Source organism: Haliotis asinina, chromosome 8 (genome assembly GCF_037392515.1).
Source record: "Haliotis asinina isolate JCU_RB_2024 chromosome 8, JCU_Hal_asi_v2, whole genome shotgun sequence".
NCBI classification, from domain to species: domain Eukaryota; kingdom Metazoa; phylum Mollusca; class Gastropoda; order Lepetellida; family Haliotidae; genus Haliotis; species Haliotis asinina.
The window spans coordinates 4,804,148-4,948,326 of NC_090287.1; the positions used below are offsets into that span (position 1 = coordinate 4,804,148).

The 144,179-nt window shown below is 40.2% G+C and overlaps 4 protein-coding genes across 4 annotated transcripts; all 4 read left to right on the plus strand.

Annotated features, from left to right (window-relative positions):
- The first annotated feature begins 426 nt into the window (after positions 1–426).
- Positions 427–1,215, plus strand: LOC137294341 (uncharacterized). Its single transcript, XM_067825343.1, has one exon. It carries the CDS (start codon positions 427–429, stop codon positions 1,213–1,215), a length of 789 nt encoding a protein of 262 aa, XP_067681444.1.
- A 6,427-nt stretch (positions 1,216–7,642) lies between these two features.
- LOC137294266 (inversin-B-like) lies at positions 7,643–58,492 on the plus strand. Its single transcript, XM_067825273.1, has 16 exons — positions 7,643–8,074; positions 22,897–23,087; positions 25,432–25,651; positions 29,394–29,649; positions 32,841–33,062; positions 34,699–34,773; positions 37,881–38,079; positions 40,475–40,608; positions 47,301–47,467; positions 51,109–52,081; positions 53,107–53,165; positions 53,433–53,525; positions 54,020–54,204; positions 54,551–54,678; positions 55,831–56,040; positions 56,527–58,492. Exons 1-16 carry the CDS (start codon positions 7,643–7,645, stop codon positions 56,604–56,606), a joined length of 3,624 nt encoding a protein of 1,207 aa, XP_067681374.1. The 3' UTR covers positions 56,607–58,492.
- A 13,478-nt stretch (positions 58,493–71,970) lies between these two features.
- On the plus strand, positions 71,971–82,769 carry LOC137295027 (visual system homeobox 2-like). Its single transcript, XM_067826285.1, has 5 exons — positions 71,971–72,304; positions 74,082–74,172; positions 75,237–75,360; positions 81,858–82,038; positions 82,430–82,769. Exons 1-5 carry the CDS (start codon positions 71,971–71,973, stop codon positions 82,678–82,680), a joined length of 981 nt encoding a protein of 326 aa, XP_067682386.1. The 3' UTR covers positions 82,681–82,769.
- A 17,332-nt stretch (positions 82,770–100,101) lies between these two features.
- On the plus strand, positions 100,102–121,608 carry LOC137294668 (visual system homeobox 2-like). Its single transcript, XM_067825736.1, has 5 exons — positions 100,102–100,531; positions 109,642–109,726; positions 112,903–113,026; positions 120,424–120,604; positions 121,206–121,608. Exons 1-5 carry the CDS (start codon positions 100,102–100,104, stop codon positions 121,487–121,489), a joined length of 1,104 nt encoding a protein of 367 aa, XP_067681837.1. The 3' UTR covers positions 121,490–121,608.
- Positions 121,609–144,179: the final 22,571 nt, after the last annotated feature.

The window sequence follows — 144,179 nt, forward strand, 5'->3', positions numbered from 1 at the left end:
TTGTGTTTGTCTATGCTGAAAGAGATTTCCAGAGGTTTCTTTGACAACCTATTGGGTATTGAGATTCAAGGGATTGTGAGCGTGGTTATTGGTTCTGTGTACAGGCGTCAGGTTAATATCCCAAGGGCCAAGTTTATAGCCTGTTCGCTGAAGATACGGACAACATGCATAGACAATACCCATACTACCCAGTGTCGTGAAGAGTTCCAATATGACCGTCTTGCTACGTAGTGGTTCCGTCACTTGGCGTGCTGTAGTCGAATCAGGAATACTAAAACGTCGTGAGGGCATTTCACCAGCAATATACCGGTTACGTCATGTCGGCCTGTAGCCAGTAATATTTCCAGCAATGTTATGCGGGCTAGTACTCAGTAATATCACAGCTATGTCGTGTCAGTCTGTAGTCATCAATATCACAGCTACGTCATGCAGGCCTGTAGCTGGCAATATTGCAGCTCGTCATGTCGACCTGCAGCCAGTAATATCACAGCTACCTCATGTCGACCTGCAGCCAGTAATATCACAGCTACCTCATGTCGACCTGCAGCCAGCAATAGCACAGCTACCTCATGTCGACCTGCAGCCAGCAATATCACAGCTACCTCGTGTCGACCTGCAGCCAGCAATAGCACAGCTACCTCATGTCGACCTGCAGCCAGTAATATCACAGCTACCTCATGTCGACCTTCAGCCAGCAGTATCACAGCTACCTCATGTCGGCCTGCAGCCAAGAATATCACAGCTACCTCATGTCGACCTGCAGCCAACAATATCACAGCTACCTCATGTCGACCTGCAGCCAGTAATATCACAGCTACCTCATGTCGACCTTCAGCCAGCAGTATCACAGCTACCTCATGTCGACCTGCAGCCAGCAATATCACAGCTACCTCATGTCGACCTGCAGCCAGTAATATCACAGCTACCTCATGTCGACCTGCAGCCAGCAATATCACAGCTACGTCATGTCGGCCTGCAGCCAAGAATAACACAGCTACCTCATGTAGACCTGCAGCCAACAATATCACAGCTACGTCATGTCGGCCTGCAGCCAAGAATATCACGGCTACCTCATGTCGTCCTGTAGCTACCAGTATTACAGCTTCGTCATGTCAGTCTGTAGTCAGGAATATGAAAGTTACGTCATGTCGGCCCGTAACCAAATATATCACAGCTTCGATCGTCATGTCGGCCTATAGTCATTTCGACCTGTAGCTAGCAATATTACAGGTATGTCATGTCAACCTGTAGCTCGCAATATTACAGTGCGTCATGTCGGCCTACAGCAGAACATCACAGCTACGTCATGTTGGCCTGCAGCCAGCAGTATAACAGCTACCTCATATGGCCTGTAGCTAGCAATATTACAGCTACGTCGTGTCGACCTGCAGCCAGCAATATCACAGCTACGTCATGTCGATCTGCACCCAGCAATATTACAAGGTCTACCTCTAAGGAAGTATGCTGTTCTAAAAGCATAGTATCATGTTCCTCAAAGCATAGCAACGCCTGGCAACGGATATGGACAGATGTTTCTTCAACAGGATGATGAAGTTGGATCGACCATGTTCCGGGTAGTATATTATCTCAACAACAGAACTAGATACCCGTCTTCTACAGATTCCCATGCTAAATAACTTACATCTCATGTCAATTGACAATCTCTTCATGGACCTTTAGAACAATTTAACAAGAGAATATACGTCAATATTTATGGATCGTAAATCCATTTGATTTTCCTTCTGATCTTGATCTGACTTAACATGGCATCTTGGTTCTATGTGCGTCTTAGTGAAAGGTGTGTTGGTCAATATATCCCATGCCGAACGTAACTTCGAAACGACGATAAATTGCTGGAATAATTACGTTTATCCATGACTCGGATCGAAACCCCGAGTTCACCGTGGGTGACACGGTACGAGGAGACATGTGCTTGGGGATCATGTGATCGAATCTTATTAATCACGTGACAAGGCAGATTCAAGGATGGTCGTCAAAATGATTAATGGGTGAAAAGATTGGAAAACGTGCCCAGTATTTAACAAATAGCCACTTCAGGATGTCAGTACACTGATTTTAAAATGTGTAAGATATAATAATCATTTCTGCAGTTGCAATCTAGGTGTTGTTCAGCTTTAGGAACTTTGCCATATATTATGGGTGAACGTTTTGATCATTTTCGTCCGATGGAGGTGATTTAATGAGAAAAATGGATTCCTGGACATGCGTGCGGCAGACGATCATTTCCTCTGTTTTTGCTTCATCAGGACGACACCTTAATCCGTTGTGTAAACGTGTCTTTAATGGATATTGACTTGTCGGGAGGTCCATGCACTAAGTGATCCTGTACGTGCATTTCGCGCGAATCGCTGACCTGTTCACATATTTCCTTTGTCTGTCTGTCTGTCTGTACAAGTCCACAGTTAAACAAGGATTCTCCACTCAGTCACTGTGTGCTGATTCCGAGTTGACTGTGTGCGTGCGTGCGTGCGTTGTGCCACGTATAGGCAACAGCAAGAACACCATCGTTGACGTGGTTTCGTTTCGACATAGCCGTGAAAAGAACCACGTACAGGTCCGAAGTTCCGCTGTTATTTTAATAACTTTCGACTTCAGTTAGCGAGACATTTGAATAAAACCATACGGACATATGCATATGGGGAAATCTCTTCAATAATTCATACGGACTTTGATTGTGAAAAAACTCCCGTTATTCGCTTTCATGATCTCCTCGCCATAAGACCCCAACTCCTTCCTGAGATATGTCACAGTTGTCACATCCATCTAAAGAAAGATGTTCCAATTTGTAAATTAATATTCATCTAAACAGCAGTCATTACTTCGAACAGTCGCCAGTGCTTTTGTGTAGGCAACCTCGAAAGACACTGGGAAAGTCAGGCATGTCGGCCATACTATTTGCGTATCAAGTTCATTCTTAACGTTAAAGCGGCATGCCATTACACATAACCAGAGGAATTTACCTGACAACGTTGCTGAAATCCTTTCAGGTTCAGATCTGATGTTATCAGGTCAAGAATATAAGAGAAGTTTCCTTACGGCCCGATTATCATCGCCTCGAGCGAACAACTGGCTCCTACTGTCAGGATGTTGTGAGAATTGCCCCAGTCACATCACGCTGGGGTGACTGTGAATAACATATTAGTAGAAAGATTCTCGTAATCACCCGCAAACAGGCCAGTAAACGAGCTCCACAACGAGAGTCGCCAAGTGATTACATCTCGGAGACTCACCGCCCGGCGACTGTTGGGAATATGCCAGAGAAAAAATAGACCCCATATTGGAACGACGTTGCTCCAAGAGAAATCGATAAATTGGGTTACATCGCACAATGACATTTTTTCGATTGCTCAGGTGAGAGATGACGACTTGACTCGTCCTCGTCCTTTCCTGTGATATCAACGTCGACGACGGCGAATGCCAACGGCAAAATCAGACCCGAGGAGTTGATAGCTCGGATGCAGACTGACCAAAGTGAGTTTATGGGGCATCCATCATGGCCCTTTACTGCAAGGGACTGTTGTCTACCGTGTTTACGTACAGTGGTGCTCAAACACATGCAGGCGTGAGTATGGTTGTTGAAATACTGGCACACATTTACACGTGTCATGGGGGCGGGAGTATCAAGTATTATGTTTGGAAGTTCTGAACATGTCTTGAAACGTGGTAACGGTTCTGACACAACTATGCGTTCGCGCAGTTGATTTGTTGCAGCATCCACTTTGGTGTTGTGTACAGTAAAGCGTGCAACTGTATTATGATTGGGTGTACAGTCATGCGTGCAGCTGTATAATGATTGCATGTGCAGTATTGCGTGCAGTTGTATTATGATTGAGTGTGCAGTATTGCGTGCACTTTTATAACGATTTCGGGTCGTTGTGCGTGTTGTCATGCAGCAGCGTATGCTTTGTTGTGTTCTGCGTGTGTTATGTACAGTAGCGTGTGTGGTTCTGTATATGTTTCAGAGTGTGTTGTACCTGTTGTGGTATACAATGTTTACAGTAGCGTGCACTATGCTCTATAATGTTGTATATGGTGTACTTGTTGTTTCATATTATGTTGTGCAGTAAGGTGTATTGAGTTCTATAATCTTGTACAGGGTATACGTGTTGTATTATACAGTGTTGTGCAGTAGCGTGTGTTCTGCTCTGCAGTGCTGAACAAGGTTACAATACGGTACAGTTTTGGAGTGTGTTGTACTTTGTTATACATGCAGTGTGGTGTGACGTGCATTTGTGGGATGTGTAATGTGTTTTTGTGACTGTGAAATTGTTTCTCTGCTGTGCTGTTGTACAGCTGAGACTATTAGACGTAGTAATCTATCAATAAAATGCACTACTTTATAGTGCGTTTGAGGGTCATGTGTTTGTTAGGAAATAACCAAGGACTCTTGTCTGCAAATCTTGCAGTTGTTACCCTATGTAACCTCCAAGGGGCAGGCGGGATATATTTACCCTAAACACATCATTAGCTAGTGTGACAGCTGTGTTGCTATAACCCTATTTGGGGAGTGAAACATTCTTCTTTATTCCACGTGTGTGTCATCATTTCTGACTTTCGCTGATCCATTATTTTCAACCGCTATTTGGCCTTTGCACTCCCAGACGAGTCTGATTCAACAGTTTATCGACACCTTGTATTTGTTGGACTTGGCGTTATCTATTTACGTTGTATATTTAAGGGTGCAAATGTATTCCCGCTATCAAACAACTTTTCCCCTAACCCTGACCACTTGCAGGTCCTACGAACCAAGAACCAGAAAAGGTTATCAGTCCTCATCAGAATGGTTAGGCCCTATAAATATATATTTAATGTACTTTAATAAAAAAAATAACAAAAGAAAATGTCGGCTTTAAGGGCCTGCAGAAAAGAAAAGCTGTGGATCCGAGTGATTTTCAGTCGGCTTCGGACCTAACGATCGACGGTAATTTCGAACGCTGGATTGAATCAAACTTACAGGAGACGCCAGCTAATGTCACATGTTACTTATGTAAATCAATACTCGAGTGAATTCCAGTACTATCACATGCCTTGTCATACGCCACATCTTCTAGGTCAGGGCCGTTTGCTCGAATACCCAGGTAGAAAGCCCCATTAGCTCACCCTACTAGTATATTCACATAATCTGCGAGTAACTTGTAAACCGTTATTTACCAATGGGGGAATGAAGGTATGGAATATAAGTGAGCCATTACCAGAATCAACTCCAAGCGTGTACCCACATACTGCCATTATTGATTCGCACCTTTCAGGCTCTTCCATCAAAGAACATAGTTTCAAGATCGCACTTACACATGTGAGTACAGCAACGACTGCTCATCAAACTGCTTCGACACCAGCTTTCCTAGTCTGCTTTGAAGGTCGACAGCAGTGCAGAAGGATGTTAGAGGTTGTCAATGTCATTGACAAGCCTCGTTCTAGAGACTGAGTGTCAATATTTTACGACCGATGCGAATGGCTTTGAACGTACGAGATCAGTATTACGCTACACATGGAATATTAAGCTGTCACTCTGGGCAACGGCGTCTCCATTGGGATATTGATTCCGTCAGTCAGTTTAAATGTTTTTACACCTCCCCCCAGTGGCATGTTCTTTGGCATTTTACTGAAATAATTGAACGTCTAAAGAACAGACAAACAGAAACAGCGAGGACCGTTGACAAATGAAACTACACAATGTTCTGGTTCTAACATTACCAAGTAACATTCCCTTTTTTGCACGAAATATACGTGACGAAAATAAAGTAGTGCTCATGAATTTTCGTGAATAAATTTACGAAACTGTGTGCTTAGTCGTTACTAAAGCGTAAGTGAGTTAGTGTGTGAATTTAGTTTTACGCCACGGTTAGCAATATTCCAGCAATATTACGGCATGGGACACCAGAAAATGGCTGCACACATTGTACGCATGTGGGGACGTTACTACAAAAACACATCACCTGTCATATTCATGATCAATACATCTTTTTGTTCTGTATATAGTTTACGGCTTTAGGGAATTAGAGTGTTTCTGACTCTATCCCGAGTGTGTGAAAAAGCTTTTAATACTTGGAACGTAATACATGTGTTAAACCACATGTACTGATAATCCCAATATTGAGTATCAAAATCTGTTATTCGGGGAGTGTATATCATTAAAACGTAACATAATAGGCATCATTGCGTCATAATCGCCTTAAACCTACCTTAAGAGTGTTAAGCGGGATTATCAACGTTGCACAGTTCAACCAACCAGTAACTCTCATTATATCTCACAAGCTGATAATTTCCTGTTTAGGTTCCCCTGAAACTTGAGACTGAGACTGAGTTTGGTACGGGGCTTTCCGACTGACTGAAGGACGAAAAGCCCCCAGCGTCGTGTAGGACACAGTGAGAGAGGACTTCTCAAAGGATGTTGCCTGTGCCTTCTGAAGTCTCTCGATAATGACAGCTTCCTTTATGAGGATATAAACCTCTGCTGGATTGGCAATAGGGGTACACAGACTGAAAGACATTGGATTAGTTATGCTGAACTGGTAGAAGGAAGACTTACAATACTGACTGATCTTCGTAAATAGTTACAGTGTTTGTACTTTTGGAATTGCGTGAGTATAAAAGCTGAATTAACGGAGGTCCCATTTCTGCATCTCACCATCACTTTTTAGATCCACCTAATGAATTATTTGAAGTGGATAACTGCTGATTGATTCCAGAGCGCTTGTACGGGCAGAGTTCTCCTGCAAGATTTGATTGATTTTTGGAACTTCTCAAGTGTACCCGCCTTGCCGGTTTAAGGTCGTTGCTGTCGTTGCTACGCACCTATCAACCGAGGGCCAACCATGTAGTTGTTGACGCCAGTGATACCTGCATTAATGAAGAGTGCGAACGGTCGTTGCGATGGACGTGCTAGGGATACAGTGATGGGACGTGTTGGCCACAGATGCTAGGAGATTCAGTTGATAGCATCTCGCGCTGTGACATACTGTTTCATATCATCACGACTAGAACCTCACTTACTGCTGATCCACACAGATATGTATATACAACTGCTGTCTGAAGATGTATGCTGAAACCATGTCTGTGAGCTGACATGTGGGGTTGTGAAATCTTTAGCAACGTGGACAGAGCAATGGGGAAAACATGTTCCAAGTCACATGGGACGCTGCCTAGCACAGGACTCAGCCAATCTGATACACGATTACTGCATCTCTGACACTATATTGGACATAGAAAGTATCGACTCCGATGCTCATCGCTAGTTCAGTTTACTGTTTGGAATTGTTCGGACGCGAGGACTGTTCAGGATAGTGGTCACTATGGTTAGAACTTCTGACACGGGAGGTAATCCTTCACAGATTCACAGACATTCACGCACATGAACAATCTTTGGATCACTCGCTCGTTGAAACCCTTGTTCTCGGATAGTCAGGCGGTAACAATTCATAGCGGCCGAGTGAATTCATTTGGTGACTGAATGGGACGAGAGAGATCCACTCGCACGTCTTAGTAACTCCTGACCTCGTCAATATTTACGTCCCGACCAGGGAAGGTGTGGTATGGTCACGGAGGGTTGGTCCCGTGTTCTGGGAGTGCTGGGCACGTGGGTGTGAGGGTAACAAACGTCTAGCACCCCGTTGACTCAGGCATGGAGGCCCGCAGTAAACTGCGGGAATATCTCACCAAGGGGAACGTGAAGCAGTTGAATAAGTTACTGACGGACTTCCCCCCACGTGCGGTCGCCCAGAGAGTCAACGAAGAGCTTGAACCGAATGGGACCACTCCTCTGATTTTGTGTGCCAAAGCGTTGAAGGAGAATGATGGGGATGACGACGAGGATTACGTAGAGTGCTGTTTGGTTCTCATTAAGAATGGTGCTAACGTTAGGGCTAAGACTACGGAAGGGCAAACAGCCCTCCACTGGGCAGCCGCCTGTAGTACATCTAACCTGGCAGCGATACTTCTCTCAGCTGGGGCAGACCCAAAACAAAAGGATCAAAACGGGATTAACCCCTTACAGGTGGCGATTAAGGAAGGTACCGCTGATAATGTGAAAGTGATTCTCGACAAGCGGCCTCAGGTATGTACACTCTTACATTTGGTACATTCATTGCACAAAGTAAACACTCCATGTAGATTGTCACGGTGCTTGCGTACATACTATGCTGTTATGGTATCGGTAAACACTATTTAAATCGTATTGTGAGTTATGAGGGAAATGGAGGCCTGGAATTGTTCTGTTAATAACCGACCTATTACCGCCGGCTCTGTTGTGCCCCGATCTCTTCCTTACCATTTAACCCAGCAGTCAGCGATACCCGCGTGTGATGGGAATCGATAACACGGAAATGGGGTGCTTTCTAATGGAAAGGTCTAGCTGATTCCTGGCAATTGGCAATATTTGCAATCTCCTGTTCCAATCCGATATCGTAAAAAGACAGAACTGAACCTAGCGACTGCATTGGTGCAGGTTTCGAGCTTTGACTGTGTCAGTGATGAGTTATTTCCACCGACTGTTCAATGTGCTTAACGGTCACTAGCATACGTAACAAATAGACAGCCTCCAGACAAGCTGTCGCGGGGGATTAAATGTTCAAACACTGACACGTACGTAGTCAAGGCCAGTTATATGAACACCTTGTGTGTTTAGGGTCAATAGGCAGATCAGCATGAAAACATGCTTGTCTACCTGTGTTGTATGTTTCACAGGTAAAAACACTGTAACCTGCTAAGCATTGGAATTAGTTCAATAAGGTTTAATTAGAACGTTATTCTCAAACTTTTCATTTCTAAAAACAATGCTTTTGAATAAACATTCAGTTAAAGCCGTGTTGAACATTCCATATGAGCTAAAGTTGAGTTAAATATAATTGTAGATCCATAATGGTGGCCGCGGTGGACAAACGGTTTTATCATAACTGCCTAAAGTTCTCAACTCTTCTCATTGATTTACCTACACAATGCTTGCTATACTTTGTTGTAAAGTTACCATTGCAGTGTTACCTACGTCTGTCCCTCAACGGTACAATACACAAGGACATTGTCCACTCAGTAACGCCCACTGTCGTGCATCAATCTAGAGAACGTAACTCGCATGAAACAAGCTACCAGAAATGTGTAATCAGCTTTCAACCTGGACGGTGTAATAAGTGGATTAAGCCAAATAACCTCGACCGACCGTGAATGTCTGTAGAAAAGTTGACTAAAAACAAGAGCTACGTATCGTAGACTACCCCGCTCTGCCTGGTTGGTTTTCCATTGGACACACCAAGAAACATGTAGCCCTTTAAGCTGGGGCTTACTGAGGACCGACGCGCTTGTTATGGATGTGTTGGGTTGCTTCATAATAGACGCATTGAATGCCTATTGTTAAGACTGTGAATACTGTGCTTCGCCAAAATACCCAGATTGATATCGAATGCACATAATGCCGTACCAAGTCTGCACTTGGTAACCCCTGAGGCGTTTGAGTTGATGAAAGGTGGAAGGTTTTGTAATGCTACATTCCATTATCAGTGAACACATACATCTTGTACATACTGTTGGAGTTGTTTAGATCGACTATTATGGGGGTTGAATTCGTGTTTCACGAACTTAGGTTACAACAGAGACAAGATATTTGGTTGTACTTAGCAATTTGCGTCAACCTAACCAACTATAAACAGTAAGGGACCTGTAATGGCGTCCCTACGATGGGACTAACAGCCGTCCACACAATCCACACTGTGTTCAATTTGTAAGTGTGTTATTGTCAATATGGCCTCAGTTTGTAAATGTGTGTCGTTTGCGTCAAATGATGTATTCTACCCTACATCTCCAATATGACTCAATGTACGGAATTGATAATACAGGCCAATATGTGACCACTACGTGAACTCGAAATACAATAAATTTGTACATACATGTATGAAAGAAACGTGAAACCCAGCAGTGTTAATAATTCTCTTGCAATATATATGGATGCAGGCTGGTCTACTGTGAGATATATCTATATCTTATCCAGCTGTCAAGGTTAAAGTGATGAAATCTCAGTTGACTATCTCTTTGACAGAGAAGAATTGGTCCTGCTTCCGCACGCACACAGACATTCAAGCAGATGCGCACGTACACGACAAACATACACAAGCAATGAAATCATAGTTTGCGTGACTTTAGAAGGCTCATTTCATCATTTCTCACATTGGTTGGAAACAAACGAATGCAACAAGTGACCAGTTTGTGTAAGTTTAGAGATAGTTGCTTCTCTGGAATATACGCCATGCATATAAAGACGTAAAAAGGTGTTCAACAATTGATTGCTATTATGATGTTTATATATAATTGTGAATTAATAATAAGGGTGTGATATGGGAATAAAGTGGGATCATATTTCGTCAAAACTGTAGCAGGTAACACAACACCAACAGGTAACAGCCAACACCCAATACTTGTCGTCTTGGCCCCAAGCCCCATCCCACTCAAAGAGACACAAGCACACAGGTAGTCTGTCACGCAGTTGCCGTGTACACTCCTGAACCTCACCTCGGAGACTCGATATATAAAACATACTGAACTAGTAGATATCTGATCATCGGTTTTAAGTTTCAGTCATAATGGAAAACAAAATGGTCCTGAATTATTAACATAAACATAATTTCCCTTAAGAACTGACTAAGAACACATTGTCCTTGAGAAAAACTTTGGTCTTCACGAGTGCTGTTTACCAATGTCAGGCCAGTATTTAAATGTGGCTGTAGGAGAACCTTTAGACATTGATGAAGTTTAATGCTGTTTAGGTGATCTGAGCATTTAGTTTCCTATACAAGACTTTGTCACTAATACAAACCCTTGCATGCATGTTTCATTCGTAAATCACATGGAACCTGAAATAATGTCAATTATGCCAATACATATTTTCATGAATATTTTCATTTTAGAATGAGTTTGGTTAAAGAAAAGCTTGAAACAGTATTTGAATATGTCACCTAAACATTGACTAGCAGGTCACAGTGATATGAGTCCTACACATGGAAGTGTTGAAATTTGTGGTTTGAATGCACCCCACCCTGGAGTGATTCCAGGTAAGAATAGTTCCCTAAACCAACAATCCACCCCACCCTGTTCCCAAAGATTGGCTTCCCCAGACACACAGCCTGTATTGTTACATACGTACATTGATAAAATACATGTAATATATAATACCTTTCATACATGTTTGCATGTACTCAGCTTTACACCTCCAGTTAATCCAATCATGTAGAATTACGATTCTTATGTTAACGCCAAGAGACTTTATAAATCACGGTGTTACGCACACCGGTTGTCATGTACCTACATTAAGGTATGTTCCTGTTTTCTTTCATGACTTGGTCAACATGCCCTTATAGTTAATTAGACGTTATCATAGTATAGTCTGTATTATATTTTTACATTGCTAAAATCAACTAATCACAATTTGTCATTTGAGGTATGGACAAATCGCCAAAGGCTTAAAAGGGTTTTTTGACAAATATACAGTCATGATGTTTTACTGTAACAACTGTCACACATGATTGTCCATAATTTTGTAGACTATCCTACCCTGACATTAACAGTAACTGATACTACTGGCATTCTTCATATTTTCCTGACTAAACCACCAGATGTTTATAGCGTTTTCTTCATTTCGTCTGATATACATTTCCCCAATCACTTTGCGATGCTGTCTGGGAGCATTCATTAATCATTTCAATCACTCCTCCAGCCAAATCTTAGGTTTTAATCAACATGGTTGTGATACATTAGAAATAACGGTGTAATGAAAGTATCACTGCTGCAGCATTAATTTCCAAGCCAAGCCAATTAGTCCGCATCAAAGGGGTTGAATAATTCACTGTGGTGATTAGCCGGTCCCAGTATCAAACTGAGCCAAAGGAGTCAGGCATTATGGGTTTGGTGTGTCTTTACGATATTAGCGCCTGTGATCTATCTTCTGAAGGAGTAGGTCTGTAACCGTTATAGAGAATCACCACTGATGCCAGCTGATTAAGGAAACATCGCTTGCCTACAATGGTCAGAATCATGTCAAAGACTCCGCTATTACTGCTTGACAAGTATTAGATGAGCCAGCGCAGTGAACACGTTTGTGACAAGCAGGCGGGGCAAGTAATATGGACGCATAAACTGAGTTCCTACAGGTAGATTGGTGATGGAGCATGTGACCGTGGCGTGAAACCAATACCGCAGCTGTTCAACACGTGTCTCGTAGAGTGATTTAGTTCAGCAAGACACCATCACAACACGATTCGCTCCAGGAAACTGAACGTTTCAATATTTAGACGACAACCTGTTTCCCTCTTGTTTCAAATGGAATGTTCAGGAGGGCGCTCCTATACATGCCAATTGGGGTCATTTGTCAGATCGTAGCTCATCTAATACTTAGCATTTTGCATGGCATTTCTTATAGCCACTTTGCTATTTAACACTGTCTTTAAACAGTATTCCTGTTGTATGTTAGAGGTGTGTAAATACTGTAGTTTGGACAAAACATTCCAGCGATTGGAAACGTGAGGATAGATAGATGCGACACGTCACACATGTCATATCCACATCCGCTTCTCCAACAGGTCTAACACGTAGTTGCCCCTCAAAACAATCGTGGGTTGGTGAAGGCCACCTATAAGTCGGATTTTCACTGGGGTTTATCATGACCTAAAGTTTTCTGTTAATGGAATGGTTTTGTCGTTTATGATGAAAGGGTTGGGTCAGTTCGATATATCCTGAAGCACCACATCCCTGATCTATCGACGTACATGAGAGCATGGTCTCATCTTCCCTACGTGTTCTAATCCCTCATTTTTCTTCCTGGTACCAGGGTGTAAAACTCTTAATTGTGCGTCAAGTAACAATTAAATCCGCATATCACTATATGTCTGAGCGAACCCTTTGTATTACACAGAGCCTAGTAATTTGCCGCCACGTGTGTTGACAGAAACCCGCACACACTGGGAACCCATATTCACATTGATCACGCCATTAAATGATTGATAGACCGCGTAGACATGGTATCAATGGATGTAGGTTAAGAAATGCACATGGCATTTAAATAATATGTATAATCAGCTAGGAAGATTCAGGCCACATTGTGGGGATGCAACAGCTTCAGACTGGAGATTGTCAGATAAATGATAATTATACATATTACTATATTCCGATGGAAGCAATCAAGTTTGATTATTCGGCGACAGAAATATTCTAACATAATCGGTAAAGGTCAACATTGAAAACGTTTACTTTGCACTTTTCATGTAGTTTGAACGAAAGAAGGATGAAACATGATAGTCATATGTCCTGTAGACGTAACGTATATCCAGGAGGCTGAGTTCCGCCCAGTAACTGTGGTAAGCACTGTTAGCTGCTGTCACTGCTCTACACATCATTGGTATAGACTGAGTACTTCAATAGAAATCTCCCTTGCTTCTGCGAGTGTATGTGCCGTATTTTGACGTCGATGTACACATCTTTCTGGGCTCATACATCTGAGATCCGGAAAACCATGACACTGACATTAGAATTATAAATACAGTGGAAAGCGTTGCCAGTTTGAAACGACTCCTTCCGTCAGTTGTTAACCAGAAGAAAGCGACATTGAAACAAATACCCGTGTTTCAATCTGCTGTTCACACATAGATACCTCTGAACTACATACAAGTCAGATCTCCGTCAGATTTCGCCACAGAATCTGTTCACCTGGGTGATGTTCGGTGGGGTTAGGTTATTTTGACGTTCGTCACTTCCAGAACCATCCTGGGTCTATTTGAGGCGAGTGTACCGGTCATAGTAACTAGGTACAGTGCTCTAGTGTGTGCTGCAATCACATGCAAATGGAGACCTGCACTCTGCAAAGTCAATATTCTCAGAATCTCCTATGCGTTTCCTTTTTGAAAACTATGTAAATCAAGGTCAAGAAAGAGAAATATACTTTTTGCCATTCAAACTCTACATCTGCTCCTTACCAGGAAGACTAGACAATGAATTAACTAAATGGGTTTCGTTTGAAAGCTTTTACTGGTGCCAAAGATTTACAACCTGTGCCAGGGCCCGCGATTATGAAATATGCATGCACATTGTGATACAGCTCTTGTGACTTACTGTTAGTTTCCCACACACAACAATATTGCTTCAGCTGGACATGTCCACGTCAGAATATGAGATTTCATTGAACGTGAAAATACAAAACAGAGATGCAGACAATGTGGGGGTATGACTGGAAGTCGTGTTCACGAGACAGATGTATGATACATTAATGAGTTCAGACAACTCACTCTGTGGCGGCCTATTGTGTACGGAATATTTGTGATTCTGCCGATCTCAGACGTGCACTAGTTTTGTGTGACGGACGATTACGGACATACAGTTTATGAAGAAGATTATAGTTAGCCGGCTTCAATTGGGGAATCAACACAAGGCCATAGGATCCCTTCCCCCAACGAGAGGCAGCTCTGCGCAGCGATTGTTTCCTCCTGGGTGATTGTTAATTATCCACGTAGGGTAAAAACCATGAAGAATTCAAGTTATGAAAAACAGGCATAAAACCTATTCGGTATGGTTTTATTTGCATAACACATTAAGATTCATAGTGTACAGACTATGAGCTCAGGCCGAAATCTGTCTGTTAATGATATTGATTAGGTACACATAATCATCATGAATATACCATCTCTATAAATGGTGAAAGATCCGTTTCCATAATGATCTAGGGGTCAATATACAATTACTGAAATATACTATCATTGATCTGCGGCACAGAGTAACCGGAGAATGAGAGGAATCAGTCAATGTGACGAGTAGGTCAGGATGATATTGATGATATAAGTGTCCCGACACCACTGGGGAATCGTTGTAGGTGACACTCTCATTCCAGAAGTCCCGGGTCTGCAATACATACTTTACAAATACATTACAGATCTCAATGAGATCCTGTGAACCGGAATGGTGCGAGGGACTGTGCCTTCAACAGACATTGGTTATGAATATGGAAAGATTTTTATCACTGGTTTGAACGCTCTTCGTCAGACTGCCAAACCTAGAAAACATTTTATGCACACGTGCCTTCAGCAAGTGACTGAATAAAAACACCTTAAGAATCGTGTATAAAGTGTATTTCAGAAGCCACGAGACATAAGCCAGATGTAAAGAGCCGTGTTTTGTTATTTCGTCGTATCGATCATGGTGGACTGGACTAACGTATAATGAATCTCGTTGCTGCATCTTGGCAACCGCGGAAAACACTGTTGTGTGAAAGACTTGTCATGGTGCCAGGTAAAATCCAGAATTGGAAATGTTAGTCAGCCAACGATTCGATAACGTTGCTGCAACAGTATCTATTGTCCGGCGTTGTGGACAACTGCAACGGCCACGCCTCGGTGTATTGTAACTGTTTGTAGAAACTCCAGTAATCTTGATGCGTATGTGACTGACTGCTGTTGTATTGAAAATAGGAACAAAGACACCCGTAATTGATGCATTAGAGCACTACTGCCGTAAACCGGTCACCGTTCGTACCAATAGTGTGTAACTGGTAAATCATTGTCCTCGCAGAGTCATGGATCCGATGCGATTTCTGATGCTCCGGTAGTTTAATCTGCAACAGCAATGATATAGACGCAATCGACTTGTGGCTAAATGCCATTTTAGGAGAGTAAGCTCACTGTGATAAAGTTTTGATAGATAGTCAACATACAGAATATAAGAGTATTTTTACTCCCTTCTCTTCTTCAGAGAAACGGACAAGTGGGGTTCTTTGTGCCTCCTAGTAATGGTAAGACCACTATTGGGCTCCATAAACCTTCTGATGAAACACAAAACACGATGTCTACACAGAAATGTACGCAGAATCTACTGGTCAGACAACATCAGTTCTTGAAATACGATATCTGAAGACCACGGTGTCTCATACACAGGTCTACACTACAGCGCACCTATCGATATCAGATGACCGCAGTTTGCCATATACAGGTCTACACTACAGCGCACCTATCGATATCAGATGACCATGGTGTGCCATATACAGGTCTACACTACAGCGCACCTATCGATATCAGATGACCGTAGTTTGCCAGTACAGGTCTACACTACAGCGCACCTATCGATATCAGATGACCACGGTATGCCATATACAGGTCTACACTACAGCGTACCCATCGATATCAGATGACCACGGTGTGTCATATACAGGTCTACACTACAGCGCACCTATCGATATCAGATGACCACGGTGTGTCATATACAGGTCTACACATACGGCGCACCTATCGATATCAGATGACCGTAGTTTGCCAGTAAAGGTCTACACTACAGCGTACCCATCGATATCAGATGACTACGGTATGCCATATACAGGTCTACATATGCAGCGCACCTATCGATATCAGATGACCACGGTGTGCCATATGCAGGTCTACACTACAGTGCGCCTATCGATATCAGATGACCACGGTATGCCATATACAGGTCTACACTACACCGCACCTATCGATATCAGATGACCACGGTGTGTCGTATACAGGTCTACACATACGGCGCACCTATCGATATCAGATGACCACGATGTGCCATATACAGGTCTACACTACAGCGCACCTATTGATATCAGATGACCACGGTGTGCCATATACAGGTCTACACTACAGCGCACCTATCGATATCAGATGACCACGGTGTGTCATATACAGGTCTACACATACGGCGCACCTATCGATATCAGATGACCACAGTGTGCCATATACAGGTCTACACTACACCGCACCTATCGATATCAGATGACCACGGTGTGTCGTATACAGGTCTACACATACGGCGCACCTATCGATATCAGATGACCACGGTGTGTCATATACAGGTCTACACTACAGCGTACCCATCGATATCAGATGACCACGGTATGCCATATACAGGTCTACACTACAGCGCACCTATCGATATCAGATGACCACGGTGTGTCATATACAGGTCTACACATACGGCGCACCTATCGATATCAGATGACCGTAGTTTGCCAGTAAAGGTCTACACTACAGCGTACCCATCGATATCAGATGACTACGGTATGCCATATACAGGTCTACATATGCAGCGCACCTATCGATATCAGATGACCACGGTGTGCCATATGCAGGTCTACACTACAGTGCGCCTATCGATATCAGATGACCACGGTATGCCATATACAGGTCTACACTACACCGCACCTATCGATATCAGATGACCACGGTGTGTCGTATACAGGTCTACACATACGGCGCACCTATCGATATCAGATGACCACGATGTGCCATATACAGGTCTACACTACAGCGCACCTATTGATATCAGATGACCACGGTGTGCCATATACAGGTCTACACTACAGCGCACCTATCGATATCAGATGACCACGGTGTGTCATATACAGGTCTACACATACGGCGCACCTATCGATATCAGATGACCACAGTGTGCCATATACAGGTCTACACTACACCGCACCTATCGATATCAGATGACCACGGTGTGTCGTATACAGGTCTACACATACGGCGCACCTCTCGATATCAGATGACCACGGTGTGTCATATACAGGTCTACACTACAGCGTACCCATCGATATCAGATCACCACGATATGCCATATACAGGTCTACACTACAGCGCACCTATCGATATCAGATGACCACGGTATGCCATATACAGGTCTACACTACAGCGCACCTATCGATATCAGATGACCACGGTGTGTCATATACAGGTCTACACTACACCGCACCTATCGATATCAGATGACCACGATGTGCCATATACAGGTCTACACTACAGTACACCTATCGATATCAGGTGACCACGATGTGCCATATACAGGTCTACACTACAGCGCACCTATCGATATCAGATGACCACGGTGTGTCATATACAGGTCTACACATACGGCGCACCTATCGATATCAGATGACCACGGTGTGTCATATACAGGTCTACACTACAGCACACCTATCGATATCAGGTGACCACGGTGTGTCATATACAGGTCTACACATACGGCGCACCTATCGATATCAGATGACCATGGTGTGCCATATACAGGTCTACACTACGGCGCGCCTATTGATATCAGATGACCACAATGTGCCATATACAGGTCTACACTACAGCGCACCTATCGATATCAGATGGCCACGGTATGCCATATACAGGTCTACACATACGGCGCACCTATTGATATCAGATGACCACAATGTGCCATATACAGGTCTACACTACAGCGCACCTATCGATATCAGATGGCCACGGTGTGCCATATACAGGTCTACACATACGGCGCACCTATCGATATCAGATGACCACGGTGTGCCATATACAGGTCTACACATACGGAGCACCTATCGATATCAGATGACCACGGTGTGCCATATACAGGTCTACACTTACGGCGCACCTATCGATATCAGATGACCACGGTGTGCCATATACAGGTCTACACTACAGCGCACCTATCGATATCAGATGACCACGGTGTGTCATATACAGGTCTACACTACAGCGCACCTCTCGATATCAGATGACCATGGTGTGCCATATACAGGTCTACACTACAGTACACCTATCGATATCAGATGACCACGGTGTTTCATATACAGGTCTACACTACAGCGCACCTATCGATGTCAGATGACCACGGTGTGTCATATACAGGTCTACACATACGGCGCACCTATCGATATCAGATGACCACGGTGTGCCATATACAGGTCTACACTACAGCGCGCCCATCGATATCAGATGACCACGGTGTGTCATATACAGGTCTACACTACAGCGCACCTATCGATGTCAGATGACCACGGTGTGCCATAGACAGGTCTACACATACGGCGCACCTATCGATATCAGATGACCACGGTGTGCCATATACAGGTCTACACTACACCGCACCTATCGATATCAGATGACCACGGTGTGCCATATACAGGTCTACACATACGGAGCACCTATCGATATCAGATGACCACGGTGTGTCATATACAGGTCTACACATACGGAGCACCTATCGATATCAGATGACCACGGTGTGCCATATACAGGTCTACACTACAGCGCACCTATCGATATCAGATGACCACGGTGTGTCATATACAGGTCTACACTACAGCGCACCTCTCGATATCAGATGACCACGGTGTGCCATATACAGGTCTACACTACAGCGCACCTATCGATATCAGATGACCACGGTGTGTCATATACAGGTCTACACATACGGCGCACCTATCGATATCAGATGACCACGGTGTGCCATATACAGGTCTACACTACAGCGCGCCCATCGATATCAGATGACCACGGTGTGTCATATACAGGTCTACACTACAGCGCACCTATCGATATCAGATGACCACGGTGTGTCATATACAGGTCTACACATACGGCGCACCTATCGATATCAGATGACCACGGTGTGCCATATACAGGTCTACACTACAGCGCACCTATCGATATCAGATGACCATGGTGTGCCATATACAGGTCTACACTACACCGCACCTATCGATATCAGATGACCGTAGTTTGCCAGTACAGGTCTACACTACAGCGTACCCATCGATATCAGGTGACCACGGTGTGCCATATACAGGTCTACACTACAGCGCACCTATCGATACGAGGGCTAGTCAAAATGTTGTAAGCCTACATACCTTCTAGGTGACACAACTAATAGTGTCTGTACGCTACGAATCTTTTGGTGACACCAGCTAATCTCAGGAGTGCTGTAGGGCACTGGTCTTCATCAGCATTTCCAGTTATCTTACTCACATAGATCAACTAGTTCGAAAGCACTGAGGTATACATACATCCCACTATATAAATTAGACATCAACGGCCCTCGCCAGTTTCGGTTTTAATTCCCGCCTATGTTGATACCCAGTAATTGTCACTGATTGGTGATACCCGGCCTCGTGAAGACTATGGCTTTGCACAGTTTTTCAATGTTAAGGTGGTTGATAGCTGTTTAATAGTCTGATTCATGACGGCGATGTGTAAGTACCTGAGTCTGGACCACACTTGCTGGTTGACGGCGTGGGTCACGGGTTAGTTTCTGCCCCTTGGCGCTTGGTGTGCAACTACCATGCATGGAGTTAAACTCGCAACCGACTAATGCCGAATGCTGTCATTTGATGTTTAGAAATATAAGTCGATTTCGTATTAACTGTAAACCTACTCGGTTCTCACCACCCAGTCTTGACCATGGGGTGCTGATCCCGGATCTATCTCGAATCTTCACGGGTCGTTGAATATTGGATGGAATTCTAGAAGGATTCTGTGAACTTCAGATCCATCGGGTTTAAATCTGAACATCACTGCCACGCCTCCGTACTACTACATTACTCTCGGGGGCTCGGTGGAATCAAATGATCTCAAATTATAATTTTCATTTTAATGGAATCATGCTTAATGCATTTCCCAGGGAGTGTTCAAAGGCTGGGGAGACCCTATATTGCTCGGTTAGGCTGGTCTGTTGGCGAGAATCGATTGTGTGAGGAATGCATTTGACAGAGGACCATAACAAACGACTCCTGGGGCTTCAAGATTTGAAAACGATGGAATATTATTTGATAAAACCCATCTTTTTCTTCTTCCGCGTAATCATAGGTCTTTTGATAATATTGATTCAGTTACCGGGAATGGCAGTCGTTAGCTGTTCGTTTTTCATTCTTTCTGATGCTATGGTGTAACAGTGATCTGATGAACTGTTGGGTGAAACTTGAGTCTGAATCAGCTGTGTGTTGATCGGATCAATAGATTCCATGCGTCATGGCCTGACACAACTAACTGCTATAGTTCTGTTTCGCCATCCATCCAATGCATTCAAATTAAGGGGAAGCACGATCAACAACTAGGGCATGGTTTCATGAGCGAGCGTATTCAACCGTAATATTGTGCATACAGCCTAGTGCCTTGACACCTTGTCCTTCAAGTATCGAACTTGAATCTTTACGCGTATCTGTGGTAACGCCATCGAGATCAGTCGTGGCCATCACGACGTACTCTTGGCCCAGAATAAAGTCAGTCTGGTAACTGAACATCTATAACACTGTGTTGAAGTATTTGTTTGCGTCATTCAGCAATATTCCAGCTTTATGAATGCTGTGTGTTACTGATCATGTCTTGACCAGATAATCCAACGATTGATGTCATGAACAAGGATCTGTGCAATTGGGATACGGTTAAATGCAGCCACCAACTCAGCGACTCTCTACCCGATTTGCATGGGTTGCAGACACCAATTCTGAGACTGATCTTCGCTTATCCTTACATTATCAGCTCACGAGTGATCTGAAAGTTAACGAGAAATGGACTTACATATTCCTAAACAAGAAAGGACAATATTCGCAGTTACAACAGTGTGTCAGCATTGTCCTTAGTCGGCTGTGGGTTCAACATTGAAAAGTTGTCCGCTTAGCACTGTGGGGATAAAACTAACCCAAGCCGTCCTGGTAGACCAATTAAATAATGCGGTTATTGCTGACTGTTGGTGAGGTCTTGTGGCCAAGCCTCTAAGATGTTTCCACAACGTACAGTTCACGTGATCTCCCAATGTGATTTCCGGAATTTAGCGTCAGTTTCAGAGGTTGATATGATCTTAACACCCACATGGGACACCTAAACGAAGGAAAAACGACACGGTTGTGTCTGCGAGGAAATGAGGGAACTGACAGGTTTTGACAAGTACAGATATGTTTGAATTACAAAATTCAGAAAGTTTTTTCACGTGTGCAACCTTTCAACAAACGTGGAATCACAATTCGCAACCTTCCATTCTATTCCCAAAGTGGAAAAATGGGAATATTGAATACAAGGTGAAGCAGTGATTATCTTCTCACTGGGCCCATTTGAACCATCATTGGAAATGTCCTTAGGGACAGTCTATAATCACCCTCCGCGGTAATGGACAAATATCCACAGAGGCACTTCCGGTTGGGGCAGGGGAAGCCTTCCACCATTTAATATTTCCGGGGGTGTGGGAAATCTATCTAACGATCCTCGAAAGACGTATACGACACTCCGCTTGAGTTGCGTCCCTTAGGCGTTAATGGGATCCTATGCATACTGAAACATAAGTCTCCTTAACCTATTCAGACAATGACCTATTTTTCAGACGATCCGAATTTTCTCTTGTGAAAGTGAAAATAGACACTGTCACCATAAACAACCTTGGTAACACTGAATTCCAATTCCTTGTTCCATAAGAAAATGGCACCGTGTTTCTATATTTTATGTCGAGGTGTAGGCAGCATACCTCAACTAAGAAACCACAGCCTGTCCCTGTTTGATGAGTTCGTAAATTGATTCACAATGCATCTGGCTCACTGGTTACACCTGTTATGAGCTTTTATAGCTTATTCAGTGTTGTTCAGTAACACACAATGAGATTTATGTAACATCAGTTCTGTACCAGACCGCCAAAGCTTTCTAGAGGCAGAGCCTCGTTTTGAGATTTCCACGATTTCCAGGTTTACCTTTGTCAGACCTCGCTGTACGACAGCACGCTGTACAATGTGTTTGCAAGTATTAGAAGTAGACGTACTGTTGCAAATTACAAGTGCAAATCATTTTGATTGATATATATGCACCCAGTTAAATGAATTAGTCTATAAATTCTGGACTGGTTATTGAACTACGTTGCACAACTTGACGAAATCCGGTAAACAGGAAACGAGACTGTTCTGTAATCAAAGTTTTGACTTGTCGAGGGGCTGAATCACCAGATTCACCAGCATCTGCTGTTTTGGGGGGTTTGTTTCACGTTTTGGGGAAACGTAATCACTTAGATGACGCATTCCCACACATCCGACTTTCACATCATCTGACTTTTCGTCACAGGTCATGACTCAACACTGTGTTCGTGTTTCAGCTGGCCGATGAGCGAGATGAGTTTGGTATGCCACCTGTCATCCTTGCTCTGCAACAGTATCAGGAGGACATAGTACGCCACCTGGTGGAGGCAGGAGCAGACGTCAACATTCAAGAAGCCCGAAATCTCAGAACACCTCTTCATTATGCATTGTACACTAAAAAGTTGAAGATACTGGAATTCCTATTGGGGTAGGTGTCCTACATCGCGACTGCTAGCTTGAAGTCCTATTGGGGTAGGTGTCCTACATCGCGACTGCTAGCTTGAAGTCCTATTGGGGTAGGTGTCCTATATCGCGACTACTAGCTTGAAGTCCTATTGGGGTAGGTGTCCTACATCGCGACTACTAGCTTGAAGTCCTATTTGGATAGAAGGCCCACGTTCCGACTGTTAACATGAATTCCTAGTGGGGTTAGTCTCATAGTTGCTACTCAGCTGATGACCTTAGTAGAATCGCACATTTGAAGTCGTCTTGGCTGTTTTTCCAATGTAGAATTGTTAACTTGAACCCCTCTTAATGTGTGGTGCACAATTGTTAGCTTATGGGAAAATGATATGAATAAATGACAATAGACATAAACTGTTTATTCAGTAGAGGCACCGAGAAATGACGTCATTTCTACTGAGGGCAGTAATGTGTTTAGGGAACCATTATCGTGACATTGTTGATGGTAGAGCTCGGCTTAAAATAGTCAGATAGCACAACCATAACAATTTATGTCAGTTTATATGGACATTAAAACAATATATTACAATACCCATTGTGTGCGCGACGTCGCTTGGTAATACTGACTGGATGCCTTAACGATTTTCCATGACGGTTGGTTTGGGAAACACTTGGAGAGACCGACAGAGGGCGTGTCACGGTGAGCCAGTCAAGCCATCACTGTCAAGTAAATGTTACAGTTTTAGCGTCCCTAATCACACTGGCTCACGGCCCTGCAACAAAGTCCGTTACCCCAGGATGCTGAACTGTACTTTTGAGGAGCTTTTTCAAAAGAAGAGGATTTCTAAATGGATACAGACAGTTATAATGGCACCGATGACACTGTTTCTTATGCTGCAGTGGATATATGTGGGTGCATCTACGTGTTACCGTCATGCATAATTATAGAGGACAACATGCAATCCAGATGCTACTCATATATACTATCTACCTTGTAACGAGCATGGTGTGTCTGTGTATAGTAGGAAAGGATTCACGTGTAGCACCACATTGAACAATTGTTCACCCACACCGGGACGTGTCAAGATGTAGTTCTAGAGGTATACCACTTTGTGACATCCACGAAAACTGACCTTGATCTGACTAATGAAGAATCAGAATGAGACCACACCTGGAATTCTGTAGGATTCTATGCGTAAGGGGCGTAACTGTTCACCAGCGACATGCTGCACTTTAGACGACTTTTGAACCTTTGCTGTGTGTTTGATCAAGTTTGTACTGACATTCATAGATGTTGAAACACCCTTAGTTGACCTTCATCTTGCACTGAGACGAAGAGAGATATCATCTCCTGGAATCTCTAAAAAAATCTCGTTAAAGTAGATGACTATTTGAGTCACAAGTCTTGGAAATTAAAATCAGCTTCCTATGTCGGAGTATTATCAATGTGATTCTTGTTATTCGTTGGATTCGTGTCCGTTATTCGTTGGATTCTTGTCCAAAGTCCCTCGTTCCCTGCGTCCCTGGATGAAGGCTCTGTTTAAATAGCTTGACATTTCTAGCAGTAAAGTCAAAGATTGATTTATAATTTCCGTTAACATTAAAGGCTTTCCGTTTCGAGACGAATGTGGGAAGTTGTTATGGCGACAAGGACGGTTGTGAGGCCAAGTCACTCAGATAGATACCCTATCACACATCACGTATACATTGGGGCATTAACTTCAATAACGCATTCAGCATCGTGATGACCGCGCACTTGCTGTTGGTAAAGTGATGGCGCGGTTACATTAGCACGAACCAGTCTAGCTGAGATTAGGAGAGGGTGTTCAGCAGGAGTTGAGACTGCATGATGCGTTTGTCTTATACCATACATCGATGCATTTGTCATCTCTAGTGTCTTTTTCTTGTCGAAATATTTTACGTAATATGTGTATTCTCTACAATGAATACACTGTGTGTAATACCAGAGTAACGGGTGAACTGAGTACCACGAACCTGAAAACGACTACAGAGATTGGAGCATTCGCCATCAACCCGGGGTTATTTATAAAACGAGTAAAATGTGGTCATGGCTGGTGAACTGACATTGTGCTTGCCATCCTATCATGAAGACCCGTTTGTCTGGTCTCGATTGTTTACAACCGTTCTTCAAATAACGAAGTTTGGCTAATTCGGTGTCCAAACGCACACAAGTACGGGAAGCTTATAATACTCGCAATCATGAACTGCACGTGTAACAATCAGATAAATATATTTTAAAAGTACACATACACTTATTAACAATTATACATTTACGAGGTATTGATGGCGATTTGCCACTACATGTATATGTTACACCAACTCAATTCTTGTTTTATTTCTTGTCCTAGTCACAATCCGGACCTAACGAAGACTGACCATCGGGGAACGACCATAGTCCACCGGTCCAGTGCAATACGAGACAAGCAGTACCTGGAGGCGGTGGTGAGACTGAGCAGGTCCCCGCCAGACAAGCTGTGGAGGATGGCAGATGAGGAGGGAAACACGGCCGTCATGCTGGCGTGTCAGAACGACAACTACGACCAGTTAGTCATCCTTCTCGAACAGGGGGTAGGTATTGATACGGAGGACGTGGATACACAGACTGTCTGGTTAAATCACAACTTGGCTGTCAAGTACAAATCTGTGGAGGTCATACAGGGAGGTCTCGATTTTGTGCTTTACAATGTTCAACCTAATTATACACTAGGTGCAAGTCATTTTTTCAGAAATGTATCAACCCCATAAATCTAACATTATACACATAAATATGTCAACACATATTTCTTATAAATTTTGAGTACCTTTGGCACCGAGACATCCGCTATGTCTCTGTGTTACTATGATTTCATGGGTACTACATCAGGGACATATGTTTATGTGCACCGAAACCTCTGACGTTTCAACAAACTACGTTACAACTGGAATTTGTCTGGTGCAACTAGGTCTTTATCACACGTTGCACCTGCTGCAGGCAGGCTAACATCTCTTAAGTCGAGCCCTGTTCAGTATTACTCTTTTCTTTTATTGGACGATTGAAACAATATTGTTAATACAGCAGGGGCGGGTCCAGAATATTGTAAAAGGGAGTGGTCTGCGGTATTGTGTGAGCGCATGCGCACGTATGTATGTGCATGCGGGCGTAATTATGAAGTGCAAAGTTTATATGGGAATGTTTCGGGGGAGATCACCTCCACAACCCCTCTGGGCCCGTCCCTCTACTGCAAAGGATTTGTATGAAAAGCCAAGTGTTTGGTATTTAAATGTAGGGACGGCTGCCTTTCATCCTTAAGAAGCTGCGTTCGTTATTCGTGGAGAAGTTGCGTTTGTTCTTTTGAAAAGCGGCGTACCAGCGTACGAATACATAGTGTCGTTTTGGAAGTGGTCAAATGTAACTCGTGTTATGTTTGTGTCTTAGTGAAGTTCAGATTCAAGTACTATTCATGGGTTAAATTCCTTCCGGGATTTGAACCCACACCTTCTGAGACAGGCAACTAATCGCCAGTTCACAGTACTCTTGTACGTATTGGTAAGATGGAGTTGAAGTGCACGGACAATGGAGATTGTCGGAAGGTAAGATAGTTATTGATACGCAAGATTGTTTTGGGTTGGATGGATAACTGCGCCGTTTATATAAAGAACGGTTCAGATGTGTGTAGACGATAGTATTTACCTGTAAGGAAGGTTTTGGAGAACCGCGTTTATCTGATGGCGATTTGATTGGGTTGAAAGATGGCTTTAAACGTAGGAATGGAAAAATGCTGAAAAATTCGCACTGAAATATTGTTGGATTAGTAGGTGGTAGGTGTTTAGATGTTCGAATATGGAATTGCCATCTGGTGCTCCAGAGCAAAGATGTTCGATCCTGAAGAAAGTTCAATAGCACGGTGTATATCCATATTCTGTTGTCGGTTCTATACTTGATATTGGTAAGGCTTAGTTGAGATCAATGTCCACAATAATAGCGTAACACACGAAAGGGCGACAACAACAGAGATCCTAAATTATATATAACCATAAAGAACAAAATATATTTGATATTAGTATTGAGTCTCGAGGTTCGTTAGAGTTCTGTAACGCCCTACCCTAGATCTGTCGATACTGGAGATCACGCAAGGAAATGTCATATACCCGACCCAGGTCGATCACACCATTGTAATCCGTATGTGGGGAAATAGTAGATTACTGATAACCAAATGCCTTGTATAATATCGATCTCTTTCATTGATGGAGCTTCATATTACATGTCAAGTGTAAAGTTGAGCGACACACCCTTTCCACATTACACATTAAGAGAGACTACTCATGAAGTAAAGGGTTTTTCTTACCTTGACTTCAGAATTAGAATGACAGAAATGTTGCAGTCCTTCCGAACACGTTATACTATGTCAGACATTGAGACAATACCTGCTCATTCAGTTTCCAGTATTGTGATAGTATGTGTAAATATAGCATATACATAACGCATCCCCCTTCAAGTCCGTTTCATATCCCATAAGTATATTTTTTACAAATAAGTAGAACAGAATAAGCTCCTAATGTTGAAACATCATCTCACTGATGCTGTTGTCTGTTTATTTTAATGCAAATACATAGTGTAAAACCACGAATGAGTGACTGACGAAGTAGGCAACATTACAGTGACGTCACCGTCACATTGGTGGAGTAATATCATTTACAACAGGATTCAAGCGGTGTTTCCATGTGGGGATTTGAACAAGGGTGTTCCGCGGGTTAACGTATGAACACTTTAATCACGATGCTACAACTTAGCCCTCAATAATGTGCATGTATTCTAAACTGGGAAATAGTGTAGCAACAGCTCCAGTCCAACACTTTCGCGTGCACCATCGTCTTATGTAGGATATGTGTGTATTCTCAACTATTTCCATGGAAGGTCATTCCAATTCCAAATATATGAATGGATTCTTTTGATAATAAACAAATGCTTACTTTTACGAAAATGTGCAAAACCTTCATGGTCGTATACAGCGAGACCCCATTTACGGGGAGCACATCAGTGCGGACACACCTCCTTCTGGACCACGTGTCTCAGAACTGCTGTAGATTTGAGCGTAGAACGTAGATTTGCGAAGCGCTCATGTCGCTAAGATAGTACGTCGTAAGTGCCATACATTTGCATTAACTTATCTTAGCGCTTTGAGAACTTCGAAAATATAGGTCCAGAACAAAGCCCCGATCCCACGATTCTTTAATCCGTAGCTTTGTTAACGGACCCGTCCTAATCGTTAATGTACCACTGTATACTGATGGTGATATCTATTCCTGTCTGGGAAACTGACAAGCAGTGACGTTACAAGACATGGAGCATACAATGGGCAGACCTTGAAAGACAGTGTGGCATGCGCTAGTATTGATCGCTACCATGTGTACCATGAACAACTATCATTGAAGTTGATAGAACCTACGTACAGATGTTGTTGCAAAATGTGAGTGGAAGATAACAACTTGACAGTATTGGATAGACGACACAGACATGAGCTTAATCATGTCAGGTAGAATGACTCAGATGAACTTTGATTTACTTCTGTGCAGAAACTATAAACTATGGCGAAGAATACAGCGTATCAAACCTTAAATTTTCGACACCTCAGCCACAAAACCTGTGGTTGTCTAATAGTCACAAATCCGATCTCATCTCTGGTGCATCGAAAAAACCTTTGGATAGAATCTGTTGTTACATATGGCTTTCATGACGCTTAGTACAAACGCCCTTCTGTCTATTATTGTCATCGTTTTTTTAAATTTGTGGTGCATGGAGTGACGCTCTGTTGAGACTTTTATTGGCGTTCAATGTGGAATAGCTGAGAACAGGTGATAACAGTCTTTCAATGAACTATTGCTATATTTTGGGCATATTTCTGTCCTCTAATGTTGGATCACCCTAATAACATGAACTGTTCCTCGAAGAAGTTTGATGAGCCTCACAGTCGTATCTATACCAACATTGTATTATCTGTTAATTAGACTCTATTAATCAAGCCTGCATTGGGTGCATGTTGTTTGAAAGGCTACGAATCTTTGCTATCAGCTTTATTTATTGTTGAGAGACCGACTGATGGCCAGTCGCCCATATAAATATTCGTAAAAATAGTCAACGGTTATACATTCAAGACTTTGTGGTGCATCGGATTTCATTTAGTTGCTTCATCTTTTAAGATTCACCATTGCAGACCTGCTTATGATACAACTATAAAATATGAGGCCCTTAGTTTAATCACACTGAGGCTAAAACAGTCGAATACAATGTCGTTTGCGTGTTTAATATTCACAAGCATTTACCTTGCTGCAGGCGACGGTATCCGACCATGACAAGTACGGACGAACAGCTTTACACCACTGCGTGGAGAATACGGAAACAGAGTGTGCAGAGCTCCTACTTAAAACGGACACCTCGTTATTAAACACGCCAGATAAGGAAGGTCTAACTCCTCTGCACATGGCCGCCATCACCGGAAATAGCAACCTTCTACGTCTGCTTCTGAAAAAAGGCGCGAATCTGACATGTCGTGATCAGGAAGGCCATACAGTGGTACACTGGGCTACAGGTGGGTATGATGATAATGGTGAGTAGATTAGACTCCTTAAACTAAACAGACGCTCTCCCACCTTGCATTGTGACGTTACGGCATGCTGCATGAGAATGTCCACATGGCACACATTCGGACCCGATCGGCATCAGTCGCTCCTTTGTTGGACACCTTGCATTGTGACGTCACCGCATGCTGCATGAGAATGTTCCACATGGCACACATTCGGACCCGATCGGCATCAGCCGCTCCTTTGTTGGACACCTTGTATTCTGACGTCACGGCAGATCGGTACGTTCCGCTCCACGGTCGTGCAGCACAGAGAAGCGGCATCATTGCAATCGCAAGGTTTCTGGGAAATTGAATTATACCATACGTCCATCCGTAGACGGGCTAGTGTAATGAAATCATGTTTGCATTTGATCTGGGAAGAAAGACAAGTTGAACGGAATAGGTTTCATGTAGGTGTCTGCAGCGAAGCTGTATCAAATGATAGTCGCGTGAACGCAACTAGTTCCCAAATGGATTCTTCTCAGTGACAGCCAAGGTCCCTCGAGATTGACACGTTCCGACTCAGTCGGTACAGTCTTTCTGAAAGCGGAGTGGAAAAGTTTCAGTTGCTGTAATTGTCTACAATTGTCTAAAGTAGTTTAGGGGAAGACATGCCATAGAAGACGGGTCTATTCACAGATGAATTATTAGATTATTGCGAGTTTTATTGTAAACTCGATAATACGATAACCTGTGCGACGACCGTTCCCTAGTGCCAAGAGTCCTCCATTCTTGTATAATCGTGACGAGCCACAGGGTATTGTGAAGTAGCCTCGACCAAACATTTTTGTTCACAGTTTCAATATGGACACAGACATTGTAGAGCATACGATGACGGATTGTCCCAGAATCATTTATTCCGCAGCGCTTTTGAAAATATCTTATACATATTTCAGCTGAATAAAATATCTTATACATATTTCAGCTGAATAAAATATTTTCCAAGACACAATAATGAATGATATTGCATTGATATTATTTTTATCAACGAACATTGTTACTGCAACTACAATTTGATGATTTGCATTATCTAATATCATCTTGATAATTGATCATAAACACAATGTCATGCTTTTAGCAGATTTCGTATGGCTGTGGAAAGAGCACTGTCTAATTTGTTTACACCGTTTAGAAAGATTTTTATAACCATTTGTCCATTTGGGGTTTTTTTTATTTTTGTTTGGTCATCAATTATGCATGTAAATCAGGAACTTTGAGGCTTTTGAACACGAATTCGGCAGAAATGTAATCCCACAATTGCTTGCTATCAGGAGCCAGTCCTTCAAACACTCAAACGTATACCTGGATTTTCTTTTATTTCTCGAGTAAGACATAGGAACGGACGTCCTGTGATATCAGGCTTTGTGTCTGAAGAAGTAACAAGACACGCATCAGCGTGGCTTAGGTGCAGGTGATAATACAGCTAGGTCTAGTCTTCATTCAAGGGTAACTTGATGGGATATGCTTGACTCAGAGCGAAACATTCGTAACCAAAATATTTATCTAGATAGAATTGGGCTATAACCCCCTAGCACACCGAAGATAGGTATTCTGCGTGTTTGATTGCTAACTAGTATGTCTTTCAACAGATAGGGGAACACTGTGCAGTGGTAGGAACGGTAAGAGCCTGAACCCCTGGTGAATAACACACAGTTACACTTGAACAGGCAGTATATATCGGAGTCTAACAGTATTGATGTGTATCACAGCTCAGTGACAGGGAGTGTACACGGTCTTTACTCACCGAGCACATTGCATGAAGTGTCAGCTGCCGTTACTCTTTCCCCTCATCCGTTCTTCATGTCTCTACAGGAAGCTACTGACAATACGTTTCTTAAGATTTACTACGCACTTGCACATCTCTTAGTGGCTTTTAAATCATAAAATGTTTATAAATCCACGTACCAATATGTTCTATGTAAATACGTTTATTTCCAAAATAAGAATTAGGACCCACACTACGGGATTTGAAAAAAAGGGCCCACGGAAACAGGTAGTTTCTGATTCCGATATGGTATCCTTATTCAATATTTATTTTCTATGATGATATCACAATGGGTATCCACGAGTTGTGACATACAGAAGATGATAAACGGTTGCAGGATGCGGGGATATGTAATGGCAGCTACCGATTGTCCGCACATCGACAGATGCACCCTTGTTGAAATGGCAGAGGGGAAACATGATACCATCCAGTCATCATTAACTGTTTTATGTCGGTTCGAACCCCAAATGTGAAGTCGTAGGTTGTCACATATTGTATAGACTCTTAAAACCTAATTCACTTCTGATGTCCCTTCCACATGCGACTTTAAACAATATTCACTCACTCATCCTCCGTGAAGATGACATAACACGGTCAATGTAACGTGTAAGTGGCGTTAAATACAAATTACGTACTTGTACACAAGAAAGTATTCCCTTGACGAAAATTACACTTCGAGGTGTACGTGTAAAAACATGGACCGTTGGGTAAAGAAATGTCATTTAGGCTTGGAAACAGCACTCAAGAGACGTACTGTGAGTTTGCAATTTTTGAGAAGCATGAATTAGCTTGGTGTTTTAGCAACAAGACATTGTGAGAGTGTCACCTCCCCAAGCTGTATACTTACCGGATATTGCACATTTCCCCCCTGAAACTAAGTAAGACATACACTTCCCTCCGCTGATGTAAAATGTCATTGATAATGAGTCGCCGTGCATTGTCGTCATTCATATGGTGTATATATATCGTGCATGTTCATGTAAGTCGTCAGGCGTAGTCAGAACTCGAATATATCATTCAACTCAGTCCGGTCTTTGAAAGTAAGAAACAGTGTTGTCACCTGAAAATATTACTGAACGTCTAACATGTGACCTTGATAGTGTTATACTGACACGAATTGAGTATTAAATCTAGGTCTAGTCATATTCTATATGCCTACCACCAAGTCTCGAATATATTCCCTTCAGTAATTTACTTTAGGAAGTTGTATTTTCAGTCTCGACAAAAAGCTATAACTTTGACTTGCATGTTGTAAAACAAAGGCATTTTATGTTATGATTCATAACGTATAATAATTATAATCATGGTATGATTGTGTATGATTGAGTAGTAACTGATCTACATATTGACCATATATGTGACAGGTAGTTATATGTCTTGTGTTACTCTTCAGTAACGGGTCATACCGAGTGTCTGGAGATCCTGACAGAACACGACGCTGATCTCTCCACTCCCGACAAGCACAAAGCGTGTCCCATCCATTATGCCGCTCAGATAGCTAGAGACGGCAGGGAGGACAGTACCCAGGTCCTCAGACTGCTACTTCAACACCAGGTGCCATACGACGTCACCGACAAAGATGGTCGCCAGCCTTTATTATGGGCAGCTAGTGCAGGTACAGAATAATTGATGTGTTCAATGTGTTAATGACTGATATGAACACAGTTCCAGCGGCGTGCTCTTTTCTAAGTGAAACGTAACCTTGGTAAAGTTAGCCTAACTTATGCATGCAGTTAAAACAAACTGCCTTTATTTACGCTGCTTAGAACCTTCCGACTAAAATATTTATCTTGAAAATTCCAGCTGAATAAAAACAAAACGGTTAGAGTGCTCATCGTTTAAATACTTAACAGACCCGTGAAGATGCGGGAGATAATTGTCTTCAGTAACCTATGCTTGCCGTAAGAGCCAAGTAACGGGATTGGCTGACCAGGCCAGCCGACTTAGTTGACACGTGTCATCGTATCCCAGTTGCGTTTATCGATGATCATGATGTTGATCACCGGATTATCTGGACAAGACTATTATTTGCTTACCGCCGCCATATAGCTGGAATATTGCTGAGTGCGGCCAACAACCAACTAAAGATTTAATAAATAGCAGCCCACGGCTACCGCAGACATTGGCAAAGTGATTTCTTTCGCCGTCGGCGAAGTGTTGGAGAGATGTATCGGTTGATGCAACTGCTGGATCGTTCTGCAATTGTTGTAGCCTGATGTTAAAGCGTTCACTCGTAACGCTGAAGATCCAGGGGTATAATTTCCAACATGTCTACAATGTGTGAAACCCATCTCTGGTGTTGGAATAATGCAAACAGCGGCGTAATACCATACTGAGTCTTCCGTCTGGCAACTATATGTAAATGCTTACAAGCCGCTCCGTGTAATGAAAGTCGCAGGACTAATGGCGGCCCGGGAGAGCAATACGTCAGTTTACAAAATGACCTGCCTGCGCAATGGACCTACCGTCAGTTACAGTGTGCGGAGTCCGCGGGCGTGGGCAAATCTGATACTGGAAGACTGACGTCTAATTAAAACTACCAATACCACTGGGTATTTGTGTCTTCCCTGAACACTGGGACAAGCATCCGACCGTGAGTTGCCTTCATCAGGCTGTATCTGGTCCAGGGAACAAGGCTGTTGGTTTGTCTACTGCGTCGTGCACTTGGTACTTGATATATCTTTCACAACGGACGCCAGTCATCCATACAATCAACGCCATGTTACTACTCTGTTACTGCCATGTTACAATTTGCTTTGGAATACACTAAAATCCCGTTATTTCAAACGGCACCGTTAATACTGGAGTCGTCAGGTTCAACACATTATTTATTTATCATTTAACCTTGCCCTCGGTAATATGTCAATTATTATTCCGTTGTCTGCACATAATCATGTCTGGACCAGGCAATCCAGTGATATACAGCATCACCATCAATCTCAAAACCATTTGTTTGCTAAGACGAAGTGTACCTCAGATCTTATCCACAGTCAGGTCCTAAAGAGGCATTGTCCCTTCAGCCAACTGACCAACAGTAATGACGCGGAACGCGATGTGACCTTACGAACGAGTTTCTCTGTAATCAAACAATAGACATTCCCAGCCGCGACTAATATTTGATTTATTGTTCGTGAAATGATCCTGCCAATGATTCTGGCCTCTGGGCTGTCCAAACCAACAATGTGTCACTGTACAAATACGTAGCAACCCTGTTAGTGTCTGTATAGTGATGTGTGTCTCATCTGTTACAGGTAACCCCCCTGCGTGTCAGATTCTAGTCGAGGCTGGTGCCGACCCAAATGTCATAGACAACGATGGACTGACAGGTAAGATCGTGACATCCTCGACAAAAGTGTTTCCTGACTTGTTTGAGAATAAGGTGGTCACAATGACTGCATGGGTAAAACTGATCACCTGATGAAAAATCAGCAAAGATTGATATAGTTACTCATGACGTGATGTTACATTAGACCATGGCACATATTGGAAAATTAGGTTTATCTGCCAACAGGCAGTGAAATAGTCAGGAAAGTGGAGTAAAACCAAACCCACTCATGCACTCTATGTTAGTCCAGGGCAAACCATCTCTATATATCTGGTTTAAGGAAGGCCTTATCGCATTTAAGGAGGTCAGTGAGGGCAACCCCAATCATCTAATAGGCACACGGTCGATCACCGATATTGGAGCAAACTATATGCCATGATCGAGAAGAAAGTTGTTCACCGGAAGACATGGAGGCAGTTTCAGGGTTAATCCATGCAACAGCCCCACGGAGATGTCGCCCCACGAAGATGTTGCCAGTGATTGATCGGTGATGGCGCTCGTCACACAGGCACGCCACGAACATCAATTATGTACGTTTGATTACAGCAATAATTAGAGATGAAGACATGGTGTATTAAGACTTCAGAAGCCGTCTTCACAGGGCGGCAGCGGGAATGACGTCGTGTTGTTTTCCTAGCGTTATGACTTGACTTTATTCATGTTTATAACAATAATGGACCGCGTGACGTCTTCAGGTCTTGCTTGATCAGCTCCGTCTTTCCTTGAAAGACTTTCCATGTACGTTTAGACGATATGTCACAAAGATCTTAGTAAGCATCACGGAACGTTTGTACAAGGTGCCATGTACATCGTTCTTAAGATTCACTCAGGTGAGTGAGGGAGTGCTGCTTCACGCTACGTTAGTGCACTACTGCAGTTATTCGTGGCTTTATGTTGGTTGACGTTATTTAAACCGAGCTCGCCAGGGTCAGAAAATGCACACCTATATCACACTCGCCCCTGTCTGCATAAGACATCGAGGTTACGTCGTACTCTAGAAGTGAGTGAGAAAGGTGTTCGCCTTTTGTCAGTAATACTCCAGCAATATGACGGCTGGGTGTATATCACAGTCCCTGAAACCGCACCATAAAAAGGCTTCATATACTGCAACTATGTCGGGCATCGAACCCGGATGTCCACGAGCAAACGCTTTAACCACTACATTACCACGCCGCGCCTACACTAGGAATGTGATAAGACACACACTAGGCAGCTGGTTCTATATCACGCACTGTGACCTATTCACGGGAATACCAGAATCAAGGATATCGCCTTTTTCGTACCACGAGAAGACGAGGATGGGAGGCTTTGACTTATTCGTTCCATTGAAGACAAGCATGGAGCACTTTGACCTATTCTTCCCACATAAAGACGAATATGAACCACTTTCACCTATTCGTCCCACAGATAGACGAACATGAACCACTTTCACCTATTCGTCCCACAGATAGACGAATATGAACCACTTTCACCTATTCGTCCCACAGATAGACGAACATGAACCACTTTCACCTATTCGTCTCAAGTGAAGACGAACATAATGAGAGACTTTGCCTGTTTGGCATGTGGAGAGTACGTCAAAAGGAGTCAGTTGTAAAGCCTCAGTAGAATACCTTCATGTACTAGTTCAGGTATAGCGCCTTGTATTGACCTCGTGTCGTGTTAGAGGTTACATTAAACAGACATATTCTATAAATCTTCTTAGTGTGCTTAATGTAAATCGATGACTTTTATGAGCAAATGGCACAAAAGAAATTTATCGAGTAGCATTCCTGGATTGTTTGAATGTTAATCTTAAAACTTACGGCCTAAAAAGACAGAATATGACATTTGGATAATGAACGAGAAAAATGCACATATTCATGTATTAATCGTGAGATTGAACTTGCCTGCAACCGTCTCAGACGTAGCCAGAGGTCAGTGTCTGTCGTGTAATCTCTGTCTAGCTGACACACGGCTGTGTCATTGTCGTGTTTTGTCAGTTGAACATAGCCGTCTTTCACAGCGTTTACGATATCGTTCATAAGTTACTTCGTTGCCGGCACTGTCTGAAAAGGCCTAAAATCTGAACTAGTCATAGGTAACTGTTGAATTGATAATCCCACTGCGTTCTCCAATCCCACCTTAATCCTGCACGTCTTAGTAGTCGGGTCAGCGAACTAGTCTGCATTTCAAACAAAACACGAAAAGGATACTTTGTAACCTTTCATTCAGTATCTAATCAACTGTGACTCAGTTTCCATGCAGGTCATGAAGATTCTAGCGGAATCATATTGCCGATATGGAGTTTAATACTAACTTGCCCAAAGCGAAATATTTGCTACACAGCCACTGAATAGTTAGGATATCTAATGCCATCAAGGGTGTAAGGAGAATCACTCGGACGTTATCAACCAGTTTGGTCGTGTGCCTGGTGTGTCTAGCAGTGTCTGAAAGCCATCACGTTCCCTTCCGCCAAGTCCTTTCTGCAGAGGCGTAGCTACCGTTAACGGAAAAGCCCGGGTTTACACGTGATTGTTGCTGAAATGGTTGGACAAGCCCTCGATACTGTCTAAATATAAAACTATCAGGGTTATACAAAGTATATAAATTGGCTTACTACACTGCCTTTCTGGAAAGCGACAGCCCTAAATGAAGCAAGCCTAGATTTCCTGCACGTTCCCATGGTCATCTGACTGGGACTCCTTTTCAGATGAAATGAAATTATCTGCACCTAGCAGTATATGTATTGCGAGACTGAGATACATTCACTATATCTCACTATATCACAATGTAATTTTCTCTATGCGTGTTACACACTCCCACTTTCCGAAGTTTTCAGAGATATGCCGGACTCCATGGAAGTAATGCGTTCCTCAACAAATGTGATTTAAAAACACATCCGTGTTTTTCCCTATTTGATTACTCAAACAATCGAACAGATAGCAGCTGGCTTTGATATATGAAATTCGTTTCTCTCTAAAGACCTGAGAAAAAATAAGGAAAGCTTGAGTGATGCAGTTCTTCAAATGAGGGGAAAAATAAATCTGTTCAGAATTAGAAAGCTATCAATCCAGATAATACAGAATGGGATTGCGTATTTAGGTTATTTCCTGTTATTCCCCACAGCTCTACACTGCGCAGCGAGTCGTGGACATACAGCATGTGTGGAGACGCTGCTGTCAAAGTGCAAAGCCAAAGTTGATCCCGAGGACAGAAACAACTGCACACCGCTGTTCTACGCCATCACCCTCGGCAACATCGACTGCATGAAGATGTTGGTGCAGCATCACGCCGACACTGCACACGTGGACAATAAAGGCAGATCGTAAGTGGCACGGTACGACCGTGCAGATCGGAAGTAGCATGTGCATACCGTGTTTACAATGCCCTTCGCTGGCACTCTGCCCGAGGCAAGTCTAAACTGTCTTATTTGGCTTTCTGCTTTTAAAGCGTGTTGAAATTGATTTTCCTGTTCTGTCGTTAAGCTAATTCAGTCTGACTGTTTTTATTTTAGGTGATGTTGTCAGTGTCTGATTTGAGAGAATGAACAGTGTTGATGGGATTTCAAATGCCGTTGTATAAAGTCACAACTCATTCAGCCCTGCTTTTGGAGGATCTAAAAAAGGGATTTATGGTTCTCTTAAGGCCTGTTGGATAAGATTCGAGATAGAAATTTCAGAATGGGTCAGCGTTTTTTTCCAATTGAATATTATGTTTAGTGTTAAAATTAGGATTTTAGGAGCGACTCTGTCACTTCTAATCTCGTGTTATTTGGATTCCAGTGACGTGCATTTGATCATATTTGGTTCTGATATGAACTATAGTTATGCCTGACATACCTGATGGTCACAGTTGTTGCTGATTTTGATTTTATATATGACTGACAAGACGGGTAGCCATTGGTGTTGCTCACGTGGATCATGACGGACACGACTGGTGGTCATTGGTGTTGCTCACGTGGATCATGACGGACAAGACGGGTGGTCATTGGTAGTGCTAATGTGAATGATGACAGACAAGACGGGTGGTCATAGGTGTTGCTAGCATGGATGATGGTCGGCCAGACGGGTGATCATTGGTGGTGCTAACGTGGATGATGGCGGGTAAGACGGGTGGTCATTGGTGATGCTAACGTGAATGATGACTACAAGACTGGTAATCACTGGCATTGCTAAGGCGGGTCATGACTGGCCAGACGGGTGGTCAATTTGTGTTGCTAACGTGGATGATGACTTCAAGACTGGTGATCACTGGTGTTGCTAACGTGGGTCACGGAAGACAAAACGAGTAGTGACTGTTGTTACTGATGAAAAATACTTTTAATACTGGCACGTTTTGTGGTCATAATTGATGCTAACTGGGACAAATGGTAATATTTATGACGGACACGACGGGTGGTCACTTATGTGTATAGTAGTTGCGATGGAACGCAACCTTCCCTAAACTTCAACTCAGGCCGAATTGAAGGACAGTGATGTGTCGTTCCGCGTCTTCCTTCTTTGACTTTTCTAATCTAGTATTGATATCCCCCGTAACGCGTTTTGTGGGGGGGTATTAAAATGCACCCCGTCCGTCCGTCCGTGCGTCCGTCCGTCCGTGCACATTCATCTTTTCCGGAGCAGAACTCTAAAACCGTTCAATATTTCGTCACATAACTTGACACATAGATTGGTGAAGTGGTGTACTGGTGCCTTTTGATAGTTTTGGAATACTGCATAAAATACTTTTGGTGTTTCCATGGCAACAAGTGTGACTTCGACTGAAATTGGAGGTAATGTGGGGGATATTGACTGTGTCTTCTTGTTAAATTTAGTTCAGATCATTTGACCGAAGTAAGTGGCTACATTTACATTAGCGACTCTAAACGTTTGATGAGTAGTATACATATTGAAAACAGTCCAATCAGATAACAGAATGCAAACGACCTCCCCTCTCGAATATCCATGTGTCAGTTCCTGCAGGTGTTTGTTAACGGAACTACTTCATGAAGTTGTATAGCTTACGAGTCCTGTTTGAATAACTTCAACTAAACACACAATGACAAACAGGCCGCTGGCGGTTACGACATGTCTAGTTTAAATACTATGCCACTCGACAATATAAAACCCACAAAAGAGAGTCCTGGTTATATTATGTAACGTGTCTGTTGAACGTCGCCACGTAACCCTGAGACTGTAGACTGCACACAGAGACAACCGTGTAGATCCAGCCTGTTTCTGTTTCCGCAATGGTCGTCATAGTGGCATTGAACGACGTGTATACCCACTGCGAGACGAAAAGACCCATTGAAACCCTTTGTCAGAAATCTCTGGGGTGACACCGTTCCGACCTTACAGCTTGTATCTCTTCAGGTTACCGTTATTTATTGCACAGAAACCAGGGTAGGATTTCATTGGAAACACTGCCGCAACGCGACCCCCTTTATTCGGCACTCGAGCACAATCGGAGCGATATTTATCACATTCTGAGGGCAGTTCTCACTCCCTCGACTCAGTGGACCCGATCAGCTAACCAGCTCGAGTCGTGTTACCCAGATATGGTGGACATGACGTCGTCTACACTCACACGCATATATACCGTGGTGGGGAGCGTTATCTGTTGGGCTGTCCTTATTCCTAAACAGAGCATGCACGCACTCTGACCAGTTTGCGGTGCAGTGGACATGTTAGACAATTAATGTGTAATATTTTGTGACTGACTCTGTGATTTCTTGATTCCAGTCCAGCTCATTGTGCCGCCCTTAAAGGGTCTCAAGAAGCTCTCTGGCTCCTTCAGAAGAATAAAGCAGATCTGTGGTCGCCAAGCCAACAAGGGAACTACCCCATACACGAGGCGACTCACGGGGGACATGCTGGTAGGTGTTTCTGGCCAGGCTGTCGCTTTAGTTTACTGATTGTCTAATCAATGTGTGTACCTTGTAGCGACTTCTCATACTGAACCGAACGGTGTAGATACGGGGCTACTTAAAGGATAATTGAAAATGGGCATTGTTCATCTACATGTACTTGGAAATGTAAGATCCAGAGGGAGAGTACGTAGGGTTTAGACGACTTTGAAGCCGAAGGAAAGAAAGTTTCAAAGCTTGACTGTATTGGTGACTGCCACGAACAGGAGCATAATTCTGATACAGCAGGAAATATTAGCGGGCTAGTCTGGGGTTCGAACCCACTATCATAGTATCTAGGGCACCTAAGGGACACCACTCTGCTCAGTGAAGGAGCCTAAGAGCTGTTACTGAATGTATAAACATCCTGAAACAAAGACAACACACGTGCGTGCTAACGTCGACAACCATGTCATCTTGAGGCGTTGTAAGACGTGTGTTACTGTGTGGGTTGTGGAGTGCATGTGTGTTTGTGAGGGGGGTAGGGAGATGTAAGACTTGTAGGCCTTAGCGTTCGTGGTGAGTTGTAGACATGTGTTTTTGTTAGGGGGTGGGAAGGTGTGAGACATGTAGACAGGCGTGTATTTGAGGGGTGGGAAGTATGGGACGTGTAGGCATGTGTGTTTGTGAGGGGTGGGGAGGTATGGGACGTGTAGGCATGTGTGTTTGTGAGGGGTGGGGAGGTGTGAGACCTGTAGATAAGTGTGTATGTGAGGGAAGGGGAGGTATGAAACGTGTAACCATGTGTGTTTGTGGGGGATGGGGAGGTATGAGACGTGTAGACATGTCTGTGAGGGGTGGAGGTATGAGACATGTATGACACGTGTAGGCATGTGTGTTTGTGAGGGGTGGGGAGGTATGGGACGTGTAGGCATGTGTGTTTGTTGGGAGGAATGAGACGTGTGGGCATGTGTGTTTATGAGGGGTCGGGGGTATGAGACATGTAGGCATGTGTGTTTGTGAGGGGTGGGGGTATGACACGTGTGGGCATGTGTGTGAGGGGTGGGGAGGTATGAGACATGTGTTTGTGAGGGATGGGAGGTATGACACGTGTAGGCATGTGTGTTTGTGAGGGGTAGGGAGGTATGAGACGTGTAGGCATCCGTGTGTTTGTGAGGGAGGAGGGTATGAGACGTGTAGGCATCCGTGTGTGAGGGGTGGGGAGGTATGAGACGTGTAGGCATGTGTGTTTGTGAGGGGTCGGGGTTATGAGACGTGTAGGCATGTGTGTGTGAGGGGTGGGAGGTACGAGACGTGTAGGCATGTGTGTTTGTGGGGAGTTGTAAGATGTATAGACATGTGTGATTGTTAGGGAACGGGGAGGTGTGAGTCGTGTAGGCCTGAGTGTTTGTGGGGAGGTGTAAGACATGAAAACATGTGTGTTTGTTAGAGGTTGGGGATTTAGACCCACGCTGTAGAGGAACGAGGGATCTATGTTGGTGTTGTGATGGGATTCAATCTCGACCCTTAGATTAATATACTTCTATGACATGTTGATCCCTTGAGTAGTAACCACATTGTTGTTGTTCTATGACGTTGTTTCGTGACCCACTACACTGCGAGATACTGCGCTATTTCTGTGTCGAAAAGTGGTTAACATAATTGGTTGTGTACGTTTAAAGGGGAACAGCAGGCTGTGATCAAACACAACGAGAATCTATAATCCCATTTCAACCACCTGAATCGATAGCAGTGATCATATGTTAACAACAACAGGTGATTTAACTTTACGCTTTCAGTTTGTATCGTACATAAACTTTTCAAATATTACTGACCCTTTTTATGGGAAACCCTGACACCTTTTATGAGACACCTTTTCACCTTTTATGAAACACATACCTCTTCTGTTCCGCTGAATGCCCCTTCACTCCCATCTACTGGAGTCTCTCTTCCTATTCCATTTCTTTCGTTGCAATATACCCCCGATTTGTGCGCTGTATTATATTTGCCCATGGGTGGCCTTTGATACTGTATGTATATTCAAGAGCAGTAATACAAGAGTAAAGCCTGTCACTGAGAGGGAAGGGAGTGGTAGGGTATGTGTCGTCACAGGTGATTCCACAAACCCAGGCAACTCATCATTTCTGTAGTATCACAAGGAGATCTACGAGTACATGAAGCCCTCTCCGAGTGTTAAAGTTATATCACATACAATGTCGGACACGTGACGTGAACTATCTCATCATACGGTGTTTTGTTTTACATCGCACAACATGGTTGGCCTCTCAGAATACTCAACAAAGTGATTGTTAGCGTGGAAATCAATACTCGTGCACCACATTTACCATGTGTCGGTGGGTTATCATACAGCTAATCTTCAACTTCAGCTTGTCCTCTGAGAGTTTCTTCTTGTAAATGCAATTAACGAGTTAAGCGTTCACGTCACAAGTAGACAAATGGTGCTTAAATCAATATTGATATTGCCAATAGACTGTGCACATTCAGATGCTCGGAGACATGTAAACATGTATTGGTTGCACACGCGAGAAGCAAATATATCCAGGCAAGCCGAGAGAAGCAGGGAAAAAACCGAGGCGATCCATTTCAGCGATTCGTTTTAGCAGTTGTAACGAATGCATCCCACAGAAATACGACATTCAACTTGTTAACGATCTCACGGACCGATACGTCAATGTTTGGTCAGGAAAGTATTATTTAGATTTATTCAAAAGAGATCATTGTAAAGTCACTATGATTCGATGAAAGAAGTTGTTAGTGTCTTTGAGCAGCTGGTGTACAAATACCATTTCTCGAATGAGCAACTATGTGAGAAATACACCATTGATCAATTAACTTCGATTCTGTTCAAAGACACAAACTTTGGTCATTACTTAACATAAACGGACTTAGCCCCAAAATGAGTACTTTGCTAAGTGACATTTATGAAAATGTGAAAGCCTGTGTTAGAAATAACACCGAAGTGTCATTCGACGTTAACATTGGAGTTAGGCAAGGTTGCGTACTCTGTCCGTTTCTGTTCTCTTTTTTCATAAATGAGCTAGCCGCCCAGATTGAGAGAAATTGCTCATATGGGATCTAGTTGCATCCCGATATGTTCCACCGTTTTCTCGTATTATTTGCAGATGACATTGTACTCATGTCTAGCACTATAAATGGCCTACAAAAACAAATGAACGAATTAGAAACCTATTGCCAAAATTATTGTCTGACTGTAAATATGGATAAAACAAAAATAATTATTGCATTTAAAAAGGGAGGTAAACTATCAAAAAAGGAAATATGGTATTATAAGGGCAATGCCATAGAGACAACTACATCATACAAATACCTTGGAGTATATTTTACAAATATTCTTTCATGGTCGACTCATGCAAAATATGCATCTGTGCAAGCACGTAATGTTCTACTTGGCATATTAAGGAACCTCAAAGTACTAGGAGACATAAATCTAACATCATTTTATAGAATATTCGACACTAAAATTAGTCCGATTTTACTTTAAGGTGCCGAAATTAGGGACTTAAAATACTTTGAATGTATAGAAAAAGTTCATCTATTTGCCTGCAAAAAACTGCTCGGAGTAAAGATGAGCACACCAGACGTTATGGCATATGGAGAATGTGGCAGGTTCCCCCTCTACATATCCCAACAAATTAGTGTAATCGAATACTGGATAAAGTTAATAAACATGCCACCCCACCTTTTACCGAAACAATGTTATGATACGATGTTATTGAGCCACCAAAGTGGAAAACAGAACTGGGCATCGGATGTCAAAAACCTTCTTTTTTCAACTGGATTTAATAACATTTGGTACGACCAAAAGGTATTCTCGCCACCACTGTTTTTAAAAATATTCACATGAAGACTAAAAGATACCTATCAACAAAAGTGGTTGGGAACTATTTCGCTATCAGCAAAATGTAATTATTATTCAATGTTAAAAACCCACATTTACACCGAAGGTTATTTATCATGTGTAAATGTCAAGAAATTCAGAATATCATTGTCACGTTTCCGTTGCTCATCCCATGACCTAGTGATTGAAAAAGAGAGATTTATGAATATAAAAAGAGAAGACAGAGTATGTAAATATTGCACTAGCAATACTATAGAAGACGAATATCATTTCAACATATGTCATATTTGGGATTTCACTTCCTCCGTAAAGTACAAATTCTAGTACTTTTTTGGTTGAGTCCCATTTGGAATTCGAGCCCGCACCCTCAGAGTCAGGCACCTAATCGCCAGCACAGAAAGTCAGCCGCATAACCCGCTCAGCCACTGCGACTTCCAATGAAAGTCGGACAACTGGTAGTCTAGACTGCGTACTTTGCCTACTGAGGAAGTGAAATCCCAAATATGACATATGTTGCATTTGACCACTTCCTAAGAGGCATCGTGAATATCATTTCCTTCTTGTCTGTCCAGCATATGATACTCTCCGTAGAAAATACATGAAAGAATTCTATTTTGTGCACCCGTCGATTGATACATTCTCCTCGCTGTTGACTTGCTCAAATGAAAAGGTGATCCAAAATATTGCAACTTTTATTCACAAAGCTATGTTATCCAGAGAACTATTCCACAAATGAGATGTATAGGGAATATACACACATAAATATGATATTTTAGAGTGAGTAATTTGGCATGATACTATAGTATACTTAGTGTGATATATGTATATGATTGATATGCCATGACAAATGTTATAAGATTTGGTATTTAATATGTGATATGATATATTATATGACATGATATGAATGGTATAATGTACTATGATAGGTATAGTATGATACGATTTCACATGTTAAAATGTATAGATTATGATTATAATATGACATGATATGGTACCATTTGATATGATATAATCTAAAATGACGCGATATGGCATTACATGGTATGATATGAGATCAGGTTTTCATATGATTTTATATGATGTGTAATATGATATGTCTTTACACTATTGGCCTGTGGCCTTTCAGTATTGAAATAAACATAAAGTAATTAACTTGTGAAATAAACCCCTTCACCATCCCTACCTTTACAGAATAACAGTCGGACGTGTGTTATCTGTCAGTGTCCTTCTGTTTGAAGTCAAAGCAGAAATATTCTCTTTCTGCAAATATATATCACGCGCGCGCAGACACATACACACACTCATACATACACACACACACACACACACACACACACACACACACACACACACACACACACACACACACACACACACACACACACACGTTTATTTACTCAAAGGACGTCATCTGCTCCAGACGTTTTCTGTTAACTGCATATATTAACATACATAAGCAACACATTAAAGAGACAACATTCCTGTGACTGTAAAAATAGTCCACCCAACAGTGCCACTTCATGTATTATACCTCTAGTTGAACGTCCTCGTGGTATTTGAATTCAATGTCCCGTATCTCGATTAGTCTCCACCAAGATCACTGGCAATATAACAAATACAGACTACGGTGTTGAACACCTGGACACTAAACCACCCTAGACCTGTAGTGCCAGTGAGTAACTTGATAGATGTCACTGTCCCATGGGTGTAAACGATTTCCCATTTGATGTGTGACAATCTTCATGGCTTTGTTCCTTACTGTTGGCTGACGGTGTCCTGTGATATTGTATAGCGAGATAGACTAAAGTTCGCCATTTTTACTGGGTGAATACCAGTCGTCGACTGTCTCCGGTGAATTAGATATAGTCATCGAAGCATGAAGAAATAACGGTAAACGTGTGTGCTGTGTTTAGGGGATTTGAAAGTGACCTCTAGGCACCTGTATCGAATTGTATAGGTGGATCACGGATTAGTGTAGGGGTGGTGCAACGTAAATGACGGAAAAATTTCGGAAACAATAGCACGTTTCTCATTTGTGGGTTGGGCTGTGTAAAAGTATTTTAGCAATATCACCTCGTTGTACTCACATAATGGGATTCTCATATAGTGCCTTTGTGCCTTCACATACTATGCCTTTGTACTTTCACATATTGTGCCTGTGTCTCCATATTATGCCTTTGTCTTCACATAGTATGCCTTTGTGCCTTCACATATTGTACCAATGTCGGTTATCAAACCGGCTTATCCCGCGTGATGAGTGAACACCTTTACCACTAGTATATCTCTCTGCACTCTGTCGTACAAACCCTGAAGCAAACATACCCAAGAAAGCCCATGCAAGTCTAGAAAATGAGGCAAGTCTAGATTCCCTTAACTTCTGGAAATGAGAAAGTCTCAGGGCTCCCTTTCATTATATTTGTTGGGGTTTTTTTTGCTATGAACTTTTTTCAGTAAGATATGTTCATTTCAGAGACTAGTTATTAGTGTAATCGCTTTGATTTCCAGAGGAAATGCGTTGGGAGTGTAAATTGAGTATATATATGCAACAGCATTGCACTATCCATGTGTACGCCGTATATAAGTACATTCATTTCAGTTGAAATGCATTCTTGTAAATTTCGTATACACTTCTTGACTAGGTTCCACCAACATCTACAAACACAAGACGTATTTTCACACTTTAAAATACCCACCATTGGTTTGTTTAAAGCGCTACTCATTAAAAAAAATATTCTCTGTCACAAGATCCAAGATTTGGTTTAATATCCTACTCTGAGGTAACCAAAGAACGAATCTATCTATGTTCACGACTGCTATAACAATGAAGCGTGGTGTGTTACAGATATTGTGCGGTTCTTCCTGGCCCAACGTGAAGATGAGGATGTCGTAAACCTATCCAACGACGACGGTCGAACCTGTCTACATATAGCAGCGCTAACCAATAACCTTAATATCTGTAAATTACTCTTAGATGCTGAGGCCAACGTGAACTCCGTCATGATGAGCAAGGTACGTCATTGTAAACTACCTTGTAGACCCTTATCACATCATCGTAGTGATATCTGGAAAGAAAACGCTGTACACAATGTCAGCACCATGCTTTACTAGAGTTCGACTAAACCATTTCGATAAACTACTCAACTCAACTAAAATCTCGAAAGACTATATTTCAAATTCAAGAAATATTTTCATTTGTGAAATTTAGATCAACATTTTTTCAGAGCACAGGTCACAAGTCACATGTAATCAAGGTTGATAATTTCCTGCAATGACAATCACCATCAAGTACGGAAATAAGAACATGTATTACATGAATAAGCTAACAACAGAGTTACAGCCATGGACATACATGTATATTGATCTGCAATATTGAATATTGAACAGTATTCGTAGGACAAAACAGAAGGAAGTTTATATTAATTCAGGCAACACCTGGAATTGCTAGACATAGCAATATATATTTGAAATTTGCCTAAACCGACAGTTACCTACAATGTCATATTGCTCTTCCAAGATTACGAAATGTTAACGTTAAACACGACAGAGAAATGGTGTATTGGTTAACTCACCGCTGTTCTACATCGACATATACTCCATGCTACACTTGACATTTCTTTCTTTTATGTTTCGTTTTTTTTTAATCAATAGTCGATGATATCAGTTAAGCTCTCCTTCCTGGCGAGAAAGGCATTCACATGAACTTGTACCTCATGCTCGTGTCCAAATACCCCTGGCTCAAAGCGTATGAAGAGTGCTCATTGAAATATTTATGATTATTGCGGGGTAATAAATTCAAAACGTCAACAAAGAGCATAATCAGAGTCGTCTATAACTTTATCATAGTTGCCACGATCATCTGTCGAACATAGGCCGTAAAAGGCAAAATAGAGATATGTTTAATGTGAATGGCCGCAGTTTTTGTCCGACATCAACACGGTGATATGTCATGAGTTTTCATGCATGTACTACGAACCTTTCGTAACGTTTTTATCAAGACTAATTTTCCTTGACCAAACACACAGAATTCATCAATCTGTCAGTTCTTATCTTCGTCAGCCAAAGGCCAATCAATAATTCAAGGTATGATAGTAGACAATGGTTGTAAGAACAATAAGCCCGAACGAAGTGGGATTAATGGTAGGTCGATGTTGGGATACGGTTGTGATACAGCCAACAAGATAAGCTCAACACCCCACGACCAACCTCGGACGCACACTCGATGCCACAAGGCAGGGGGCAAACACGCCAGTGAAAGGAGGTTGACTGATTCGTTTAAGGTCATGCCTGGTCTATTTAAAACACCATACTTTGCTCCATTCATTTGCAGTTACCACGTGTAAGTACTTGTTACATTTTTGTCACGTTTATTTTAGTGGGATTATTTATTGTTCTGCGTCTGTGACTGGCGTTGACTTTCTGATAAACCTTAGTAATGAATATTGGATAATTGATATACGTACTTATCTGATTGGTTTTTGGAGTACAGTGTTATGGATTCGATGTTCTGTTTCTTTCGGGCGTTTATACTGGTTTTCTATGGGGTACTATCGACTCAGGTGGTCAGTTTCTGAAGAGCGCTTAGACATGACTCGTTGTCAACACTCAACTAATCACTTTCATCAACGTTATTTATAGGTGACTGTAGTTCTTTGTATGTTATTTGTTTCTGCATGTAATAGTTAAGCTCAACCTTGTCACCCAAGGCAATGTTCGATGACAGGAAGGGTACTGGACACAAGACAATGTTTTGGTGACAGGAAGGGTACTGGACACAAGACAGTGTTTCGGTGATAGGAAGGGTACTGGACACAAGACAGTGTTTCGGTGACAGGAAGGGTGCTGGACACAAGACAATGTTTCGGTGACAGGAAGGGTGCTGGACACAAGACAACGTTTCGGTGACAGGAAGGGTGCTGGACACAAGACAATGTTTTGGTGACAGGAAGGGTACTGGACACAAGACAGTGTTTCGGTGACAGGAAGGGTACTGGACACAAGACAGTGTTTCGGTGACAGGAAGGGTACTGGACACAAGACAGTGTTTCGGTGACAGGAAGGGTACTGGACACAAGACAATGTTTCGGTGACAGGAAGAGTACTGGACACAAGACAATGCTTCGGTGACAGGAAGGGTACTGGACACAACATAAACACCGAGGCTGCTAAGAACACAGTGAAGCATTGTCAGTTTGACAGTGCCAGATACAAAGCAACTCTTTAAACATCTTCTGAGAGCCTTTATTTTGAGCCTTTACTGTTGGTATTAAAGGACAGCAGTCACCATGTTCACAAAATATACATTCTAGTTTCATCATTAATGACCATTCAAACTCAAACAGACACATTTAACAATATGAAAACATGGTGATTGGAGCTTGTGTACTTACTTCGTATTACATCCCATTACATGTACACTATCTGTGTGTTCCATTGGGGCAGATTGACTTTTTTTTACAAAAATGTCAAACGCTTAAACTTATGTTCCTATGGCAACAACGACAAGGATCAAGTGGCGGTGTGGAACATACTGTTCCGGCAGGTGAAGTAGGTTTCCACATGTAAGCCACGTTGAGTTGTATTTAATCCATCCAGTATTCATCGATTTAGGTTCCTCGGTTTGATTTATGGAGTGTGTGTTAAGATTATACTTGTACCTCTTATTGAAAACAGTCTGATTGCGTGCTTTGTTATTTCAAGTTAAGCATGGGCCACATGTGATTACAAAGTACCCGCTGACAAGTATCGGCCAACGGAACTATTCGTCGAGTGAAGTGGGAGATTGTATCTATGTAGGTTACTCACGGCTTGGTGAGGGTTAGGTCATTTGTCAAGACATTCATTCCAACACAGGTAATGCTGAGAATAATGCTCCTGTATAATTAAATGGCTTCCTCACAATGACAGAATACATTTGTAATGCAGTAAAATGCAGTATTTCAGAAATCAATCAAATCAATCAAAAACGACTGGGCTTCTTACTGAATACATTCCAATTTCATTACTTTGACCCACAGTATTTATGTGCAAATGATGCCATATGGACATACCGTTATTGTTAAATCGGATGATGCATAAATTGTACTGGCAATAAAACCTTTACATTATTTAACGTATATTGAAATTTATAACATCCAAAGACGCGTTAAATGCCATGATGCAGTTACGTATTGTTGTCGAAAGAATCCATGCTAGTGTCAGTGTGAAAATGCATTGTATATTTCACCGCCGTTGGCAAAATATAGACTAATTGTATAAACTGATGTTGACTAAGACAGTGCAGTGACATAACTTGATTCAGACTAGCAATGAAATAAACATTATAAAAGTATGTTAGGACAATAGACTAGCTAATACGATTGGCTGGAGTTCGCTTCCCCGTACCATGTACAGCCTATGTATCATATGGCCGCATTGTACACCATTGTATTGAGTGTCGTAGCTTGTATTAATGCATGTCGTCGTCAGAGTCGGGTTCCAGTTGGATAATATCATGTTGCAGTGCAATAACCAGGATTCATTGTTTGTGGTAGAAATAACAAGGCAAGGAAATAACAGAACGGGGACGAATACACGACCTTGTCGACTCTTCTCTTCACCACGCAAGGCTTACATTGTAGGTTAGTATTCACATACCGTGTTGTCATTTCCAGGGGAAGTACTATACACCTACAGACGCTGCCCTTCTGAAGGGACATAGGGAGACGGGGGACTATCTCATCTCCAAAGGGGGTAAGAAAGGGAGCTTCATTACCAACGATGCTGCTATTATCATTCAGAGAAACCTTAAGCTCAAGAGCAGACTAAGGCCGACTTCTTCAAAAGGGAGAGTCAAGTCGCCAAAGAGAAGGGATTCGAACAGGTTAGAGGTGCTGTCACCAGAGAAGGTTGAGCCGCGAGAAGAGACAGAAGAGGTTCGTATTGAGAGTGAAAATGTGAAAGATGAGGATTCCAAGCCTGCCCCTGTTTCAGCAACTGTGAGTTTACAAGCTCAAAGGAAGCAAACACCTGAAACTAAGGATGTGAAGACAACGGACTCAAAGAAAACTGAGAATACATCTGCAGAGAAACAAAAAAGTCAAAATGGAACAGTTGATTCTGTGAATAATGACAATAAATCGTCTCCTCACAGGAAGGGGATTTTGAAACCAGCCAAGGGAAACGACAAAGAGAACGCAGAATCCATGGGGTCAAGCCCAACAAAACAGACAAAGAAAGACGTGAAAGATGTGAAAGGTGTTCCTCAAGTCACAACCACCAATGGTACAGCCGATACGCATTCTCACAACAGTGTGGATTCTGGAGAGTTTTACCGGGGCAGCTCACAAAGAGAGAGCCACTCGTCTGAACCACGGACTCGGTCCCGGATGTCCAAGAGCAGCCGAATACTGGCACAGGAGGTACAGGCGAGTGTGAGGCGGTATGAGGAGGAGAGGCGCGCGGTCAGGGAGTATCACCAGTTAAGGAGGGCGCAGATTTACACCGGCCCCCTGTACGACATCGCCCTCTTCAGCAGCAGCTTCCACCAGAACAACAGGGAAGAAGCTTTCGGTACTCATGACAATGACCGGCCTGCTAAGAGGCAAGCCTCCTACTCAATGTCACATTCCAGTGAACACGTCAACGGTAAGACCACGTATACGTAAGTTCTGTATGACATCATAGGGATTGAATGTGGTTGGATGGAGTCGATAAGGAGCCATTTGTAAGTGACAAGGACTGTTAGTTAATGACAGGGCATTGTTTCGGTCACTGCTTGAAAACATGCAATGGTATTTTCAGGAATAGATCTTGTTTTCTAAAACAAATCCAGGTGGGTTGTGAGACTGGATGGACCGCAGGAATAGTTCAGGAAATGTAGAACCCAACACCTTGCTTTACAAATCGATTATAAATTACCGCTAACCCCTCTTCCGGGCGAACCCAAAGATGGCGTTTGGGGTTTTGAGTTTAGTCAGTTGTCCAATAAGGACAGGTCAAATTGTAATGGCTGCAACACAGTCCCATCCAGACGAAACAGATGTCCAGGCTGACTGATCGACTGACCAGTGTGGCTGGGTGTAATATACAGATGAGAAACATGACCCGTCATTGCAAGATGATAGGGCACGATAGTTCCATAAAACACGCTGCCGTACTGATTGTTGGCACGGTTGATGGTAGGCTGTAATGTCGAGGGACGCAGGCGAGACAGAAGGTACTGTTTTTACCTCGTCGAGTAAAGAAATGTGTATCTGAAATAAAAGAGAAGGTTATTTCAAGGCAGTGGGAAGATTTCGCCCCGATTGTTAATTTGCACGGCATTCGTTCATTACTATAGAATACTGTAACGGATCTCGAGGGTTTTGCTTGGGTATCGCATTTTTTTCAGTAGTAGGTGGAGATTGCCAGACAATCACATTTCTTGCATCATTCGGTACATAAACGTTCTTACATGAGGAGGTTGTAATTGTATAAACCTCTCCCGAGGCCACAGCAGATGTCATGCTGTTTTCACATTCTGCGACAATAGTAAAGTCAATGCGTCACCATGTTTTGCAAACTCTCTTTTAAATTTGTAATTTTGACATTGGTATTCGCTATGCACTCTGTCACATTGGATTCTCAGTATGTAAGTTTGTTAATTCATGTTGTTACATATCACGTTGCAGGCGACATGGAGTTCTTGTCTCGGACTGACGATCACACACAGGCGAGAGCGTCTGGAAAGGTATTCACTGCGTTTCACTTTTTCGTGAACCCGAGAAGATCCTAGTCAGTGTGCAAAATAAGGAGTTCAGGTGGTCAGATTTGTATGATGCAGCCACACACCGTGCCTGTCTTGATACATACATGTAACCCCATTACTGTAGAGTATGACATGATGCTTGACTACCGCTATGTTCGGCTTGAAGGATACATGTAGTTAGGTTTCCTGATGTTCTCAAAGCTGAAATAAGTAGACCGGTATTGTATTGTGACAGTGTGCATGTTTCAGGCACAGAGAGCCAAAGTGAAGTCAGATTCAAACCTTGCAAGACAGCCATCATTAACGAGGAAACCAAAGAAAATGAACCAAAAATCCAACGAGGTCAGTCTTTTAAATGCATCTTCTATGGCACAGTCTCCGAACACCATGCTATTGCTTCTGGCGCTTAATCATAATCCTATTCTTATTACCACGGATAATCCAAGCTGCCTGTTAGGCGATAGGTTAGAGTCACGTGACTTTATCCAACCGGGTACCCAGTTCCTGCTGGGGTAATTTTGAACAAGCATGTTCTTTGTTGTGGGCCAGGACATGTACTCTAACGGTGTATGTACCCTATTGTTGTAACCTGGGACTGCATATGTTGTTCAATTCCGTCTACCCATTGTGGTAACCCAGGCCAGTATATATTGTTTTTATTACGTTTACCCTATTGTTGAAACACATGGGACGATAACGCATTATGTTACTGCGTCTCCGCTACTGTCGTAACATGGGGACATAACGCATTATGTTATTGCGTCTCCGCTACTGTTGTAACATAGGTACAGTATATATTGTGTTGCTACGTCTACTCTGCTGTTGTTACACCACAGGACAAACAGCATAAAGAAAAGGACGTTGAACACCTGGCCAATCAGACCGAAAAGATGTATACTGACCTCAACAACAAGGCCGCCGCCAGTGTCCAGTCTGCCAGACAGATGAACAATGAACTCAAGTCTTCCTTTGACCAGGACGCTAACAGATGCAAGAGGTCCACACCACAAAACGGGCATAGGTAGGTTAGGGACAAGAGCGCTACGCCACAAAACGGACATAGGTAGGTTAGGGGCTAGAGGACCACGACACAAAAACGGGCATAGTAGGCAAGGGCATTATGCAGAGGTTTTAACGAAAAGAAACAGCTTTATGCACACCAAGCCACCCAAAGTTTTGAAGACAACAACATATATTATTGGAGCAAGAGGGAATCTGCAAAAGTTAGCATACGATTTTACGAATGATTCTTTCAGTATTGACTCGCAAGCAATGTGATACTTGATGAAGCGCCGTAAAATGTCCATGTGTGAAGCTGCATTACCAATACCATAAAACTGAACGATAAAACACCCATTTATCTTCAGTACTGAGAACGAAACGAAGAAGAGTCGCAGGGAACGACAGAGAGATGAACAGAAGCGCAAGGAGGAGGAGTTCCATCGTCTCCTGGTCAAGGCCTACAGACCGGACACCAGCTTGTCGGACCAGAAAGGTAAATCCTAACTACGGCCACGACTTAAATCCTAATGATGGATCACATCAGTCCGCTGCTTTCTTTTCCCGCCCAAGTCTGCAACAGTCCTTTTAATTGACAAGTAGTCTTGTTTGGGCCAGAATATCAAGTGCCTGACATCATAAACCTGGCGTTGCTGAAGGCCAGCTCCAAATCGTATCTTAACCAATGGTACCAACTCGCATGATTCCGGGTCAGAACGGAAAGGTTTGAGCAGTGAGGAAGCTCCTGTTGGAATGTAACCTTGGACTCCTTCCACAAGACTATCTTAGCGTTAGGATGTAATTTCCATTCTTAACTGACATTCTTTGACAGTGTGTGTGGTTAGGATTGTGGTCACTGTTGTATGAACGACGATTTTGCTGCTTGGATTGACAAGACACCAGCGTGACTTTCAGATGTAGTATTTGGGAGGTAGAACATCGATCGTATAGGTGTGTCTTTGGTTCTATTCTCAAAGTGGTGACACGATCCTACTCTGTGTTACAAGTCAGACGTAGCAGTATTATTTCTACAAAGGGACGTCCTCACGAGCAGCCATAAATCGAACCATTTTTGTCAAGAGCAACCAACGAGATGAAGCTTTTTCTGTTTCTTATTAACGCGCTCGAAAACCAAATATTCTCTGAAATTTTTCTATGATGACAACTTAAGACATAATATGGTTTGTATATTTGATCAGCCAAGCGTCGCAGAATTGTGTTATCCCGATGAGGATACCGACATATACAATTTGACTTCTTCTTTCTTTTCTTGATGAATGTGACACGTGAAGGTCCCGGAGTAGAATAGGTCTTCAGCAACCCATGCTTGCCGTAAAAGGCTACTGTGCTTGTCGTAAGCGGCGACTAACGGGATCGGTCAGGCTAGTTGACTTGGTTGACACATGTAATCGGTTCCCAATTGCGCAGATCAATGTTCATGTTGTTGATCACTGGATTGTCTGGTCCAGACTCGATTATTTACAGACCACCGCCATATATAGCTGGAATATTGCTGTGTGCGGCGTAAAACTAAACTCACTCACTAACTCTTGATGAATGCACCACGGTAAGCTGCCAAACATTCTTAAACACAATTGAACACACTGCTTTTCTGAGTATATTACTGCTCACCTGTACTGTTCCTCAGGTAAAGATGGATCAGGAAGAGGTAGAAACTCAGCCATGGGCCTAACACGGTCTAAGACCATGGTGTCTATGCAGGGCACCCCATCACCCTCCAGACCCGTGTCCGTCTACTCCAAGCGTTCCACCGCCAGTCAGCCACGGGCCTCCAGACCTACAACCACCATCATGACCCCTTACGGCACACGCCGAGTCCCCACTGGGGAACAAACAGGTACGTCATGAAGGTCACGCCTTACTTTGACACGGAGCATTGGGTAGTCTAGTTACTTTAGTTTAAACACTATCTACGCTGCAGGTTCCTTCACGGAAACGTTTTGTGAGGCTCATTTCTGGTGCCTTAACTCTTCTTTTCCGAAATCTCTATGGACACTACTGAAGATGCGAATGATTACAAAGAATGCACGTGTGACGTGCCTTGATTGGTAAATGTGGTCTTCACAGTACATCGTGTTTAATCCAGAGTCCGTACATGGGAGTAATGTGTGTAGTAGGTATGGAGACAGTGTAGATACTAAGGGGAAACACAGCCGGTCTGACGGTCCCATATTGGTTTTTCTATTTGATACCTTCCAAATACCTCCAAGGTCCTGCATCGGGAAAGCCTTCGTGTTTATTATCTAACTGAAATACTGCTCAGAACCGTGAAAACTGATCTACCTTTTCCTAACACGTTCTTCCCACCCTCTTCACATTCCAGCCCTTCCTGTTATTGACACGAAACAAGACGAGAAGACGAAACAGAACGGAAAACATCCCCTAAAGGAGTCCGAGGTTTGACGGCACTTGGTTCTATCTTGAAGCCAGCTGGACTTCTGACTGTTTATTAAAGATCTCTGTGATAATACTTATGACTATTTGTGAGACGCCTAGGGCTGAAAGTGTGTGGAAGAAATCTTATGAACATTCGTGGATACAAGATGCATTTTCAAATCAGGTGTGTAGCTAGGTGTGTGATGCATAAATATAAACAACAGTTACAAAAGTTTTTTTTCTAAATATTTAAACTGATTGAAAGTAGTTCTACTATGTAGATACAATTCATTGTCTGGTGCTGACAAGTACGCACTGTTGTTTGTAGACAGTGGTGACACTTCTTCAAATGTACAGAATCACTTCACTGTAATTTTGAACAAATGTTTGCAGAAATTTCATTCAATTTCCCACATGCTGCAGATTAGTATTAAATCTTGAACTTTAGCCTTAGATATTGATTCTAATCTGATTCTGATAGCTTTAGATATTACTAGGCGGAATATTCTCAGAACGATGAGTCGACTGGCCAGTGGTACACATTGTCTCCTTACCAAGGTTTCGATTCAGACATAGTCCGATATGTTTCGCCCACTCGTCCTTTGAAAGCCACCTGACCTATAATTATAGAACAGGAACGACAAAGTGTGAAAGTTGTTCACTGAACCATTATTTGACATTGCCTTGCAAAACCGATGTACAGAGGACTGTTTCATTACCGACAACATAATGTTATGTTTCCACATAGTGTTTTCTATGGAGACGTCTAGCTAGTTTGCCAAAGATACGCCCTCAGCATCACTGGTGCCAAGCCCCTGTAGAAACAGCATTAATCAGGTTAGAACTTTGTATCATTTCAAAGCCATGGTAAGTTCTGGCTGCAGAACTGTTAGAGGTGGTACTTCATGCACGTGCAAAGTTTAGGTTAGATGTATTGATCTATTGTTTATTAAGACCCTCCACCTTTATTTTTACAATTGAATTAATGCATACAGAAAGAGAGTCCGGATGATCCTGGTTAAGCTCGGGTTATTGTGTTTCTGCCATGGCTAGAACGATGTTGGTCAGTCTCGTCAGAGTCATTACAAAAATCTACATTTTGCACTATTATGATTATTAACTAGTTTTTAAATGTCTTAAAATCCGATGATTTGCACATCGTCAGATTCACAATGGAGTGATCCGCACAGGTCGTAGCCAAAAAGGAGTCTTGTGTTACATAACCATCAAGTTTACTGCAGCAAATTGCTGACCTATTCTGAAAATATTTTTTATCTTTAATCATTCTAGAAACATGGCCTCTGCTATGCTGACTGACCCCGAAACTCATGCATTATTAGTATTCAGCGTCTGAAATGAACACCTATCAGCAACTTGAAACCACCTGATCTTATTGGCTCCACCGATCCAATCCGAACCTGAATGTTTTGCGTTTTCTATCACTTCACGGTTCGGAACTACTATTACATGTTCTACTGACCTTACTCTGAGCTGAGGAAGGACTGACTTTACATCATGACAAAGCAAGCATGTACAACGGTTGTACAATGTGTGCTAATTCAGCAACCGTCTCTACCAGTACACGTTCATTTGGTAGCTTCGCTGCAAATTGTTGCGTTGATGGTTGTTTTGCATTCAAATTAGTATACTGCTGAATCCAAAATAGCTATGCAAGTCTTTAGTTATGCCATCTTCTCCGACGTTCCTATATACCTACATGTATATGCATGCAACGTGTCAGCATTGACGTCTTTCGTTGTACACATCGGAATAGCCAAAGCATTGCCCATCGTGTGAAGTCGGGCTGGAACCACCAGTTCGTATACTGTCGATATTACTTGATTTGATCTATTCGGGTAATGTAACGAATATTTGTACATACTGTTAATTTATAATACAATATTTCCAATGAACTGGTTGTTGTTATTTCAAACACGCGTTAATGTATGTATTTTCCCATACCTCGGGGGTTTCCGGACAACGTGTCTGTAAGTGTCCACATGGCGATCTTATGTTACCAAGGCAACTTGGAATGTTGATGCATAATCAACATGACTGAGGGACCACTGGTGCCGACCTGCAACCAGTTGATACAATATTGCAGTTGTCCCTCTCGGCCTGTACGTACAATGGCTCACTAACAGCATTCACAGTCGTCATATACGTTCTAGAGCTTCACCGACATGGAGTAGCTATGGTAACGAGAAGGGTGACGGATAAAGGGGTGGGAGCATGGGTTCGTGTATTCTCGATATACATATACAAACATCGAGGGTACATACCTTAAAACAAAGGGTAACAAGGGTAACAGGAACAAACATCGAGGGTACATACCTTAAAACAAAGGGCAAGGGTAACAGAAACAAAAATCGAGGGCACATCAACCCATAGGCCCCACGGGACCAGATTACAACGTATTTATCTTACCGAACACCCCAGTGTTAATTTTAAATTGCTTGAACCACGGACACAGAACTCTTACTGTAGCCATCGCTACATTTGGCTGACAAGAAAAACAGATTTAGAGTTATCTCCCTTCCATCGATTTGCATTCGCAAAACAAACATAGTTGCCGTACATCATACGTGATTCAGTGTTATTCGAGATAAAGAATTACTACCACGAAGTCGCGGATGGGTTCAGCATTTCCAGCGTGGTACATAGAAAAGGTTACTTGCTTGTAAGCGGGGTACATAGAACATGTTACTTGCTTGTAAGCGGGGTACATAGAACATGTTACTTGCTTGTAGGCGTATTACATTGAAAATAATAGAAGAGCGTTCAGCCAATCAGAAAACATGTATGTGTGAGATGAGGTGAGGTAAAGGTTCATGCTATCAACCACTTGCTTCAATTATCACAGGCCTCTATGATAAAGTTAGAGTGTGTGTGGTTGCAGCTTTCAATGGGTTTAGTTCATCCCATACATTAAGAAGAAGCTTCGCTAAAACAGATACACAACATTCCTGTATGATTATGATTGCGGTGGGAGATGTGGATGCTGGACAGAGCTGTGTCCCTTTGGCACACCAGCTAGTATGATTATGGGCTCTTATCCTGCATTCCCCGTGAAAACGTTTCTTGGTGGGCCAGTACCAAGACTTGCCTTTTACGAGAGTGCTTCCCTTCAGGCGTCCCCTACCTGTGGCTGACTTTTCGTAATCTGTCCCAAGCGAGGTTCAATCTATTTCACTCACTCACCCGTTAATGGTCTCAAGCATAGAAATAGACATGTGTACTGTAGACATATATTTTAAAACATTGGACTTCACTTGAAATGGGGCTATGTCACCATAATTACTAGGCTGCATAATTAAAGGTCACATGCAACTAAAAAATCAAACATAATTAAAACACATTTATCACTTATTCATGACATATAATATACATTGCTGCTTTTAAAAAAACAAATAAACAAAATTATACGCGTACAATCGCGATTCAAAAGTGCAATATTTTGTACTTGGGCTTACTTCCCCCGAAACGAAGCCCTCGGGAGACCCAGTCATAGCGGGTGGATATGCACTCAAGTGTAACGACGGCTTCCGATTGGCTGTTCCATTTGCTGACGTGCTGAGGGTTCATTGTGTGTACAGAAAGATGATCTGTTTGATGGGCATTTTAGAAGTATAGCCAGTCACAAGAAAGTAAGATTCTTTGTGGATAACAACTTCTTTTTGTGTACTTGATGCGTCGTTTCAGTATGGATTCATATTCTGTTGTCAAGCAAAATCATATACACCAAAAGAAGTCGATATCCATGAAGAATGTATATAGAGATGTTGGGTTTAGAAAATACATGTTCTCTGAATTTGCGCTCGATCCAATAAAAAATCATGTCAGTAGAGATGGTAAACTACTGCGTGGCTGGAATCTGTCATTCGTCCAAGTACAAAACAGGACTGGAATCTGGAGTTTGCACAAGTTTCCGTCAGATCCAGTCATCCGAATAAAATGAATGTAGTTTGTTTGCAACCCACAGACATAAAACATGTCATGTGTATCACACGTGCCCAATTGCATAATGTGGCAGACACGGGACTCGGGTGCACGAGTCATAAATCAACTTATTTTCTTTATGTCGTATAGTCTGATAGGTGTTAAGTCCAAATTGCACGTCGTGAATGATTGAAGCTGTGTATTGCACGTTGTCTTTAGCAGACAGGCAGACAGACATATAGGTGTGAATAAACCAGACACTGAGCTTTCTCTCTGACAGAGACTGCTTACCACAATCAACAATTTGTTTTACGTAACGAGTAGATTATGTACTTGTTTGTGTACACAACCAAGACTAGACTACTGCTCACGACCTCAGACGCTGGGCATGCATACTGTTTCAAGCTCTATTCACGTTGTGGACGCAGCGCAGCACAGCTGTTGAAACCAGTTTTCCCCCCAGCGCTGGGGGGAATTTAGTGAAACGTTTGAACTCCGATTTCGCGGGCTTTTTTTTCATCGCGTTTTTTCAACTTTACAGGTTGAATTGGCATTTTTTATGATTTGTTTCGGTAAGTGCACACCGAAAGGTACCAGAATCTGCAAAGTTGTGTTTTACGTTGCATGTGACCTTTAAATGTTTCTCGCGAACAATATTTCCAAAAGTGACGAGGGCTGTAGGACTTATTTTAAATTTGTGATTGAAAAACAAGGACGTGTGAGGAATACAGTTACATTCTTTTCTCTCAGAAATACAGCTTGGGACGTTTATCACGTGTATAAAGTGACCCGCCGATGCCCGAGAAACATTGCACCTATTTAGCATTACACTCCGAAAGCGCCGTGTGTGTGTGTGTGTGTGTGTGTGTGTGTGTGTGTGTGTGTGTGTGTGTGTGTGTGTGTGTGTGTGTGTGTGTGTGTGTGTGTGTGTGTGTGTGTGTGTGTGTGTGTGTGTGTGTGTGTGTGTGCGGCTCTTTTTGCACTAGACGGGCTTCATGGTGTGGGTTTCGTAGCACTCCAATAACATACAGTGTATTGAGATAATCAGTGCTTGTTGCCTCCCCTTATACCGAGCGGTAGGCAATGCAACAAGTTTTCAGGGCAAATAACAACACGACACTTGACCTGCACCTTGATCATATGCGGATATGATAAATTATTATCTTTACCCATATTTAACGTCTATGACGTGGCTGGGGCAATCCTCCAACCCTCCGATCTCTTAGTGGGTGCTTTATGTTAAATAGCCATGTATTGGTTGCGTCTCCCTGTACATGAGCATGTGCCTGCACTGCAACAGTATAGTGTATCGCCACATTGTATATTGTCAGTTTGCACACAGGTTCCTCTCAACTGCCGGTTATTGATCGACTATCATCGACGCCAGCAGAATGCGCAATGCTGGAGTTATCTCCCTTCCGTCACCGAGCTCATCAATCAGCGCACGTTTGAAGCTGATTCCCCTCCAAGCTCGCTCAGAGGGTAAACCATACTGCATGGTGCCATAAATGAAAATGGGGGATCAAGTCTGGTTTACAAAAAAAACGTGGGTGTATTTCTTTGAATCTGTTTTGTTGTCGTCATAGCTAGTTGTGTCAGTTGCATACGGTTGTACGTGAATAAGAAATACTGCTTCACGCATATTACGTTTGTAGGCGCAATATGAAGGAAAACAGCCAGCGCTCCAGTAGGACATCGGCTCAGTTGACTAGGGATCGTAAGGCTGACACTGTCTCAGCCGCATGGTTTAACATGTTTGCCTGAGATCACTTTTATAGTTTGTGGATGAGCAGGATACTGTGTCGCTGTATGCTCAGTTTGTATGCTAAGACACATAATCTGAAGCTAATCCTGCTTGAAAGAGACAAACGTATCTCCATGTGTGTGTGTGTGTGGATTGGCTCGGCATTGTTGCCAGTAAATGCCACCAGTCAATGAGGAGCAGCATGATCATACTTTGACTTGTACTGAGCACAATTCACTAGCTTCGGGCCAACGGACTAGCGTGAAGTCTGGGAGTGACACACCATGGTAATCTGTGCTTCTGATGGAGAGTTGACCCTCCCGGATGTATGTCTGCAGATATACAGTCTACTCATGTGTATGCATTACCCGAGCATCCTAATCCCAATGACCAGCCGTTAATAATGCAACATTCACTTCACCAAATCAAAGCCCAAAACGCTATATTATTATCACAACGGCCGTTGGATCACACTCATAATTCCTCCTCCCTTTCCTGACCAGTATGCAAGCCTTTGCGATAGCCAGCAACTCGAACTGTGAAAGTTTACTCTGAAAATATTCTGGCATTATATGCATTAAAAGTGTGAAATTCATAAACGCAAACCAGCTGTAAATGTTATACACAGATCCCTCCAGAACTATCTGTGTAAGTAAGGAAACAGTTATATAGGCGTTCTACTTTAAAGCTTGAAAGACGTGATTTTTGCATTTAAAAAAAACTGAAATCGAATCAGCTGCTTAACTGTCGCCTCAGCCCACGAGTAATCAACTGCATGTATTTCAGCTGAATCTGCTTCCATTATGAATAAGACACTCTGACAAGAAACCAGTCTGTTGAAATCGTGTAATGTATAGTTTGTTTCATCTTGTTAAAGATTAGTTCATATTGGAACAGTTAAATTTAAGTTAGGAATTTATGTTTGAAAAGTAAACCTGATTGAAATATATGTATTTTGAAAACGCCGTTGTAGCTTGGTGTCGTCGCCTTTGACCGCGGAGTTTACTAAAAGTTGGAAATAGAACCACCCCTTAAAATTAATTTGCAGATTATCATTTCTTCTTAATTCTAGCAAATTATTACATTATTGAGAATTTAAGAGGTGAACAGATACATGCAAATTAAGAAGGGTTTTGACAGGCCTTGCATGCACTTCCCTGAGGAAACAAGCCGGCTCGGAACTGTCCTGCCTTGTAAAACAGTCGTCTGGTTTTCATGTGAGGGTATTCATTGCAACAAATAATGATAGAATCTAATATAGAAGAGACCATTGCCAAGGGCGGTATTGTTAATGTACCATGAACACATTGAAGACATATTTGATTAATTATTCATTGTAAGAATACCGCCTCTCGGCCTCAAGTCGATGGAGGTTTGATAAGGAAAACCTCCCCGCAAGAACAAAGAGATCTAACATGTCTGCACGAGAACACATGCACGCCGTCACTGTTACTTTATCATGGGACTTAGCCCGCATACGAGTGATGTTTCTTAAACAGTCCACACAGGGACACAAATAATAATTCACAACATGAATGTTGTAGGCTTCACACAGTTAAAACAAAGTTTTAGATCTTTGGCATTTTGACAACATAAGTAAAACATGTAGATCATAAGAAGATAAATAGCCATTGAAACAAAGGGAATTTGCGAACTTTGTGAATGCACTGATGTGATGAATAACAAAATAGTATAACGTAAGTAAATGTAACTATGGATTCACACTTAAAACTGTATCTACGTATATGTAGAAAACAATGCGTGTATTTTTTACCAATTAGCTCGATTAATGGCCTGTCATGCAATACACGCTTTCATTATAACTTTTGCTTTAGAGAATAATTAATTCGGATAAATCAAAAACAAATAAATGAGTGCTAGTACACATATTGTCATTAATTTTAATTTCTAACAAAAAGATGATATTTTCTCGAGTACATGCACACTGATAGCTTTTGTTCATCTCAAATAGAAATCTAATATGTCACAAGAGTCTTCAGTATAGGAAGGATCTGACTTGTCTTCAAGAATATCTAAATAGATTTGCTATGGAAACGTCCTGCTACCTTCTTGATGTTATAATATTTGAACTAAGAGTCAGACGGTGGATGAACAAGGAAAAGTCTCCATGAACCTTAAATCTGCCATTCCTTCTCTTTACACGTCCAAACAACACTCGGAGGAATGAAAACATATACACGAAAACTACTGCACTTGAAAAACCGAAACAACAGTTAATTCGTATTGTTCAGTTTGAAACATTTAGGACACGCCTTGGTTTATGGTTCTTCACGGTATGGATAAGATATTTAGGACACCCCTTGGTTTATGGTTCGTCACGATATGGCTGAGATATTTAGGACACGCCTTGGTTTATGGTTCTTCACGGTATGGATAAGATATTTAGGACACGCCTTGGTTTATGTTTCGTCACGATATGGCTGAGATATTTAGCACACGCCTTGGTTTATGGTTCGTCACGATATGGCTGAGATATTTAGGACACCCCTTGGTTTATGGTTCGTCACGATATGGCTGAGATATTTAGCACACGCCTTGGTTTATGGTTCGTCACGATATGGCTGAGATATTTAGGACACCCCTTGGTTTATGGTTCTTCACGGTATGGCTAAGATATTTAGGACACCCCTTGGTTTATGGTTCTTCACGATATGGCTGAGATATATATTTCCGATGTGACGCTAAATATTGACTCACTCATTCATTCGGTCTATGGATGTTTTCAAATATGTTTGGTGTCAATGTGTTGTGTTCCTTTAGGGCGACCATGCTACCATGAAGAGTACGAATGGGTGTTGATGACTATGTGCGATTTTCCTACAGAAACCAAGTATACGTACATGTGGTGTTCCTACAGAAGGACACCAACATATGGTGTTCCTACAGAAGGACACCAACATATGGTACTCCTACAGAAGGACACCAACATATGGTGTTACTACAGGACACCAACACATGGTGTTCCTACAGAAGGACACCAACATATGGTATTCCAACAGAAGGACACCAACATATGGTATTCCTACAGAAGGACACCAACATATGGTATTCCTACAGAAGGACACCAACATATGGTATTCCTACAGAAGACGGATGCCTACATGCTGCATTCCTACAAATCAAGGACATCTACATGCGGCTTTCCAAAAGACTCTGGATGCCTAAATGTCTCGTACCTACAGAAGAAGGTTGCCTACATGTGGTGAGTACCTGCAGGAAAAGGATGCCTACATGTGGTGAGTACCTGCAGGAAAAGGATGCCTACATGTGGTGAGTACCTGCAGGAAAAGGTTGCCTACAGGTGGTGAATACCTGCAGGAAAAGGATGCCTACATGCTGCGTTCCTACAAAAGAAGCTTAAGGATGCCTTGATTTGGCGTTAATACACAACAATGATGCCTACAGGTGGTGTTCCTGCAGGAAAAGGATGCCTACAGGTGGTGTTCATACAGTCAAGGGTGCTTACACTTGGTGTTCCTTCAGTAATTAGATGCTGACATGTGGTGTTTATAAGGGCATCATTGCCGCTATCTTGTCTTCTCACAGGGCAAAGGAACATCTGGTTTTTACAAAGCAAATATGCCTACGTGTGGTGCTCCTTTTACGTTTGGATGACTTAGTAAGGTGTGACAGTCACTCTCTCAGGGCAAGGGACATAATCTAGAATCAAAATATTGGAACAAGACAGGTTAAAATTGCATCATCTCATTTTCTCAACATACAATCTGCAATGTCATCATCTAGTTCCTTCACTGTTTATCACCATGTCGAAAATCGGTAATTATTTGTTTTATACAATATATAACTTTACAAACAGCAATTTAAGTTTGCATCATTTGCGAAGAACTACTTGCATGATGACCCGCCACAAAATATGACTCAATTCATAAAGAAGACCGGTTTCATTCAACTAATAGCATGAAAGTTATCCCAAAGTTAACCCTTGTATATGACCTGAACTTAGTCTCACGTAATTCACGATCATATGGTGTCTAAATGGTTACCGAAAAAATCTGTGTTAATGCGCCCAGGAGTTCGAATAGCAAGAATTACACATGTTTGGATAACGCTGTTTATTTCGAAGTCTCCATTTTGTTCGGGATAAGAGTGTGTATCTGTTTTCACAAGTTTGAAAACCGGTGTCTGATTTAAATATGTCTTGCCGAGAGGCAATGCAAGGACATACTCAAAGAATCGCATACTGGGAACTGTATTTTTATTTGATTATCAGGTTACTATTCCCTGAATTGAATGGCAAGATGCACTCACAAATGAATGCTGTCATCACTCATAGAAGTCATATTATGAAATATAATTCGATTTTCCAATCAAAATAAATTAGATCTGCCCAAACAGCAGAGTCCCTTCTGTAAACATGGATTCTAACAGCCGAGGTGTCTTCATTGCTGCCAACATGCTGGCGTAGCCATGAGCTCAAACGAGGCTCTAGAAATGCATTTCATTGAGTGTCCTTCTTTGCGCAAACTTGTGAAAATTATCAAAACAACAAATAAACTGTAGCAACGTCCCTTGCTTCAAGACCAGGCTTCAGGCGAAACAATCAACGAATCTCACTCAACTCGATGAGGCGTAGTTTGAAAGATTAGGTCATTTTCCGTGTAGACGTTTTCAAATGAAATCCGGACGATCCGGAGTCGATTCCTTGCTCAAATGAGCTGTACCGAGCTATGAGAGGGATTTGTATGTTTACAATCCATTCTGTTTTAGCCTTGTATTAGATTAGAGCTTATTCATTTACACATTAGCTGTAGTTTAAGCGTCTCATGTGCCCCGTTTTTGACACCGCCTAATTCTATTACCATCGACTGTGCGGCACAAGCTTGGTCTTGATTTCATTTCGATCAAATGTAATAAAGAAGCCATTATATAGTCTCCTCGATCGGCCGGACAAATTGGATTCTACACCCATTTTAGCGGTTAAAAAGACAGTAAAATCTGTTCCAAGAAAAAGAAAAAAGTACGATCCTTTTCTGGAATAATTTGACAAATGAAAGGCCAAAGAAAACTGTCTCGGACCTCTTGAATATTGAAGCTGGCTAACGTTTGTGCTGAGCCCGAGGATGCTAGAAATGTTGACGAGTTAGAAATAAAGAATTTATATTTATTTTTTAAAAGTTCAAAGAGTTATAACTGTTGTCCTAACTATGTCCTTTAGGCAGCGTTCGTTTTTTCTTGTGTCGCATTGAAAATGTTCTTCCATTTCAAAGAGAATCATTTCTTTTGCCAGATAATTATTTGTGTGCATATCTTTGATTGAACGATCCGAGAAATTGACAGGACAAAGACCTGGTGTATTTATACGATAATTTCCGACTGGGGTCTTTTCACAAGTGTTCGAGACTAACTAAATATGTTGCAGACTGGTGTTTTGATTTCCGGTAGAACATGTTTTCATGAACAATATGTATATGTATAATATATATTAGTGTACATTGCTATGTAAACTCTCCTAATTTGCAATTACATTGAATAAACAGTGTGCTCATTTCTAAGCATGGCATGAAAAAAGCTCTGCTCTTACCATGTTGAAGAGGACAGTGTGCATTGAAATTAGTATCATGTTCAAGGTCATATGTAACCAAAGCAAGCTAAAACCTTGTGACACACACTGATTTGATTTGAACTGTAGTAATGATAATGGGATATGTTTGAGAAATAATCGACATTTTAAATTTGTGAAGTTATTGTAAGGTGCCACGGTATCCCCATTATGAGACGCAAGGTGTTAAAAGTGAGAGCACGTGCCATCGGGTTCCTACACAAAGACGCCTTGTATTCGAAATACCTAATACATCACACATTCCCTTAATAGTGGATTTTTCCTATCAATAAATCCTCTTGACATGTTGAATAAATAGAGTGAGGCCACTATTCACTAAACAGGGACTATAACCTTTCACGAATGTACTGAAGTTCGATATTTCACTAAGACTGGAAGGTTTCGTTACATTTTAAATTCCTTCTGTCTCTTTCATTGGATACCTCAAGGTAGGACACAAAAGGGCAGCCATCGTATTTCTGTCAGACTAGAACACTGAAGGTTTATGGTTAACCCGCTTTTCAACCAAACAAATCTCTGCTAAAATCGGAGTCGGTTGCACAATGAGCACATGTTTATGAATCGCTGTCAACTAGAGATGATACCAGGTATTGAACCTGCTCGGTTCTACTACTTGCACCGCCACAACGCCACACAGACACACTTCCAGGAACGTAAGCCTCAGTTTTAGACTTAAAAGTATAATACTGTGCTATACGCCATGTTATTTGAGCAGGAGTTGAGATTCCGACACGTGCAACACTGCATACGTTGTCTTAACTTGTAGTGGCAGATGGCCGACAGTTGTGGCGGAGTGATTATTCGTTAACCGTTTTTCAAAGGGATATATTCTTACCTGCAGAATGAAATAATTCTCAGAGTTAAATTTTAATTTACTATGTGTCGGGGTCTGATGAGTATGTTTCCGCAGGACACACTTAACATTCCGCGAATTTTCACTCTTTTGTCTTTATATAGATCCTGGTAGTTTATCGAAACTGATCATTCTCGATTTTGACGCTGTTATACATATTTATGTAACAAACGAGGGAATTCTGCAAACAGCGGAACCTGAAAACTCCTACCTAAACGTGAGTAGGTAACCCATGCATTTGGTAACCCGGGAGACTTCCCCAGGAAATAAGTTTCATGTGACAGTTACGTGAGTCGACTCGTATCTCAATGACGTTTCATCGGGAAACAATACTATGAAGTATTCCTTATCACTGTATTATCACAATGTAACTTGTTTGTTTCTAGACGTATGAATCTTTCACTTTCTTAACACCACCTGATTTGATACATACATGATGCTAAACACCCTGATCGGCGCCCACCATTATATTGTATCAAGAACGTTTTCTTTCAGTTCCATATGTAAAATAGTGTACATAAAACAATGTTGATGCTGAGATTTATAATTTAATATTTACATAGTCGTGTAAGTGTACATACACGTGACCCTCATGTAGAACATTCTGAAAAGAATAAATGTGGCAATGATTATCCTTTTTGCAGAAACAGTCTTCATTGTACTTACACTTTGTCGTTTTCAAAGTAAAGACAGCTCTAATTTTGTCTCCAAAACAGATATCTAACCCTACTTGTCTGATTCTCCTGTTAGTTTCTGCAATCGTTAGTTTGAGGTCTTCAGTATTACGTTGCCATGTTTGATACCAAAGGGCCAAATGGTCTGATAGTTTGCCTGCAGCAAAATATCTGAACGTGTGATGGAAACATTCAAATACGACGCAAATCCAGTACAATATCAATTTGTTCGTATACAACATGAACTTCTAGCCCAAAGAATCGTGCATGGCATCAGTATGTTTGTTTCCGGCCTAAACCCTTTGTCGTAAAATCGTACACATGTTTTCCAACATGACTCTTTGTCTTAGGAATCACCTATACCATCATTATGTTTGTATCATTTGTTTTAAAATTGTGTTCAGCATATCCGTGTTTGTTTGTAACCTGAACCCTTTGTCTTAATTGATCGAGATATGGCATATATCTGTCACTATTGGATACATTAGTCTGAAAATTCAGCACCTCTGTTAGTACCCAGTAATATTCAGAACAATGGGCTACACTGTCTCTGTTTTACTATCCAACACATTCCAAACCCACAGTTTGTCTTCTTGTTTCCCATGGATTACATACCCGAAGAACCTCTATGTTGGTAATCAAGCACACTCCTGACACAAAACTTTGCTTTTCCTTTACGACAAATCTGTTAACGGAATAGAACAGGCTCTAATTTGTATGTCCTACCTGTATATTGCATTGTTTTGCTACAACCTGGTTTCATCACTATATGATAATGATTCATAGACACGCGTTCATGACATTGTCTTAATTTCAAAATCGACTCTGCTTACAGTAGATATTTCCTAAGGAAGTTGTTAGATCTGTTAACAAATAACATCGTACAGCTGTAGTAATACTGAAACAATATATTCATGATGTAGTCACAATAGTACAATGGACTCTGCTTATAGCTTCTTCTGTATTTGTAAATAGAGAGAATCATAAGATGCAAGACATGACAGTTTGTCAGTAAACAAGCACAGCTCACAACGAATGTGATTGCCATGGTAACGTTGATTATGTTCCTATTGTTCAGATACACGCACTTTCAAAATGCTTGTCGAACGTGAACTAGTAGACATCTCAGGCTTTCATCTAGCACATCAGAGGGTCTAGTTCCTGTGTCTATATACTTATAGTCTCCCATATTATCCTGCTGTGTCGTTACTTCGATACACAATAATACCATACGAGATAATACGACCACCATGGGTGTAGAGTTACACTGTTCATTGTGAAGATCTTGGATTATACGAATTTATGCTTTTTCATTATATGCCTTCTGAAATTAAATTATGACATTTTAGATGCCCAAGTGTAGACGTGATACAGAGTAGCCTACTGTCATCTCACAGCATGTGAATTGATAACTATACTTTGTACTAGTGAATAGTCGTACGAACATTATTTATAGTCTTATTACATTTCCAAAAGTTCATTTAATTATTCTTTTTGAAAATATTGTAAAGATCGGAAATCGCTATGTTAGTATTAGTAGCAAGTGAAGAAGGAAGAATACTTGCAGATGTGATGGTGCTAACAGTGGTGGTGGTAGTAGTAGTAGTAGTAGTAGCAGCAGCAGCAGCAAAGGTAGTAGAAGCACTAACAGTCAGGTGATAGCGCTGTCGTTGATATAGGTACTTGTAATTGATTACGTTACTTGCTACTTTCGAATGGCATTTTTTTTGGTAAAATTTTTTCATCAAAGAAAGTTTCAGAAACCTTTTACAAATTGTTGCTATATATGTTTCTTAGCACAGTGCTTGTAAAGTTCTATCGGAAGGCTGTCAAGATGTGTATATCCGCGGGAGTGGCTGCTCTCGTGTCAACTCCGATCGCGCTATATAGTAGTCTTACTCTTGCTACAATAACCTTCATGTTAACGGGGATTTATTGGATATCCAACTAATATTTTCCTCTCGATGAATTTCCGCCTTTTTCACATTTCCCTCACCCTTACTAGAACAGAAAAATAATTTTCATTAATCCAATACAAGATATAATTTGTAAGATAATGCACGGGTCATAACAAAGCGCCTGGCGAGCGAGCGGGCAATATGCATAACTTAATTAGAGCCAATATGTAGAAAAAAGACACGGGCGAAAAATAATTATTAGCAATTTAGGAATGAATGGAATCTGTGGTTCTCATAGCATTGTGAGCCCTTGTAAAGCATTTCAATATCATAGCCTAACGCAAATTAAATCAAGCTCGCGAACAAAAATTTATATAAGCCTCCATGCCCAATAAGGCACATTATAGCGTTGTGATTATAATGGCTAATTGCAGATGGCAGACGGGCTATTGGAAACTGAATGAGTGACAGTTTTCGCGAGCACATCGTAGAATCGGGGGTTGGAATTGATTAGTGGAACAATGCTTAGACCGGGAAACCGAGGCGGGGACAATTATCCCGCGACAACCATTCCATTAGTTGAACCGTCGCTCAAATCTATCGCGAGAGACACTATCTAAAAGCTCTAGCCTCTCCACGATCATTCTGTGAATGAAGAGGGCGTTTTGACAAGAGCTGAACATGAATTTTGTACCTTCACCATTTCTTACCCTAAACGGGACCCGGTCTTTGGCGCCCGGTTTCCCAGCTCCGGTTTTTAAGCCTGGATTTGGAATGTGTGGTAGTAATTTTTCTTTCAAACAGTTCCTCCATGGTAAGGATTTTGATTTACGTGACAGTTCTCTCCAGGGACATCTTCCATCGCCGGTGTCACTCTACCTGTCGCCATTTTTACCTTCGACTTTTAACACGAGCTTCAAAGATGTGTCGTCTGCTCAATCTTGGAAACCCCATTTATCATCAACAGACGACAATGAGCGGGATAAATTGGCGCCGAGTCGTAGCGATAAGACAGGTGAGCTATGATTATCTCTTTAACCCTTAATCTTGTAATACTTTTAGTCATACTGGTTAATGATGAAATGCGCTGTTGGATCTCTCAGCTGAAATAGACGTGGAAGATATTGTTTTAACATATTTCTGAGATTATGAAGTGAAGGACCGGGCTGACTTGCTTTTAGCGATTGAATGAAACGTAATTTTGGGTTATTGTCTGATGTAGTAAATTAGGTGAAAGTCCATAGTGAAGGCTGATGTGGTTATATCTGTCAAGTGTGAAATGCTGTTTTCAAAAATGTTAATCAAACAAAATTAATGCTTATGTAAATTTGCTTATGTAGCTAAAATAGACAGTAGACAGTTAATCATTATATGCTTAGAACAAGGCATTTGAAAACTATGTGTTTATGTCCATGTCGTGAAAGTAATTATAATTATTTATTTTACTCAAGAATGCAAATTGCATGTCAATATGTTTACTTTACAAACATATATCAGGAAAATCTGGTTTGATCGAAGAAATATATGGTAAGTGTCTAATTCCGAAGAACCGGCAGCTGAGGCTCCAGAACATGTTAATTATAAGTATTTGCACGATTAATACGAAAACGTTAGCCATAGTTCTGATAAGGGAGCTATCTTCCAGTCATCTTAACCCAATGTGCATTTTTATCTTTGTTAATCTGTCTGATATAGTGGTATGGAGGTCGATTCATACATTAACTTTGAAGATAATATGATCTAAATCAATTGTGGATTTAATCACCCAATTATTGATGGAATGGGTGTATCTCTAAATGTATCATTACGTATCATAGTGATGAAAACATCGAGTTAACTTGTAGACGCCTATTTTCTCATGGTACTAAAATGCTTGGAAATGAGCGTTGCGTTTTTGTTTATGTCTCCGTTGCTATAGCAACGAAATGGAGGAAGAACCTGCGGCGGCAGCGGTAGAAATGTTCCAACTCTTCTTCCTGCCATCACTATTGTTTTACCTGAAAAGGGAAATTTGATACAGTTTTTGTTGTCTTTTATTCAGTTGGATTAGATGATTTGTTCATAAATTGAGACTGGGGGCATGTATGCAAAGCTAGTAATGCTAAATCAAGTGCTGATATGTTTAATTCTGTATTAAAAAATAGGGAACAGTATCATATATTTTGTCAAATTATTTAAACATTTGAATGTTTTCTCCTTTTGTCGACGTGAACGTGTAGATCGTCATGCTCTGAAAATATAGACTTTTGGAAAAAAACATATTCGATTAATAACCAGTAATGAATTTGGGGGAAATATACAACACCAGCACCAGATGATAATTAATTTTGAATATTATGTTCAGGTTTTTGTTTTGAAACGAAAATAGACTTTTTTTAATGGGCCTCGAACGTTTGTTATCATTAATTGGTTACATAACCGTTGTGAACAATAACAGTGAGATATTGGTCAGAAACATGTACTGCCGCAGCTACAGACCGACACACGATCAAATATGTCAGTATAATATGATTAATACCACTGCACTGCCAAGACACTAGCTTCAAAGGGAAAAATGATTTCAAAATTGTAATGGCATTAAACTGAAATATGAATCAGTCTTCTAAATCTATCTGTGGGATTTTTGTCTTCTCATGTATGCCTCGTTTTGTTTTTGTTTTTTTAAATAATATTTTGCAGGTTATGATAAGATTGTATTTGAAACACAGTTTTCATTAATTATAAGGTTGTGTGAACAGCAAATGACTTAATGAGCGTTAGGTGATTTGCTTATGCGTAGAAATTTCATGCAGAAACCTCCGACTGTGAAGTGGACAGCACGGTTGATAAACTGGACAGTTCCTCCCTTCTTGCCAACAGGAAGAAGAAAAAGCGACGGCACAGGTAACTGCCAGTGTGATCTGTCCACGGCAAGAAACAGCCGCGTTCATCCGTTCACTTCCAATCAGGCAAAGCAGCGAGCATGCAGATTCCTCACATCCTCGCACACTGCTAGTAGTAATGAAGTTATAATAGATTTTCCTGGCACATTAAGGGCATCTGTAAATCTTTCAGACGTGTTATGGAAGAAAGTTAGAGGAGATTTCTAAATCTGACAAATCTTTGTGTCTGACTGAGTTCCCCATTTGGACTATTACCATTTGCTCGCGTATGTTTTCGGTGAACAAATGACTCGACAGTGTGTGTATGATGGTAGTCACCGGTTTGACTGGATACGATCACATGTGTTGAACACCTGCATCTATCATTAACACAGGCTTATCATTTTGGCGGAATCGTATTAAGGTTCAGTGTTAGCAGATAATTCTTATTACATCAAAAAGCGTTTGTCGCTTTCGTTATTCAGAAAAATATATTATTTAGAGTAACAGACGTCATTGCCCAGTAAATAATGAATGATTATATCATTGACGAATGTGCAATATGTACTATTATCTAACAATCGTAATAATACTTTTGTCGGCACTGGAATGATATGTGTTCATAGTGTGTTAGCCTAACCAGTATGGAAGGTACATGCTCAATCTTAGTTAGCTTCTAACAGGACATTAAATAATATCATAATCAGAAACTTGATTGGCATTTTAGAAGATGTTATTAGATGAACAAAGAGAATATTCTGGGTTTCATCTTCTTGTTATTCTTTGAATACAACGTTTCTGGGCCTGCTCCATCCGACCATCAGGTAAAAACTATTGAACTGTAACAGTTATAAACAAGAACCCAGAAAATTCTCTATGTTAAATATTATATCAGCTGAACTATTGGATAAATATTCATGATGATTGGAATTCCCTGCACACATTTTTGAGAAAATGTGTTATTTCATAATATATATAATTATATATTTTTTGTAATACTTAAACAATGATAGAGCCAAATGAGTACCCATGCATTGTGTAAACTGTACCCGAATTACACAAAACACTTTGTTACTACACATCTAGGACAATCTTCACCAGTCAGCAGCTTGATGAATTAGAGAAGGCATTTAAAGATGCTCATTACCCGGACGTGTACGCAAGAGAAGTCCTTGCCATGAAGACAGATCTCCCGGAAGATCGGATACAGGTAAGGGCGGATGTTCTCGGGTCAGTCAGTCATTGTGATATTTAAATACATCTTCACACGTAAGTTTATATATATGTATGATCCTTTCACTCTCATCAAGTGAAAGAATGCTTTTCGTGAGAGCTTTGAAAATATCTCTACATGTCCAGTTTGGTTTTGCTTGTTCGTGACTTACACCACATCAGTAAGTTTAAGTTTTTATTGTTTACATCTGTGTCAGTTTCGTCTGATGTACATACTATCAATAGCCGATTATACACGTGTAGTTTCTTTGCCTTTTGTTTGACACTGCACTCCGTCGTATTTAGTGTTAGTCTAAGTCGTATTGTATGTATATGGCCGCAGTCTGAGTGAGAACAAGACAGTTCTGTGGCCGATATCATGACGCATCGTTCAGCATAACAGTCACACGATTAGATGTGACCCGATCAACAGAGTCGCATCTTGCTACATGAAGTACATTTACACGAATGTATAAGTGGTGATCTGGATGGTTCACTTATTTGTGATCAGTAGGCTAGATACTGTGTTCTCAGTTGCCCTTGGAAGACCCAATCTTAAGACAGTACTTGTGGCACACCTAATACGTATTATGAATGTGATATCAATGTTTCGTGTTCACCTCTTATATATTTCTCGAAACTCTTTCTGATTATGAATGACTACAGTATGACCAATGACTGATTTTGACCTCCATCCGACACACCCTGCTTTGTATCTAGTCATCACACTCCAACGCTCGTTTGTTCTAACCATTCAACGCTTGTCTTGTCCTAACCCACCAACGCCTGTTTCATCCCCACTCACTGTTTAGTCCTCACCCGTCAACGCCATCAATGTCTGTTAAGTCCCCACCCACCAACGCCTTTTTTGTCCCCACCGACCAACACCTGTTTAGTCCCCACCCACCAACGCCCTTTTTGTCCCCAGCGACCAACACCTGTTTAGTCCTCACACACCAACACATGTTTAGTCATCACACACCAACGTCTGTCTAGTCCTCACACACCAATGCCTGTTTAGTCCACACAAGTCAACGCATTTTGTGTCCCCATACAGCAACACCTGTTTAGTACCCACTCGTCAACGCCTTTTGTGTCCCCACCCACCAACGCCTGTTTAGTCCCCACCCACTAACACCTGTTTAGTCAGAACCTCGCCCTCTACTCCGTATCCCCAAAAGCCCGTACATGGAGTAAAGGAGGTTACGTCAACCAGAGGCCAGGTATTAGCTACAACTATCGTCCTCACCTAATCACTGTAATAGCAACTTGTATTTGCCATAGCTTTGAAAGTCCACCCCGTAACATGGTCGTTTTTAAATGAGATAACGACATCTCTTAATCAAATTTAAAACATTCATCGGCCCTGAGAGGGACAAGGGTAATTTTACAGATGGAAGTTCGCATTACTTATTCAAACACGGGAAAATGATCGCAAGATTTTTCTCACATTTACTAAATGATTGAGCGAGAACGGGCCCCATGGCAGTCTCTGAGGCACGATTAAGCCAACGACGCAAATAAAGCAATTGCGGAAACATATTTCAGGCGCTTAGACCGGCACGTGAGCGATTTAGGCCTCAATATTAGATGAGTTAATCACTCAGAGTGACTATTGTGTGAGATTGATTAATTTCAGATCAAACGCTTCCAAAGAAATATTCGTTTTGTCAATTATACTTCATTGATTCGCGAAGTAGTCTCTGGAGACGGAATGCATGGTGAGCACGGGCGGGCGGATTCCGAATCAGACCACAGTGAGAAACGTGTTTACAAATTTCAATTTGGGAACGAGATTAGCTGTATTCTCGTGCGATTTACGCACGCTAATGTGACTTCAATTAATAGATTTGTTATTCAAATGTCATCTGAATCTCGTGCTCACCACCATCACCTGCCAATATGGGAGCGACAGGCACGAGCGTGATGACGTCATTGAACCACCTTAGAATCTGTTATGTTAAAGGCTGTTGTATATATCAGAAAAGGATAATTGATTGGATAATGTAATAGTAAGGAAGCTGTACGACCAAACGCCGTGTCTCTGATTTCACCTGTTGAGGTTCACGACTTATATAGCATGTAACAATGGCGAATTGTTCGCTGTCTTAATTACTCTTACGTACCTGTTGTAATCACCCCAACTCCGGAAACCAGGAAACTCGTCCATTGTTATAACCTACAGTTTTACCAGCAAGCTCGACCATGACAGCTACATAACCACGCTCGGCAATACTACAGATATGTCAGCACGCTCGGCAATACTACAGCTATATTACCTCGCTCGATAATATTACAGATGCGTTACCTCGCTCGACAATACTACAGCTGTATTACCTTGCTCGACAATACTACAGCTTTATTAGCAATCTTGGCAGTACAACTATATTACCTCACTCGACAATACTGCAGCTTTATTATCTCGCTCGATAATATTACAGATGCGTTACCTCGCTCAACAATACTACAGCTGTATTACCTCGCTCGACAATACTGCAGCTTTATTAGCAATCTTGGCAGTACTACAACTATTTTACCTCACTCGACAATACTGCAACTTTATTATCTCGCTCGATAATATTACAGATGCGTTACCTCGCTCGACAAAACTACAGCTTTATTAGCAATCTTGGCAGTACTACAACTATATTACCTCACTCGACAATACTGCAACTTTATTACCTATTACCTCGCTCGATGATATTACAAATGCGTTACCTCGCTCAACAATACTACAGCTGTATTACCTCGCTCGACAATACTGCAGCTTTATTAGCAATCTTGGCAGTACTACAACTATATTACCTCACTCGACAATACTGCAGCTTTATTAGCAATGTCGGCAGTACTACAGCTGTATTACCTCGCTGGACAATATTACAGCTATACTATTAGCACGTTCGGCAATACAACAGTTATGTTACCTCACTCGTCAATATTACAGTTATATTAGCACGCTCGGCAATACTACCGTTTTATTAGCCTGCTCGGCAATTCTACAGGTATATTAACACGCTCGGCAGCACTACAGTTTTATCAACTCGATGGGCAATATTGTTGTGTTACCAGTTCTACCAGCAAGAGGGCAGCCATGAGCATCTAAAGGTTTGACAAAACCACAGTTGTCCCTTTTCCTGATTTTTTCTCGATGAAAAAATCCCCAGTGTATTACAGTGGTGAGCAATACTGCCGCTTCACGACCCCTATAACCAACCAATACTACACCAGTATTAGTTAAAGCATGAATGATATATAAAGTATATGCTTCCTTCTTGAGTTTCTTGAAGTTTACTCTCTTCCTGCTGTTTGATGTTGGAATGGAGAATATTGGTTGGATAGGAAAATCTGGGGTTACATCTTTCTATGAGATGTTTCGAAAGCGGAAAGCTTGGGTTTCTCTATACTTCTGGCCACTGGGGACAAAGTCTCTCAACATGTGTGTGTGCACAGTTCCTCTGTTGTTTCGAGTCAACTGGATGACAGGTTCTCGGGTATGAGGCTGTTGTTTTATTGTCGGAGAGGTCATTGCATGAATACCCGACCATGCAGACGCGTTCAAGACTGCCAGTCACTCCTGCACGTGTGTCCCTGTCCGTCTCTGCTGGTACAAGTCAGGAAGTATACCGATGTTTTAGTGCCAGATCTGTCATACACATTTCGTGAGTTTACACGCAACCCAGGTGCAGTATACTCCGACCATTCCTTAGTGGCGACTAGTGAGTCAGTCAGAGTAGTAAGGACCACATTTGAATGTCTGTTGGCCTGACGAAGTTTATGAAGTTTATGTGAACAAAGTGTTCCTCCCGCATTGTGTTGTATTCGTATGATGAAACGTTTGTATATCAGACTAAGTAACTCACTATAACTACTGATTAAATTGAATTTTTTATGGTAGCTGGTTTGTCCATTCTCTTGCTTTCTTCCGTTCAGACTTAATATAGACCAAAACACTATTTACAACAAGAACAGCAAGAACAATAGTTCAGGTGCATGGCGCTTTACCATCACGGATCATATCATTCTGAAAGTATTACGGGAATCCTTATCGCTGTCAGTGGATCAATGTGCACTCGATTGGCATTCTTCCGGGAGCAGTGGATGTTGTCTGTGAGATTCCAGAAACCTAACATATAGTCATCATTAACACATCACCCGATCTCATCCTGTCGGGTACCCACTCACTGTTGGTGAAGAGAGTCACAGAAACTGGAACCTCTCAAGAAGCCCAGCATGACACTGCTTGCAAGGGCTGATCAAAAGCATGAATCAATTCAGTAATTTCAGTTTACCCAAGTAAAATACATTAAATTTTTTAACTCTATATCTACTGAAAGTTTTTCAAAATAGTTCAGAAAGGCTATTTCTTTTTAAAACAAATATTAAGGTCCATTAACAAAATCGCTCAACATGGTCTCTTCCACAAAGACTGGTCAACTCTGACTGTATCTGTTCAACATCCTATAGGTTTCAAACGGATTGATGGATACCGATGTCAAATGTCAGCCGTGTATCGTGAGTCCTTCGATTACCTGCTAATGAAGTTGGGCGAGACACTCTTACATTATAAACTAGTCCGCGAAACTGATCTCTTCCTCCTCTCCCCATCTGTCCGACCCGTGTAGTGGTAGAGTTACCTGCTAAGAGACAGCCATATAAATCATCAGTGAAATAGACATATGGTAAATAATGGTAATTACAGCCATCACTGAAATGTACATGTGTCAGTTCCACGACGTGTTTTTCTCTTGTTTGTTTCGTTATCTGATTTCCATGGCAATTATCCTATATATTAGTAATAGCGGTATATTCTAGTTCTGTGTCGTCATTGTCAGTTACCAATTATTAGGGGTATGTTGTCATTGATCTTAATTTTTAATTCAGATTTTGTGTGCTGGAATTAACATATTTAAACTCGATCCATGTCGAAATGTTGCAAAGCACGCTACATCAGTATCCCAGTACTATATGACAAAGCATACTTACATTTGACAGTTCTCTTTAAATCTAAGAAATAAGGATTCGTGTTCCTCTTACAAACAAACGAGGCTTATAGTGTGTAGGTTTCGCAGACACTACTGCACATTAGACGTGAAAGGAGAATCAGTGCATGGCAATCGTTGCCGGAATCACCATGTCCATGTCTTAACAGCATGGAAAGTTGGATGTTTAACGTATATCTTATGTCTTTGGGAATGAACCAGTCGCTAACTGTCGGCATGAATCGTCGTACTCCCCTCCTCCCCCCTACTATGACCTTTACAGACTGTTAATTGTCTGGCAGTTAGTTACCCTATCGGTTGTTCAGACTTGGTTGACAGCGCGTCGTCTACCTTCACGACGTGGGTCATTGCACATCATACTAATCGCTGCATTGTCTCCTAAAGTAGTAAATGTGTTTACAGGCCACCGTAGGCCGCCGTAGGCCGTTGTAGGCCACCGTAGGCCGCCGCAGCAAAACCTTGGATACAATTGTGTGAGATGCTGATGTGGCCAGTAGAGTTTTACGAACACCCGGTGTCATCACTATATTAACACTGAACGACTGAGCTTTACGCCGTTTTTAGGAATATTCCAACAACATCATTGCGGGGACAGCAGAAATGGGCTTCACACATTGTAATATGTGGGGATTCGAACCCAAGTCTTTGGCGTTTAAACCACTAGGCTACCCTACCACTCCACTCTAATAAACATTTCAGTTTGATACAAGGCACAAATTTAAACGTATCAGATGGTCGCCCAAGGCACAAGCTACACTGTCATTGTTTCACGGGCAACAATGTCTCCGTTTCACAAAAACATCAATCTACATTGTCCAGGATTCATACAAAACATTGTCTTAAACCGGAGAAAAACACCAGCTAAATTATTGAAATAGCTGAAATGTCTCAGTTCCACACAAGACACTTGCTGTAATGTCTCAGTTCTACACAAGGCAATTGCTGGAATGTCTCAGTTCTACACAAGACACAAGCTGCAATGTCTCAGTTCTACACAAGGCAATTGCTGGAATGTCTCAGTTCTACACAAGACACAAGCTGCAATGTCTCAGTTCTACACAAGGCAATTGCTGGAATGTCTCAGTTCTACACAAGACACAAGCTGCAATGTCTCAGTTCTACACAAGGCAATTGCTGGAATGTCTCAGTTCTACACATAATACTAGCTGGAATGTCATAGTTTCAGTAACTATAAGTTCCAGACCATTATGAAAAACGGTTAAAATTGCATGGGACCATACCTCTCTTACATTGGGTCGATACCAGACAGTCCGTTTTGTATTTTGTATTGCCGACATTACATTTGTAGAGTATTGCTGAAAGTGGTTTAAGTCATGCTCACACATTCACAGTTCCTGCTATTTTAGAATGGTAAACGGGCAAGAGTGAAGAAGAGGTTAGTTATTACCCCTATTTGATTTTGGCAATTCTGCTTGTGTAGTTTTGGGGTCTTTTTATTGATTACCTCAGTTTTAAAGGACTCTTTTTGTTTTAGGTCTGGTTTCAAAATCGTCGTGCAAAATGGCGCAAAGCGGAGAAGACGTGGGGACGAAGCAGTATCATGGCGGAATACGGATTGTATGGGGCCATGGTCAGACACTCACTTCCGCTTCCGGAAACCATTGCAAAAGCTGCTGATGACGGAACACTGGACACGTGTGCTCCTTGGCTTATAAGTGAGTAACATGGAATATGTCTTTTTCATCCAGAATGAATGCTTGACAAGTAGAGTAAAATAGGTACATGCTGTGTGCATACAGAATGAGTGAGTGAGTGTTGTTTTACGCCTCATTCAACATTACACTTGCTCTATGATCGAGGCCTGTGAGTAGTACCTCTGGGATATACCAGCCACGAGATGACATGGCATGACATCCATGCCCACGGGATGATATTCAGACAGTGATGTCACGAACTTCACTACTCAGTTCTTATTCTGCCTCGAACCTACGATTACTTTCTGATGGCTATATATAAAGTTGTTTGAGTATTTATCATTATTGTAAAGAAAGCTGTCATTATGATGCGTTCCAATAAGACAACCAGTAACGGGATGGTGTATTTCAGGCATGCACCGGAAATGCAATGACGCTGCCAAGAGTTTTCATTCAGAAGAGAGAAATGTCAACGAAGAGACTCCAGATTCCACCGACACTATACAGACGAGGCGCAGCCCTGACCCCCGGGTCGAGATAGTGGAGCTTGGTTTGAATCCTGACCCCCGTACGGACAGCATCAACGCTCTAAGGGCCAAGGCACAGGAACATAGTGCAAAGCTGCTGAGGACTTTCTCGACAGGCACTGATACGGAGAAATGATTTTATACCAAAAGAAAACAGTTCTGTGCAGTTTCTTGCTGGTGGCCCAATGTTTTAGAAGATACCTTGTCGTGGCTATGAACAGTTGGAGCATTAGACATACAATCGATAAACAGGAAGAACTGTTGAGTGTTTTGTTGATAACAGAGTTTATGTGTCACATTATTATACGTTCTGTGTCAATTTTTTATGCTGAGAAAAATAGCATATGGCTGAAGAACATTCCATGCAGATTCCAGTGCTTATCTTGACTGAGACAAAACATTCTCCATGTATATTGTTGTAAAGATACAGAGTGAATGACACATACCTTGGTACAGGGTATTGACAGGTACGTCAAAAGAGAAGCGAAGCACACAGTCAGAATCATCATATAAGAATTCGTTAAAAGCCGTAGATATTCTCCAATGTTCAAGACGTTCCTGTCAGTGGCAATATGGAAGTGATTAGCATCGAGACAGATACACGGACATGGGTTTGGGCCTATTTGTTCTGTTTGTGATTAAAATGAAATTAGGCCATGAGGTAACAAAAACTCGTTGTTATCAACACATTGTAAATCCAGTTTCAGGGAATTAAGTGTGACATGATATTGAGAGGTTGAATACATGTGTAGACCTGTAAATAGAACCTGCTGGTTTTACAATGTGTTATCTCAGACTAAAAGTTGTGTTATTTAATAACTGTAGACATCCAACACTGACATCCCAGTCCAAGTAGACTGTACATACTGTTACTACATATAGGTTTCTTGGGTGTAAAAGTATATGACACTGCTTACAGTGAGGGTAATTGTGCGTATACCAATATAACTTTCCACGTGTGAACGTAAATAGGGACGTTTTGTGCAGCGAAAAATAAGGTCTTGGTTATTGAAGAGCGTCTTGAAATCTTTTCGTCAACAGGCAAATGTTCCGTTTGATATCATTTGGCTTGACGCACGCACACAGTGCGTCAAACCTGAGGCATGCATCATTACTTCAGTGTGTTTCATCCGCATCTTCGTTAACTGCCTTAAATATTGAATAAATGCAATTTTATGCTGGTTATGTATAGGTTTCCTTTGCCAGGACGGAGATCAATGATGAAAGTCCACTTGAACGTGGTTTGTTTACAACAAACGTTTCATTACAGACATTCAAAATGCCTACACATTTGTCGGATATGAAGATATTTCACATGTGTTATTATTATATTTCATATTTATTACATGCACAAGTTTGTATGAGATGTTACTACAACTTGCCGTATGCATCAGTCCTAAATAGAGTACCTACTGGTAAAGCATGCTTTATATTATGGGTTAGCCTGTCAGTGGAAATACATATTTGTCTGTGAATGTGTCGGGTTCGCACCTGTATGTTAACTAATATAAACTCCAGTTCATACTTTTTTATGAAGGCATATGTACATATAACACTAAGACAGAATGAAGGCATATGTACATATAACACTAAGACAGAATGAAGGCATATGTACATATAACACTAAGACAGAATGAAGGCTTATGTGAACATGTATATGTATTATTTACATTTATGAAGGCTTATCCAAATGTACTACTTACATTTTATGAATACGTATGTATATACATGTAGTACTTACATTTTATGAAGACGTATGTATATATAGTACTTACACTTTATGAAGACGTATGTGTATATAGTACTTACATTTTATGAAGACGTATGTTTATACAGTACTTACATATTGTGAAGACGTATGTATGTATAATGCATTTTAAGAAAACCTGTTCATGTATTCTTCTATTGCTTTTACCTTATGTGAGCTAAATGTACATACCTTCAGTGCTGACATCGTGAATTAAGGAAGTTAATGGTGGTTGAATCAGATAATACAAACATCTTTACAAATTTCTATCATGGGGGTGCATCATATTCAGAATATATAATTACTTGTCTGTTATTGGCGACTCAAATACAAAGGTAAAAATCTAAAGGTAGACATACATTTATATAAACGTAAAATAGGCAGGTTGCGAGAGGTTGCTGCAAAATCCTCAGCGAGGTACATCTGTAATAGATGGCTTGTATAAAGAATAGTACTTTCCATTCCAAAAGGATATTTTTGTGTGCAATCGTCTGTTGTCGCTCTTCCTGCTTAGCTTTGAACTCACTCAACATCCCCTGCATTCACCATACTTGCCATCGTCTGATGTCCACCCCTGTTATAATTATGCAAACAGTGGTCAATGATCAATGGAATCCAGGGGCTCCACTGTCGTCAGCGGAAGCGGATGGATGAGATTAGCTTTATAAATATTTAGACTAGAGGACCCATAAATTAAGTAATAGGTGGTAAGCCATACATCAAATATGAACATATCAACGAGAAATAGTCTTTGTTCATACACCAGAATGAAAAGGTACAAACATGTTTCATCATTGACATAACATTATTACGAATTTTGAAGATTTGATATTTCTAGTTCTAGAGGTCCCAAGCATTTTCCTACCACATCCCATTTGTGTTAGATTCCTGTCTTATTTCGTTTGGTTTGTATTGTAAATACCTACCACGTTTGTTACGCCACTTAATAGAGAGATTTTCGTTAGGAACGGGTTTTGTAAATCTATATTTACATGCACTTACATGGAAATGACGGTGTACATTCATTTCAGTTTCAGTGACACTTGTTAAATCCACTGATAGAGAGTGCACTGTTACTAGTTACTAGATCCTTCTAAATCTTTCCGAAACTTAGTCAAAATGTTTCCTTCTCTAATGCTGTCTATTATAGCCGTGTGTAAATACATTGTAATATTTAAGATAATTATGTGATTATGTTGATGTAAATAATGATTTGGTTAATAAACGAATACTCAGCATCATCTGTGTGTTCTTATGGTATAGCTGTTTCATTGACACACCTGCCCCAAGGCGACCACATGCACATGGAGTCTTGTATTTGTTAAACATCCTCACGGGGGAAAAGACAACATAGCTTTTGATAGTTAAAATAAATCAAATTAATCATTTGAGATAAAAAAACGAATTTTAAAGAAGTGGTCATTTTCCACTGCAAACCTGCGTGTTACACGTTGTTATACCAAGTGTATTACCAGTTAAAATTAAATATATCATTTCATTGAGAGGATCGGTTAGGATTCTGACATAACACCCTCTATATGGCATAAACTTTAATCGCATGCATACACACACACATACACATACACACACACACACACACACACACACACACACATACATATCTCGTGATCTCGTGCAGATAAAGAAGTTTTCACAAGTAAAGTAATATCTATATTCGATCAGAATGAGATGAAACGGATGTTTATTACAAACCGACGGACACTATTGAATACCTGCAATTCACTGTGTAACCCACGGCAAACAAATATAAATATTCCATGTGTTGCAGCACGATGAGTGTGCATTATTGTCGGATGTAAACACAAGTGAGATAAAAGACATACCTTCAACCACAAAGATATCAACATGGACTAGTTGAAACTGTCCATTAAGAAAGCAAATCTTAAATTTTCCATAAAAGTGATACTATGAAAAAAGCTTATTTGTAAGAGTAAATTTATAAGTAACACCCTGCAGATTAAAAACGCCAAACAAATCCTTTGTCCATCTAAATATGTCGATAAATGAAGATTTCAAATTTACATTTTGTGAAAACACACTATTTACAATTAAAGCCAACAAGGGCTGCCACAGCCAAAATGTTATGTATGTTTTAACGTGAGCTGGATATGCTGAACATTGTATTGGAGAAGCTGGAACTCAAGGACCGACTTTTCTTCAGATATTATGGCAGAACCTACCATATACGTCCATACGTATATAACACAAGCTATCTATTCGTGCATTTGCAACTGAAATGAATGCAATAACATGACCTGACCTGCTGCCAATATGACACTAACGTTTATGTACATATGGTGCTAATGTTACAGCACAACGTATGATACCGTCTATCATAAAAACTCAAACTGTTGGTTACATGTGCTAGCAATGCTAGTATTCATATCGTGGTGTATTTCATTCCAAGGAACACAGCCACTTTTTAGCGTCAACACATGCACAGATGTCTAACACATGTACGCTAGCGATTATGTCGAATCTGCTGGCGCAAAACGTCCAAAATACCTTAAGTCAATTCTCCACTAATCACTAAAACAACGTTCATGCGACATGCGAAGCAAAACGTTGTACAAATTTAACCTGTAAAAGTAGCGCGACTGACACGTCAGGTGATAAGAATACATAATTATTACCTCTGAGGAGTATAATCTTACATTTTGGGGTCATTTCATTTACGCACCCAGTGTTTACACGAGTATTTGTTGAGCGACACCTTTGATAAAGACTTGCCACCCTCTGCATAACGTCTTGGTGGTCGCTGGCGGTTTTAGCTATATCAACTTGAGGAATTTCTTCCCCACCCAGATTCTGATGGTGTATGAAGCGAACATTGATTGAAATATCAGAAGGAGAAAAAGGGGAGTTGAAAAAAGGCAGCCGTGTGTTACGTGTGAAAATATGTCAGTTCGTAGTGAGTCAGAAAAAATGATCAAGGTGATTCGGTACTTTATAAGTATCTTCCATTTAGAATCCTTTGTCAGTGGAACGTTGTCAACTGAATATTTAGCTTCAAACGAAGCATAATTGCTTTCAAATAAATATATGAGATCGTTTTCAAATTTGACAGTAAATAGTGCCAGCTATTTTGGTGAATCTGGTTGACGTAATGTAGCGTCGCTTTGACCATAAATTCACCGGTTCAGGATCTGCTAATTGTTGAATATTTATTCGATTTGTCTGTTTATTTTTTCTCCAAGGCCACACTCAGCAATCGTCTAGCTATATGATGGTGATATTCAAATAACAGAGTCTGAACTATACAATCCAATGGCTGACATCGTGAGCATGGATCTACTCAATACTTTGAACCGATCACATGTGTCAACCAAGTCAGCGAGTCTGACCCTCCGATCCCGTTAGTCGCCTTTTACGGCACCATTGGTTTCTGAAGACCAATACTAACCCAGATACTCGAGGGCTGAATGTTCATCCATTCGCAACAAGTACCCCAAAATTTGTAATTCATATTGATACATGGAAAGGGGTGTAAAGGTTTCTAAATAATCTACGGTTGTAGATATGTGTGGCTGTTGTCACCGAAGATTTACGTTAACTATGTTTGAGTTCAAACTGTTCAAGAAAGATTTTGCCAGGAAGTGATGCAAATTGAATGCTCCAGCTGATGTTCACAGGTGTTTAAAACATGTGTTGCCACAGACAGGTACTGTTTTCACTTACCAACCAATAAATACAGAAAGGCAAGACATTTTGAATCTGACGGTTAATAATGAGTGAATGAAATGTTACGCCACTCTCACTATCACGGAAGTAACACATGAAATTGGCCACACACATTGTACCCATGTGGAAATGAGTGAGTTCAGTTTTACGCCACTTTTAGCAATATTCCAGAAATATCATGGAAGGGCACACCAGAAATTGACTGTTTTGTTTCAAAGTAGGGAATCGAACCCGGGCCCTTGGCGCGACGAGCGAACGCTTTAACCACTAGGCTCTCCCACCGCCCTGTGCCCATGTGTGAAATCTTCCCGAAGCCGCGTGTAAGTTAACCCTACTGCTCACGCCCCAAACGTCCGGAGTTTTTCACAACCTATGAAGATAGATTCCACGTTGTGCTAACAAGAGGCGAACTATGAAGGTATAACAACACGTAAGACAGTTCAGTACTCTGGAGCTTTTCCATGTCCCAAATTATCAAATTATTAAAACGAGTTATGATCTTTGATTATATACCTTTTTCATTCATCTTATGTACATAAAGACAAAATAACTGTATTGGATGCAGGGGCCACTACACGATTCCGACGTCTAGTGTAACAGATCCATGTGTTTTGGAGTCACCATTAACTGCAGCTTTGTATACAGACTTCGGTGCCTAAGACACCACAATAACGGTTCATTCTCTAGAGCATGCCTGTTGTCTGTGTGGTGGTCTTTGTGCAAAAGACTGTTATAGAACATTCAGTCGGTAATCTCATTTCGGTTAGATGCAGTCTAATTATCACTCTGGTTCTCACTAATTCATTCTGAACTATCTTAATATGCACCAGTTAACTCTTGCTGCGCCAATTATCTCGTGGTGTTATGTCAAATCGTTATTGACGTTATGTACATTATTCAATCATTAGTCAGTTTGTTGCTGGTAGTTGTAATCCCTGTGACCTGTTTGTATTCAACATGTTCATACTACAATAGATTAGACTGTGACTAACTTTGTGTACATAGAAAAACAAATACACACAAAGAAGTTGAACTGCCTGAAGACATGATAACGAACATTTACAGCGGAGATATTCACGCACCTGCATCGTGAGTGGGCGGCAAGGCGAATATAAAGATTTACTATGCAACAAATAAATACTCCTACACCCACGCTAAGCAAACTGGGGACATATAATACAGACAGCTAACAATGGCGAACGATTGTAGTTTGCAAACGATACAACGTGTTTGGTTATTTTTCCTCTAAGAAAGATTACCCAGGGATAATACACGTGTTTGGGAATATTCTCTACTGAAATACGTACCGAGGGATAATACACGTGTTTGGGAATATTCTCTATTGAAATAAGTACCAAGGGATAATACACGTGTTTGGGAATATTCTCTATTGAAATAAGTACCAAGGGATAATACACGAGTTTGGGAATATTCTCTATTGACACAAGTACCAAGGGATAATACACGAGTTTGGGAACATTCTCTATTGAAATAAGTACCAAGGGATAATACACGAGTTTGGGAATATTCTCTATTGATATAAGTACCAAGGGATAATACACGAGTTTGGGAACATTCTCTATTGAAATAAGTACCAAGGGATAATACACAAGTTTGGGAATATTCTCTATTGATATAAGTACCAAGGGATAATACACGAGTTTGGGAATATTCTCTATTGAAATAAGTACCAAGGGATGATACACGTGTTTGGGAATATTCTCTATTGAAATAAGTACCAAGGGATAATACTCGAGTTTGGGAATATACTCTACTGAAATAAGTACCAAGGGATAATACATGTGTTTGGGAATTTTCCCCATTGCAGCAATGGGTTTGGAGAGATAAGACGTGTTTGGGAATTTTCCCCATTGCAGCAATGGGTTTGGAGAGATAAGACGTGTTTGGGAATTTTCTCCACTGCAGCAATGAGTTCGAAGAGATAACACGTGTTTGGAAATTTTCTCCACTGAAAAGAGAACCGTCCGATGAAACAAATATACCAAATGGAACTTCTATTTGACTATAATATGTAATTGTTGTGCCGCCAAGTGACACTCCCGAAAATAGATTGTGTTTTCCTCGACCAAACCATCCATGGAGTGACTTAAGGTAAAACACTGTTTTGATTCAAGCGCCAGATTAATGACATTCCAATCCGACCGTGGACAAATATCGTGCAGTGCTATCACCAGGAGGCCGGACGACGTCAAAGGCTTCTTATTGGCATACTTAAGTGAATTCTCCGGGCTAATAGCACATAAATTATGCCAACTCTATTTCCAGCAATAGACAATGCTGTAAAATGGTCTCAGTTGGAATAATTATTCTTTAAAACATCCACATTTCTTCTCTAATCAACGTAATCGTAACCCTTCAACATATTTTTAAAATAGGCTTGATTAAAACAAAATCTCAACAAATCCGATACAAAACTTTTTGATATTCTAAGCCTCCAAGCCTCTTTCCAAGGTTCAGATACAAAATGTAACGGAAACACTTTTGAATGTTAAAACGAATATGATGTGAGGATAAATGTTTGCAGTAAAAGAGATTGGGATAGATAACGCTTGTGTTCTCTTTGTTTTAAAACAAATCTCTTTTGAGATCTATCTTAGTTCATTCCTTCGCTTTTTAAAATATAACAATCCACCTGTTTCTTATGTCAACCCTTCACCTCACATGTGAATGAGATTCTCGTCCATTATGTAGCTTCAGCGGTCACAGAAAACCTTAATACTTGACCACTGTCCAAATGTGAATTATTTCCACGGGCACTGTTCCTATTAGCGGCAGCATATTAGCCTGTCGGGGCTACAAAATAACAATATGCACATCTCAATGTCATTGATACTCTCTCCTGACAAAAACGTCTGCCTAAATGACCCTTAAGCAACTCAGCGAGATCAAGCTTTCATAAATATTATCCTTGAGACTCGTGTTAGTAACTACTACTGTTGTTTCTTTTATCAGTAATCAGTAACATAGTATAAATATCAAAAACGTTATATAAAAATGACGTAATGAATTATGAATATGAGCAACATGTTCGGGTAAGATTACCCTACACCTAATCTCTACACCCAAAGTTTGTGAAACATATACTTTGAAAACAAACTGTTTCATATGAAAACAAACCAGGTTTTCATTTGCACAATGTTGACGCGGTACTGCCCTGTAAATTTGATTAAGAATTCACATAAGATAATTAATGTATTTATTTTCACGAACTTCATGTTTTTGCCAAGATATAACTTACTACTTTACCTGTAACTGTATTTAAACGACAAGGTTTTGACAAAATCAACTAGTAAAATGGCTAAATTACACATTACACTGTTCAAATTTCGTGGCATTTCGCCAACGTTGTGAATGATTGATACAATCATTTCAGCGTTATTAGGATATCATGATTTGTAAATGGCTCTGAAAGGAAAGCAACATCGATCGTTAATTAATAATAAGATAATGATATGTGAAATAAGAAATCAGATCGCCATTAGATACACAATACTGGACAATTAGCATTAGAGGGTGCCAATTGAGAGAAATTGGAGAATGAATAAGAAGTGGCGATTCGTTCAAATTACCATTAGTGTAACACTGAAAAAACACAATTTACATGGCAAAAAATTAAAATTGCCTTAATAATACCATGGAAGTGTGGCATTTTGAAAGAATCAGCGGAAAGTTCTGATTCCTTTAAATGTTCTTGTGTCTAAGTTAAGATGAAAAAAAGAGATGTTCGATTTTTTTCGTTTTTTTACGAGATGATTTTACAGATATTAGTCACAGTGCATAGGAAGAAAAGTACAGTGCCTATTTCCCTACAATAAAAAACTTGCCCCTAATGACTGGTTGTTATGTGTCGGGGTTGTTGCTCCATCCCGAACCACCGATCATTAAGGAAGAAACACGACATCGAAACAGTCTGTTAATGACGAGGCAAAGGTTCTGTGCTCATAATTGACGACTGCTGTTAAGCCGTTCCTGGGTCGAGCACGTTTCCGACAACGTTCAAAGAGACGCGCGGGCCCAATTAAAACTATTAGACCCCGGTGAAAAATAAAATTTTATCGTGTATCTTCCGTGCCGATGGGTCTTTCTAATTGAAATCTTCCCTCCAGGAAAGTGGGAGCATCCCGCTAATATAAAAACTCTTAATTACCTCAGAGGGTCTCCGGTTGTCGCTTTCTTGCTTACCTCTCTGGTTGGAGAAGAAACAGGGACGGTTTGTCATGTATTTGTTTTACACGAAAATATGCTTGAGACGTTACGAAGCATCTGAGGATCTTATTTTCGTTGTGTGGGATTTACACCTCCGCCAAATTAACGCTGATTTGTCTCCGTTATTGGAGACCCCATGCAATGCTGTTAGTTTGGACACGGCTGGAAATGTTGTGAAAAATTAACGAGGTGTGAAGAATTAACGAGATTGGTGAGACGAAAGGTAGCAGTTAGTGAATTAGTCGACAACTGTTCGTACGGTTGATTCCGTGTGGAACAAAATAAAGTTTGTTCAAGACCAGCGCCCTGCCGTACTCCTCGCGGGGAAACGTCACGCACAAAGCGCCACCGTCCCCAACTCCGTCTCTCAAATGCTTTCAAACCCGGTATGTCGGAAAATCGTAGCCTGTGGGTATCACGTGGGGGTCCAATTGCTCCCAAGTTGGGGTCACAAGGCAGAAGAGCGGGTCAACAGGCTTTCAAAAGTCTAAAGTTTGTCAAACAAAAGATGAACGATTTAAACCCCTTCCGTACTTCTTTCCTGTGCGCAATTTACTCCCGGGTGAAGTTTGGATGTATTTCCCTACGGCTAATACTGGTTGTTAGAGACATGAATACGCTATTATTTGCATGAACTTAATGATACACCGGACAAGTCGCTAAATGTTTAGGAACAACGGATCTAGACTGTTGTTGCATTGTTCCCTATGCTCTCGTCGTTTTTAAAACCTCTTGTAAAACACATTTTAAGTGAGAAATAATTTTCTATTGTTATCCAGAAAGAAGTCTACCGAGTTGTGCCAAATCTACAGGAGCCACTTACCGGTGCGCAGCTCCCTCATCCTATCGACATCTCATCAGTTTCTTCATTTAAATACGCATGGATGCTTAGCATGTTATAAACAGGGGACACAATGAAAGCATTAATACACTTTTGCAACCCGACTAACAAACACAGTAACACATCGACACAGTCACTTCGGGGACAGAGTGACACACATTTCGACAGACACAGACAGTTGGACACATCTCGAGACTGCCGAGACAACCGCACTGACGGCAGACTTTGAGAAGCAGTGTGATATATGTCGCTAAACAACGGCACATTTCGAGACACACTGCAAGGCACATCATGTCTGCAAACGCACTGTCAAACCTTGAAATGTTGGTTGGCACCGTTGGCTGGTTGGTTAACGTCGCACTCAGCAATATTCCAGCTGTATGGAGGCGAGCTGTAAATAATCTAGTCTAGACCAAACAATCCAATGATCAACAACATGAGCATCGATCTACGCATTAAGAATCCGATAACATGTGTCAACAAAGTCAGAGAGCCTGACCACCCGATCCCGTAAGTCGATTACGACAAGCATGGGTAGATAAAATATAGAGGTACACAGCGAGACTCAATACCTTCTACACCTTATATACAATGTAGACATTTGTCAGCATTCAGCAGTACACATCTTGACAAAACGTGTCACACACATTGTGACAGCTATCGGAACAAACAGTTGGCAGGCAATGTAACAAACATTACACTTACAGTGACACAAGCGACATTGTGATAACAACAGGTGTTCGCAGAAAGAATTGGGTGTGTCGTGACCCATTAACAGCACCCGTCCAGAGAACGGTTGATGTCTCTGTGCAGCAGATCTGAGCATATCAGTAACGTGCATAATCCTCTAGTTACTGCATATCACACTGTCCACCGTTTGTCCAGCAACCTCCGTGGTGGTCAGTATGCTGTAATCTCCTGTCCTGCCAGGATTATGAATCCACAATGTCTCACGTGCACGGTGCGCTAACCACATGCACTATATCTCACGTGTACTGTGCGCAGACCACATGCACTATATCTCACGTGTACTGTGCATTGACCACAATCACCATATCTCACGTGTACTGTGCGATATACGGTACTGACCACATCCACTATATCTCATAGGGGTCAGTTGATAGTAACGAATAACACCATTGCACAATGCCCTTTACACCAAGTATAATTAAAATCAACAACAAATCACGTAACGCGACAAGATATATGATGTAATAAATATATATTCAGATAACTTGACGTTTTCAGAATATTCATTCAGTACATTCGGAACAGCATATACTCACACTGAAAAAATTAATACAACGACAAAAGCCTTTCCATAATCATGAGACATCTCCGTTGTACAAGTCCGACTAGAGCAAACTAATTTGTAGGGCTGCGCAATATAACCGGTTTGCAGGTCTTTACCGGTTCAGACATGAAATCGACACGTATTGAGATACACTGATCGAAATACCGGTATTTCGACATGCATCCGGGAAACTTCGTAACATTCGGAAATCTTCGTATATTTCCGGTTTTTTTCACCGGAAGTCAAGTTAAGATCGGTTTGAAGTTGTGTTCTAAATTTTTATTCAAGTGTTTCGCAATGTTTTCGATGTGAGTGTTTTAAATATTTCCTCATTAGTGACCAGTGCACGTGATCTCTTATATGTCCTAACTCGGTCAAGTTGCTGAATCACATTTCAGTGGGGAAACTAGCTATATAGTTCAAACTAGTAACCACTACGTTGGTGTTAAATTGTTAAATATTTTCCCTTGTTCCATTTGTGCAATATAAACAGTATTTTTTGTCATGAGTATATACAAATTATGAAACTTAATCAAGCATAGTGATTTTGTTGTGTGTCTACACATCTATATAACTCCAGCATAAACGCAGTTAGAAGCAATTTTAATTGCTAAAAACTAATATGATAATTCTCTGCAATACCCACCCCTCCTAATGTGTGGGGGAATCATTGTCAGATAGACACCATATTCGGCGAAAGACCACTTACATTGCGCAAAAGTCCATCTATTCCCCCATCCACCACCCAAGTGTTATTTTACCTGCGTGTGTTTTACACTCGTAATTACAGAAGACAAAGCACCGTGATTCCACAACCAACACGCGCTGTGCCAGATGACCCTAGACCTTTCCCCAGCTTGCAGGCAGTTTGTTCCAACACCATATCGTTCTTCAGGAGTAAGGTACTAAAGCAAGCTGACAATCTGCTGGTGTGCCCATGAGGCAACATCGATACAGTTAGCTGCTAATCAACCAACAATGTGCATTGCAGGATCAGCAACCTGGCACGAACTTTCGCACTTCAGGCTCTAAGATGATATTATTAAGAAATTGGCAAGATTGTGTGTTGATAAGTGATAATGGCTGTATCACTACAGGAGCGTTGTGACACTTCCTGTAGTGAAAATAGAGATAATGTTTCCATGAAATCCGTTAAAATCGCAGAAGTGATAATTATATAGATTCCAAATGCATTGATTATTCAGTTTGAAAGTTTATTACCAATATGGTAAATTTCATAGGGAACGTAAGATCACTGCGTGTGTCTGCAAAACAAATAGTCTTTGTATAAATGACATTTTCTATCAAGCACTGGCCTTCAGCAGCAGATGCGTGCAAGAGGCGAATAACGCTACTGAGAGATTAGGATCCTTGATTTGGATTTTAGATGTCATGGTATCCCAACTGCTATGGTTATTGGTCATGATGTCAGTCACTAGATCGCCATGTTCAGACCCGGTTACTTTACACCTCAGTGTCACTAATATTGCTAAGCGTGGCGTTCAACAACAGAATAACGTAATTTGGTCAAGTAATTTATTTCTCATCGGTGACTTGCCAAACTGTTACTTTTATTTTCAAGTTTCAGTACGTTAATATATAGTTCGCTGAGAACAGTAGAGTTTTACTGAAACTAAAACTAGCCTTTGGTGAAAATGCTTTTTTCACTGGAATGAAATACCGATAATATATTTCCATATATAAACTATTTCATCACTAAATTTTAATAATGTTTCCTACGTACACATTTATTCTCACAGCTTACACGTCCAGTGAAAAAGCAAGATTAATTCGATCTTATCTGTAGATGTCTATCTGTCTACTTCTCTATCTCTATCTATCTATCTATCTATCTATCTATCTATCTATCTATCTCTCTACGTGTCTGTCTGTCTGTCTGTCTGTCCATCTATACATATATACAGGCGTGCGTGCGTGTGTGTTGATTGTTAGGGTATTTGACTGATGTTACCAGCTAATCCATTCTGTAGATGTAAAAGAAAACCAGTATTGCGCTTTACATATGATAAAAACGCAGTACATATGATACTGAACAGGTGAATGAAAACGGGAGTTTAAAGGAGTGTTTTTTTAGAGCAGGTTCATGGTTTTGAAAAGGAAAATAGTATACATTATAATTGACTTGACACATTCAATCCTTCGTCAGACTTACATGTAAATGAATGTGCATATTTATACATGTATCTTAGCCACGCGGAAACCAATTGAACCCATTTTACAGATTATCACAAAGTTGAATATAAGAAATATAATACTATACTTTTTGTTGAAAAAAGTCAGAGAGTGCGCGAAGAAGCTGGTCGGCATTTTACCCCATGTGGTTCAAACACGAAGCCAAGATCTGACATGTAATTAAACAAGCTCGCCTTCTAATTATGAAAACTTGTAAGCTGGAGATATGAAAATAATGGAACGAGGTTGGGTTCATTCAAATGACGATCGGAGAACTTGTCAACTCTAAGTGGCTCAATTTTCTCCCGTGATTGGCGTATGAGACTATATACAACGGAGAATGATTGACATCTTCCGAACGCACGAACCGAGCACGAGAATTTCCCATCGTGCTTTGCATGATGCTCACGATCCAAGCGGGTGGGAGGTGAGAATCGCAAGTCTAATTGGACCTAACGGAGGTCGCGATATAAGACCCAGGCTAAAACACGAGATTCGTATTTCGTTACCAAAACCTCACCAGTGTCAAATTGGCCCGGGCTGTGATAGGCGATTCCGAGGCGAGCATTTGTTTTCCACATGTACTGCTGTTTGTTTCCTTATAACTTTGAAATTAAATCAATTATCTTATTTACTGTGGTTAACAACAAATATCACTAATCTTAACGTTTTTGTGTTTATTTGTGTACATTTTTTAAGGGATTAGGAAAAGAATGTAACTAATTCACGTCGGCCCTTTCAAAACGAAATCTCATCGTACGAAAGGTACGTGTATTGTCTATGAAAGCATTTGCATGTTGGTGCAAACAAAGTGTGGCAATTTTACTGCATAACTGAACAGCATCGAAAATTATGCATCGTAAACGCATACTTATATTTGGATAATAAGAATACAGGCATAATTAATATACTTTAAAATAAACTTAATGTAAATGCATAAAGTATTAAACATAAAGGTTATCTGACTATTGCACGGCTAAATTGCATGTCTGTCTATAACATACCAATCAGTTAGCTATCGCGCTCTCAAATTATAGTTTATCATATTTCGCACAGTGATTGCTTCACCGAAGTCATATTTCAATTGCACTTAAAATTAGTAGACAAATTAACTTAGAAACACACATAAAAAAGTTACAACTTTTTAAAATATAGTAATTGGGGGTTTACTTGGAAACTTAAATATACAACTCCGATAACAGTAAACGATGCCAAAACCCCGTGATTGAAAAGTTTAAAACAACTATCACTTTATTATGTCAGTTGTTTGAAAAAAAGTCCCAATTATCCTACATACAAGGTACCGTAATCTCTCCATCCTGCTTGCAGAAACGCCCAAACGTCCTAACCATACAAAAAAAATGCCATCTAATTTGTTCTGCTTCCATCTGAACGTTTCTCTGTACATTAAACCTTCTCTCAGTCCCCATCTCGCAGGTGGAACGCCAGATGTTCACAGCAACTGAACCCTTTACGATTGTCATAGAGTCAAAAAATCAGTTTACGAAGATATCAAAATATTTTTGTTTACTTGATTGGATTTAGCAATGTTTTTCGAGCACTCTGCTATCGTATCTGCTTACATTAGCAGAAAGTAGCCCGCTCTTCGAACCACACTCGTCTTAAATAAATATACTTTTTCCGGTAAGGAAGGAATTTTATTAAGGAACGACAATTTGTGTATTCTAGAGGGCTCGTAAATATAATTGTTCTTTGGTACGTTTGTTATACTTTTAGTGTTTAAATAACCGAAACCATCTGTATAACAAATAACTAAATATAAAGGAGGATTGTATGGATGTGATTACATTCAATGTGATTTAACAGATTTTAAATGTGGTAAGACAGTGTTATGTTGCTATACAAATGGATGTTTGCCAAACTTATTTGAATAACTTTATCTTCATACTTTCAATAGAAGTAATTTCCTTAATGATTCCAAGACAAGCAAACAATGTAAATGTCTAAATATTCTAAGCGGTTTTTATTGAAATGCTTACACATATACCACAGCACATTACCGATGAAACCATTTGCGTTCTTCATGTTTCTGTCATCTCTTTCGGTACATACGCTTACAATTAGCATCGGAAACGTCAGTGCCAAGATATTCAGTTTCATTTAATCAATGTATTCTTAGAACAAGGGTTTGGGAACAGAACATATATTTTTTTTCATTTAACTTAATGTAAAACAGACATTTTTTTAGTACTGCTATGCCTTCTTATCAGAAACGTCAGTATGTTTTTTCAAGTTTTCAACGAAGTAAATGTTTCTTTAATGTCAGGAACACAGCTAAAAAACTAAAAGTAAAATAATTCAAAGCAGCTCTGAAAAGTTTCCATACTTTATTTTTTCAAGAAAATGTGAAATTCGTAAAGTTAAGGCAACACTGGACCCGCTGAAACCTGATCTTATCCCCCACCGTTACTCATAATAACCACTAGGAACAGTGCCTTAACGTGAAAACATGACATTCTCAGCATATCTGCGACTCTTTCAAAAGACAAGGACTTTCCAAGAAGCGTTTAGGAAAGCCCTTATTGTATTCAACAAAGCAAACGCACTGTTGAACGCCTTGAGGGATTGTGAGAACGATCTTGCCGCTTCCTTTTGACACTGGGGATCTTTTTATGAACTCGGAAGCTCAAGAGTCAATTAAAAACGTATCAGGATGATTCCACGCCTGGTCCGGCTTATCAGTATGGATATGATTCTGGTCAGGACATATACAACCTCGAAGACCATCTTAAATCTACGTCAGATAGGTTATTCGAACAAAGCTTGACCGACTCTGATAATCGACTAGGCACACGTGCTCATCGACAACTCGACCCCTCCCCTCCAGGTCTTGAGAGACGAGACGCCGTTCAGCCATCTACCTCTTTCCTGAGGGACCGAGGCATGCGTTCCGCAATTTGATTGGTACACCGGTCCAGGTCGTATCTTCTGTCATCAAGGTGGGAGGGGGCTCCAAGGGAGACAATGGCCAATTACCCTATTGACATGTGTATTTGAGACGTGTGCAAGGAATAGACCTCTGCAAGGCGGACCCTGTTAGTCTAAGTCTCTCTATGATAGGTTGTTGGGAGTCTGAGAAACCATTACGTCAGCAGTTAATGAAGCGACGACTCTCCCGTGGGTATTCTCCGATTGACGCGGATTAGCAACTAATAATCGTCTCGTATGTCGTAGGGTCGGGAGTGTCAACAGGCGCTGTCAAACCTACACTGTATCATACACAAACTGTCGTCTGCGAGTCGTCTGCTTCGTAAAGAAAATCCAATATTTTTTCATGAATGATTGGTCTCCGATTTTGAATCAGCTTCCTGGATGTATGGAATTTATCAAGGAAAAAGTTTCATCAACAGCGACAGTCGGTATATTTCTATTGTGAAGAGGCACAGTTGTCGTCTGTCGTATTTTTGGATTGGAAGAAAAGTTGCAGCAGACGACAACCCCATATATCACTCTGACTGAACCTCTGATCCAAGGACGTGAAGGTAGTCTGGAAAAATAAATAACTTTGGATAAGAAGGAACTGTCCCCAACCATGATGAACGGGCTTCTCAACTCGGGGCCAGCACAAATGCCGACGTTCCAGAACCATTATTCCACTGGTGGACATTTTAGTCCTATGTACTCTCAGCAAAGACCTTCCTTTGCCATCCAGGAAATTCTTGGACTAAACCCATCTTGTCGCCAAAATTCGAGTCCAGATCTTGTGGACCATACCTCTATGGGTCCATCTGGACTTGCAGGAATGTACTTTTCTAGTCTTAATTCCTCGACGTCAATGCCGACGGACAACTCGACGGCGCAATTTTTCAGGGAGCAACAGCAGCCGGCGACGTCCACGTTTTGTCCTTGGCGGTTTGATCTGTCTCAGGGTCCTCCACCTCCTAACATAACATCATCTCGATTTCCGGGGGTTTCCCGGGTCAACGATGACTTTCCATTCAAGCAAAACCAACAAGAAGAAGGTAAGAAATCTAAATCTTGGACCAGAAAAAAACTACATTTAATACGTTTAATTAGAAAACAGGGAAAACGTTTAGAAAAATGGTTTGGTTGGTAGGTTTAGGCAGTATGGCAATGGGATATTGAATCCAATACGAGCCGGTGTTTATGTCATTTTCACATCTTCGCAAAGACGCTTCTTTGTATTAATATCTTCAGCATTCAAGTTGAAGGCATGCAGAATGGTTGTGAAATCTAAAATAGCAAAGCCATTTTATTTATCCTGATATTCTACGTAAAACGTTCCTTTACTTAATACTGTCTCGTCTAGTCTTGGACATGTAAGGTTGGCTTTGAGAACGACAGTATTTTAAGGCGCTATTAGCTTAAATAACTCTAGATACTACTAATTCTCACAACTTTCATACAAAACATGTTTAAATTATGACACATCACTTAGCAATGATATATATTTATATTGCATCGAAAGGGAAACACACATACATCTTTGTTAGAATGATTCTTGTGTCTGCTTTAAGGGTATTAAATAATCAGTAGTCATGAAAATATCTAGTGGACAATAGTACCCAGAAAACTTACAGACCATCCAACAGTGTCACCTGAATACAGTATTACATGGCATATAACGCTGTACTGTCACATTCCAGCACACTTTTGCAGTGATAATTCAACACATGAATATTGTTGTCTCGTGTATTTTGAACTTAAAATCATTGGGGATAGGCCACCTATGTTTGTCTTGAGACTAAGGTCCCCCACATCTCCTCTTCCTTAGTGAAACCCATCTCGCCTATCATAACGCCCCTGAATATCTCTCCAATCACACTTGCAAATTTCTTCTCAAAATAATCCAAGATACTCATATTTTGTCTGAAAACATTTTGGGGATATCATTTTACAATATCACGGTAAATCCATCGAGCATCACTCCAGTATGGGCGTGAAGTGATCAAATATCCCCTAAATGTTCATTTAACAAGCATATTTTTAAACGTGCCTATTCATATATACCCTCTTGCTTCAGCAAACAGTATGAGGAGAAGTGATAGAAGAATTTGATGAACTGAACTGATTTGTACAAAATATTTTTCAACAGATATATTCTCTTCATAAAGTCCGAATTGTTTTGTTTTGTAAATAAGAATATCTGTATTTTTAGTGAGTTTTATTGTTCAGTTACGGGCTAACAGTTTAGCATAAATTACATATGCATTCTTAATGTAGCCACTGACATGTTGCGCATATAGTTAATTCATTCTCAAATGAAGTCCTCTATAATTATTATCATTTCAATATTAACTGACGGAGCAGTAGAGTTTCCTCTCTAAAATGTGATAAGCCATTTAATTTTGGAAGAAACAATTCATTCTTATATTATCATATTGTGGTTAGTTGCGCTTTTTACATAGTAATTATATTAGAACTATCACTCATCGTAGCATTTGTAATTTGATATCACACGCAGAATGGCCTCCATAATGGGAAGAAACCTATACTAAAAGCAGTGTCTGTCGTAAGATGAATCATAAGCGTGTGTTTCAATTACTGTACATGTGTATCAAATCCCAGGAGTGGATGATAATATTTTCAGCTTATATTATCAGTTTTAGCCATTTCTCTCGACTTAGCTAACACAGGCAAGGCAGTTTCTATAATATGATAATAATAGCCTTCTGATATAAATATTCTTGAAAAAATCATATATCATACATCTTCATAACATACACTAAAACTGAAATAAATAAATAAATAAACATCTCAGTCTCCTCGTTTCTCATAATTTTCAAAATAAAATATCGGCGAGTCCCACGGGAATGAAGCGTGAAATGTCAAAACAAACATATTGACCATGTATATGGCCCGTCCTTAAGGCCCCTCGACAGATTGGAGATAGTATGTATTTTGGCAAGCTTAGGACAAGGCTGAAATATTCCTCCGAGATGGTTCGTGTTTCACAATATTGAGAAAATCTTGTCAAAACTAGGCTTAGTATCCCCCTACACCAGCGTCTCAAACAACAAGTGGGATCCAACTTCGTGAGAATTTCGTCAAGTTTGAAACTCAGTAAATCTGTTTGAGAAAAAACACGCTTTCTTATTTTATTTCTTCAAATCGTGAGAGAATTTATACGGAGCTATCGCTTGGAATGGATATATATTCATAGCGAGTTCATTTTTGTGATCGCGTGCAATGGATGGCTTTTGAATACCGTTGTTTTTAAAAAATAATATTTCCTTTAATTTTCCCGTAATAAATTTGTCATTTCTACGAAAGAACTACTTTTTCTTGTCGTTTCAAGCTTCATATATCTACCTGAAAGTCATACACAGTCTAACAATATTAAGCATATGACCAAGCATTGTAAACTATTCTATATCCATACAGAAATCTACACAATGACCATCATATACTTCCTTTCAACGTGGGAACTTTCAACAAATTTACCAAGTATTCGGTAATTGCAGTATTTTAAAAACGTATATTTTTACAAATAAGCAGACATTTTCCATTCGCACTAATTACAACAAGACTTCCGCATGGCTGATGCCCGTAATCCCACACAGATGTTAATTTGGCATGTCCATTTCAAGCCTTCAATGAATTTCCACAAACCTTGTACATTCCACATAAATATCATAATCCATAAGAATTAAAGTTATGGAATTTCTACATTCCTCCTTCCCCAAAACATTTGACGTTCAAACACGCTTCTTGTGTGTCTCATCATATCGGCAACGGGTAACGGGAGGGTTTACATTTTTGCTAATTTATTTTCCTACTTCAATTTAACAAGTGTGCAAAATAAATAAAACAGGGTAAAAAGTCAAGTGAAGAAAATAAACACGATCAGCTGTTGATGAGAGTAGGAGAAATGAGGCATCAACTTGGCTTGCCGATAACAGAAGAGTAGAGAGGTAGTATTACAACCAACAATAGGCCATGTCCATTTCAAAATGGGAGAAATATATCCTATTAATAAAGTGGTAAAGTAAAGTTAAATACAGATTGTTTTTAGTTTGATTGACAAATTGATATGGAGGATTATTTATGCACAGTTGATAAATATACATGTACACTTTAGCAGATACTGTGTCATTTCGGTGCAAGTTCTTCACGGGTCCCCTAGACTCAGACGTATATCATCAGGGGTGCTGTTTGCAGAAATCTATACAGATGTTCAATGTTATTTTGTACAGTATTCACAGTCTTTTAAAACCGTTTCTCGTTTTTACGAGTCAGAGATTTATTAATTTACGAAGGACACTACTTCTTGGAATTTCATGTTTGTTTAGCATATTGCTATATTGAAATTATACCGGGGAACAGGAGAGCTTGACCAATTATCGTTAAATTGTTTGATCTGAACACCTGCTGCTACAAAAGCTTCATATAATGTTTAACTTGTACTTAAAATTCGTCGAACAAATATGGAGTTATGTACACTGTATTCATAAAAGATGGTCGTTAGGTAAGAAGAATGCAAAGTCACATTTGCTCACAAGTGATTAAATAATGACACCAAATACCTCACGCAAAGCACGAGGTATCAAGATAAATCTACATTCCTTCATTGAACGTTCTTTGATGACAGCCATATTGCCCCAGTCACGAGCCTTCTCTAATCGTTAAGATAAATATTTGGCCAATTGTCTCCCTTTATGTCAACATCCCTCTTTAGTGTCACTCGACTAGTGACTTAAATGTGATTAGTTTATGAAGAACCTTGTCAATCTTTATCAAATAATCCACTGAACAAATACGCTCGTCCGCGCATGACCGAGGCCGGTTCGTGTGCCGTAGAGCGGTGTCGCTATGGTGTCGTGAATGGTTTAGATTTTTCATCGTCAACGTCATGCTGGGTATAGTGAAGTATGTTAGTTTATTGTGGCCCAACTGTGGCCCTTTCTTCAGAAACTTTGTGTTTAAACATTTTCCGCTTTCTCATCTTATGTGCCTTTATTTCCCGAATTCGCAGCTGCCGAAAAAATTATAATTACGTTATGTGTATACATGTAGTTACCTAACTGCATTTCTTTCAACAAAACTTAGCCCAGGCAGAACAATGAGTCACTGTCACATTTAGAAAGTGTGAGTGAACAAATTGTTGAAATGACCATAGTGATTACACGCATTTACTTATGGACAAACAGACGTGTGTCTTTTCTGTCTTTTTCTATGTATGATTGTGATATTGGATACAATCAGTTGTGCCAGACGGAAGTGTTACCTTCTACAGGTTTCGCCACCATACATTTGTGATTACATTGTTGTCAATTGTACACGCATCCATTTCTCCATTGAATGTCTGGCCATGCACGCTCACACAGGTTCCCGACATTCATTCATTCATCCATTCATTCATTCATTCATTCATTCATTCATTCATTGGAGGATATATATTTACACATTTGACGCATCGGTGACAAAAATGACATCCGGTGCTTATTTCCCCACTTAACTTTTATCATAAGTTCCATGTTTCAAGGTAAACAAATAACTTATCTTTGAATGTGATTTTGACGAGCGATGATGAGCACTATTCATTTCTATTCATAAATGTGAATATCTGGTATCATCACTATTTGAATGTGGTTCAAATCCTCTTTGTCGGAACCGTAATTCACTCTGTTACTTATTAAACAAAATGAATACGAAAAGATCTTTTCCCTTTCTTTTTACAAAATAAGACATTCTTTTTAACGAAATATGTTCACAATTTTCTTGTTTATTTTAAATCAAACACAACTTATTTCAAAAAGTTCTTATAACTGTTTTTTTTTTTCAAGAAACGGGGCACACGAACTAAGCAGTGCCGAAGAAATATTTAGATAATAGTGTTTCAACAAGCAACATCCAATATTGAAAACAAATGTATTACGTGCTGGAGACTTTTATTAATAATTCCTTTATGAAATGAAGATAGATTCCTCTTTATGATGTAGATCTGTATTTCACTTAATGTCCGTTATATTTAAATGTCTCTCCTGTTTGCTAATCGGAATAAATCTGACCAGAAACATTCCAAACGTTATATAAGTTACAAGATATGCCGTTTATATTAACGAATTAAAAATTGTTCTCTTTCTCTGAATCAGCACGTGTAATCTAGAGTGAATACTTAAAGGAAAGCTTTGCATATTCTGTTGAATGAAGTTCTTCTCATTAAAATTCACAAACGGCTATTGCCGTTGATGTTTGGTAGGGAATCAAAAACACATGCATGGAATGTATTCATGATTATACAAAGTACTGTCTTAGAGGATGTTCTTTATGTTCTGAAAAGGGTTTTACCGCTTTTTTTATATACATACGTTTTAACAAAATTAACAAGCTTGTTTATGTTGACATATTCAAGTGAATAAAAAGTATATTCTGTTAGCTGAAACTGTGAAAAGCATATTGATTCTGTCATTGTTTACCGGGATTACACGCTGCTATATTACGAATTGTTGAATCACCAGGTTTACGCTAGACCCTTCACATTTGCCATATTGAAAACATTTGAGCCTGTTAGAACCATAGATGTTCGCATTCACAATCAGTGCCAACACAATCAGGACAGTAAGTCCTTCTATTAGCTTCCTGCCAAATCTTCTCGCCTAAGCTGTGAGAATGTACACACAGTGAGCGCATATTACGTTCGTTTATTAGCAGTTGTATCACTGTATAGACGAAACCCAGTCATAATAGACAGTATAGAAGCTTTCAGCTGCGTAGCCGGGGGTGTTTTCCTCACAAAACAGAGGTGGCTTTCCTATAGTGTAAGTGGCAGGTAAATTAGCTTTTTAGGCGAAGTCGATAATCCAAGGACATCTCCGTTCATTCATTTGGTAAACGTGTATACACACTTGTGTTTGGGGGAAGTTTCAAATGGGGTAGTGCGTGGAGCGTGATGACTTTATTAAGAATACATTAGACCGGAGTTAATGTATCGAAGTAACATTTAATAATACGGCAGCTACCGTAAGTTAAAAATACAGATCATTTGTGATGAAGCGGAAATGAGGTAGTAAGATTTGAAATATGTTCTCATCAATAAAATTTCAGTATTAGCACACGGAGTTGTGCAGTATGAAGTTTATAAACACGTGCAATGATCGTGAATCTCCTGAATTAATCCATTGTGCTTAAAACGTTCTATTTACGTTTACTCGACGAAACGATTTTGAAAAAGCTTTAAGGAAAATTTTCCGTTTTTGTTTATCTACTATGATGCAGTTGAGAGAGTGCAATAAAACGTGTGCCTACTGGAGAAGCGGCGACAAATAACCAGCATGAATATCATGAAAAAGACCACCTTCACGTGCACAGCCTGTGTCTCATCCAATTATTTCCACAACAAACTATGTCCACATACAAATCGTTCTGTGTGTGGATGTTTATTATCCGACTATAAAGGACAAGATTTCCAAAATCTATTTTATAGTTTGCATTTTAAACTTAACGAAGTTTGAAATATATATAGACACTTGAATGCATTCCGTTCGTTAAAAGGGATAATTCCTCTCTCCAAGTACAACCAAGCCTGTACAACCATGTGATTGTAATACAACCACTTGCAGTTGGACTAAATGACACACCCACTTTAAGTAAACTGAACCAATAACGAAAATTACACGTTACCAATCAAAGAAAAACGTTTACAGCAGATCCTCACTGTAATCGTTCATTATTCAGCTCAAGCATAGCGATTTAAACCAACTCGTGTATAGATCTGATGCTGTACTACCCACGACTCCAATTATGGGTTAAGATACCATCATTAGCCAAACCAGACCATTCTCAGGCGGTACAAGAAGACAGTAGCCCAAGCGGAAGACATTTAGGGGTGGCAAACGGTTTGCAGCGGCCCTTAATTAACTCCACGGGACACGGTACTGCTACAGTTAATACAACAAGAAAAGCGTTGACAACGACGGATGCATGGACAATGAAACAGCGTAATTAAGGGAGCAAACTTCGGGGTCTCTTAAGAAAGGTGCTAGAGACCTTGAAAAGCTTTTAAGAGCTTCTTAAGGACTAGGAAAGGGGAGCCGACACCTCGTTGAATGTTGAAAACCGTGTTCGTTAGAGACGGCATGTCAACCGTCACAATGAAAGTCAGCTCCCGAGGAACAGGAGGGTGTGGGAGGGGAAAGGGGGGCGCCCGGGGGCCACGGGGCTTTGATGAACAATCTGACATTTTGTTAGTCAATTTAGACAGGTACTAGGCCACCTGTACTGACGCCTTTGACATGGATTGAGATTTTAGATTTGCTTTTAATGAGGACTGCTGATGCAGTTTTTGGATTCAGGAATATTTTTGTATTCTGCAGTTGCACTGGTTTTATGGATATTTGCATGTTTAATTGAGAGCGTAAACGTGAACTTGTGTTTTATGAAGTGGCCCTTTTTAATCAGTAAAGTGACCTTAGGCCCTTGGGACAGTCAGATGACAAGCTAGGTATTTAATGAGTGTGCAGTTTGACTTTGCAGCATTACATATTTGAGTTCACCAATTTCTGCACATGATATTAGTATAGACACCATTGTATAAGACATCATCATATTTGTTTGACAAATAATTTACACTAGAGGAATAAGTGTATGGTTCTTTCGTAAACTTTGTTATGTATTTAGTTCTAAGTTTATCGTTGGCATTACAGATAAATAGTGCATGATATTTACGTTCTATATAATGCTGACATCTGGGTTTAAATCCAAAATGCAATTGTCTTTCTTATTTAACTGTGTCGTTAACATTTCCATGAATCTATCGTTACTTGCACGGTGTAGCATAATGATGGTATGGTGTTGTTAAACAGTGTGTGTTACACGATGCACAGGAAATACGGTAAATGCAATATTACAATGTTTGGTAAATGAAAGTACATACATTAAATTTCTGTTTTACAATGAAATTATAAACGTTATGAAACCAGGTTGAAAACAGTTACCAAAACACTGCCTACGACGGGTTAGAAACTCTGACACCTGGTTACTACGTGACTAGCGAATGGTTATTTCTTGTTTATTTTATTTTTAACCATCAACAACGGAGTAAGTGTCTTCTTGCGCCGGGCAGTAATTTATGCAAAAACGTAGCAAATTGTTACAAATGTAGGGCATGGTACATTTTATTTACTTCTACGATTGACCAGCTAGCTAGAAAAGAAATGAATGAGTTAATTTCAGGCCACAAATATATTTTTTTTTAAATATCAGAGTATTTTTGGCCATTCTGCATCAAGGCTTTCGCACCCAGTTTGAATGACTTACATGTAGGATAATACAAGGTGTTCTGCCAGCGCAAACCAGGAACATCCATCCCCACGTAAGCTATAAGGCATTAGGCAAATCAGAAATAACACCAACCTATGTCCAGAAATTCATCTGAACCCCTCACTCACTTTGTGCAGTTGTTTGAGCCCCAGATCTCTTAATGGCAGTTTCGAAGACTCGCAGTAATTTCCTACTCAGTAAACTAACTCTCGATCAAAGTTGTAAATTTAGTCTAACGTCTTGACTTTAAATGTTTCACCGGAGCAAGTGGGTTTGTCTACACATGGCAAGAAACCGAAATGTTCAAATATTTCCTAAATATTCATATTTCGTCCAACCACTTACAAGACTGTATTAAAACGTTATTAATCAATCAGCATACAAATAGTCTACTGAAACTTTACACCAACTTCTAATTCAATCAATTTTAGAAATCAAAAGCTTTCAGTAGTCACCAATTCCTTGATAACACTCATGAAAACATGGACACCTTATCTATGAAAATTCACCCTCCTGTGAACATTCATTTGAAAACAATCAATTATTCCTAAATGATTGTCGCCATCGGGATGCTCTATAATACTGTTGTGCGCGATAGTCCAGCAATGTACTCAATACATCTTCAACCAGATTAAACATCATGTATCGCCTAGATTGTGCAGCGCCTGCGAGGAACAACTCATTTAAAAACAATGGCTATCGACCTTGATGACCCGGATATGACCTTATCACGCAGGCGCACAGGGGGGCAACTGCTAGTAAAGTATTCACAGCGGGTGCATGACATATTTGTCTAATTTGGTCTTGGCACGTGGGCTAAATAAATATTTATATTTTTGTTTATTTGTAGTATCCCGTCAGGCATGCGTACAACAGGAGAAGGCACAAGAAGTCAGCATGTGTGGCAAAAAACAAAAGAAACGTCGGAGGCACAGGTGAGTGGGTGAAAACAGAGACCATATAACACAATATACGTGTTTTACCTACAGGAGTTTGGGACAGGGTCAGGGGTCTGGACTGAGGGTTAAATAGGGCCAAGATGAACAAGAGAAATAAAAGAAGTAGTTTAAAAGATTTGTATTAAATTGTTACACAATAAAAAAAAATAATTCTGAAGAATTATAATATTGTCCGACCATATAGCCTGTGAGACTCATCGCTGCATATATACGAATGAAGATATGGAGATAAGAGAGCATATATTGGAATGTGAAAATAGACAGTATGTATTATTTTATTTATGGAAATAACTCTGAAAGCGTTTAAAATTGATCAAACTCTAAATAAATATTTTACGAATTTTCGAAATTATTTTATATACAGATAACAATGTTATTGAAAGTTTAATATCTGGTACGCGTATGCGTTTTAGAGGGGAAAACGTTCGACATAAAATATGTCCATGTCTTCCCGTTACGAACGTATTGCTCGCCCAAAGATTGGTCTAGTGTTCATGCCTTCAACCTCTCGTTTAACCCAGACTATTACTTACAGGCCAACCTCGATCATCTGCACCATCTTCTGTGGCATACGACAAGATCCGTCTCTATCCTTGACAGAATAAAAAGAGCTTGCCAGTTAATAATCGATGCATGTTTCTTAATGAATTAACTGACGCCTCTCCGTCGATGTGCGAAGTTGACGTTTTCTTTTACGCTGCTTGAGTCTGTCCAACTGATAACCTTGAAAAGAACCAAGAGTTGATATTCCATATCCTTGAAACGCTATTCCATTATTTCCCAAAAACGATATCCAGCTCAATATGTTTGTGAAAAAGCCTCTGATCCCCCATCATATTAATTCGCTTAAACAACCAATTACAAGTTAATTAAAATCCCCTGTCACTCACAACTGTCAACCAATAATCTTATAATAAATGAGATAATTTGACCTATGTCTCCTAACACTGATTTCTTATCTCGCACGCCATCTTGTCTGACAACGACGTCACGTGACGTCGCAGGCAATGAAGACACGTGACTGATGACGTGACGTCACTAATTGCAACGACGTTGTATCTGTCACTGTCACCGGCCCCAGTGGAGATGTCCTCGCTAATAGGATAATGTACACCCCAAAACGTCTTTATGCTTCATCAACGTTTCTTAGGAAATAAACAGTTTCCGGGAAGGGGATCGATTTCCCGTCAAATTAAAAGACAAATATTAGCGATCACGGACGTTTCATGGAAGACAATTAGTCTTTTTGACTTGTGATTACTGGAAGTCCTTATTGTCCAAACTTTAATTAATGATATCAAGTTCCGCTCGTTTGACCGGGCGCTCCCTAATTAGTTGTTCTTCGACGACCGATTCGGCTCCCTACGCCCGCGAGTGTATAGTCGGCCCTACGCCGACTTCGACGTTGGCAGCATGCCAGAATGATCAAAGATGTCTCCGGCAGTATCTGACGTTCAAATTAGCCGAATTTACCGCTGGGTTTCCAAGGCCTCCGTGCACTTAGCCTTGCTTCTATAATTGACATATACTCGCTATTGGACAGGAAAAAATGGTGTATTTCCACACTGAGCAAGGCGTCTTTGCTGGGGGGCGAGTGACGTAAGCGTAAGGTCACACAGGCGACCCCTGTTAACTAGGATTCACTGCACAAGGTTGGCAGGCGTTACCGGAAAGAAATTTTAATGAAAACCTGATATTCTTGGAAAGATTTTGTTTTAGGCCTTTTGTCCCACATGCATGTCTTGTGTCCTCTTTCTATGTGCTCTTGGAAATGGACTTGGTACCTTGGAACTGTGGAGAAGAAATACATGACCCTAACCTGCAATGTAGTGCAGACGATATTATGCACAGATTTACTCTCAGATATTTAGTCCGGAAGCTGTTGTATAATATCTTATTTTGTGGCAGCACCACTTTGAGTATACAAAATTATTTAGTATATGTGTATACACGTAAACTGATTTACGTGCAGTTGTGAAATTATGCTTGCATTGATTAGTATGGTTTTTATAAGATTTAGCTTTTGTGAGTGAAATGTGAGCGTTCAGTGAGACTTCAGAGCCTAATAATTCATTTCTAGTTTGGATTGAGTTATCTTAACTATAACTGAAATGAAATGAAAACCTTTAATAGACTCGTGCTCAATAGTTTTTAGAAATATTATCATGTTTGAAAAGCCGATAATTGTTCAAAGAGAAGAAAGCTTACAGGTATGCAATTATAAACCAGCCACAATGCGTTCTTAAAAATGTGAAAGATTCAACGCGAAAATATCCTAGTTGATGGCACCTATTTTGTGTTCAAGTCAAGTCAAACTGTCAGAACAGGAGAATCCCCACTGCGCCGAATCGTATCACGTGACGATGGTAACTTCCGCTGTGAGAACAAATTATTGACAATAAACCCCAAGTTTGGAGATTAACTCCATGTTAGCAGCGATTATCACCCTGGTGGCACGTAAAGGTGTCCGAGTGACACGTGTGGTCAGCTAAAGTGTTGTTTGACTCTTGTCCGAGGAAGCCTTAAGTGTTGATCACGTGTTTCCTGTTCGGTGACATATGGTTAGTTGTAGAGACCGCCATTAGTTGACAGTTACGTGGAGTATGGAAACGTCATACAAGAACAAAACGTGCGACTAGATATTCAGAGACTATCTCCAGTTATCAATAAATGACTCCCAAAACTCCTTTGATGAAAACCTAAAAACCTCAGTATATCTTGTGCATCAGGGGCGGATCCAGGGGAGATTGCGGACCCACCCCGTCCCCAATTTTGTATCCGTAGGTGAAAACTAGCTTCTAAAGTAAAAATACACGTTGATGTAATTTCTAGAATAAGTGTAAAATGTTTAGCTGTTTTCAGCGTGAAAAACATAATGTAAAAGGTTGTGTATGTCGTTATTAACGTAGCTATGTACACTTGACAATGATATAAATTCCACGTTTACAGATAATATTTTAAGGCTATTGCCAATGTTAAATGATGATGGGTGAGTAGTTTCTGGTCTGATGATAAGTGTAATTATCACTCAAGGAGTAAGTAAATGTTAATCTGGACACCAGCGTTACTGGTGGTGTTATATAGATTCATTGAATATGTCGGTAATGCAGCTACATTTCAGCATGAATAAAATCTTTGTTGTTTTCATTAAGGACAATCTTCACCAGCTATCAACTGGAGGAGCTCGAGAAAGCATTCAAAGACGCTCACTATCCCGATCTGTATGCGCGAGAGTTACTTGCACTCAAGATAGATCTACCTGAGGATAGAATACAGGTAAGTCTCATTGTTTCAAGGATTTTCCTCAAACATATGGAATCGATATGGAAATTCAATTCACGCTTTTTATATAGTATTTATTGATTAATCGTTTCAGTTTCAAACACGTTTCCTTTAAATGTTTAAAGTGTCTTCGACCTCTGTTGTTTGTGTGTTTAAGGAAATATTTAAATGTTGAAACATTAATGTCATAAGCATGATTGCGTATGGGGCCACTAAAAAATCGTTTGCTAAATGTAAACACTAATTTGAAATTGAAAAGAATAATATAAACATTGTTAATTTCAAAATCGTTTATGATTGGAATAGCTTCTATATGATGTTCAAGTTGTACGCGATAATGGACATGTTGCTTGCTATTGTGCTGGAAGTCGGGGAATCCCCATGGGGTAGTCATGGCAGTAGCGCACTCACGTGACTTATCAAAACAAATCACAGCTGGTGGATATTGGCAGATTTGTCTATGTGGAAGATAGTGCTATTAACATACATGTCAATCACAGGTGTGAGGGCATTGCTGGCACGAATTGTGACGTAATTATGACGTCAGACATTATTGATAGTGTATTTAGATGCATCCTTAGTGCAATATATTTTTATAACGGAATGTTTTCCCATCAAACATGAAAATATCCGACTTATTTAAGAATAAATATTTACAAACATACCTTCAGTCGGTTATACAGCGATGTTTTTTTTTTGTATGTGTGTGTGTTATATTTTGGGCTTTTTGCAGTGATTTCTTTTTATTTTAGGAAATACAACTCTATAATTGTATTTGTTGATATTTGAGCTACGGGGCACAACATGTAAGCAGCTGCATGGACATTTGGGAGTAGGACAAAACCGTTATGAAATTAGGACAGCTTATTACCTATGTTTATTTATGTTGTGTAATACTACTGAGACTCGTTGACCCTGCAGGAGGCCTCGTTCCCACATCTGCAGCCTTTATGACATGTACTTCCGGTTACACGAAACACCACCTGGCGAGTATTTTTCACGAAATATGCAAAGTAAGATGAAGCTTACCGAGGTGGAATTTACCTTAAAAAAAACAACAATAAGCGAAAACAGCCAAACATATTTCTCGGTTTTCTTCTGTCGACTTGACAGTAACATATAACTATTCAACGAACCCAGTTTCAAAATGTTTCATGAAATCCTTCAATATTAAATGGAATTTAATTCATTTCTGGAATCTAATTCAAAATGTAGTGTTTCAAGTATATACTGTTTTAGAGATCGATTCTTTCGCTCGAAGACGTTAGTTCATTCAATTAACACGAAATAGTTTTGTGTCTCTTATGCCGAATAATTATAATAACAATCATGATCGTCATAGTGATGCTTCTAACAAAAATATGTAGCTTACATGGAGCAACATACAAATGGGACGCATTATCCGTATAAGTCAATCAACCATCATACCAGCTGGTTCCATGACTCTCCGAGTAGAACATAGCGGAATTCGGAAGAAACCATTTAGGGACTGGTATTGACGGGGGAAGGGTGGGGGATCGAAGACGTTTACCCCTTAACAATAAGTGTCGTTATTCATCAGATAATAGGGGATAGATGTTATTTGCTGTAGTGTGGAGTAGAGTGTCGCGTATTTCAGTTCCAGATGAATTTATCGGCCATCTTAAGCACACATGTCTGGCTAGTTTCGTAATCTCAACCTCCAACCACGGGAATAAACGCCCTAGTATCATCACTCTCTCAATGAACATACCCTGTTGGGACTCAACAATAACGTAGTCAGTATTTTTCATAAAGCTCTCACAAAAAACAGCAAGCTGAGGCGGGGAAATCAAAACAAATTAATACACGATAACGAGAGGTGTAAAAGATGGCGGGAAGAAGAGGTGCGGGTTCATTTCTAACCGGCAACTTCTCGAGTGTGCCATAAATCTCAAGCCAACAACTGGGTCCCGTCTAGTCGTCACACTAGACGTTTAAGCGTCTAGAAAGCACATCAGCTAATCGCTTTATTTGCCATATCAAAATAAACGAAGCCGTGTGGGGCTCGCTTGGTCAGTGCGGAACGTCTTGCACGGGCTACACACATCAAAGATTTCTTTTATATCATTAATCCTATCCCAGTCTAGATTCCGAATCCCCGCTAGTTATCCGAAGCACGTGTTTTCCTCTGTTTTCTCTCAAAATGTTGCCGCTCTCTCTCAAGGCAAAGGGGGGCACGATGCTAAGGGACTTTGTTTTTTGTGCCACAGAATATATTTTTCTTGCACATAACAGCCAATTTGGAGGAGCGTTTTGCTAGAGATGTTAGGAAAGATGGTTCTCAGTCGGGGTTGATTTTATTGGCTTTTTATTGGGTTCTAAGTGGGCTGGAATGTCGGGGGGCACTGAGTTTATAAAACACTCATAATTTGATATTCGAAAACGACACATGTTTTCACAACTGTTATTGTTCAAGCCACAAGAAACACAGCTTCGTAGGCCTTGGTCCAGCATCTTTCCCACAGCGGGGCTATTTCTCTTAACTCTATTTAACTCTTATATATTAAATCATGCATTAACTACAAATCACATCATGCACTACCTATATTAACGTATAATTCATGCATTAGCTACATATCACAACATGCACTATGATTATATTAAAGCTACTATCTAATGCATTAACTATATACTACAGCCTATACTTTCCACAATATAGATGATATCTAATGCATTAACTACATATTACATGTACTAAACTATATGTATAGCATAGTTGCTCTATAATGCATTAACTACATATTACATGTACTAAACTGTATGTATATAATAGTTACTATATAATGCATTAACTACATATTACATGTACTAAACTGTATGTATATAATAGTTACTAAATAATGCATTATCTACATATTTCATGTACTAAACTGTATGTATATAATAGTACTATATAATGCATTATCTACATATTACATGTACTAAACTGTATGTATATAATAGTTACTATGTAATGCATTATCTACATATTACATGTACTAAACTGTATGTATATAATAGTTACTATGTAATGCATTATCTACATATTACATGTACTAAACTGTATGTATATAATAGTTACTATATAATGCATTAACTACATATTACATGTACTAAACTGTATGTATATAATAGTTACTATATAATGCATTATCTACATATTACATGTACTAAACTGTATGTATATAATAGTTACTATATAATGCATTATCTACATATTACATGTACTAAACTGTATGTATATAATAGTTACTATGTAATGCATTATCTACATATTACATGTACTAAACTGTATGTATATAATAGTTACTATATAATGCATTAACTACATATTACATGTACTAAACTGTATGTATATAATAGTTACTATATAATGCATTATCTACATATTACATGTACTAAACTGTATGTATATAATAGTTACTATATAATGCATTATCTACATATTACATGTACTAAACTGTATGTATATAATAGTTACTATATAATGCATTAACTACATATTACATGTACTAAACTGTATGTATATAATAGTTACTATATAATACATTATCTACATATTACATGTACTAAACTGTATGTATATAATAGTTACTATATAATGCATTATCTACATATTACATGTACTAAACTGTATGTATATAATAGTTACTATATAATGCATTAACTACATATTACATGTACTAAACTGTATGTATATAATAGTTACTATATAATACATTATCTACATATTACATGTACTAAACTGTATGTATATAATAGTTACTATATAATGCATTATCTACATATTACATGTACTAAACTGTATGTATATAATAGTTACTATATAATGCATTATCTACACACTGCAGTTATCTTATAGTTGCTACGTATAAGTGATTTGCTACGTCATTAGATTTTAATCACATGCAGTAAATATATAACAGTATTTCCTTTTGATATCAGATTAAACATCAACCACTGCACCATATGGGATGTAGGTTTCTACTAAAAGACATATAGTAGACAATAAAACGATAAATGATATTCGAGATGACGTTTTTTTTATTTCATCAGTTCAGCCCCATACTATTTCATCAACCTTCATAAACATCATGAGATTTTATATAACGGTTGGTAATAGATGGGAGACAGCTTACACAGCTCACACTGATAATGTATAATTGTGATGACGTACCTCATTTAGAATAGGATAGTAAAAGATGTACACGTGTTTTGTATCAAACCAACGCTACACCACGAATTCATACTATGCAAACTAATTTACAGTAGTGATAGATCTACCCTATTAATTCAGTTTGAAATCGTTTCCATTTCTGTTTATTATGAAGTAAGTCTGATTATTTTACATGTTGTTCCAAATTAACTGAGAAGAAATATTCGCTTTCACCTAAGATATTTGTAGTAAGCCGATTGTCCTCTGCATTTGACGGCAATGTTCATACTCGATCATGTAGGCCATTTTGGTCTAACGGAATAAAGTTATAGTATTTCCATAATATTAAATATAATCAAATTATACGGCTTTACACCCAGGGATGGTAATTGAAATCTAAGCGTGTTTCTTGTACAGAAAAAAGCATCTCGGGAAGAAATGTGTACATTCCTGCTCGTAAACCACCAAAACTGTTGTGGATATGTGTGTGTGCATGTTAGTATTAGTTACTGACGTGTCGTAATCAAGATTGACGGCGCGATATTCGTTTTATTTATTATATAACTGAAATTATTAATGCATGTACTGATAACAGACACATCAGTTTGGATAAAAAATGGTACCTAAGAATAGCAACATTTTCCGACACAGACAGCAACACGAACCATTTACTTTCATTATAAACATAAACCCAACGACATGGAAGTTATGTTGTCGGGAAATATTACATGTCCCTTTAACTGAACTGGTTTGTTCGTTTGATATCTGACACGTTAGCCCAGTGTCAGCCAATCCAACCCAGTAGCCTTGTGTCAGTCTATGAACTTAAAGTGCTGATATATTCTGCAAAAGTGAAGATCTTTTAATTCATTTTATGAATTAGTGATCATCTTGTTACACACACTTGGCGCTATCACCAGTAAAGTTTCATGTAATCATTACAATTATAATTAAATGTCACAAATTTAGGAAGGTGCTGCAAATCCTTTTTAACACTATAAAGACATGGGAGCGTAATATGATATAAGTAATATGATATAAGTAATATGATATAAGTAATATGATATAAGTAATATGATATAAGTAATATGATATAAGTAATATGAAAAAGTAATATGATATAAGTAATATGATATAAGTAATATGAAAAAGTAATATGATATAAGTAATATGATATAAGTAATATGAAAAAGTAATATGATATAAGTAATATGATATAAGTAATATGAAAAAGTAATATGATATAAGTAATATGATATAAGTAATATGAAAAAGTAATATGATATAAGTAATATGATATAAGTAATATGAAAAAGTAATATGATATAAGTAATATGATATAAGTAATATGAAAAAGTAATATGATATAAGTAATATGATATAAGTAATATGATATAAGTAATATGATATAAGTAATATGATATAAGTAATATGTGTATTACATGAATCATTACTTGATGTACCAAATCTAAACCTTCGTTTTATCTTTTTGTTTGAATGCACTTGTTGCGTGACCGTTTTATGTAATTATAAACTGAAGTGTTAAAAAATTACAAATGAACTCTCAGTCAATAACCATGCTGGTATTAGGGAGTTACTGTTAATATCGAGGTGTCGTTACAGCACGACACTATGTTCCTGACTGTACTACATAAATTTTGACTATAGGCCTTCTACTACACAACGTTCTCTTCTATTGTACTGTTAGTATGCTTACAAGGCGGTCAGGTTACACACACTTAACCCTGTCAAAGCAAGGGGGCCTTTCGTAATAAACTTATCAAGTCTAGCGCCCCTCCTGTGCTAATGCTCTATCGTCAAGCGTCTATAGTGTTAAACATTATCCTCAAATTGCAATTATGGCGTATTCCGTCACAAATGATAATCGCATGATTCAGTCAGCTGGCTTTGATAAAACTTTTCTCCCATTGACTCGACCGCGCTAGCGAAACATTACGGCAAACGTCTGACCTTGTAACCCGTTAGGAACAATTATCCCGATCAAGCGGGACCACCGAAGCGTCCAACCTCGGCCTTTAGACCCTATTACTGGTAGAGAGATTGCCCGAACCGCCACCAATACCGAGGTAATTTTCTAAATTAGATATGTGGCCATCGCTTATCCTAATTAAATCACGACAATGTCTTTGTTCATCAGCTAGAGCATCCAATGACGATATCTCGCCCAATTCTCGGCGGCCATGTTGGCATATTGATTTTACTCTCGTCACAACCATATTAATTTGAAATTTTACACCCGGCACCAGCATCGCCGCTAGTGTGTACCGTGTCGACGCCGCTAGGATAGCGGATGGTCTTCAGATTTAATGGCATTTTCTTGGCTAATGTAATAGTTTAGGTTCCTAATTAGAGATAATCCTCGACCATTGACATTGATTACAGGATTATTTGCACTAACGTTGTCGACTAATACGGAAACACACAAGGAAGGAAACTCAATACAGGCTGTAGATCACCTCGGCGATTTCACCTGTATGAGATTGTTGTTGTCATATCTTGGTGGTGTACGGTTTGTCTGCATGGCAGATTATTGTAAACTATACATGAAGCTACAATGAACTAAAATAACATTTATATATTTGCTCCAGACAAATATTCCTATTCCTATTTGACACTTCTGCTGCTACAACAATTAGTACTGCTGCAGTTGTTGTTGTTGCTATTATAACAAACGTAAAGATCATGGTTAGAGATGATCTTCAGCAAGACATGCTTGTCGGAAGATGCAACTAACGGGCTCGGGTGGTCAGGTTCGACCCGGTTGTCTTCGATGTCACCGTATCCTGTTTGCATAGATCAATGCTCATGGTTGCAATCACTCACTACCCCTGGTAGAATTTGCTACTTTCAGTTTCGAGATTATGTTTTCACTAACCTTGTGACCATTTGGGTATATAGTTTGGAACTATGGGGAGTAGTTTCTCTTAAAACCGAGCAATAAGTCAGTCAGGTCAGCCCAACAGTTTGTTGTCTGTCAGCTAGTCATTAAGGGGCGCGGCCTGTCAAGAAAATATTTATTATTATTTATTATTATTAGATATAACGATACCGTTACATACAGTTGCAGCGTCACAGCTTCACGCATGGAATTTGATCCTTGCCCTAACTCGTATACTGGACACCAACACGCGGAACATCGACACAATGCAGCCAAGATGGCATTTTAGAATAGACATTTACGTTTAGATGCTATATCTTCATAAATTCGTTTCAGGTATGGTTTCAAAATCGACGGGCTAAGTGGCGCAAAACGGAGAAGACGTGGGGTAAAAGCAGCATCATGGCGGAGTACGGACTCTACGGAGCTATGGTCAGACATGCACTTCCGCTTCCGGAATCCATTGTTGATTCAGCAGAGGACGGAATTGATAAATCGTGTGCCCCTTGGCTTCTTGGTGAGTACACAAGGACCATGTTGAGTCTGCAGCGTTGAACTGGCTGTAACTTTAATGACATCTAACCTGGATCCAGTTATTTTGGACTAATACTACAGACACGCGGACACTAGTACAAAGGACGCCAGAACAGAAGAAGAACAGTGTGGATGGAGACATTAACCTGCCATCCTCTATTGTAAAACCAATATTTCGTGTCAGAACCAGTGTTTCTGGACATTTGATTACCTTGATCGTTTTAAAGGCCGCCTCCATATAGCACCTGTACGCTTTGCGGCTTCTAAAAATATACAACCAATTTATTTATTAATGTGGTGGTGCAATCAGCAGGGCCAGCATTGATTACTCTTTTAGGTCTCTACTCTTATAATGTTCTTCGCTGCTTTGATACATGCCCCACTTGGAATTTGTTGCGGCAGAAATCGATTGTCATCATATGAAACTGACATGCCATCTGTACAAATATGTTGTTAATCTTGATGATGTTCTTCGGGATATATATAGCACGTATGACAACCGGTTCAGACATCCTTTGATTATGCATCAGGTTTATAGGATTGAGGTTCCGATATAGATAAGCTTTGAAGTATCCTTCTTGCAGGCATGCACAAGAAGTCTCTGGAAGCTGCCCAGAAGATGAAGGAAGCGGAAGACGAAACAACGATGGACAGCAGTGACGGGAAACCAAAGGACAAGGATGAACTCAAGTCTGAAAGTATAGCAGCTCTGCGAGCGAAGGCCCAAGAACATAGTGCTAGAATGCTTCAAGCCATCAATAAGGATGGAACGCCAAAAACGGACAGAAAAAATGCCACAAGCGAAAATAAAAATAATTTCCAGAATAACATGTCGAACTCAAATGACCTAACACGGCCGAGTCAGTGACTTGTGGACAAGAGTGATGACTACTTAACAACTTGTGCACATTAAATGATGACGAATCGGTAACGTGTGCACTCAAAATGGTGACGTAAGCAGTGCTTGCGGTGATCTCTCGTATATCCGCCCAGACTCATTTTTACGAACTATGCTAACTAGCAATTTTAGCAAGGTCGAATGAGGCTCAGTTGTTGTGTGAATGAGGAAATGTTGTGTTGTTTATTAATTGTAATATTATTATAGACGTATGTTGAGTGTTAAAGATGAACCTATCGACATAAGTGAAATGATAAAGCATTGCCCAATCTTGGCATTTGATGTTATTTGTACCACTCAATCTTATAGGCATAAGAATGTTATACCTCATGATGTTGGGGTTATTTATACAGTATATTCCTGCCGTCATGTAATGTCTTAAGAAAATATTCAGACGTCTCTGGGTAGGTTTGACAAAGTAGGGAGTTTCAAGAATATTTCAGAAGGATTATAAATCATCGGAAATATTTGGAATCGAACCCTGGTCTTCGGCGTAACAAGCAAACCTCCGTGTAGTTACTTTAGCGGTTAGAGGCCCCGGAAAGTTACGGAACTTGTACGTCATTTCAAGGTAAAGGGGTGATAATTCCAAAACACATCTATATACACCCACTAACGCATTTCGATCATCTATTTATTACTCGAATGATTCACAGTGTGTAAAATAACAGATTTGGTATAGGTTAGTGATGTGCAATGCTTTACTATCAGTTCCATTTCTTGGAATGAGAAAGTAGGTTGTATGGCAATATCACAGCAATATCATGACACCACAATGGGATTCAGACATTGTAACCATGTATGAAATCGAACCAGTGTCTCATGCCTGATCAGAGAATGCTTAAACCGCTTGCCTAGACAACCTCTTGCGTGTGGTCTCTCTACGTAACTGACTTACTTAAAGACTGCACTGTACCAGGACGATGGTTTACATATCATAAGAACCATAAATTTCAGATTAAATATTACATCTATATCTACATGAAAATCAGTTCGAAAACATAAATACATAATAATGCCTGTAAGTACGTATCAACTTCGACGTTTAACAAGTATGTTGTGCCTGTGATCTTGATGTCCTCGCATGTACATGAGGTTTATAGAACCATTCTAGTTCCGGCTATGCATTTGTGTACGTCTGTACATGCCAGTGTTGATAGGAATCGATACTATTGTCAAGCAATCATGCTTAAGTTAGCATTTGTCTGTGCTCATGAAATACAAATAGTTCTTTACTACACCGTGCGTGCTGATGAGAGTACGCACTCAGCAGAAGGTCCTCGACAAGTACGTGTATTCTATCACTGTTTTGTACTTCTTGGTGTAGCATATACCTGCACTGAATCTCGTGGTTGATAGTTGAGGCTGTCATACTGTGTAATGTTGGTGCTATGTATCATGTATATCAGAAAGTAAACTATTTTGAAGTACAGTGTGGTTTACTCTTGTTTGTTTTATTGTTTATTTGAAAAGATGCCATTTGTTGACCTTTGTTTTCAAAGCCATTGACTGAGATGTCGTGCATATGAGCACCAGTTAACATTTCTATATTGGCCTAACTTGTCAAGCTTGCTGATGTATTGAGGGGAGAACAGGTCATCAGTTCCATGCTAGATCGGAAACACAAGGGTTCTCTGTGTGTGAACGTACATCTACGCTATGGATCTAGGCGTTGGATCGGTCTTTATTCCACAATAAAGATAATATCATATACATAAGTCTCCCAAACTGATACACTCATATATTTTTTATATAACAATAGAAAGGCATAATGTCCTGTCAATTATCATACCTTGATGGAGGGAATACGCCTATGTATAAAAAAATATTGTATTTTAAAAAGATTTTTTGCTGCGCCCATATGTATATATTAATAAACTACCTATAAAAAAATGAAGTATTGAATAACGCAGACAGATGTTTTGCATTGCACCCCTTGGATGCAGACACGATCTGTGGACGACCTAGAACTTTCTGTATGCATGTGCGTGTGCGTGTGCGTGTGTGTGTGCGTGTACGTGTGCGTGTGCATGTACGTGTGTGTATTTTGAGAGTGTTTTATCTCTGTATTTGTGTGTATAACTTAGCAAATACCCCATATTCTGACAATATTACACCGGAAATTGGAGACCCTTATACTATCTTGACCCTACTAATTTTCAAAGGAGCACTAATTGCCAAATAGAACAGAATATGACAGAAAGTAGTTCCGGGTAAAGGATGGTCAACAAACACATGTGTTAATCCGCTTTATCAACGTCAACAAATATGACTTGAAGCAAAGTAGGCCACTTGATCTACCCGGCCAACAGGACACAATAACAGAATGTGGAAAGCCAACGGCTTTTTCATTCCATGTACACTCCTGGTCAAGCACGTTTGGGCCCTATCTGACCACATTCTGACACAGCTGTAGAGGGTAATGGGGTGGAAGTCCTCAAAAACCTTTTTATGTGTCAAAAGTGACATGGCGGACGTGACGTTCTGTGCAAAGAACACCAAGGTTGTAATGTTCAGGAGCCGGACGCTACCTTAGGGCGAACCCCTCCCTTGTAATAATCGCAAAGAGTCATGGCTGTTGAGCTGTGTAATTAAAATGCTTGTACTGTTGTTAGGATATGTTTTCGAGAGTTGTTTAACAACATGTCATGATTATAAGCTACCTTGAGTGGTAATTACCCTGAACGTCTTCTGGTTTGTTAGAAAATGTTTTAAGTTTATACTAACCTTCATTACAACAACACACGTTAGTGTTTTAAGGTAGAAGGGCTATTGGCTGTTGGTATGAATCAGACTCACCGTATAAACATAGACCCGACTGTGTGTCACCAGCTGATGTAACAAAGACCGCTAGGTGGTGCCATCTTGAATAGCTGTACAGTTTAATGTCATTTTAAAAGCGCTTCTTTCCGCGCTTCTGGTTACAAGCGACTGTGGGTGAGGACTTGGCCTTATATACAATATTACGACACTGGCACACAAACTGTATGTGTGTAACTAAACGTGCAGGCATTGGCACGTCCATATTGACACACTTGACACACATACACCGAGACAAATGTATTCTTCAAGTTTGTCACAATGAAGATACCTACTATAGGTAAGCATTATAATCACACCCGCGTAGAAAATGTGATAATGAATTATTGTTGCGTAAATAGTTGAATATAAGCATATTCACTATGGACATAATATCAGTTGATAAATGTTGAATGAATCGCCACAACGTTCACAAAAATGCTGGACTACGATTAGCCAGCATGTATACATGCATGCATGCATGCATGCATACATACACACATACATACATACATACATACATACATACATACATACATACATACATACATACATACAAACATACAGAGAGAGAGAGAACTGACAATTTCTATACATCTGAAGGACTATCAACATAATCCGAAACACATGGCATACACGTGGTCTGTACCTCGTCACTGTCTTGCAGTGTGAAGTACACGTGGTTTTACTACCAGTAACATGGTCATCTCAGACAGTCTAACACATTTGCCTCGATTCATGCTTTTGTAGGACGTAATTCCTATTTGAACAACTCGTCTCTAAATCACCTCACCTCACCTCACCTCACCTCACCTCACCTCACCTCACCTCACCTCACCTCACCTCACCTCACTAATTAATTCTCAACAAACCCAGTGTATCATATACTACAAACAAAAAGTATGGGAACACCGTAAAATAATCTTAAAGATGGTGAGGTCATATATCATCTAAATGAACCAGACTGTCGTGTTTGAATGTTGGATGGTGTGTTTCAGCACCCTTGTTTTTCGCTGTTTTTGACAATGTTTCATTCCAGTACAAATCAACGAATACTGAATCAGTTGCTTCGTTGCATGTTCTAACATGTCGTTTAAAGTGCCCATTAATCACGCAAACAGATGCACCTACCTGAGAGTATAAATGACTACAAAATCTTAGGGTGTTCCCATACATTTTGTTTATAGTATATGTCTGTTCTAGTATAATTTTTTAAAATCAATCCAGTCATCAACTGTCATCGGCGAGAAAAATTACTGATAAAATATATGGAGATTGTGACGCGATGTACCAATGGTACGTTGTAGGGAGGACGTTACGTGTATAGTAAATTAGAGTAATTTATTATATAAAAAAACGAATGATGGACGATGGCCAAGGTCCAAGATAAATCAAAACGATTCAGAGGTATATTTCTAAGTTGCAGTGGTACCAGGTGTTCTCGAAACGGGTTAGCACGCCATGTCAAGGTCAAGGTCAAGATATAGTCGGTCGATGAAAAAATGTTTAAGGCACGAAATATTTTCTATATATATTCTATCTGTTGAATCATATGTTCATGAACAACATTCTAGAAAGAATAGTGTTTACCCCGAGAGACTGTATAGGTCACATTCATTAAAACGCGACGTATGTTCATCGACGAAAGTGCGATTTATGCGTAAATGTCGTCGAGACCATCAGTCACACAGGAGTCATGTCCACTACCAAAACTGTGGACATAATAATATACTTGCCATTCCTTTTTGTCAGCGGACGAACGGAGTGTTTCCCTGATCAATCAGTGACATAACACATGGTTCAAATGACAGCAATTAATCTTTTAAGGGGACATTTGATACTCTTGTTCTTCGTTCATTGTGAAGGTGAAGGTGAAGTGTAAGATGTCAGTATGTCAGTGCTGATAGCGTGGTTCTAGTCAATGACCGTGGTGTAGAGATTACGTACACACATCAGACAGTCATGTGTATGGGTCACTTGTCATCAGTATTGACTGATCATGAAGTACATACATCAGTTTCAATCACTTATGTACAGTTAGACCATGTATGTTCCATAAAGTCTTGTCGGGTAGATGTGTAGGTAAATGAATGTTATTCTTACTATATAAATTCAGTTGTCTCTAGATTCTACGGTTTTCATGTCCACTCAAATATGCCACCGTTACGTTACAGGGAGCAGTCTTTTTAACAGATTAGGCTTGTTCAGCAATTGTTGTTTTTTGTATACAGTTGGTGTGAGTGAAGATGTTACGGAGGCAGAGGACCTTGATACCTTTCGTGAATATGTAGAATCATCACTGATTCAATCAAACATGATTCATCCATGTTTTGCCTTTTACAAATTGTTTTCTGCGAATACTTGAGACTGGTTATTTCCTGGCATTGCTTTTGTACAGTGTATAGTGTGTAATTTCATGGCCCCATTTGTAAACACGTGTTACTCCACCAACCACCGTATGTATATTCTGGGATGCGGAAGGTTGGTATTCTTAGTGTTTCAATTAGAGACAGATTGACAGATATTTCTTCCCTCAGTGCCGCATATTGTGTTCTCTGGAAGGAAGACTGTTACAATTCTTTTTTTCAAAATACAAGCTAGGGGAACCCGAATGTTCAGCGAAATGCGAACTGGGCCCCATCCTCACTCAATAGAACGATCCCACTTCATGAATCAGGAGCACCTGTGTGAAAGAGGTTCTCATGTATGTTGCTCTACACTGCTATGGCGATTTGCCCTTTAGGTAGAAGGACCAATGTCCGCTTAAAGACATATCTGCTCAGCTTAATGGACGTATCCATGTAATAGGTTGATTTGCTGTGTTCAATATATTGATTTTCAATGTGATTTGATTAGATAAATAACACGTACTTTCATAATGAAAGGTCATCCATAAATGCCTCTACATCATGGAACTTAAGCTCCGACAATTTATTTATTTATTTATTTATTTATTTATTTATTTATTTATTTATTTATTTATTTATTTATTTATTTATTTATTTATTTATTATGTTTGTTTGTCTCTTACTTTCTTTATTTATCAGGTTTAAAGACTTTATGATCAACAATAAAGCTTCTAGTTTCTAAAACTAATTCCCTATGGCAATATGTAAATATAGAATTGAAGTAAATATCGCGTATCCGTTGTCTACAAACAATGCACGTGGCGATTATGTATCAAATCGCAGGTAAGCGCCTTTCAAATAACTTAACTTGTCATATAAATCTATTATCCAGTGTTCAACACCTGGCCCAGAAAGGGAACGAGATTAAGTATGTATCAGTTAGCATGCCCGCCTTAATGAGGGGAAAGCAAACAAATACCTTTGTATTTGAGACTCATCAATGTATATATCCAACAAAACATATAAATTAGGCTGTAAAATGATGGCAATTCCCCGTAACTTGGACACTAATAAGTTTAATAATTCCGACGCTGGAATATTGACTGATGTGTATCTATGAGCATAGACAGCATAATAGAATAATATTATTTCATTATTTTTTCATTCCAGCTCCGTAATGAAATAAATAACTCAAATTAATATCGTTAAAACATAATAGAAGATATTTTAAGCGATTCCTACTCATATTTGCCCATTATCCGGTGAAATGTAAGTCTAAAGAATACAGTAGTTTGCCGTGTACTGATCAGTCCATGTCATTTGAAATTTATGGATTTCTAGATATTAGCTGTAACTGTTGGTATTGATTAATCTTCCTCACATCTAACCACGTTGAAGCATCAGCTTCGTGATGGCTGTGCACGGTATGATTATTAATAAGATTTGATACCTCGACAGAGAGGATGAGCGTTCAAGATTGAGAGTATTTCTCGGCTAGATTTATTCAGAGCACGCTTCCGATGTGCCCGCTTTGCTTTGTGACAGTTGTGTTGCTAGGAAAGATTTTCATGCTATTTTTAAGTATCCAAATGAATATTTCGTTTGTTTCGTTTACATACTATTAATTAAAATTAAAAAGAATTCTATACTAACTGCATATTTTCATAGTAGAATGCAGTCACACATGTTATCCTGTATTTTCATCATTTTGCACACATCTACATCAGAAACTAAATCAAATTAGGCGTTTCGATTTAGAAAGAATATCGCCATTACACTGCACATCTTTAAAAAGAACCTGTCAAATATAAATTCTCTTTTATATATATATACATTTCTGTATATTTTTATTAACAGCTGTCTACAAATTATTGCTTTGTTACATATATCTATCTCTAAATCAATCATACGGCAATACGCCGTCACTCGTGTAAAGCTTCATGCCCTAGATCTCAAAGTTACGACCTTTGTGAATATAGATTCTTTAAATATTCTGTTCATATGAAGCCTTGATATTTATTCAAACCATTAAAGTCCTTCGCATACAGCGCATTCCCCCGATTTGTGTAATTAATGCCGAACCCGCCTCCCGGGCCGTCCCTTGAGAATAGCCCGTTACTGCAGACTCAAAGTAAGTTTGGATCAAGTAGAAATCATGCATTCTTTTGACGATACATTCAAATTGCAACGTTCGCTAAAAAACGATGCTGCATATATTTGATCTACAAATAATTTCTTCACGTATCTGTATCTCAGCACTTTCGTAGTTCAAATTTTGAATTCACTTACTAATGTGTGCAAATGGGGTGCAGGACATGGGCATGTTTATCGACGTAAACTGACATAATTCTCATACATATGTTGTATTCCAAGCCATTCATAACTACTCATCTCTTTCTGTGACCTACAAGAAGACTCGTGCCCCCCTCGAACGCCATCATTGCCAAGAATCGTGGCAAACCTTTCAAATCGCGCTTGTAAAACGCATTTAATTTGTAAATGGCGGAATCGTCGAACTTGGAAACTTCGCTAAACTATACAAAGTGCATTCTATTCCCACAGAAGTTACTCCTGCCATATCCTCCTACGTAACCTCTGTTCTAATACGGCCATATTTCCCGGTCATCGAGAAATCCCCTTGCGGCAAAAAACCGCAACAGGAATTATCTCCCTTGTCACTATCCAATCAGAACACGCGTTAAATATACTTAGTTACCAATATGGCGGCCCCCATAGAGTTGGTTCATCAACGTGCGAAGGAAAACTTCGGTATTTCATGTTCAACTGAAAATTAGAAACTGGCAATAGAGAATGCAGGGATCAATGGCCAGGATGTGTTTGTAGAAACAAAAACTGGTAGTGGCAAGTTTTCCCGATGCATTCGGAAATTACCGAGGTCTTGCGAATGATCACTCTTGAAACAACGTCTCTGATTGCACAACTGAATCTGAACGCCTCCAGTCGCGAGTCTTGAACACTCGCACCATGAAAGGGCCGTATTAGAACAGAGGTTACGTAGGAAGATATGACAGGAGTAACTTCTGTGGGAAGAGAAAGTACAAAGTGCAATTTGAACATAAACTTTGAGCTAAAGGGTGAAAAACTTTCAACACTGAAACATATTTGCAATGAGAATGACCGTGCTGCTGTTTTGCCAACGGATATTCTAAGAGTCATGCCCGGAAATGTTTCCTTGATACTAGTACCAGGCTATTTTCATCTCCATGCCAGTTGTGCTTACACAGGACCCAGTCGTGATATAAAGATGGTCACAAGAGGGGTACGAGACGCCATCCGGCTTGCCGGAATGACACGAGTAGTTACAAATGATTTTAGGCCAAAAGGAATCCGTTTCTCCGAAAAATCGAGACTGGTTATACCACATAAAAGGGACTATATTTTTGCAACCTGTATGGTGCAATCAGATGAGATATTTTGACAACAAAGCAACTAGTCGTACGTTTTCGATTTGCATTGTGGGAGGGGCGAAGTAGAATATTTATACGATTAGTTTTGCATGAATTAGCCAGGCAGTTTCCCCACACTTACGTCATACAGTTCAACGGTTCCCAAGTATTCAGAATGATATTCAAAGCCAGTGCACTTTCTACAAAAGTGGAAACGTTTGTAAAGATTTACAAATCAAAATATACCGAAATATAATGAGAAATAGATAGAATACATTCCACAATGAATTGCAAACACGCATCCTTTGTGACATTTTGGTTTTCATATCATGTATTGTTCCAGTGACTATGTAGCTGGTTAGCCGCGTCAGTATGCATTAGTTTGTGGTGTATAAATGGGCTGTTGATTTTTACTGCAGCATGGAATCTCTGACAGAGAGACAGCACTATTAAACCAACTTAAGTCAAATACAGACAGTCAAACATATACATGCGACATATTAGACGTACAAGGGGATGAACCTCACCACGACAATGATATAAATGCAGCTGTTTTTATATTTTATTTTCTACATAATTTCATAATTTCTGTCAACCTCAAATTGGTTTTCTGTGTTCCAGCCTCACGATCTCCAAAGAGTTTGACTTTATATTTTAGTATATCTGAACACAATATTTGTGAAAGATCAAAGTGGAGGTGTCCTTCAAAAACAGACCCTGTCTAAATCTAAAATAAGCAATCCAAATCTTTCGCTGTTCATTATGAATACATTCATACCTATATATGTGAAACTTTAGATCTCGATTTGCTAATGATATCCCTGTGAATTAAAATGGTAACTTCACAAACACTGAAAATAGAGAATATAGTTAGGCTTACTACTTTTTGAGATCCATTCTTACGACGTTAAACCTCACTTCACCTCACCTCATTTGTAATTCTGTCACCCAAAAGTGGGTGTGCATGTGTGTCTAAATATAAGTTTATGTATATATCATCTGAGGCATTTAGGATCAAACTGGGACAGGTCTTCACCATACTACATCAAACTGGGACAGGTCTTCACCGTACTACATCAAACTGGGACAGGTCTTCATCATACTACATCAAACGCCGCAAACGCGTGAGACTGCGGAGTAAAACCGGATGTTGTAAAACCACGTGTGTCATTCGAGTGTCAAACACTACTTCAAACTTTTCGATTTTTTGTTCGAGGACAATCTTCTGAAGTTCGATACAGATAATGAGAGTCTCTTGTTTATAAACTATGTAGTTTTACTTTCAATACATACTATGGGGTCGTTGAAAAGATACACTGTTTTGCCATCAATATTCATGGTTTCCTGCCATTGATAGTATATGTAGAGTTACATCCCTTGATGAGCAACAAACTTCCAGAACAGAATGCCAACATCTGATGCAAGAGTCAGATTTCTTCCCATGTTTCTCTTGGGTTAGAACCCCCACAAAGTCTGCACTTCTTTTGTCAACCTGTAGTGACTCCTAATAACGGTAAAGACCCCTTTTTTAGAATCCATCTTGATTCTTACTCTGATAACCTAGTTAATATTGTAAAATTTCTGTTTCTCTTAAAATATCTTGCCCGCGGACGGTGTCCTTCCAGCAGAAATTCATGAAGATTTTCCATTGGTTACAAGAAACACATATTCGAGTCCACAATTCTCGATTAACTGAAGGGGAAATACTTTACTATATCTCCCCACTGTAAAAATGAGAACAGAATGTCAGAACGGCAGAGTAACAGGACGTTAGAGCGACAGATCATAAGAGCGACAGAACGTCAAAGTGGTAGAACATAAGAGCGACAGAATATCAAAGTGACAGAGCAATAGAAGGAACAGAACGTCAAAGTGTCCAAATATAAGAGCACAGAAAGTCAAAGTGGCAGAGCATAAGAGCAATAGAAGGAGCAGAACGTCAAAGTGGTAGAACATAAGAGCGACAGAATATCAAAGTGACAGAGCATAAGAGCAATAGAAGGAACAGAACGGCAAAGTGGTAGCATATAAGAGCGACTGAACGTCAAAGTGGCAAAACACAAGAGTAATAGAAGGGACAGAACGTCAAAGTGGCAGAACATAAGAGCAATAGAAGCGACAGACCGTCAAAGTGGTAGAACATAAGAGCAATAGAAGCGACAGAACGTCGAAGTGATAGAATATAAGAGCGACAGACCGTCAAAGTGGTAGAATATAAGAGCACAGAAAGTCAAAGTGGCAGAACATAAGAGCAATAGAAGCGAAGAATGGTTGAATATAAGAGCGACAGAAAGTCAAAGTGTCAAAATATAAGAGCACAGAACGTCAAAGTGGCAGAACATAAGAGCAATAGAAGCGACAGAACGTCAAAGTGATAGAATATAAGAGCGATAGAACGTCAAAGTGGTAGAATATAAGCGCGATAGAACGTCAAAGTGTCAAAAAGTGGCAGAACATAAGAGCAATAGAAGCGACAGAACGTCAAAGTGGTAGAATATAAGAGCGACAGAACGCCAAAGTGTCAAAATATAAGAGCACAGCGGAAAGGGTAAAATAGTTGTGATCACTATATAACCACGGCAGAGTTTGGAGCAAAAATAGCACAGTAACACCCAAAACTCGTATTAAGAATAATTTTCATCTTGACATGTCCAAATATAAGGTCTAAAGCTGTTATTTATTGCCTTGAAATATACAAGCGCTGCAAAGTGATTTCCTTGGGAGGCTAACTTACAGATTTCCCTTTGGCCAACTCTTAAATGATATAAACTTGTTCCTGTAGAATATGTTCATTTCAGACTAGATGTTAGTCTTGATTGTACAAAATCGTTAAAGGTATGCTAGTTCTATATAGTTTCACCTTCAGTGGGTAATCAATCGCCTTGCCAAGAAACAATTCAAGAATGTAATTCCTGTTAGTGCCATGGTGACAGTGAACACGCACACACGCGCGCACGCATGCACGCACACAAACCTCTTCCAACACACGAAGCAATATTTCCGCTTAAAAGATGTATCCGGTGGCGAGGCATAAACTGCCTCGCGTATTTCTCTTCTTAGAGTCCACATTGACTTCAGAACACAGGGTAATGTTGGTTTTGATCGATGCATGGCAGAATAGTTGTAGTGTGTTTAAGGAATGTTCTCAGAAATAAAAACTACACATATCATTTGTAAATGTGACAGACATCAATAAAGGATCACGTGTTCGATACGCCAGTGACCCTTAGGTATCCGTAGTCGAGTCAGTGTCACATGCTGTATACGGTGGGTGCGACCAGTTCAACCACCTCATGAATTACAAATTGTGTACTTGTCAGTCATGTTGCATCGTTTGATTACTTACAAATATTTGTCGAAAGTATTTTACATTTGCGAGTCTTCTGTCAGGGGATATAGAAATGTGATTTAACGCAAGAAAGACACGATTACAACGTGTGAATGTGTTCAATTCCTGAACTTTGCACAGTAATCCAGAATGAGGAAGAGCCTAGGCGATACGTGTTGTAGGAGTTTACCATCTTTGTAAGCCACACGAACACTTGTTCAGCGTTCCTTAACTAAGGGTCAAACACCATTAGACCCACGGACCAAGACGGGTCTACTCACTTCGCGCAGGAGTTCATGACTTCTGTGTGAATCGTTTAAAGTCAGATATGGAGTTCCATTAATTCTGTTTGGTGGAACACGGATTAACATATGTGTGAGGAAGAAGGTATACATCCAATCCGAAATCCTTTCAAATCCACCCTTGGGTAGTAAGATGGGTACGATGATGTCGGGTGTGATTGGTTGTGGTATTGTTGGAATGTCAATAACCCAGTGTATTCTTACAGTAAGACTAGTTCAGTGGATATTGGTGCTATCTTCGAAATATCCAACCTCAGACTTAAAGGTTAACCTATATGAAGAATTTGGAGTTTCTCATTGTATTTAAACTAATCCGTTCTGTTGACGATGATGATCTTAAAGCAAACACTGTTCCAGGTCTAGGGCCAATTACAATCAACATTCTAGATCTAATGTACAGACAAGACTTGGGTCTGTTCTACCCCTTAACACACATTAACGGATTATGGATATGAGTGAGTGAGTGAGTGATTAAGCTTTTCAACCGTTTAGAGTAACTAATTATAATTTACAAAAGGAATCGAAAACGGGATTTCGGCATGACAAGTGAACGCTGTGTCCACTAAGCTACAACAGGGCCCCATGCGCGATGTGGACTCAGTCTGATATAGAACAAGTGGTCATTATTTGTAGACGACTAGTGCTCTTTGGAAGAGTTGTGTCACCTCAAAGTGTACATTGTTATGGTGCTAAAATCAGTATAAACCTTTGCGCTTAAAGGGAACACGGGTGTGAAGCGCGGATGTTGCTGTTGGTCTTCCAGCATTTAGGCATCTCGCTTTGGCGCCCTCCATCTTGGCAATCTCAACTCTCCTTGGACCAACAGTAACAGTGCGAGAATCATCCGTGTCATATTCCGAGAGACATCGACCAATGCTACTGGCAAGCCCGGAGTAACGGCCCTTTGTTGCCTATTGCCTACAACAAGATTGACTTGGTGCTGCAACGGGGCCCCGAGTTTCACTCGTTGGCGGAGTGGGAGTGAGGACAAAATCTCGCTGCTCCCGGGGGAAGGGGGTGAGACTGAAGGGAGTAAAACATAACTGGTGTGTGTGATACAAATAAATTGCGTGTAGGACATGAAACAGGGCTATTACGTTGGACGCTGCCGACTGGTTTGATGTATGGTTAACGATGCTAATGTCAAAGGATCGTTGTGACAATGTGTAGTTGTAGCAGGAATTGGGAGGGCATAGTACAGTATTGTACAATGTGACTGAGGTGGGCTTTGGGCGTCGCCTATCATATTATTGTACTTATATAAACATAGTATACTGACTCCCAACTGACAGATCCTTGCTCTGTCCCTTCAAGGTCTATATCTTTCAGTATTATCAACACACGCTTACATACCTGACCCTGTTAAACCACACACCCTGTTTCTGAGCAGTTACTTTTAGGATTCCTTTAAGCCACATTGTTCAGTGTCAGAGTCAAAGATTCAGATTATATTAATCCGGACAGTTTCAAGGACAACAGTGTCGAGAGGTTTCAGACAACAGTGACGTGTGTTTTGTCTGTATATGTTCTAATCACTGTGCCTTTCTGCAGCATATTGAAATTAACATGACGTAACGGTTATGTTCAAAGAAATGACAAGCAATTCGATTATTGAAAGTATGACATCATTATTTTAGATAATTGGTGCTCAACTTTTTCAGTGATCGCTGACGTGATGGGCATGTCGACGTCGGGTACAAAGCGAAAGAACTATTACAGCCACCCAAACACAACACACGCACATAAAAAGATAGTAGACCAGGCGCTACTCGAATAATACAAGAGCTCAATTGGCATGTGGCGCGTGGGATGACGGGATGAGAGAGATGACAGCTCAGGTCCCCACTTCGTTGGTCAAGTGTGGACAAGAGATCCACCTCTTCAGACAGTCCGGAGTCCAATACCGGCAGGGGAGAAGAGGAAACATACAACACCGAGAGTCACAGAGAACTGAGTTAAAAGACCACTCTAGGACAGGTCAAATTAACGTCCATTGCTAAACGTTTCGCAGAATGGTCACAGACCAAGGTAAAGAGATTCGAGTGATGTATGATAAGAAGTGACAATGTCTCTTTATCGTTATGCATAAAACTAGTTTCTGGGGAAAACTTTGTTGTTTCAAAGTTATTAAACGTCTTTGGTCAGAAAGAATGTATTGACAAGTCACTATGTGCCAAGTTTATTTTCCCGGCAGAGCTGTCGTATCCACGTACAGAAGGAAAAATGTAGAATTGAAAATACTGTCTTTAAAGATTCTTGGAATTCGATTTATACGAAGTTCGTAACAACAGCGTATCCCTTCCACATCATAGCATTACAAATACAACATCGGCTTATCCAATCTAAATCAAGGTGTCAAAGAATGGGCCCTGAAACAGAAGAAATTCCTTGAAACAGATGCCAGAAGACGTCGAGGGTAAAGAGGCTGTGTCTTACCGTGAAACAATGCATCGTCATAGCGGTAACATTGTCCTGTCTGGGTCTGCTTCACCAATACTGCAAGTATACGATGTTCGTTACCTTTGGTGACTGTAAACAAGACATATACCTTTAAAACTGTAGGGGATATTCCAATCTGCGAGCATACCACTAGCCAGCGCAAATGCATATGAGAAAAAAGGTAATATATAATCCAAGCAGTTGTAACATTTCGAAAGGAGTGGAATAACTTCTTTGAGTGGCGTGTTTGGAAGTTGGTGAATCTGATAAGGACCAACCTTATTTAATCAGGTGAAGCGACGTTTCGACATAGCTTCTGGAATCGTTGTCAAGCACCTATGAGCCCATACTTACTTGACAACGACACAATACAGTCAAGGTAGAGCTACGTTGTAGTTTGTGACGGCAGTTTGCCATATCCATTTTACAGTGATCAATTCAAATCGTTTTGCCCTTTTAAACATGAACAGATGCCAAAATTGTTTGATAAACATTTGCTGTTTCCACTAAATTTCCATGAAGTGCACAACAGAGGTACACCCAGGTGTGAAAGTATGAATGTAAACTTCTGTAGGCATAATGTGGACATTACAAGAAATAATATCCTTTCACATCAAGTCGAAGAAATAAAAGGAGGTTTCACAGATGCATCTATTACACTTGAAGCCAGCACTACCTAATCTGATCCCGACGTCGATTTGTGTATTGATGTAACAACGAATCGAAACAACAGACACACTAAACAACAATGCTGTTTTACGCCCTAGTGTCTCGGTTCACATCTGTGATGGAGACCAGTTCGATATATCCAGTTTTCATCTCTAAAAGAAATATGGCGGCCGTCATTTGTGATGAACATCGTCACCCATGGGACCAGCAAGCACCACGTCTGGATACGGGGCCATAGCAACCTATAGCTTCTGCACACCGCTCGTCAGCTGCGACTCGGGAATTTGAAAAGAGGAAATTTCATTTATTCAGTTCACGGATGGATTAAATTAATTAAGTGCTGAAGTCTTGATTGGTTTTAACACGAGATTAGCCTATTTATCAAGGACAAACAACCCGCATCTTCAAACAGAAAAAGCGTTTTTTTTATCTTGAATGTGATTCGGCCGCTCTGTTTGAATAGTTCGATTTTGTTTCTTAGTTGTATTAGGAGAAAAAATCAGTGTGTCTTTTTTCTGTATGGACGGGAAATTGGTTATTGCTGGTGCCAATGATGGCAATTATGCCTATTGTTTAAAATATGTATTGAAGTATTAATCAAGTAAACCTTGCCCGACTGGTTAGGGTAGACCTCCTAATTTCGGAGTGTATGTTTAGAAAGGTAGCCTCGGAGTGATCGCTTCCATGAAAGCCGTTATACCAATAGGCCGGGAATGATTGATCATCGAGGTGCTGAAGATCAAACGCGTGATGGAGAATGTTCTGTTCGCTCAGTGTCAAATTATCAAATTAAATCGTTAAAACGGGAGAACGTTGCGCTTCTTGAACACAGGTAAATTAGAACGGTGTTCGATCTGTACATGTTCTCATGTGCATGTTTCTAAATATTACACTTTGAGTCTATAAGGATAGCGGACCTGACATTCTGTCACGATACATCGAATACACATTTCTGAAACGTGGCCCTTGAATCCACTTGTAATCACGTATTATACCTGGAGTTATATATCATGATGGAGACATTACACCTAGAGTTTAATCAAAATCGTTGTTGACAATACATGTATTTGTGTCAAGTCTGTTGTGATTTCCACGCATGGTAGCTGGACTCTAAACGTTTACGTCCCTCCAAAGATATCTCTGCCCAATGTACGGCTCCAACTAACTTACTATATCCCTATCAAAAGCTGAGAGTTGAGTACATGGTACCCCGCTGACGACATCTACATGGTATTAGAAGGGTTGTGGGTTGCCTTTTAAGAGGGAAAAGGCTTAAAGCTTAAACGCAATCTCTCTCTCTCTCTCTCTCTCTCTCTCTCTCTCTCTCTCTCTGTCTCTCTCTCTCTCTCTCTCTTTCTCTCTCTCTCTCTCTCTCTCTCTCTCTCTCTCTCTCTCTCTCTCCACATGTTCATAGTTCAAAGATCTCGTGTTGGAGCAATGACAAATTCCAAACTTTAGCCCATCCGCACACTTCTTGGACTCCGACCAGATGGGCCGGGTCGCTCTGCCTCCCAGAGGGCACGATTACACTCCAAATGTAACTGTACACATTCTTAGATAAATATTGACTCCCATCTAATATAATTAGCCACTAACAGAAGGCTATCCTCCCCGACGAGTCAATCTGCTCTCCAAACGATCAGCCATTAGGCGTCCAGCACCCGCGCAGGGCGGTCTCATCCCAATCCGGTCGATAAACGTCTTGGACGATGGTGGGTGGTCATATGTGTAAATAAAGATTCGTTAGTCCAACACAATCTCAGTCACATCTGCAAGGCTTTTCCAAGGTATTTAGAAGTAAGAGTGCCAATAGTGGTAAACATCCAAATATTTTAGGAACTTGGAATAATAACATTGAAAGTAACTAGATAATACGTGTGAGTATAATCACTAAGATGAACTCGGCTTGTTCCGGTAAGTGGCCGGATTTTTCCGGTTATTTGCGGAAGATGTGAATGAGTGCAAACAACGCTTGCCTAGCGAGAGACAGCCTTAATTCAATCCGACAGACTTCATTAGTTTAGTAACACAATTAGAATAGGTCAAATTAATCTACTTGATAGATACTGTTAACTCTGAGTTGCCGTCAATCGTAACTTAACCCATGACGTGTTTGTTCTAATTAACAAGGGTGTCAAACTGATAAATGGAATGGAGATAAAATGATTGATGTTTTGCGTTTATTGTATGTGCAATAATAGCAGACACTTGGCGTAATTAACAGTCAATTAACAACCACTCTGCTGGTATGGCGTTACTTTTGTTCGACGTAAAGTTGATGTGGTACGAGTGAGTAAGTGAGAGAGTGAGTGTGTGTGAGTGTGTGATGCTACTGAGGGGCATAACTTTGCACAGTGAACTTCCCCTTTGCGTCAGCGTAAACGTTGCACCATAACATACATTGATATGCTACTTGCGGGAAGACTGTTAATGTCATACCCTGTGTAGCCTAAATCGACTTCGGGATTATCGACTTCTCTCTATACCATCTGATAACTCTACGCGAAACACTTGATGTCTACAAATGGCATTATGGCTTGATAATTCAAGTCTCCGAGAGGACATCAAACGTAAGCGACGACTTTAACAATTTACAAAGGAAGATACCTCAAAGAAAAACGCTGAGAGCTTAATGTAAGTCAGTGTTCATAGAGTGTTCGTCGAGCTCAGATCAGTTTCCGGAACGGAAACCGGTCTACACAACACTACACCAATGGATTTCAAAGGATCTCTAACACAGTCGAGTAGTTTAGTGGTCAGGGTTATGTCCGTCAGTGTCAGTCAACCCGGGTTCGATTCCATCATACCATTAACAGGCATTGTGACAGAGGTATGGGTGCTCAATCTAACTTTCAAGAGACGCGTCCCCAAAGTACATAAGCCAAGAATGGTGAAAATATGTTCGTTTTAAAGCAGCATCTGTTTGTTTTGGAGGTTTCTCAGCTGCACCAATTCATCTGTTTACATACTGACAACAATACAGCAGTCTCGACCTTCTGGCATTTCCCACCAATCAAACTTTTCCAACACTGTCAACACAATTATCCTTTATGCATAATTCTAAAAATACCTATTCATACCGAACAGCTGATTTAATGGGCCCCAAAATAGACTGTTAGGCATTGTCCATGAGCCGTTCTTTTCTTAAACCTTTGGCATCGAAATGAAAAAGGAATTCGACAAAATATCCGATGTCCTTCATCATTAGCAGCATATTTCAAAAGGGGCGATGCGAGGGTTTTGTGTTTATGTTCGTTTCTTATTTACGCTGGGATCAGCAATATTCAGCCGACATGACGTCGTCCTGTGACTAATCGATTTTAGACGATACAATAGAAAGTGATAAAAATGCTGCATATGAACAAAACGTTTAGAAATGTTTGCAGTTATAAAAGGAATGTTATGCAATAATGTTTGTGATGCCAGTTCTTACCGATTCATATATGGAATTTGCGGCCGGGATTGAAATATGCCACCTGAGCTATACGAGCTAAGGACTTGTGTGTACATGTATCATGAATATTCTTGAAATCATACAACGAATTTGCTATGGTGTTCGATGTGACGGGGATTGTCAGGATTCGGTGAATATTACACAGTTAGCATCTGTACCTACGCCTTCACAATAATATTTAATAATACTTAATATTTTAAACACTTGAATTATTGACTTAGTTTTGAACGAAGTAAGACAATGTTCGTTAACTAATTCATGTACTGACAAAACGTGACGGTTGGGATTTTTTGGAGTTTGTACAAGTGAGTGAGTGAGTGAGTGAGTGAGTGAGTGAGTGAGTGAGTGAGTGAGTGAGTGAGTGAGTGAGTGAGTGAGAGTGATAATGTCATGGAACGGAACGTGAAAAGCAGATTGCGCGTGTAGGTTCTTGGCCCAAACAATAATCGGAGACTGGGATAGACATTCAGAAGACCGGTAGCTGTCCTTGTTTTGAGACGTGTACATCGACGACGACGATGCAACACATGCATGGCAGATGGTTAATGTGGTAAACGGTATTCTTCACGAACATATTAATTGCTGGGGGTTCAGGATGATCTGACAGCAAATGTGTGCAGCTATCAAATCATCAACACCACCTTCTTGCCACAGAGGGAGTTTTTCCAACACGATAACCCCACACCGGACACAGCTGCTCTTGACACTGGTGACAGTGTCTCGCCATGTCCTTCCAGATCATACCATGTATGTGATGTACTTGACGTCAACGTCATGATATCACGCCACAGACACACACCACTGGCCTAAGCAATAGCGAGAAGAACGGAGATGAATTCAATGGGACAGCATCCGTAGACGTACTAACTTAGCCTCGTTCACATGGGCATAATATATTTATGTCGGTATATTTACTCGTGGAGTATGGATACTCATGTGAGCAGAGATATAATTTACATGGTATTCACATGATGTTGATGTCAGGCCGATATAAACCTAATTTTGTAATATTATTCAAGCATATGTGATTATTTGAAAAATATGGACGAGCAGGCTTAGACATACAATAATTTGAAAGTGTGGGGACACATCTCTGGATTAGGAAAGATCTATAAAGGGGACAGACTTTTTGCGGCCCTGTTGGAATGAAATTGTCATAATGATAATGAATTAGTAAATTCAACAAAGAATCTTTTCACATCACAAGTGACAAAAATTGTGCTTTCTTTGGGAAGAACTACAATGTTCTTATACTGGATATTCATATGATGGATCCTCCTCTTGACCTTGAATGTAAACTTGTCATAAAACTTGTCATAAAACTCTATCGGCTTACTTCCTCTGAGGAGTGTAGAACTATTGCCAGCATCTTCGGTATTGGAGTCTTAACAGGTTACCAAACCATACAAGATGTCTGCATTGCAGTCACAGCAAAATATAGGAAATTTTCAAAGAATGAGCTGCCTGTAAACGCAAGGAATCCCAAACTGTTCAGGTGCAACTGATCGTAACCATGTACCCATGTCAAGACCATCCTTGGCTCGCGGTGTCTCCCTGAACAGTAAGGACTGGTCCTCCATTCTTCTGTAAGTACAGTCACCCCCCCCCCCACCCCCCCCACCCCCTAAGTAACTGAAGGAATTGCAGCAAATTTGAAGGAATTGCATCTCAAATGTAAACAAACGCAGCCCACTCGCGAAACAATTGCAGCCATATCGGCAATTTAGCGGTTATAACTGAAACACATCGGCCATATCGGAAGCAATGTCGGTAATACTTGAAACAGGCATGGCCGTCTTCGGAGATTTTTCGGCTCACTTCCGTGATTTGTCGGTCGCCAACGGAAACTCACGCAGCAAAACATGGCGTCGTTCGAAGAAGCACCCGTCTCGGTGAATTTTGTTTTTAGTTCCTACTATTATATTTTTATACTTATCCATGTTTGACCACCCGTGTTGAATGCGTTTAGGTATGAGGTGTTGTTCGGGCTATAGCTTATTTTTTTAGGAAAAGACTGTCACTGCAGAAGAGTGTCACAAGTCATGCCACTGGAAGTTGTTTACATCTGAACCTCCAGTGCCGTTCTCTCGCTAACAATGATATTCGGTCGGGGCACTGATGTTGGTATCTTCGAAAGCTGCCAATGGATTTCTATCCTCGCTTTGTAATCTGCTCCATCCATCATAACCAGGCATCACTTTTCTGAGATCAAAGCAATCACAGTGCCGCCGTCAGTCCGGACAGACCGCCTACTTCCGGCGCTGTGTTTGTTTACACTGGGAAAGTAGTCCCTAAAATTTGCATATGACCTCCCTAATTTGCATAGGTATCCGTATACCGAAAATATCCGTTGGCTTTATCCTGCCGAGAACACTTTGTATGATAAATAAGTTGCGGAAGCAAGCTGTGCATATAACCAAAACATTCCACGGGTATTGATATCAATCATACTGAATACTTTTACTAACATCCTTAGGTGTAGTAAATATATAGTGTTCTTTATGTCCGTCTACTCCAAATGCGTTCACATACTGGTGTATGTAAATTCACTTATGTATGGAAAAGTACAGACGAGAATGAAAGAGTCCATCTGAATGAGGCTATTGACTTTGACTAAATATTCTTGTTTTGTTAATATGGAGGATTTTGCAGAGGGTGATGAGGTTTTGGTTGTTGGGGTAGAGTGGTCACATTTGAACCGTCCTGTATTTGTGGTTCGTTAATCCAAACATGCTAATAGTATGATTTAGTCGTCTGACAATGAAATAGTTTTGTCGCTTTTATTCAGAAATGTATCTTAATAATTCCATGTTCGTGTAACATTAAATTCCCATGACATGTAGTAATCTAGCATCTTGACCTACCATTGAAGTCCTCACTTTGCAACATACCACAATTACTCGTACATTCTCTTAATTTCTGAAGCATTCAATGCATTGCAACCTATTGAATTTGACAAAAGACTATTAAGCATTAGTCTTAGATCCGGACAAGAATTTGTCTTCAGCAGTCCATCCTTTCCGTAACGGCACTGGGTGGTCAAATTGATGCATTGTATTTCAAAGATAAAGCAAATTGTCAATCACTGGATTGTCTAGTCTCGACTCGATGATTTACAGACCCTCGTCATATATATATTTAATATTGCTGAGGCCGCGTTAAAAAAGACACGTAGAATTTTAACATGTTACCGATCACAAAAGCGAAGAACTCAATTGCTTGTTTAGGTGACGCTAGCATCGCGACCCTCTATTAGAGTACAACACCAGTAGGGCCGCTTGTAGCAATATTGCAGTAATACAGAAATCCAGGATACAAGAAAAAGGGTGCCATGCACGATACTATGACGACCAAACAGGTCCTTGAACGCTGGGAGAAATGCTCCTATCAGCAGTAAACTTCAAATTTAACTTTGTATTTCATATAGGCAGTGCATATTCTCTTTAGTTTGTTTATTTTTATAAAGCTAAAACACTTCTTTTTCAATTTTGAAAGAAATTTATATCGACATATACAAAACAAATATGAAAAAAAATCATTTTAACTATTAAGCATTTTATACACATATATGCATTTATATATTCAACAAAAATGTTTATGCACAGCTGATTTCAGTAGATAGAGTACAGAGTACGTATGCATGATAGTTAGCGGCAATTCTTTTCTGCCTATTAAAGCTGTTACAGTCTGGAACTAAGGGCATGGAGAAACATAATCGTTGTTGGGATGAGCCAATAGTTTCACGGGACTAGAACTGAAAAACGAAGAAAAATAATCAATTTGTGCATTCTCATTTACGGCAAAATATCAGCGGCTTTGAAGATGGAAATAGATCACGAAGAGGTGTCATTTACCACAGTGAAATATCTATAATAACAGGCAATTATCATAAATCAGAGAGCAGGGAAAAAACG

Bases quoted from the DNA above. Each gene is read 5' to 3' on its own strand.
- LOC137294341 (XM_067825343.1), top strand. From the start codon at position 427: ATGCAGGCCTGTAGCTGGCAATATTGCAGCTCGTCATGTCGACCTGCA.
- LOC137295027 (XM_067826285.1), top strand. From the start codon at position 71,971: ATGAATTTTGTACCTTCACCATTTCTTACCCTAAACGGGACCCGGTCT. The intron at 74,173-75,236 runs GTAACTGCCAGT...CTACACATCTAG, and splicing joins AAGAAAAAGCGACGGCACAG to GACAATCTTCACCAGTCAGC. The intron at 82,039-82,429 runs GTGAGTAACATG...GGTGTATTTCAG, and splicing joins GTGTGCTCCTTGGCTTATAA to GCATGCACCGGAAATGCAAT.
- LOC137294266 (XM_067825273.1), top strand. From the start codon at position 7,643: ATGGAGGCCCGCAGTAAACTGCGGGAATATCTCACCAAGGGGAACGTG. The intron at 34,774-37,880 runs GTAAGATCGTGA...TATTCCCCACAG, and splicing joins AGACAACGATGGACTGACAG to CTCTACACTGCGCAGCGAGT. The intron at 54,679-55,830 runs GTAAATCCTAAC...ACTGTTCCTCAG, and splicing joins CAGCTTGTCGGACCAGAAAG to GTAAAGATGGATCAGGAAGA.
- LOC137294668 (XM_067825736.1), top strand. From the start codon at position 100,102: ATGATGAACGGGCTTCTCAACTCGGGGCCAGCACAAATGCCGACGTTC. The intron at 100,532-109,641 runs GTAAGAAATCTA...GTTTATTTGTAG, and splicing joins GCAAAACCAACAAGAAGAAG to TATCCCGTCAGGCATGCGTA. The intron at 109,727-112,902 runs GTGAGTGGGTGA...GTTTTCATTAAG, and splicing joins AAGAAACGTCGGAGGCACAG to GACAATCTTCACCAGCTATC.